The 144,179-nt window shown below is 46.7% G+C and overlaps 1 protein-coding gene across 2 annotated transcripts; it reads right to left on the bottom strand.

Moving 5' to 3' along the window:
* Positions 1-27,153: 27,153 nt before the first annotated feature.
* On the bottom strand, positions 27,154-128,787 carry CGN (cingulin). 2 transcript variants are annotated; one of them, XM_069768387.1, is made up of 22 exons: positions 128,702-128,787; positions 55,593-56,689; positions 55,431-55,513; positions 55,285-55,354; positions 55,063-55,158; positions 54,805-54,947; positions 54,238-54,373; positions 53,736-53,948; positions 53,341-53,489; positions 52,149-52,290; positions 51,851-52,063; positions 51,549-51,761; positions 51,243-51,449; positions 50,872-51,129; positions 50,619-50,789; positions 50,375-50,536; positions 49,815-49,904; positions 49,026-49,109; positions 43,158-43,276; positions 42,895-43,003; positions 42,642-42,805; positions 27,154-28,475 (listed from the first exon to the last, which is right to left on the bottom strand). In XM_069768387.1, the coding sequence occupies exons 2-22, from the start codon at positions 56,676-56,678 to the stop codon at positions 28,340-28,342; spliced, it is 4,044 nt and encodes a 1,347-aa protein (XP_069624488.1). In that variant the 5' UTR covers positions 56,679-56,689; positions 128,702-128,787; the 3' UTR covers positions 27,154-28,339. The 2 variants fall into 2 exon arrangements, with proteins under 2 accessions (XP_069624488.1, XP_069624497.1); XM_069768396.1 differs by lacking the exon at positions 53,736-53,948.
* Positions 128,788-144,179: the final 15,392 nt, after the last annotated feature.

The raw sequence follows: 144,179 nt of genomic DNA, 5'->3' as shown, positions 1-144,179 counted from the left end.
GGTGCGATTTCAAGCAGACCAAGCCCGTCCTCAGAGCCCAGCAGATGCAGAAGCCAGCACCAGCGCATGTGCTGCTGCGGCTGAGGTCCAACTGCTGAATGCCGGTCCTATTTGCAACCAGGGTAGCGTTGACCGCCACCTGGATATGGCTCTGCAACACTGCTCCTCAGACGATCCGGACAGACGTCTGCAATTCCAAGAGGCTGAGAGAGCTGAGCGGGAGGTGGAGAGAGCTGAGCAGGAGGCGGAGAGAGCTGAGCGAGAGGCCCAGAGAAACCATGAACTGCGGCTGGCATGTGCCTGTTTTACCTGCTATTTATATTTATATCCTAATGATGATGTGTGCACTGTTGCAGGAGTGCTCAGCCACGTCACTCTGCGGGGTGAAATGACTGAGAAACCCCTAACAGGAGCAAGCGATGGTGCTAAGGGAAATGGGGAGATGCATGGGAACCGTGAGGAAGGTGATGCCGTGCAACTGACCAGTGCCACAGAGGAAGGTAACTGCCCCATAGGTAGCACTGCTTCTGAGGCTGAGGTGTTGGGGGTGGATGGGGAGGTAGCACCCATAGCAGCGCCGGCTGATGGATCTGTGGAAATCTCCAGGGAAGCAACCTACGTAGCTGCTGTCACCCGCAGTCAGAGTGCCCGGAACGCAGCTAATGTTCTGCCTTCTGGACCCTCCTCAGTCACAGGGGTGACTGAACTGGTAAGGGACCCAGAGCTGGTCCCAGAGGACCCCTGAAGTCACTTCTGGCTGCCTCCAGCCAAGAGTTCCAGGCTGCTCTACACTCAGATGCAAGCCTGGAGAACTTGAGACACCTCGCTGAGACGCCCACCTCCGTGACCAATAAGGAGAGGGTGTTCAAGGAACAAGGAAGGTTGTATCGGGAGACAGTACCCGGAAAATCCCAAAATGAGTGGTTGAGGGAAAGACAGCTGGTCGTCCCATACCAGTTTAGGGGTGAGTTGTTGCAGATTGCTCATGAGATTCCACTCTCTGGACACTTGGGGATCAGCACAACTAAGGCCCAGCTGTCTCAACACTTCTATTGGCTCAAGATAGAGACAGATGTAACAAACTACTGCCACTCCTGTATCACCTGCCAAAGAGTGGGGAAGGCGAGGCCTGCTCTTAAGGCTCCCTGATCCCTTTGCCAGAGATAGAGGAGCCTTTCCAGAGGATTGCAGTGGACAGCAGCTCTAAAGCAATACATCCTCACCGTGGTAGACTACGCTACCCGTTACCCAGAGGCAATGGCTCTGTCCTCAACTACAGCGGATGAGGTGGCGGATGCACTGTTGGCCATCTTTTCACAGGTAGGATCTCCCATAGAGATGCCTACCGACCAAGGGACCCAATTCATGTCTCACCTAATGGAGGCCCTCTGTGAGAAAATGCAGGTGAAGAGTCTGGTATCAAGCGCATATTACGAACAGACCAATGGTTTGTGTGACCGCTTCAATGGTACCCTCAAGCAGATGCTGCGCATGCTGGTTGAGACCCAAGGACGCAACTGGGAGTGGTACCTCCCACACCTGCTATTCGCTTACCGAGAGGTTCCGCATGCCGCGACAGGGTTTTCCCCCTTCGAGCTCCTGTATGGCAGGCGAGTCCAGGGACCCCTTGGGTTAGTAAGGGAATCCTGGGAAGAAGGGCCGAACCTTTCAGAAGTGTCCATCATAGATTATGTCATGCGCTTCCGTGACAAAATGCAGACCTTGACGCAGTTGGTGCATGATAACATGGCGCAGGCCCAGGCTGAACAGAAGCACTGGTACGAACAGAACGCCCAGGAGCGGACCTACCAGGTGGGTCAAAAGGTGTGGTTGCTGGTCCCTGTACCAAAAGAAAAGCTTCAGGCAGCCTGGGAAGGCCCGTATGTCGTCCACCTACAGCTCAACCCAGTCAACGACGTGGTCACGCTTGACCACGCTCAGGGTCGGCGAAAGGCCTTTCACATCAATATGATGAAGGCTCATCATGAATGTGAAGCCTGCATCCTACCAGTCTACAAACTGCCCAAAGATGGGGAGGAAAACCCCCTCCTGGACATGCTGGCTCAAGCCAAGGCCAGTGGGTCCATCGAGGACATAGAGGTAAGCACCTTGCTAACCGAACCCCAGCGGTCTCAGCTGCAAACCAGGCTGGAACCCTTTCAGGGCATGTTCTTCAACCAACAAGGAAGGACTGAGTTAGCGGTCCATGAGGTGGACACCGGGACTCATACCCCACTACAGCAAACATCCTATCGGATCTCCGACGAGGTGCAGCAGGTTATGCGCCAGATCGATGAGATGTTACAGCTGGGGGTGATTCAACGGTCCAAAAGCGTGTGGGCCTCCCCTTTAGTCCTTGTGCCAAAGAAGGATCGAACCACCTGGTTCAGTGTGGACTACAGGGGGCTCACCACCTTCACAGCCTCGGACGCGCACCCAATGCCGCGCATTGAGGAGCTACTTGAGTGGTTAGCTGGCGCAAAATTTTTGTAAATAATGGATTTGATTCGGGGATACTGGCAGATTCACCTGAGTCCCAAGGAACAGAAGTCCGCCTTTATCACCCCCTTCGGACTATACGAGTCCACGGTCATGCCATTCGACATGAAGAATGCCCCTGCCACTTTCCAACGGATGGTCAACCACCTGGTTTAGGGACTGGAGAAGTACGTGGTAGCGTACCTGGATGACATTGCCATCTTCAGTCTCTCCTGGGAGGAACACCTGCAGCATCTCCAGGAGGTGCTCTGGTAAATTCACCAAGCAGGCCTGACCATCAAGCTGGGATAGTACCAGATGGGCATGAGAGAAGTCCTCTACCTAGGGCACTGGGTAGGTGGGGGCTCCATGAGGCCAGAGCCTGGGAAAGTGGACGCAATCGCGTCCTGGCCCACTCCGAGGACCAAGAAACAGGTCATTTTCTTCCTGGGCACTGCAGGGTACTATAGGCGCTTCGTACAGACCTATAGTAGCCTGGCAAAACCCTTGATGGACCTCACCAGGAAGAAGCTACCCCAGTCGACTTGACAGATGGCGGTGAGGTGGCTTTCTGGGCTTTGAAAACAGCCCTGTGCAACTCTCCCATGTTAAAAGCAGTCGACAGCAGTTGAAGGTTCCTGGTACAGACCGATGCCAGCGAGTTTGGCCTCGGTGCTGTGCTCAGCCACGTCGACTCAGGGAACCAAGAGCACCCAGTGTTGTACCTGAGCTGGAAGTTTCTACCGAGGAAAATGGCCTATTCCACCATCGAGGAGTGCCTGGCAATGGTCTGGGCCCTGCAATATTTGCAGCCCTACCTGTATGGTCGCACCTTCACTGTGGTGACCGACCACAACCCTCAGCACTTGTTACAATCCGTGTCTGGTACCAACGGAAGGTTACTGCGCTGGAGCCTTGCCCTCCAGCAGTACGACTTTACAGTCAAACACAAAATGGGTAGCGAGTATGGCAATGCAGACGGGTTGTCCCACTGCGGCGAACCTGCAGATGTGCGCATGGAGGAGTACCGAGAGGTCCTGCCTCTGTAGCGCAGTCCAAAATGGGGAGGTGTCATGATAATGTAAATATGCCATATTCTGAGTATACTTCTAGAAAGTTCCATGGCTTTACCGACACACTGTGGGCTTTCTGACCCCCCCTCTCCACACTGCATAGAAATCTCTTCTTCTAGCTCCACACTCTGTGCAACTTGATACCAGTGTGCAGCAGCCCCCACTGAGTAGTTTATGGCCTTGAGCTGGCTGAAGGCAGTTGTGGTAACGTGTTCTTTTGTTAATGTAAAAACTTAATAGTAGGGCATAACTTGACCCCAATTAGTGATAGAGATATAAGTTACATATTCCGAATTACCGATAGATCTATAACCCACTGAATTCTCTAGGATCCAAACACAATGAAATTCAAGGAACGGATTTCTCCATAAACAGGTCATGCATCCACTTCGTGTTTATACTGTTTATACCCATGTCATGCTGAGCATAATGATGATTTTGTCTTTCTTCTATGAGGTTCACCCTAAAAGATATGGGTAATAGCAGGATTTCATATCTTTCAAGAAGGGAAGTATTCAGCCACCCAGTGAGGTCAGCACAGGGGGAGTGTCTTGGTTTTGGGCACAGGTATAAGGCTACTTTCACACATCAGGTTTTTTAATTCCGGCTGTTTACGGCTCTTTAAAGAAAAACCGGAACCGGTTAAAGAAAGAACCGGAACCGGTTTTTCTCCATTGACTTGTATTAGTGCCAGATGGCCCTGCGTTTCTTCATAATTTTGCCGGATCCAGCTAAAATTCCGGTTCCGGCGTCTGGAAAAAACGTCTACTGTAACGTTTTTTGTCTGCGGCGATAAAGCCGGAAGGGCCGGATCCGCCTCTTCGCTACAATTCATCTCTATGGACGCCAGATTGCGCCGGATCTGGAAAAAGGCGGATCCGGCGGCTTGATCCGGCTTTTAAAACTGAGCATGCTCAGAACCTATGGGCCTGCCCCCAGGACACATATATAAACCAATGCCATTGAGGCCCTCACTCATTTACAGCCATACTGCCAGCCAGAGAGCCCACACCCTGCCAAGAATCTTCCAGACCCTGTCAAAAGAGCCAGCCAGAGAGCGAAGCCAAGCCTGCCAGAGAGCAGAGCCAAACCAGCCAGAGAGCGGAGCCAAACCAGTCAGAGAGTGGAGCCAAGCCTGCCAGAGAGCGGAGCCAGGCCTGCCAGAGAGCGGAGCCAAACCTGCCAGAGAGCGGAGCCAAGCCTGCCAGAGAGCGGAGCCAAACCTGCCAGAGAGCGGAGCCAAGCCTGCCAGAGAGCAGAGCCAAGCCTGCTAGAGAGCGGAGCCAAGCCATGTCTTCTTCTGGGAGCCCTCCCTCCCGTCGGCAGCGCACAGAGGTAAATATATATGCTTTTAATTTTGCTCTCGCTCTCTTTCCCTCTTTCTTTGTATGTATGTGTGTGTGTGTGTGTGTTTATTTATTAATTTATTTCGCCATCTTTCTTTTTTGTAGGAAGCTGCTGCCGCAGCACAAGAGGTGCTCCCAGAAGAAGAGCAAAGGGGTTGAGAAATACCTGGAGTGGGATCACAATTGGTATGTTTCTTTCATTTATCGCAGAACCACAACCTCACACTACACCCAACACATAACAACACAAGATACTTACATAAAGATTGCAGAACACTACACATCCAAACTAACCATTTCAGACATCACAACACATACAAAATGATCATTATAGATATCATATGGCACACAACACATAAAAAGGCTACATACGTACAAGCACATAATTTTTATGTTATTTTTCTTCTAGAGTTCGGATTCTGATGCTCGATCCAGAGGTCCTCCCAGTGGCTCCCAGGGTCGTCTGCGTCAGAGTCAGGGCGGCCGTCATCGTGTACAAGCATCTTTTTTTTTTGTTTGTTTTTGGTATTTTATTTGTTTTGAATCTACCATATATACTCGAGTATAAGCCGAGATTTTCAGCCCATTTTTGGGGGCTGAAAGTCCCCCTCTCGGCTTATACTCAAGTCATACCCAGGGGTCGGCAGGGGAAGGGGAGCGGGGGCTGTCTAATTATACTCACCTGCTCCTGGCGCGGTCCCTGCACGTCTTTTCCCCGGCGCCGGCAGCTTCTTCCTGTACTGAGCGGTCACATGGTACCGCTCATTACAGTAATGAATATGCGGCTCCACCTCTCATAAGGGTGGAGCCGCATATTCATTACTGTAATGAGCGGTAACGGTGACCGCTCAGTACAGGAAGCAGCAGCAGCGCCGGGGAAGCAGGGACTGCACAGTGCCAGGAGCAGGTGAGTATAATGGGGAGAGGAGCGCAGCGCTGCACGATATTCACCTGTTCCCTATTCCAGCCGCCACTCTTTCTTCAGCGTCTTCTGCAGTGACGCTCAGGTCAGAGAGCGCGGTACGTGGTTAGTACGCACCCTCTGCCTAAACGTCAGTGCTGAAGATAGAGCGGCGCCAGAACTAAGTCAGGTGAATATTGAAAGTGCCGGGGGCCAGAGCAACGGAGAGGTGAGTATGTGATTTTTTTTATCGCCGCAACAGCAAATGGGGCAAGTGTCCGTATGGAGCATCTTCTGGGGTCATAACGTTTGTGCAGCACTATAATGGGGCAAATGTCTGTATGGAGCATCTTCTGGGGCCATAACATTTGTGCAGCACTATAATGGGGCAATTGTCTGTATGGAGTATCTTATGGGGCCAGAACGTTTGTGAAGCACTATATGGGGCAAGTGCCTGTATAGAGCATCTTATGGGGCCATAACGTTTGTGCAGCACTATAATGGGGCAAGTGTCTGTACAGAGCATCTTATGGGGCCATAACGTTTCTGCAGCACTATAATGGTGCAAGTGTCTGTATAGAGCATCTTATGTGGCCATAACGTTTGTGCAGCACTATAATGGGGCAAGTGTCTGTACAGAGCATCTTATGGGGCCATAACGTTTCTGCAGCACTATATGGGGCAAGTGCCTGTATAGAGCATCTTATGGGGCCATAACGTTTGTGCAGCACTATAATGGGGCAAGTGTCTGTATAGAGCATCTTATGTGGCCATAACGTTTGTGCAGCACTATAATGGTGCAAGTGTCTGTATAGAGCATCTTATGGGGCCATAATGTTTGTGAAGCACTATAATGGAGCAAATGTCTGTATGGAGCATCTTATGGGGCCATAACGTTTGTGCAGCACTATAATGGGGCAAGTGTCTGTATAGAGCCTCTTATGGGGCCTGTTGTGAATTCTGTGGCTGAGTTCACTTCTGTGGTCACAAGTGGTATTGCAGTCTCTGGGCTTCCTCCCTCAGGTGTTTTGGTGAGCTCGTTGGCTGCCTTGCTATTTAGCTCCACCTGAGTCTGTCTTCCTTGCTCCTTGTCAATGTTCCAGTGTTGGATCTGAGCTACTGCATCTTTCCTTGGGCCTGCTGCTCTGCTAGATAAGTGCTTCTAGTTTGTTTTCTGTTTTTTCTGTCCAGCTTGCTATTTACTTTTGCTGGAAGCTCTGAAAAGCAAAGGGGTGCACCGCCGTGCTGTTAGTTCGGCACGGTGGGTCTTTTTGCCCCTTTGCGTGGTTTTTGTTTTAGGGTTTTTTGTAGACTGCATAGTTCTCTTTGCTATCCTCGCTCTGTCTAGAATATCGGGCCTCACTTTGCTGAATCTATTTCATTCCTACGTTTGTCTTTTCATCTTGCTAACAGTCATTATATGTGGGGGGCTGCCTATTCCTTTGGGGTATTTCTCTGAGGTAAGTCAGGCTTGTATTTCTATCTTCAGGCCAGTCAGCTCCTCAGGCAGTGCCGAGTTGCATAGGTAGTGATAGGCGCAATCCACTGCTGCTTATAGTTGTGTGAGGATAGATCAGGTACTGCAGTCTACAGAGATTCCACGTCTCAGAGCTCGTCCTATTGTTTTTGGTTATTGCCAGATCTCTGTATGTGCGCTGATTACTGCACGCTGTGTTGCCTGATTGCCAGCCATAACAGTAGAAGGAGCCACACCAATGATTCCCAATAGAGGGAAAAAAGAAATCCTGACATCATTTTTTTTTCTTAGCTCTGTCTTCAGTCTTTTTTTTCCCCTAGACATTAGAGTGCTTCAGGACACAGCTGTGGACATGGATATTCAGGCTCTGTGCTCCTCAATGGATAATCTCGTTGTAAATGTACAAAAGATTCAAGATACTATTGATCAGAAATCGATGCTAGAACCAAGAATTCCGATTCCTGATTTGTTTTTTGGAGACAGAACTAAGTTCCTGAGCTTCAGAAATAATTGTAAGCTATTTTTGGCCTTGAAACCTCATTCTTCTGGTAATCCTATTCAACAGGTTTTGATTATTATTTCTTTTTTGCGCGGCGACCCTCAGGACTGGGCATTTTCTCTTGCGCCAGGAGATTCTGCATTGAGTAATGTTGATGCATTTTTCCAGGCGCTGGGATTGCTTTACGATGAGCCTAATTCAGTGGATCAGGCTGAGAAAAATCTGCTGGCTTTATGCCAGGGTCAGGATGATGTAGAAGTATATTGTCAGAAATTTAGGAAGTGGTCAGTACTCACTCTGTGGAATGAATCTGCACTAGCGGCTTTGTTCAGAAAGGGTCTCTCTGAAGCTCTTAAGGATGTAATGGTGGGATTTCCTATGCCTGCTGGTTTGAATGAGTCTATGTCCTTGGCCATTCAGATCGGTCGTCGCTTGCGCGAGCGTAAATCTGTGCACCATCTGGCGGTATTGTCTGAGAGTAAACCTGAGCCTATGCGGTGCGACAGGACTATGACTAAAGTAGAACGGCAAGAACACAGACGTCTGAACAGACTGTGTTTCTATTGTGGTGATTCTACTCATGCTATTTCTAATTGTCCTAAACGCACTAGGCGGTTTGATAGCTCTGCCGTTATTGGTACTGTACAGTCCAAATTCCTTTTGTCCATTACCTTAATGTGCTCTTTGTCATCGTATTCTGTCATGGCATTTGTGGATTCAGGCGCTGCCCTGAATCTGATGGATTTGGATTATGCTAAACGTTGTGGATTTTTCTTGGAGCCTTTGCGGTGTCCTATTCCGTTGAGAGGAATTGATGCTACACCTTTGGCCAAGAATAAGCCTCAGTACTGGGCCCAGCTGACCATGTGCATGGCTCCTGCACATCAGGAAGTTATTCGCTTTCTGGTACTGCATAATTTGCATGATGTGGTCGTGTTGGGGTTGCCATGGCTACAAATCCATAATCCAGTATTGGATTGGAACTCTATGTCGGTAACCAGCTGGGGTTGTCAGGGAGTACATGGTGATGTTCCATTTTTGTCTATTTCGTCATCCATTCCTTCTGACATCCCAGAGTTCTTGTCGGACTTTCAGGATGTATTTGAAGAGTCCAAATCTGATGCCCTACCTCCGCATAGGAATTGTGATTGTGCTATCGATTTGATTCCTGGTAGTAAATTCCCTAAGGGTCGTTTATTTAATTTGTCCGTACCTGAACACACCGCTATGCGCAGTTATGTGAAGGAGTCCCTGGAGAAGGGACATATTCGCCCATCGTCGTCACTATTGGGAGCAGGGTTCTTTTTTGTAGCCAAGAAGGATGGTTCGCTAAGACCGTGTATTGATTACCGCCTTCTTAATAAGATCACTGTTAAGTTTCAGTATCCCTTGCCATTGATTTCTGACTTGTTTGCTCGGATTAAGGGGGCTAGTTGGTTTACTAAGATTGATCTTCGTGGTGCGTATAATCTGGTGAGAATCAGGCAGGGAGATGAATGGAAAACGGCATTTAATACGCCCGAGGGTCATTTTGAGTATCTGGTGATGCCGTTTGGACTTGCCAATGCTCCATCTGTTTTTCAGTCTTTTATGCATGACATTTTCCGTGAGTATCTGGATAAATTTTTGATTGTTTACTTGGATGACATTTTGATCTTCTCAGATGATTGGGAGTCTCATGTGAAGCAAGTCAGAATGGTTTTCCAGGTACTGCGTGCTAATTCCTTGTTCGTGAAGGGATCAAAGTGTCTCTTCGGTGTGCAGAAAGTTTCATTTTTGGGGTTCATCTTTTCCCCTTCTACTATCGAGATGGATCCGGTTAAGGTTCAGGCCATCCAGGATTGGACTCAGCCGACATCTCTAAAAAGTCTGCAGAAATTCCTGGGCTTTGCTAATTTTTATCGTCGCTTCATCTGTAATTTTTCTAGCATTGCCAGACCATTGACCGATTTGACCAAGAAGGGTGCTGATTTGGTTAATTGGTCTTTTGCTGCCGTGGAAGCTTTTCAGGAGTTGAAGCGTCGTTTTTGCTGTGACCCTGTGTTGTGTCAACCTGATGTTTCTCTTCCGTTCCAGGTCGAGGTTGATGCTTCTGAGATTGGTGCAGGGGCGGTTTTATCACAGAGAGGTTCTGGTTGCTCAGTGTTCAAACCATGTGCTTTCTTTTCCAGGAAATTTTCTGCTGCTGAGCGTAATTATGATGTGGGCAACCGAAAGTTGCTGGCCATGAAGTGGGCATTCGAGGAGTGGCGTCATTGGCTTGAGGGTGCTAAGCATCGCGTGGTGGTTTTGACTGATCATAAGAACCTTACTTATCTTGACTCTGCCAAGCGCTTGAATCCTAGACAGGCCCGTTGGTCGTTATTTTTTGCTCGTTTTGATTTTGTGATTTCATACCTTCCGGGCTCTAAAAATGTGAAGGCGGATGATCTGTCTAGGAGTTTTGTGCCCGACTCTCCGGGGTTATCTGAGCCGGCGAGTATCCTCAAGGAAGGAGTCATTGTGTCTGCCATCTCCCCTGATTTGCGGAGAGTGTTGCAGAAATTTCAGGCTAATAAACCTGATCGTTGTCCGGCAGAGAAACTGTTCGTCCCTGATAGGTGGACTAGTAAAGTTATCTCTGAACTTCATTGTTCGGTGCTGGCCGGTCATCCAGGAATCTTTGGTACCAGGGAGTTGGTTGCTAGATCCTTCTGGTGGCCATCTCTGTCACGGGATGTGCGTGCTTTTGTGCAGTCCTGTGGAATTTGTGCTAGGGCTAAGCCCTGCTGTTCACGTGCCAGTGGGTTGCTTTTGCCCTTGCCGGTCCCGAAGAGGCCTTGGACACATATTTCGATGGATTTCATTTCTGACCTTCCCGTTTCTCAAAAAATGTCGGTCATTTGGGTGGTCTGTGATCGCTTTTCTAAAATGGTCCATCTGGTGCCCTTGGTTAAATTGCCTTCCTCCTCTGATTTGGTGCCTTTGTTCTTCCAGCATGTGGTTCGTTTACATGGCATTCCTGAGAATATTGTTTCTGACAGAGGTTCCCAGTTTGTCTCGAGGTTCTGGCGAGCCTTTTGTGGTAGGATGGGCATTGACCTATCTTTCTCCTCGGCCTTCCATCCTCAGACTAATGGCCAGACCGAACGAACCAATCAGACCTTGGAAACATATCTGAGATGTTTTGTTTCCGCTGACCAGGATGATTGGGTGTCATTTTTGCCGTTGGCTGAGTTCGCCCTTAATAATCGGGCCAGCTCGGCTACCTTGGTCTCTCCATTTTTCTGCAATTCTGGGTTCCATCCTCATTTCTCTTCAGGACAGGTTGAGTCTTCGGACTGTCCTGGTGTGGATTCTGTGGTGGACAGGTTGCAGCAGATCTGGACTCAGGTAGTGGACAATTTGACCTTGTCCCAGGAGAAGGCTCAGCTTTTCGCTAATCGCAGACGCCGTGTGGGACCCCGACTTCGTGTTGGGGATCTGGTTTGGTTATCTTCTCGTCATATTCCTATGAAGGTTTCCTCTCCTAAATTTAAACCTCGTTTTATTGGTCCGTATAGGATTTCTGAGATTCTCAATCCGGTGTCTTTTCGTCTGATCCTCCCAGACTCCTTTTCCATACATAATGTATTCCATAGGTCGTTGTTGAGGAGATACGTGCCACCTATGGTTCCATCTGTGGAGCCTCCTGCCCCTGTTTTGGTGGAGGGGGAATTGGAGTATATTGTGGAGAAGATTTTGGATTCTCGTGTCTCTAGACGGAAACTCCAGTATCTGGTCAAATGGAAGGGTTATGCTCAGGAAGATAATTCCTGGGTTTTTGCCTCTGATGTCCATGCCCCAGATCTTGTTCGTGCCTTTCATGTGGCTCATCCTGGTCGGCCTGGGGGTTCTGGTGAGGGTTCGGTGACCCCTCCTCAAGGGGGGGGTACTGTTGTGAATTCTGTGGCTGAGTTCACTTCTGTGGTCACAAGTGGTATTGCAGTCTCTGGGCTTCCTCCCTCAGGTGTTTTGGTGAGCTCGTTGGCTGCCTTGCTATTTAGCTCCACCTGAGTCTGTCTTCCTTGCTCCTTGTCAATGTTCCAGTGTTGGATCTGAGCTACTGCATCTTTCCTTGGGCCTGCTGCTCTGCTAGATAAGTGCTTCTAGTTTGTTTTCTGTTTTTTTCTGTCCAGCTTGCTATTTACTTTTGCTGGAAGCTCTGAGAAGCAAAGGGGTGCACCGCCGTGCTGTTAGTTCGGCACGGTGGGTCTTTTTGCCCCTTTGCGTGGTTTTCGTTTTAGGGTTTTTTGTAGACTGCATAGTTCTCTTTGCTATCCTCGCTCTGTCTAGAATATCGGGCCTCACTTTGCTGAATCTATTTCATTCCTACGTTTGTCTTTTCATCTTGCTAACAGTCATTATATGTGGGGGGCTGCCTATTCCTTTGGGGTATTTCTCTGAGGTAAGTCAGGCTTGTATTTCTATCTTCAGGCCAGTCAGCTCCTCAGGCAGTGCCGAGTTGCATAGGTAGTGATAGGCGCAATCCACTGCTGCTTATAGTTGTGTGAGGATAGATCAGGTACTGCAGTCTACAGAGATTCCACGTCTCAGAGCTCGTCCTATTGTTTTTGGTTATTGCCAGATCTCTGTATGTGCGCTGATTACTGCACGCTGTGTTGCCTGATTGCCAGCCATAACAGGGGCCATAACGTTTGTGCAGCACTATATGGGGCAAATATCTTTATGGAGCATCTTATGGGGCCATAACGTTTGTGCAGCACTATAATGGGACAAATGTCTGTATAGAGCCTCTTATGGGGCCATAACGTTTGTGCAGCACTATATGGGGCAAGTGTCTTTACAGGGCCATAATCAACGTTTGTTCAGCACTATATGGGGCAAGTGTCTGTATGGGGCCATAATCAACATTTGTGCAGCATTATATTGGGCAAATGTGTCTATGGAGCATCTTATGGGGCCCATCATAAACTTTATGAACCATTATATGGGGCTCCTGATTCAATATGGATATTCAAAAACACAACCTACTGTTGTCTCAATTAATTTTACTTTTATTGGTATCTATTTTTACTTTTGTCATTTGCCGGTAGCTGCTGCATTTCCCACCCTAGGCTGATTCTCGAGTCATTAAGTTATCACGGTTTTTTTATGTTAAAATTAGGGGGGGGGGGGGGTCGGCTTATACTTGAGTATATACGGTAATTTTATATTTTTTTTGCCCTTTTTTTGTAACAGGCTTCACAGCGTGCTCCTGATTTGAACGGTGAGGTCGTCGGACTTGATATTGACCTCCTCATCGATCTGATCCGAGACAGGGAGCCGCTGTGAAACATGGGTGACCGTCGCCATGCTGATATCATCGTGACCCGTCAACTCTGGGAGCAATTCTGCCAACAGCTTATAGAGAAGTGGGAGGACCTCGATGTTCGGGCCCAGAATCAAGAACGTAAGTATACTCAGTTCAGTTTTCTTAATGGATTCTAAGTATTGCTTCTAACCAATCTGTGGTTCTCCTTTTTTAAAAGGTGAGAGGATTGTGAAACGGTGGCGGTCGATCAGGGATCGCTTTAACAAAGAGTTCATCAAATAGATGCGGGCCCCGAGTGGTTCTGGAGGACGCAGGAGCAGATACAAGTATGCCGAAGCCCTGTCATTCCTCAGGACAACGATGGTGATTCAAAGGTAAATATTACCCACCATATGTAATAACCAATGTTTCACATGTATAAACCTCTTTTGCTCTTTCAGCCAGGGCCATGCAATATCCGTATATTGTTTGTTTTTCTCCGTCGGGAGCACTTGGGAGCCTGCAGCAGAGTTGAACCCTTCTGGGGCGATCCCTCAGGAGGCCGCCACAGAGGGTCAGTTCAACAGTCCCGGCCCCTCTGCACCTTCCCACACATCGGATCCCTCTGTCCTATCCACGAGCACTGGAGCATCCTGGCCGGTTCCATTGCATGTATCTACTGGTGAGGATATGGCGTTTCCTGTAACCCACCCCTCTGCTACTGCCACCTCTAGTACACCTGTAGCTTCGGGGAGATAGCGGCAGAGGGGTCAGGTACAGAGGTATGCACCCAAGTTCTTACACCTGAACGCATCCTTTCAGAACTGTCTCAAAGTTTTGTCCGAGCAAAGGGCTGCAGGTTTCAATTTATTAAATAAAAGTACACGGTCTGCAAAAGTATTAGGCAAGTTGTATTTTAGAGGATTTTTTTTTTATTATTATTGATCAACAACTATTTTCTCAATCAACCCAAAAGACTCAAATATCAAAGCTTAATATTTTGGGAAGTTGGAGAGGATTTTTTTTTTTTTAGATTTGGCTATCTTAGGAGGATATCTGTTTGTGCAGGTAACTATTACTGTACATAATTATTAGGCAACTTAATAAAAAACAAATATATTCCCATCTGACTTTTCTCTGACCAATATGAGCAGAGACCACTCCGCTCTGCTTCACACCTGAATGCACTTAGTTGTACATATATTGCATAGTACAAGTCTGCAATAACTTTTGTCTGCTGTGTGATTTCTATAAGTGTGTCCTAGAAGTGTGAAGATTTAGAATTAAAACCAGAAGGATGTATACAGACTGTGCCCTGCTATCTGCCACCATCGCATCTCCAACCAGCATGTCTATTCTTCCTACAGCTATGTTCATGCACCCAGCTCTTCTGCTTTGTCTGTCTATGAAGTACACATAGTACATCACCCAACATTCCACACAGACTTTCCTCTGCTCCTAGCATTCACATGGTATGCCTTTCAGCTAACCCCAGCATTATTTATGACCTCGTTTAATCAATGCTTGATTGTATGCATCTGGTTTACCCTTAATTCTCTGACCAAGGTGAGCAAAGACAACCCCTCTCTGCTTCACACTTGAATGCACTTAGTTGTACATATATTGCAGAGTACAAGTCTGCAATACCTTTAGTCTGCTGTGTGATTCCTATAAGTGTGCCCTAGAAGTGTGAAGATTAATTTAGAATTAAAACCAGAAATGAACCAGAAGGGAACTGAAGGTAACTGGCCAGTCACTGTAAACAATGTTTCTGTTTGTTTTCACTTTCACTCCTATAATTCTTCACTTTCTGCAAAATCCCTAATCCCTACTCCTTGTAAAGAACTGTTCATCTCTTCAATCCTCCCCATCCATCTCACCTCCTCCTCAGAACTGTTCCTTAACATACAATCCTCTGTCTCCAAACACAGACAGCCACCTCATGCCCTCTCCTGCTCGCACCTGCTAACATTTTCTCTGCTCCTTCTCACTGCTGGTGATATCTCTCCAAATCCTGGTCCTCCTCACCACATCCCCACAGTCAGTTCTACCTCCCATCCATGCTCTATCATAAATTTCCGTAACCTCTCTAACCTTATACCCATTCGCCCAGCCCCCACTTCCCCAGTCCCACTAACAGGAGCTCTGTGGAACGCTCAGTCTTTTTGTTACTACCAAACTTTCCTTCCTCTCCATCACTAAAACCTTGCTCACCCCTTGACACAGCCTCTCCTGCTGCACTTTCCTATGGTGGCTTCCACCTATCTCACACACCCCGCCCCAGCAGCAAGCATGGCGGAGTTGGTTTTCTCCTGTCAGGTACCTGCTCCTTCACCCCAATCCCACTGCCACCCTGTTACTCTCCCTTCCTTTGAGGTGCACTCTGTATGCAGCTATGCCCCCACCAACCTCCAACTGGCTGTCATTTACCGCCCCCCGGGCCAGCCACCACCTTCTTTGACCACTTCACCATCTGGCGACTTCATTTCCCTTCTGCGGACATCCCCACTACCATCATGGGTGACTTCAACATCCCCATTGACACTTCCCTCTCAGCTGCCACTAAACTTCTATCTCTCACTTCCTCCTTCGGCCTCACTCAATGGTCTTCTGCAGCCACTCACAAAGATGGTCACACATTGGACCTCATCTTCACCCACCTCTGCTCTCTAACATCTCTAACTCACCTCTTCCTCTTTCTGACCACAATCTACTCACATTCTCTTCCCTCTCCACTCCTTGTCTACAATCCCCACCCCACAAACTTGCACACCCTCTCAGAAATCTTAAACACCTTGATCTACATTCACTCTCTGAATCCCTCCTCCCTCTCACAGACATAAGTTCCCTACACAATGCGGATGATGCTGCCGCTCTATATTACACCACAATAGCTGCAGCTTTGGAATCTCTTGCCCCTCTCACACATACCAAAGCTCGCAAAATCAACAGACAGGCCTGGCACACCAGCCTGACCAAAGAACTGAGGCGAGCTTCCAGGGCTGCAGAGCGGAGATGAAAAAGATCCCACTCCAACGAGCACTTTACCGCATTCAAACAGTCCCTCACTACTTTCAAGACCACACTCGCCACAGCTAAACAAACCTACTTCTCATCTCATATCCTCCCTGTCTCACAACCCTGTTGTGAGTTTGGCTTTTGGGCTCCCTCCAGTGGTTGTAGAGGGTAATGCAGTTGTGCCTGGACTGCAGGATTGGACAGGTGTATCTACTAATTGCAAAACTGACTGGGGTATATAACTTTGCAGGACTCTTTAGTCCCTGCCAGTTGTCCATTGTTTTTGGAGGATTCACTTCCCTGCTGGTCTCTCCAGTTTGCTGTGCTTTTCTACAAAGATAAGTCCTGGCTTTGTTTTTGCTGTCCACCTGCTGTGGACCTTATAGTTCTGTACATATTCATGTTTTTGTCTTGTCCAGCTTTGTCTCTGAAGGATTTTTTGCAGCCAAGCGGTGTCTCTGGAGATGCAGATATACCCTCCATGTCTTTAGTCAGATGTGGTGATTTGTATTTTCTGTGGTGGATATTTTCTAGTGTTTTAATACTGACCGCATAGTACTCTGTTCTATTCTTTCTTTTTAGCTAGTATGGCCTCCTATGCTAAAATCTGATTTCATATCTGCGTGTTATTTCCCTCTCCTCTCACAGTCAATATTTGTGGGGGGGCTATCTATCCTTTGGGGATTTTCTCTGAGGCAAGATAGGTTTCCTGTTTCTGTCTTTAGGGGAAGTTAGATCTTAGGCTGTGCCGAGGGGTCTAGGGAGTGTTAGGTACCCACCACGGCTACTTCTAGTTGCGCTGCTAGGTTCAGGGTTTGCGGTCAGTACAGGGATCACCTTCTCCAGAGTCCGTCTCATGCTGCTCCTAGGCCACCAGATCATAACACAACCCTAAACAGTTATTCAACACCTTCAACTCTCTCCTCCGTCCCCCAGCACCTCCTCACTCCCCACTCATCTCAGCTGAACTTTGCCTCATTTTTCAAGCAGATTGAGAACATCAGAGACAGTTTTAGTCGACAACCCGCAGAGCCCTTCCTCCCAACTACCCAGCCTTCCACCTCGAAAACCAACTTCACCACCATTACAGAAGATCGACTCTCCACTCTACTCTCAAGATCACATCTCACCACCTGTGCACTTGACCCGATCCCTTCCCACTTCATCCCAAACCTCGCTACAGTCTTCATCCCAACTCTAACCCATCTCTTCAACCTATCAATAACAACTGGTGTTTTCCCCTCCAGCTTTAAACATGCCTCAATAACACCTATCCTCAAAAAGCCCTCTATTGACCCATCCTCTGTATCTAGCCATCGCCCTATATCACTTCTCCCCTATGCCTCAAAACTACTGGAACACGTCCCTCTTGAACTGTCCTCTCATCGCTCTTCCTGCTCCCTTTTCGACCGCTTACAATCAGGCTTCCGGTCACACGACTCCACTGAAACTGCCCTAAGGTCACCAATGACCTATTAACTGCCAAGAGCAAGCAACACTACTCTATCCTCCTCCTCCTGGACCTGTCCTCTGCCTTTGACACAGTGGACCATTCCCTATTACTACAGACCCTCTCATCCCTTGGCATCACAGACTTGGCCCTATCCTGGATCTCGTCATACCTAACTGACCAAACATTCAGTGTCTCCCATTCACACACCACCTCCTCACCTCGCCCCCTATCTGTCGTAGTCCCGCAAGGTTAAGTTCTATGGCCCCTGCTCTTTTCCATTTACACTTTTGGCCTGGGACAGCTCATAGAATCTCCGGTTTTCAGTATCATCTCTATGCTGATGACACACAGATCTACATCTCTGGACCAGATATCACCACCCTACTAACCAGAATCCCTCAATGTCTATCCGCTATTTCATCCTTCTTCTACGCTAGATTTCTAAAACTTAACATGGACAAAACAGAATTCATTGTCTTTCCCCCATCTCACGTGACCCCCCTAACGAACCTATCCATTACAGTAAACGGCTGCCCACTCCCCAGTCCCACAAGCTCACTGTCTCGGGGTAATCCTTGACACTGATCTCTCCTTCAAACCGCATATCCAAGCCCTTTCCACTTCCTGCCGCCTTCAACTCAAAAATATTTCACTATTTCACGGATCCGTACATTCCTAAACCAAGAATCTGCAAAAAACCTTAGTCCATGCCCTCATCATCTCCCGCCTCGACTACTGTAACCTCCTGCTCTGTGGCCTCCCCTCTAACACTCTCGCACCCCTCCAATCTATTCTAAACTCTGCTGCCTGACGAATCCACCTGTCCCCCCCGCTATTCCCTGGCCTCTCCCCTCTGTCAATCCCTTCACTGGCTCCCCATTACCCAGAGATTCCAGTACAAAAGCCTAACCATGACATACAAAGCCATCCACAACCTGTCTCCTCTATACATCTGTGACCTCGTTTCCTGGTACTTTCCTGCATGCAACCTCCGATCCTCACAAGATCTCCTTCTCTACTCCCATCTTATCTCCTCTTCCCACAATTGCATACAAGATTTCTCTCGTGCATCACCCCTACTCTGGAACTCTCTACCACAACATACCAGACTCACCCACCATCGAAACCTTCAAAAAGAACCTGAAGACCTACCTCTTCCGGGAAGCCTACAACCTGCAGTAACCACTGATCCACCAAACCACTGCATGACCAGCTTTATCCTCACCCATCCCTTGTAGATTGTGAGCCCTCGCAGGCAGGGTCCTCTCTCCTCCTGTTCCAGTTGTGATTTGTTCAAGATTATTGTACCTGTTTTTATTATGTATACCCCTCCCCACATGTAAAGCGCCATGGAATAAATGGCTCTGTAATAATAATCTCACTTGTTTATTTTCACCAGGTAAACCAATATCACTGTACAAAATTTAGAAATTAACATTTCTGACGTGCAAAAACAAAACCCCCCAAAATTTGTGACCAATATAGCCACCTTTCTTTATGATGACACTCAACAGCCTTCCATCCATAGGTTCTGTCAGTTGCTTGATCTGTTTACAATCAACATTGGGAGGCTGTGGTGGCTGCTGCATGCAGTCACTGTTCCAAGAGGTGTTCTGTTTTCTCTCCCTGTAGATCTCACATTTTATGAGGGACCACAGGTTCTCTAAGGGGTTCAGATCAGGTGAACAAGGTGGCCATGTCATTATTTTTTCTTCTTTGAGACCTTTACGGGCCAGCCACACTGTGGAGTAGTTGGAGGCATGTGATGGAGCATTGTCCTGCATGAAAATGTTTTTCTTGAACGATACCGACTTCTTCCTGAACCACTGCTTGAAGAAGAGGTCTTCCAGAAACTGGCAGTAGGTCTGGGATTTGAGCTTCACTTCATCCTCAACCCAAAAAGGTCCCACATGTTCATCTTTGATGATACCAGCCCATGCCATAACCCCACCTCCACCTTGCTGGCATCGGAGTCAGAGTGGAGCTCTCTGCCCTTTACCAATCCCGCCTCTGGCCCATCCAGAGTCACTCTCATTTCATTAGTCCATAACACCTTTGAAAAGTCAGTCTTATGATATTTCTTGGCCCAGTCTTGAGGCTTTATCTTATGTTTCTTGTTCAAAGGTGGTTGTTTTTCAGCCTTCCTTATCTTGGCCATGTCCCTGAGTATCGCACACCTTCTGCTTTTTGTTACTCCAGTAACGTTGCAGCTCTTAAATATGGCAAAACTGGTGGCAAATGGCATCTTAGCAGCTTCACGCTTGATTTTCCTCAATTCATGGTCAGTTATTTTGCGCCTTTTTTTGCCCAACACGCTTCTTGTGACCCTGTTGGCTATTTGCCATCAAACGCTTGCTTGTTCGGTTATCACGCTTCAAAAATTTGGCAATTTCAAGACTGCTGCATCCCTCTACAAGACATCTCACAATTTTAGAGTTTTCAGAGCCCTTCAAATCCCTCTTCAGACCCATTTTGCAAAAGGAAAGGAAGTTGCCTAATAATTATGCACACCTTATATAGGGTTTTGATGTCATTAGACAACACCCCTCCTCATTACAGAGATGCACATCACCTGATTTAATTAATTGGTAGTTGGCTCTCAAGCCTGAACAGCTTGGAGTAGGACAACATGTATAAAAAGTATCATGTGATCAAAATACAACTTGCCTACTAATTCTGCACACAGTGTATACTCGAGTTGCATACACTTCTGTTATCGATGCGTTCAGAGGCAAGACAGTCACCGAACAACACTTTTTTCCAGTCGGCACTCGAGCAAATGGAGACGCTATCTCCAGCAGATGCAAGTAATGGAATCCTGCCAATCTACTCTAGCGCTCATTGACTCAAAAGCCGAGACTCTTGCCACCTATCCTGCACCTGCCCCTCCTTCCTCCACTGTCCATCACTAGAGCCACTACCATCCTCCTGACCCGTACCACCAACCTGCCCGTACCCCATCCCACTAACCTCACCTCCCACATCGTGCCCGTGCCCCGTCCCACCAGCCACACTACCAGCATTCCCGTGCCCCATCCCCCAGCCAGACTACCAGCATCCCACCCAGTCCCACCAGCCAGACTACCAGCGCGTCCTGCCCGTGCCCCTTCCCACCATTCTGATCAATATAATCCCGACCCATACCACTTCCCATCTACTTCATCCGCGCTTCCTCTCCCTGCCCGCTACCAACAGCCTTTCACCTCCTTTCCAACCCTTTTCTCCACCCATCATTGCTTCTGCCTCCCAATACATCACCTACACCCCTCCATCCTACCAAATTCCTAACCCCAATCCCACTTTCCTGTCCACCCACTCAATTGCCTTCTCCACCCCTTCACCACTACCTATTGATCCTTCCCCGCCACCAACACCATTCCTCTCTCCACACTCCCACTGTCGAAGTGTCCCTATCTGACAGCCCCTCCAGCACTATCTCCACCCCGACTTATTCCAACCTTTAGTTATTTTTCAGTGTTTTGATTGTGTTAAAAAATGTTTAATAAAATTGTGTTGTTTACAGCAATTTGTATTTTCTTTATAAGGTATAGATAAGACTAGGGTACAACAAGGTTTATTGGTTTAGAGATAAAATACTTTGGGTACAACCCAAACAGGTACACAACTTGGGTAAAGGTAATATCAAACAGGTACACAACTTGGCTAAAAAAGTTAAAAACTTATTACCAGGTTCAAGACAAATTGTTCAAACTTTATCATCCTGCCAGTCTATTCTTCCTTCGGGTGAAATAAAATATTCTGCGAATTGATCACGAATTCGGGAAACAGTTGCAGAACTTCTATACGTTATGTTGTTATAATCAGCCAAGGTGGTTTCTTCTGCGTGGTCCTCAATGGAAACCTGTTCCTTGGATATCACATAATTGTGCAGGACAACACACGCTTTCACTAACTCATCCACAGTGTCTGTCTTCATGTTAATAGAGGTCAGTAGAACTCTCCATTTGGTGGTTAAGATCCCAAACGCACACTCCACCATTCTCCGTGCATGTGCGAGTCGGTAGTTAAAAATTCTTTTAGTTTGGGTTAATCCACGACTGGAGTAGGGTTTCAAAAGATGTTCTGAAAACTGGAAGGCTTCATCCCCAACACAAACAAAAGGCATTGGTGACTCAGAGGTTTTGAGGCAGTGGTCTTGGAGGGGGGAATTGAAAGGTTTTTCCATACAAATTCCGCCCCATTGCAGACAGTTTGAAAACTTGTGAATCATTTGAGCGGCCATACGCCCCAATATCCACCGCTACAAATTTGTAATCCGCATCGGCGATGGCCATCAGCACGATGGAAAAGTACTTGTTATAGTTAAAATATTCGGATCCTGAACCAGCCGGTTTCACGATACGGATATGTTTCCCATCCACCGCGCCCAAACAATTGGGACACTGACACACTTCCTGGAATTTGTTTGCTACTTCCAACTAAGTCTGCATTGTGGGACGTGGAATAAACTCATCGTGCAAAGAGTCCCACAGTGCACGGCAAGTGTGCTTAACAATTCCAGAGATGGTTGAAATTCCCAGCCTGAACTGGATATGTAGTGAGGAAAGGGATTTCCAAAGGAAAGCAGAAATTACTACAAATTCAAACTATCAATCAATGAAAGTGCGCTACAAGAGTCCATCAAAAAAGAATGCTTACCAAAGAGTGACCATTAGACGCTCAGCCGGTGTAACAGAGAATCTGCAATATGTATCACTCCTTTTTATTAGATGTTCTACTCGATCCACCAATATATCAAAGTTCTCGGCCTTCATCCGCACATAGCTGAAAAACTTCTCTGGCTCTCCTCGTAGCTCCATGTATAAAGTAGAAAAGACTCCCCGCGTCATTCTGTGCCGTGATGGGGTGGATCCACAATAGTCGTCGGCGCAGACGCATGATGCGCTGTCTCTCTCGCTCCTTCTCAAGAACACTAGCTTTCAATCTATTCGCCTACACAATGAAATCCATGTTCTGCAGAATCTTCGCAATAACGACATCCATCTTCTCTCCAAACACTTGCTTGCTCCTCTCCAACCTGTCACTGATGGGCTGTAGGAAGACTGTATATATAGTTCTTAGGGGGCAAATCACATTTTAGAGTCTCCCAGGGGTGTTCTTAAAAACCGGATCTGTCAAAAACCGGACAAAACGGATGCCAACCGGATGGAACGGATCCGGTTTCTCGCCAGATCCGGACATCTGATCCGGCTGAAAACTGGATCTGTCCCATCCGGTTTTCACAAAATAAGCCGGATCCGGCGCTGCGATGCCGGAATCGGCATGTGGCGAAAAAAACTGATATGTGAAAGTAGCCTAAGATAGTGGGGTCATTTTGCACAAGTCTCTGTCCAGGGAACTAGCTGAGAGACGCTCTGTGATGCATTTTGATGCATTGCCCCTCCCCCACACCTCATGGTCTGCCATGAAATGAAATGACCTAAGCAACTGTTTTTTATTCCTTTAATCCCATTTTATTTTGTAATTGTCTGTACATAGGATAATTGTTTCATTTTGTAATATCTTTTATATTGGTTTTGTAAACACTGCCTAACTTTTTTTTGGAGTAAAATTTATAATATTTACTTGCGTGGTTTTCCTTGCTCTAAAACTTACCCTAAAGTCTCTGACCTAAGCCATTGCTACTAATTGGGTGGGCTCCTGACCCGTTATTAAATAAAAAATAGTAACATAACATAGTAACAAAGTTAGTGAGGCCGAAAAAAGACATTTGTCCATCCAGTTCAGCCTATATTCCATCATAATAAATCCCCAGATCTACGTCCTTCTACAGAACCTAATAATTGTATGATACAATATTGTTCTGCTCCAGAAAGACATCCAGGCCTCTCTTGAACCCCTCGACTGAGTTCGCCATCACCACCTCCTCAGGCAAGCAATTCCAGATTCTCACTGCCTTAACAGTAAAGAATCCTCTTCTATGTTGGTGGAAAAACCTTCTCTCCTCCAGACGCAAAGAATGCCCCCTTGTGCCCGTCACCTTCCTTGGTATAAACAGATCCTCAGCGAGATATTTGTATTGTCCCCTTATATACTTATACATGGTTATTAGATCGCCGTCTTTTTTCTAGACTAAATAATCCTAATTTCGCTAATCTATCTGGGTATTGTAGTTGTCCCATCCCCTTTATTAATTTTGTTGCCCTCCTTTGTACTCTCTCTAGTTCCATTATATCCTTCCTGAGCACCGGTACCCAAAACTGGACACAGTACTCCATGTGCGGTCTAACTAGGGATTTGTACAGAGGCAGTATCATGCTCTCATCATGTGTATCCAGACCTCTTTTAATGCACCCCATGATCCTGTTTGCCTTGGCAGCTGCTGCCTGACACTGGCTGCTCCAGGTAAGTTTATCATTAACTAGGATCCCCAAGTTCTTCTCCCTGTCAGATTTACCCAGTTGTTTCCCGTTCAGTGTGTAATGGTGATATTGATTTCTTCTTCCCATGTGTATAACCTTACATTTATCAGTTAAACCTCATCTGCCACCTTTCAGCCCAAGTTTCCAACTTATCCAGATCCATCTGTAGCAGAATACCATCTTCTCTTGTATTAACTGTTTTACATAGTTTTGTATCATCTGCAAATATCGATATTTTACTGTGTAAACCTTCTACCAGATCATTAATGAATATGTTGAAGAGAACAGGTCCCAATACCGACCCCTGCGATACCCCACTGGTCACAGCGACCCAGTTAGAGACTATACCATTTATAACCACCCTCTGCTTTCTATCACTAAGCCAGTTACTAACCCATTTACACACATTTTTCCCCAGACCAAGCATTCTCATTTTGTGTACCAACCTCTTTTGCGGCACGGTATCAAACGCTTTGGAAAAATCGAGATATACCACGTCCAATGACTCACCGTGGTCCAGCCTATAGCTTACCTCTTCATAAAAACTGATTAGATTGGTTTGACAGGGGCGATTTCTCATAAACCCATGCTGATATGGAGTTAAACAGTTATTCTCATTGAGATAATCCAGAATAACATCCCTCAGAAACCCTTCAAATATTTTGCCAACAATAGAGGTTAGACTTACTGGCCTATAATTTCTAGGTTCACTTTTAGAGCCCTTTTTGAATATTGGCACCACATTTGCTATGCGCCAGTCCTGCGGAACAGACCCTGTCGCTATAGAGTCCCTAAAAATAAGAAATAATGGTTTATCTATTACATTACTTAGTTCTCTTAGTACTCGTGGGTGTATGCCATCTGGACCCGGAGATATATCTATTTTAATCTTATTTAGCCGGTTTCGCACCTCTTTTTGGGTTAGATTGGTGACCCTTAATATAGGGTTTTCATTGTTTCTTGGGATTTCACCTAGCATTTCATTTTCCACCGTGAATACCGTGGAGAAGAAGGTGTTTAATATGTTAGCTTTTTCCTCGTCATCTACAACCATTCTTTCCTCACTATTTTTTAAGGGGCCTACATTTTCAGTTTTTATTCTTTTACTATTGATATAGTTGAAGAACAGTTTGGGATTAGTTTTACTCTCCTTAGCAATGTGCTTCTCTGTTTCCTTTTTGGCAGCTTTAATTAGTTTTTTAGATAAAGTATTTTTCTCCCTATAGTTTTTTAGAGCTTCAATGGTGCCATCCTGCTTTAGTAGTGCAAATGCTTTCTTTTTACTGTTAATTGCCTGTCTTACTTCTTTGTTTAGCCACATTGGGTTTTTCCTATTTCTAGTCCTTTTATTCCCACAAGGTATAAACCGCTTACAGTGCCTATTTAGGATGTTCTTAAACATTTTCCATTTATTATCTGTATTCTTAATTCTGAGGATATTGTCCCAGTCTACCAGATTAAGGGCATCTCTAAGCTGGTCAAACTTTGCCTTCCTAAAGTTCAGTGTGTTTGTGACTCCCTGACAAGTCCCCCTGGTGAAAGACAGGTGAAACTGTACAATATTGTGGTCGCTATTTCCTAGATGCCCGACCACCTGCAGATTTGTTATTCTGCCAGGTCTATTAGATAGTATTAGGTCTAAAAGTGCTGCTCCTCTGGTTGGATTCTGCACCTATTGTGAAAGATAATTTTTCTTGGTTTTTAGCAGAAACCTGTTGCCTTTATGGGTTTCACAGGTTTCTGTTTCCCAGTTAATATCCGGGTAGTTAAAGTCCCCCATAACCAGGACCTCATTATGGATTGCAGCTTCATCTATCTGCTTTAGAAGTAGACTTTCCATGGTTTCTGTTATATTAGGGGGTTTGTAACAGACCCCAATGAGAATTTTGTTACCATTTTTCCCTCCATGAATTTCGACCCATATGGATTCGACATCCTCATTCCCTTCGCTAATATCCTCCCTTAAAGTGGACTTTAGACAAGACTTTACATATAGACAAACCCCTCCTCCTCTCCGATTTTTACGATCCTTTCTAAACAGACTGTAACCCTGTAAGTTAACTGCCCAGTCATAGCTTTCATCTAACCATGTCTCGGTTATTCCCACTATGTCAAAGTTACCTGTAGATATTTCTGCTTCTAGTTCTTCCATCTTGTTTGTCAGGCTTCTGGCGTTTGCGAGCATGCAGCTTAGAGGATTTTGTTTTGTTCCAATCTCCTCGCTGTGGATTGTTTTAGAAATGTTCTTACCTCCCTTCTGAGTATGTTTTCCTGGGTCTTCTTTGTTCAAGTCTAATGTTTTTCTTCCCGCTGGAGCTGGTGGCAGCGCAAGTGTCCTGAGCCTTTGGGGAAACTGGCAGAGACGGACGGCGATGACCATTATTGGTCCCGCCCGAGTGGGAGTAGTTATATTGCCCTTGCTGCAGTGTGCCCAATAGCCAGTACATAGCAAGGCAGCCTTTCTGGCGACTAATTATCCTAGGTGCAGTTCACTGTCTGACCTGAGAGTAAAGAGGGCGCCAGAGAGCTGCGAGTTCCAAACCGGAAGTGGGATGTAAATAAATCCACTTCAGAAAGTAACTGGGAGCAACCAAAACAACCCCGGTTCATGACATCTCCCCTGATCACTAGTGATAGATAGGAGGCATTCTCATTGATGTCACCGCTGATCACTAGTTATGGATAGGCGGCATTGTTAGTGATGTCACTTCTGATTTCTAGTGATGGATAGGAGGCATTCTCAGTGATGTCACCGATGATGTCTAGATAAGGCATGATGGGTTAGCGCTGGACTGTATTAGTGTTAAATTGCAGTAAAGTAGCTCTAGGTGTGTAAAACAGAGACCGAACCATTAAGGCTATGTGCACACGCTTCGGATTTTGCTGCAGATCTGCAGCGGATTCACAGCAGTTTTCCATGAGTTTACAGTAACACGTAAACCTATGGAAAACAAAATCCGCAGTGCACATGCTGCAGAAAACAAACGAGCGGAAACGCTGCATTGTTTATTCTGCAGCATGTCAATTCTTCTCCGCAGGTGGAATCCGCACAAAAACCGCGGTAAACCCGCAGTGCGGATTTACCAAAATTGGTGAGGAAAAGTCCGCACACCATTCCTCAACCTGTGCACATACCCTAAGTGTTGTGTGTAGTAAACCAGAACACACAGAAAAAATTTCATACAGAAAGCATAGAAATTTACTTTGATCTCTTCATTTGACCAGTAATTTATAAATTTCTTTTTACATGTAATATTTTTCATTGAATTTATTTTATAAAGTCAATTTGCATATCTTATAAAGTCTACGTTTTTCACATCTTTAGTTTTTTTTTTTTTTTAGTAAAATCAAGAAACTATTTTTATATGTATTTCTTTTCATCACATTTTTTTGAGGTGATGTAACCCAATAAAAAGCAATTGTGACCTCCCTGTCTTCCATGTCCAATCTTGCACTAACAACTCCATGATGGTAATGTACATGTAGATCGGCTGCCCCAGGTCAGGGCTGAATCACTTGTTTCATATAATGGAAATGCTCTATTCCTGGTCTGGAAGAGAGAGGACTGAAAAATACCGAACATTATTCATTATCTGTACACAGCCCAGGCTTTCTGAAGAGCATGTGTCATCACCATGTAGACAAGCAGCAGGCCTTTATTTTATGGTGAATTATACGGAGAAAATCATATCCCATTATATAAATCATTACTGTGTAGAGAAGACAAGCCACTCTTCTCAGAAACACCATGCATGTAGAGGGGACAAGACACCCAAGATGAGCAAAGCATGCAACTCCTAAGTGAGGATATTGACCTGGTTATATATATATTTCATTTACAGGTCTTTGCTCCTTAGGGAATGGAGAGATCGATACACTATGGGAATGTGCTTACCCCATCACCCATACAGTTATTTGTGACCTCTGCCATATAACATGGATTGTACAGTCATTCCACACACTCCAACACAAAATTACAAACATGCAACACATGTGACTCGGATTGGAAAATTTAAGTACAGACAGTAAATGAGGCTCCTCTAGTCTCTACTCAGTCATTAGCGCAGTGGTACTGAGGCACGCATTGGAAGGAGCTGGACACATGGCATCGAGCACCTTAAGAGGTCCCTATTGAGGCACAAACGATCAGATGTAGGGCCAAACGCAGCTGGACGGGCTCCACAGTTGTAGAGTGCGGTTACAGATCAGCAGTGTCCATAGACTCAGGGCTCTGGCTGCAGTGGAAACACTTCCCGGAAGGCACAATGGGCTACATTCTCCATGCACCGGCCCAGCACAATGACCAGCTGTTGGAGGTGCAGTAACATTCAGAAGGGACCAGTCTCCTTCTCCAGGCTTCATGTAATGGTTAGAAATCAACAAGGCAGCACAGCGGTTGGGGTCCTGTCCAGCAGTCTAGCTAGTCTTCTAGCACATAGTTAACACGAACTGGTCTGGAGGTTACTCTCAGTGAGAAGTGAGGTTATAGAGCTGGGATCATATGATCTATCAAAGTCACCATCAGAGCTGAGGTCATCATCATCATCATCGGCGGCAGGATGGACTGGCTTACGCCTGTGAAAAGTCACAGAAGTGAATATTAGGAGAGGACTTGAAACCACCATCTCTACCAGGATGTCCTGCATCCAATACCCACAGTTTCCACTGGCCTCGTATGTGGGGCATTAAAGGGGATATCTGGGACTTTGGGGGGAAAAAAAAGAAAAAAGGCATACAGTTGCAAACCGGGGCAATTACATCTTTTTTTTTTTTACCCAGAGGCAGTAATAGACAGCTCCAGCCAGAGATTCAGCTACTCCCTGTCAGAGCAGCAGTTTCTCTTCCTGTTGACAAGGTGTCATATTGACAGCTAGCTTCCCCCAATTAGGCAGCGGGTGTCAGCTGTCAACCAGCATAACACCAGTAGTCCTGCCCTGTCAACAGGAAGAGAAACTGCTGCTGTGACAGGGAGTAGCGGAATCTCTGGCAGGAGCGGTCAATGACTGCCGCTGGGTACAACAGGCACGACGTTGCCCGTTAGCAAAAAAAAAAAAAGAGCATAAAGTGCCAGATATCCACTTTAATGACCTTGATCAAGAGGTTACCCTATTCTTTGGAAAATGAAACCTTTGTAAACCAACACTTGCATTTACTCTTCTGAAAGATGCCAGATAAGCGTTCAGTAAAAGCAGTTAAAGGGAACCTGTCAGCAGAATTGTGCTCAGTAACCTACAGGCACTGTCAGGTTGGTGCGGTTATACTGATTAATATGAGACCTGGTCATTAAATCCATCTTGTGGTTGTTGTGTAATCTGTATTTGTAGTTTTCAGTTAATGAGATTCTGGCGCTCCAGGGCGGTTGGTGCTGGGATCTGCAAAAGGTAGGGCTGTAGGCAGGGCTTTATGTGGTGCTCTGCTTACATATGCATTCTTATTAAGGGCTTATGACAGGTTACTGATCCATCAGTCACCCGTACCCTATTTTACATACTGAAAATAAAGATTATACAACAACCACAAGATGGATTTCATCACCATGCATCATTGTAATCAGTATAATGTCGCTAGCTTGACATTGTGTGTAGTCACTGCGTACAATCCTGATGACAGGGGCACACTAAGTGGCAGAAGTTAGAACGTGTGTGGTTCTTTTTTTACTCAAATGTTTTTCATTAAAAATAAAAGTCCAATAAAACATTTCACATTAAGACATAAATTTCCATTTTCCCCACTCTTAAACCCCCCTTACCCAACCCGCCCCCCTCCTTCCCTTTTAGACAGCTCACGCTTTAATGTTAGCACTTTAATATACTGGTGTTGGTGATGGTGTTTCTTTGCTAGTCCCCCTTAGGGTCTTAAGGGAGAGCCGTCATTGAGTGGGGGCACCATGTGGAACTTGGGGTGCCAACCTCCGCAGTAAGGTAGTGTGAGGAAGAGAAAGAGCACCTCCTCAATTTTTTTACCTCTGTCCTTTTTAGTGTTAAGATTATATTGTTAAGATTAACCATTGTTTCCTGAACCTAACCTAGGTCAATTTTTACCTCTAAAAATTAAAAGTTATATTTTAGGGGCATGCTTTTTGGGCCTTTTTTGGTTGATAATAATGACCTGCTTCACATATTTAAGATATTCTCCCCTCGAGGAAGGTTCATCTTTGATCCAATTTCTGGCCTTCCGAGCCATGTATAGTAGTCTGGCGATTGCTATTTTCAGCTTGTTATCCACAGCTATCTCTTCCACGTACCCCAGTAGGCACACCAAAGGTTCTCTTGGAATTGCACATCTGTATGCCCCTTCTATCCGGCTTACAACCAACAACCAAAAAACAGTCAATCTCGGACACGACCATAACATATGAAACATTCCAGCACTATCATTCTTACATCTAGGGCATTCCGAGTCAGATCTCAGCCCAGCTCTATACAGGACATCCGGGGATCTATACACTCTGTGTACAATATAAAGCTGGGAAAGTCTATATGACTCATTCAGTGATAGTTTCGGTATCCATTCTAATACAGATTCCCACGTTTCATCCTCTAACAGGACCCAGCTCTCTTTCCCATTTAGCCCTCACGTCAATCAGATATCCCAATAGGTGAGTGTGAAGTAGATCCTTATATAAAGATGAAATAGCTCCCCTCGTTGTCCCCACTCCACAGATGTAGTCTAATACTAAGTCGTTTTGAATTTGGAAACAATCCTCCTCATTCTGGGCCACAAACACATGCCGTACTTGTGCATATTGGAACCCCCTAGATGTCCTAAGACCATATTCCGACTGTAGCTGGGAAAAGGATTTCAACTCCCGTCGCTCTAAAATCTGACAGGCATACCGGATCCCCCCTGACTTGCCATTCTGGTATATGTCCGATCGCCAAAAACTCCGGTAGATTATTATTAAACCGCAGCGGAGAAAACTTGGTCAGACAAGTAACCCCGCAAATTTGTTTAACTCTCCCCCATACTTTATATATCAGAAATAATGTTGGGTATTTCTTCCCCAGTATTCCTAAGGATCCATCTTGCAGACACTGTTCCGCCGGACTTCTCTTCACCACCCTTTCTTATCAAAAGTTGTGCTACATTGGAAGACGACTCATGTTCCCAGCCCTTTAAATGCGGACATTGGGCTGCCAAGAGAACGGTAATTAGTCTTACCGGTAATTGTATTTCCAGGAATCCATCCTGACCGCACCATGGAGGTTGTCCTTCTTATCCACAGTGGGACAGGAAACCACGAGAGTATAAAAGGACCCTCCCTCTACCAACCGTCAGTGATTTTCCAAAGTACCACATCTGGATGGATGCCAAAAAGAATAGTTTATTGAAACAACAAAACAAGATACAAATGCTTGCATCACATTAGTTTTTAGTGATTTAGCATGGGGAGGGAAACTAATAGTGCTGTCAGGATGGATTCCTGGAAATACAATTACCGGTAAGACTAATTACCGTTTTCCAGGTCATCCACCTGACAGCACCATGGAGAAGTACCAAAGCAGATTAGTTCTTAGGGTGGGAGTACTGCCTGGAGCACCTTCCTGCCAAACCCTAGTTGTGTCGACATTATGTCTAGTTTATAATGTTTGAAAAAGGTACTAAGATTAGACCAGGATGCGGCGTTACAAATTTGATCTGCTGAAGCCCCCCCTTTTTCGGCCCATGAGGCTGCCATTGATCTAGACGAGTGTGCTTTGATACGTCCCAGTGGATTTTTTCTCTGAGCTTTATAGGCCGAAATTATTGTGGATCTAATCCATCTCGCGATCGTGGATTTAGATGCCTTTCTACCCTTGTTTGGGCCTCTAAACTGAACAAAAAGATTATTAGCCAGCCTCCAGGGTGCAGTTACTTTTAGGTATTTACTATAACCTAGATGTTAGAGAAACGGTTCTTAGAGTTTCTTTTTAGATTTTTAGGCAATTGAAAAAAAGAAGGGAGTATGACCTCCTGATTCATATTTGAATCCGAGACCACCTTCGGGAGAAAAGCTGGATCCAGTTTCAAAATCAACCTGTCATTAACCCCTTAGTGACCGAGCCAAATTTTTGAAATCTGACCAGTGTCACTTTATGTGGTAATAACTCTGCAACGCTTCAACAAATCCCAGTGATTTTGAGATTGTTTTTTCGTGACACATTATACTTTATGATAATGGTAAATTTTGTTCAACATTTTTTGTGTTTATTTATAAAAAATATCAAAAATTTTAGAAAAATGTTAAAAAATTAGCAATTTTCTAAATTCGAATGATTATCCCTTTAATCCAGATAGTCATACAACAGCAAACCATTAATAAATAACATTTCCCACATGTCTGCTTTACATCAGCACCATTTGTAAAATGTTATTTTATTTTGTTAGCATTTTAGGAGGTTTAAAAATGTAGCAACAATTTTTCATTTTTTCAAAGAAATTTACAAAATTTATTTTTTTAGGGACTTATCCATGTTTGAAGTGACCTTAGAGGTCCCATATATTGGGAAGCCCACAAACGTGATACCATTTTAAAAACAGCACCCCTAAACATATTGAAAACTGCTGTCAGGTAGTTTATTAACCCTTCAGGTGCTTTACAGGAATTAATGCAAAGTGGTATGACAGAAATGAAAATGTGTATTTTTACCACCTAAATGTCAGCAACTTCTAAACAGATTACTACAGCCGTCAGACTCTAAGGCCACTATTTGGTCATGAATTGCCAGGGCAAACATCAGGACAACAAAATCATGATCTGAGGGCACCAATTGTGACAAAGAAGAAGCCCCCACACACTGTTAACCATTTATAATGATGTAGTCACTATTGACAGCAGCATCTAAGGGGTTAAACAGATTTAGATGGTGCAAATACTGATTGTGGCTGGTACAGCAAGTTGTCAGCTATAGTGTACAGCCGACAGCTGCTGGATTGTCATCTGTATGGGGAGGCTATTCTCTTATATCTCAGGTCAGTTAAAAGACGTATTGGCGGTCATTAAGGGGTTAAAGACCTGCAAATAAGGATCCTGGCTAGAGAGGGCCTGAAGCTCAGACAGTCTTTTTGCCGAAGTGATGGCTACAAGGAAAGACGTTTTTAGGGACAATTTACTAATATCTAGATCGCTCCCTAAATCATACGGATGTCTACATAGTTCATTAAGGACTAAATCTAGGTCCCATCGTGGGAATCAACGGTTTTAACCTCGCAACTGCCCTGGGAAACCGACTAATCCAGGGGTGGGCCGATAAGGTACAGTCAGAAGACACTAAGGGCCGCCACTTGTACCCTTAAAGTACTGGGTCTAAGACCTGCTTCAAAACCAGATTGCAAAAAAAAAAAAAAATCAAGGATTTTGGGTATATTAGGGTGATCAGTATATAGTCTCTCCACAATAGCTGCAGAATTTTTTCCAAATTTTAGTATAGATGGAAGAGGTTACCGGCTTCCTACTTGCTTGCAGCGTGGAAATAACTTCATCCGACAAGCCTTTCGCTTTTAGAACTTGCCGTTCAGGATCCAGGCCGACAATCGAAGACTTTCTGGATTCTGGTGAAAAAAGGGACCTTGAAAGGTCTGTTCTTCGTGGAAGAAAAACTGGTTTCTCCTTTGACATTCTCTTCAGTAAGGAAAACCAACTTCTCCTTGGCCAGAACGGTACCACAAGTAGGACTCTGGCTTTGTCTTCTGCAATTTTCCTGAGAGTCCTTGGTATTAATGCAAGCGGATGGAATGCATATAACAGGCCTCTGTTCCACGACTGGGAGAAGGCATCGATTCCGGTCGGGTTCTCCTGAGGGTTCAGTGAGTAAAAGACGTTGACCTTTGCATTCTGTCTGGTTGCAAAGAGGTCCACACCTGAATTCCCCCAACGATGGCATAAGTCTCTGAATACCTCGTTGTTTAATTCCCATTCTGTCGATAAGACTGTCCTCCTGCTCATGAAGTCCGCCACTTGGTTTCTGGTACCTTCCAGATGTACCGCCGAGATTGAGAGTACCGTTTCTTCTGCCCATCTGAAGATTCGCTCTGCCAACTGCTGCAGACCCATATGTCTCGGACCACCTTGATGTCGAAGGAAAGCTACTGCTGTTGTGTTGTCCGAGAGTATTTTCACATGTTTGTTCCTTATCAAGGACTGGGCGGAGGACAGAACCTTCCAGACTGCGAGCAATTCTCTGAAATTCCAGGACTGTCAGCTGTTTTCCAGACTCCACTGACCCTGGTAATATTTTCCCTGGATGTGTCCTCCCCAGCCTTGTTGACTTGCGTCCGTGGTAATTATGACTTCGGGAGAACGAATCCAAGCCACTCCCTGTTGCAGATTTTTGGGATTTGTCCACCAGCGTAACAAAGTCTTTACTTGAGATGACAGCTGTATCACTTTGTCCAATGACCCCTGTCTTCTGTCCCAGGATGAGAGAATCGCTTGCTGAAGTCGTCGAGAGTGAAATTGACTCCAATTTACGCAGGGTATGCAGGCAGTCATCAGCCCCAGGACCTTCATGGCTTCTCTGATGGAAACTCTGTTCTTTGTGAACTGACGAATTCTGTTTACTATGCCGAGCAGTTTTTCTCCCGGCAGAAAAGACATTCTCACACTTGAGTCTAGTATGACTCCGAGAAATTTTATTCTCTGTTTGGGTACTAGATCGGATTTTGACCAATTTACGATCCACCCCAAATTCTGTAGTGTGGAAATTAAAGACTGACAGTCGGTTCTGAGCTGATTTACCGTGTCCGCTATCACTAGAATGTCATCCAGATATGGCACGACCATGATGTCCTGATTTCTTAGGTAGGCCACTACCTCTATCATATTCTTCGTAAAAACCCTTGGAGCTGAGGCTAGGCCAAACGGTAGGCAGCAAAACTGGTAGTGGAAGATTCTACCTTCTTTTTCTACTGCAAACCTGAGATATTTTTGGTGGCCTGGGTAAATTGGGACGTGGTAGCACGCACTCTTCAAATCTAGAGTGCACATCACCACCCCTTTGTCTAAGAGGGGAATCGTAGATTTTATAGATTCCATTTTGAATCTTTTGTATACTACCCATGTATTTAGGCGTTTGAGATTTATAATTGTTCTTGATTCCCCCGAGGGCTTTATTATGGAAAATAGACTTGAATAAAACCCTTGTCCTATTTCTTGGGGAGGCACTGGGACTATCGCAGCTGTTTTTAGTAAGTCTTGAATATCTACCCACATGGGAGAGGTTGAGACGAGGTGGGAGCTGGAGATTAGGAATTTTTGTGGGGAAGGCGAAGAGAATTCTATTTTGTAACCCTGAGCAATCAGTTGTAAGATCCACGGGCTTGTGGTGATCTTTTGCCAACCCCCTAGAAACCTGGTTAGGCGCCCCCCTACACTGGTGGCGTCATTTTCTGTGGTATCCTGATGTTGAACCTGAAAAGGTGGACTCTTTACCTTTGGTTCTAATCTCCCCACCTTTTGGATAGCTCCATCTCCCTTGTTTCCCTTTCCCTCTATAGTCAGTTTTCTGATTAAAACGGGACCTACGAAAGGGCTGAAATTTTTTGCGTTTCTCTTCCAGAAACCCCTTTTTATCATCTGACGCCTTCTCTAAGATGTCACCCAGAACTGGCCCAAATACTCTTCCACCTGAGAATGGGATAGCACAAAGCTTAATTTTTGAATGTACATCCCCCGACCAGTTTTTGAGCCAGATGGCTCTTCTGGCCGCATTTGACAAGGATTGACTCCTGGCCGTGAACCTCACTGATTCTGCTGAAGCGTCTGCCAGAAAATCTGTTCCCATTTTTAGAAGCGGTAGGGATTTCAATATAGTCTCTCTAGGGGTTTTTGATGAAAGTTGATCTACCAGATCATCTACCCATAAGTGCATAGATCGTGCTACTGATGCTGCTGCTATGTTTGCACGTATTACAGCTGCCGAACTCTCCCAGGCTCTTTTTAAGAGACAGCCTGCCTTCCTATCCATAGGCTCCTTTAAGTTAGAGGAGTCTTCGAAGGGTATGGCGGTTCTCTTGGAGACTCGCTAAAAGAATGTCTATTTTGGGAATGATAAGTATGAAATGGAAGTGACAACGTAAATGCAAAAAGTTTCAGAGGGACAAAACAGACTTTGAGCAGAAAATTGCATACAAATGGAGACATACGGGTAATGCCCGTCGTCCAAGATTGAATAGGGGCAGCTCTCCATCACCGGTTAACAACTCTTCACGCAGAGGCGAAAGCTCCAGTGATTTTTTGTCCTCCACCGGGAGCGAAGTAGACCACGGACCCGACGGGGGGGAAAGCGCAAGAAGCGTGAAAAAAAGACTAACGCGGTTCAAGGGTCAGACATCACCCTACCACCACAAATACCCCACCAGACGGAAATAAGTGGTCCGGGGGTCTCGGACCAGAATACATCGGACCATGAGTCTGGATCCACAACACTACAGGTAATAAACCTCTCTGAACACAATCTTACAGCCATTGAGTTATCGGTTCTCCAGAGGGGCTTATCATTTGTTCCTACACATTCGGCAGATAAATTTACCCTCATAAAAGACCTTTATCTTTTTTGCAGAAAGCTTGTCTTGCAGGTCATGTACAGGAGGCCCGACATTCTACAAACTATGCCCTTGGATGAACGGGGGACGTTTCAAGATTTATTGGAATTACTAGAAGAAAATGAGTCTGGCTCGAGTACAAGAAAGTTTCCACACAGGAGCAAATCTCTCAAGGCACCGTCTTTTTCCCTGGTACCAGCCATAAAAATACTCTTCGAGTTGGTCAAGCAGGATATTCAAGCCATGCCTACTCGGGTAAGTGGCCCGTTCAATCTTAATGCAGAGGAGAAGCGCGCTCTAACTGCCTTACAAAATAACAGTGAATTTACCATCAAAGAGGCAGATAAAGGGGGCAATGTGGTGTTGTGGTCCTATCATCTTTATGAAACTGAAGCTAAACGACAGCTCAATAATATCCAATACTATCAAAAGCTTCCTTCTGACCCTACTCCTTTGTTCCTCTCTAAATTTGATCGACTCCTCTGCAGGGCCCTACAGTTCGCCATCATCACCCCACAAGAGAAACGGTATCTGTGGGTGGAAAACCCGGTCACGGCAACATTCTACATGCTGCCGAAAATACACAAAGACAGCACTAGGCCCCCTGGAAGGCCTATCGTTTCCAGCGTCGGCAGCATGTGTGAACGGGCGGGTGAGTACTTGGACTTTTTTCTTCAGCCTATCGCCTCTTCCCTTCCGTCATTTCTTCGTGACTCTTCACATTTTATTGACATATGTGGTCAGATCGAACTTCCTGGGGACTTCCTTTTAGTTACGTGTGATGTAGAGTCACTCTACTCTAACATTGGCCACATAGAAGGGACTGAGGCGGTTGCCTATTTTTAGAATAAGAACAGCTCTTCAGACAGGGGGGCATGACTCATTTTTGCTTGACTTACTCACATTTGTTCTCCATCACAACTTCTTTCTTTTTGACAGGGTTTACTATCTTCAGCGATCAGGCGTGGCGATGGGCACGAAGTGCGCACCAGCCTATGCCAATACTTTCCTTGGCTGGTGGGAAGAGAAATTTGTCTACCCTTTACCATCTTTCGCGGCCCACGTACACGTCTGGTTTCGCTTTATAGATGACATTTTCATTCTTTGGAAGGGCACCAAGGAGGAGTGCATTGCGTTTTTTAACAACTTGAACTCCAACCCCTTTAACATCTTCCTCACTTATGCTTTTTCTGCCAGTGAAATTACCTTCCTGGATCTAAAGATTTTTCCACATGAGAATCGCCTGGCGACGAATCCGTTCCGAAAACCGACGGCAACAAATGCACTCTTGGAATTCTCTAGCTTCCACCCCTGGCATACTAAGGTGGGTGTACCCACGGGACAGTTCTTACGTGCAAGACGAAATTGTACTCGCGACTGTGATTTCTCGATCCAGGCTCGAGATCTGTCGGATCGATTTCACCAAAGGGGTTACCCGAAACGTGTCATCTCTACGGCCTATCAAAGGGCAAGGAGTCAAGACCAGAGATCACTTCTTTCATCAAGAAGACAATGTCAGGAGACACAAACCAGATTTATCACTGACTTTAATAGTAGCTGGAAACAGGTCAGTGGTATTCTAACTAAACACTGGCAAATCCTTCGAGCGGATTCACAAACAATGGAGGTCACAAGTGATAGTCCCCTCATGACAGCTAGACGGACGCCCAATCTAAGAGACCTTCTTACTAGGAGTCACTTTAGGAGACCAACAGTGAGGTTAAATAGAGATATTATCCTTAGGGGTTCCTTTCCATCTGGGGACTGCAATGTATGTCCCCACATGGCTCCAACCCGTGACCTCTTCGTTCATCCCACACTCCTGAGTAGACATTCCCTCAAGGCGTATATTAATTGTAAATCGAGAGATGTTATTTACGCCCTTATCTGCCCGTGCAAAATGTTGTACATGGGGCAAACCTCACAAGAACTGAGGAAATGAGCCCAGAAGCACATTTCAACAATACATCTAGCTGCCTCGGATTTGAGAAAGGGCAGGACTATTACTCCGGTGTCTGAACACTTTTTGCTAGCCATGGGGGTTCCTCGACTAATCTCAGGGTGGTGGGCTTGCATAAACTCACCCCAAATAGAGAGAAGAGGGGACAGACGTAAAGCACTTTTACAAACAGAATCCAGATGGATTTTTCAACTACAACCAGTAGCACCCTTTGGGTTAAACGAAGAACTTCTCTTCACAGGATTTCTGGGTAGTTGATCCATCTATGCATCATACTCTGTTCGGCCTTCATTGTGGTTCTAATATTTTCATTTATCCTTTTTAGCCTCCCAATGGGATTGGATCGACTCATTTTAATATCAGTTGGATGTTGGATGCTTATTTACCTGTACATGACCTGTGGGAGACTTGGACCTTCGGACGACAATGGTATTCGGACAGTTATGGAATTTGAATTCATGAATGGATTCATTTGAGCCTGAATCACCTTGGGACATGATGCGTGCATTTTCGTCGGTGGCACTAATCCCCTGTTTCGTGAGGGATGCAGCATTTCAGATGGACAGTTTTTGCAAGTTACTTGGAGGAAGGATCTTTTTGTCCTCTTCCCTATACAGGCCTGGACATTGTCATCAACAAGTGAACATGCTGGTATAAGTCATGGATAAACTATTGGTTCCCTGATTTTGGAGCCTTTTTTGTTTGTATCTACATATATGTCTCCATTTTATCAAGGACGGGTGACATCATGGCTATTGGCTACCAGCACTTTTATGTATTGTTGTTTTTTTGTACCCATTTATCTATGGGCATAATATATAGCCACTTGCTGTATTGTATTATATCTGCATTAACAACATATTTTCCCTCATTTAGGTACCCTTTTACTGCCTATGTCCGCATGGCTCCTATTTGTGCTCTATTGCGTCCTGTTTTGAGACGCAGGTCCGTTTGGCCAGTATTTTTGCTCTACTGCGTCCAGTTTTGAGATGCAGGTCTATATGGCCAGTATTTGTGCGCTATCGCGTCCCGTTTTTGTAACGCACTTGTCAGTTGCGTCCTCGTTCTCCGCTTGTATCCTCTGATCTATCTCTGATCACATCGGAGGACAGAGAAATTAAAAAGAGATCGCGTTTTTTTTTTTTGCGATCGCAAATGCGGGGTGGGTAAAACCCCCCCCCCCGAATCATGTTCTCTGGGGTCTCGGCTACCCCCGGCAGCCGAGACCCCGGAGAAAATCCGACTCTGGGGGGCGCTATTCACTTTTTTTTAATTAACGGCGCTGTGGTTTAAGTACCCTTAGCGGCCGCCGTTAAAAGGCGTATCGGCGGTCGCTAAGGGGTTAAAGTCTTTTGGAATAGTCAGACGTTTCTCAGCCTCCTCCCATTCTTCTAGAATCATAGATCGTGTATGAGAGTTTACAGGAAAAACTTTTGAGGTCTGAGCACGTAACCCGCCAAACATCTCATCCTGTATTGAACAAGATGTTGGGGGTTCCTCGACTTGCATGGTGCGTCTCACTGCACCTAGTAGCTCGTCCGTGTCCACAGAAAAAAATAAATACTTCTTCCCTCTTTCTGGAGGATCTCTATACTAGTCTTCCTTCAGATCCGACTCCAGCAAAGCCCCCTCAGATGTAGAGTCCGAATCTCTCATCCTTTTCCTGTTATCAGGCTGTGTGGGTTGAGGAGTCATGAGGCCAGACACTGACGCCTGTACCCCCCATCCCGATCCACACCCTCCGAACGGAGCCCGTCAGTGATCTCTCATATTTCCTATCCACAGTGGGACAGGAAAAACACTGACTGTTGGTAGGGGGAGGGTCCTTTTATACTCTCATAGTTTCCTGTCCCACTGTGGATAAGAAGGACAACCTCCATGGTGCTGTCAGGTGGATGACCTGGAAATATATTTCAGGGTTAGGTAAAGCCAAGCCTCCCGCGTCCTTAGGGTGTTGAACCGTCTCCAATATAATTCGCGGGTGCTGCCTCCCCCACACCAGGCCTCTAAATAAAGAGTTAATCAGTTTGAATGTTACACGTGGTATCCAGATAGGTGAGTTATGGAGAACATACAGTATCTTAGGCATCAGAATCATCTTAATGAGATTAATTCAGCCTACAACAGATAAATGCAACTTCGACCTTTGCCTTAAGAGTTCCCAGCACCGGTGTAAGATTCGTATGCAAGTAATTCGTGATCGGCAAAGATATTAGTATCCCCAAATATTTGAATTTATCTGCTACTTTAAGTCTACCCCCTTCCGTAGAATCTCCCAGCTCACCCCCTGCATCATCCACCATAAACAGAGTTGACTTATTCCAATTTATTTTAAGCCCCGACAAAGCACCAAATCCCTCGATGAGACGAATTGCATTACTCAATGAATCATGTGTATCACTCAAGAACAGCAGTATATAAAGCGCTATCTTTTCCTCTACTGATCCATATTTAAACCCAGAGACCTTGGTGGACTATCGAATCTTGGTGGCCAACGGCTCCACGGCTAAAGCAAACAAAAGAGGGGAGAGCGGACACCCCTGTCTCGTCCCTCTATGTAGTCTTATTGTATGAGAAAGCTCCCCATTCACTCTCACCCTAGCTGATGGTTGCGCGTACAATAGCTGAACCCAGGACACAAATTGTGGGCCGAAGCCAAAGCATTGCAATACCTGCCACAAGTATCCCCATTCCACAATGTCAAATGCCTTATGGGCATCTAAAGAAGCAATAACTATGCCCACCGTTATCAGCCCCCAATTGTAAATTCAAAAAAAGCCTTCTAAGATTGACTTCCGTGCACCTGTCAGGCATAAAGCCAGATTGATCTGGATGAATCAACCTAGAAATAACACCTGACAATCGGGCCGTCAAAGTTTAACATCCGTTGTCAGCAAAGAAATCGGGCGATATGATTCAGATAGTTGTAGATCTTTATCTTCCTTGGGGATTACAACTATTATGGCCTCCCTCATGGAGGCTGGAAGAATCCCCCCAATCCTAGCCTCCTCCAAAACTACTCGTAATCTGGGTAGCATCACCTCCTCCATCTCCTTACAAGTTTCATCTGACAATCAATCTGCTCCTGGGGCCTTACCTCTTGCCATGGCTCTTAAAGCACAACTTAGTTCTTCGTCCGTGATAGGTCCCGCCAAACTTTCCTCATCCTCCTCACTCAGTCTAGGTAAGACAATACCTTCTAGAAATGCCACGTTGTCAATCCCCGATGGGTCCACACCAGAGGAGTACAGATCCGCATAAAAGTCCGTAAAGACCCTTAAGATCTCAGAGGTCTCCGACACTTTTATACAGTTAACAGGCTCTAATGAATGTACGAATGGTGTACCCCTCTGGGCTGACACCACCGGCGAGAGCATATGCCCCACTACCTCCCCCTCCTGGTAAAAGGCTAGTCGTTGGAACTCTCTTCCTCCCTGCCCTTTCCAAAATAATTTTATCCATATTATTTTGGGCTTCTCTTAACCGTTTCCCAGCCTCAGGGGTACCCAGTGTGGCCATCTCATCTTCAGCAATTCTCAGCCTTTCCCTTGCGGCATTCTCCGCATGTTTTCATCTCCGCTTACATCTACTGATGTCCCTGAACAGCAAATCTCTCAAATATGCCTTCATCATCTCCCATATAGTGGGTATGTCCGAGCTGCCCTCGTTAATCTCAAAAAACTAATCCACCTCCCACTGTATTCCCTCCAAACTCACACTATTCAGCCAGTTAGGGTGAAATTTCCACTCTCCCCTATGCCATGCTTGTGTCCCCATTGGCCATAACTCAACCTCTATTGGATTATGATCAGAGATCGCCCATGGCAAGTATCTCACTTCTCCCATCATAGAATCAAACATTTTGCTTCTGAGCACCATATCTATTCTGGATAAAGTATCATGAGCTGGAGAATAGCAAAAGTATCCCCTCTGCCCCACGTGTCGCATTCTCCACAAATCAGTCATACCGATCTCTCGAAAATATGTTACGAACGGCGTAATATGGCTTTCCGACCTGTTTTGTGTATTTGTTTTTATCCCAGAAATCATCACATATATAATAATTAAAAGCAGCAACGGATCTCCCCGTCCAATAAATTCCAACGCTTCTCTAAGTTTTTCACTCGAATAAGGGGGAGGAATGTACATAGCCACCACACACATCAAAATACCAAGCATTCTGCATTTCACTACCACATACTGTCCATCCACATCAGCATACACCTTCAGCTCTTCATAGCGATGTGTGTGGTTCTTACCGGGACTCTTTGTCCATGGATTTTAGGCGACTCTGGAGCTGCTCATTAATCTCATGCTGTTCTTCCAGCTCTCGTTGAGCTTTTTTCTTCAGCCCCTCCAGACGCTCGATCTCCTCCTCAGCCTCATCCACCTGTCTCTTCAGAGCCTTCACCCTCAAGTTGAGCTGAGAAGACCAAACAGAATATAAGAATTATTACTTAGTTGTGGTGAGAGCATAATGTTACAGTCACTTAGTATGGATATGTGTCCTGCCTGGTCCTTCTGGTCATTGACTTGGAGTCTCTCGTCCTCCAGCTGAATGTTCAGCTCTTTCAGCTTCCTCTCCAGCTTACGGTTTGAGGACAGCAATGTGTTCTTCTCCCTGGGGAGAAAGAATCAAATCATAGATGCCAACGAATCAAGTGATTTCTATCATAACCTTGTGTATCGGGAACCAAAGGGATTCACACTGTGCCAATAAGGAGGAAACTTCCTCTATTACTGAGCTAAGCATCACAGTCTGGAGATGCCACTACCTCTCCTCCTGCTGCAAATGCTCTTGCAGCTCTTGTAGTTTAGCCTCCAGCTGGGACACACTGGAGCTGGGTTTCTGTTGCCCCTCCATTCCTGACAGACGGTTCTTCAAATCTTTATTCTGAAAGACAAATATTGGCAATTATATAATCACTACAAAAGCAAAGTAATCTTATCACATGGGCACCATTCCACAAAACAGACTTCTGAACAATAATCATGTCCAGCAAAATGACATGCTATCGCATCGGGTGGTTGGTAATGTCACGATGGGGTTAGGTATGCAGCGCTGTTGTTGCCTAATGGCATCCTGTGATAAGCTAATGACTTTTGCATCAGGGGACTCGTGCTTGACGCCTACACTTATATGCATTGTTTTTGTCCCAGTGATGCTGTTGCTCTTCAAGAGTCTCATTTGCCTTTGTTGTCTTTGATGTTGTGCCTTTGCCGCTTTCCTTTCATGGTCATTGGCGTACTTTTTAGGAGAAGCCAAGTTGGCGTTAATATTTGCTTTTTAAAGGGGTTTTCCCACAAACAAAATCATTTTAAAAATTGTCTGTGTCTGACAGTGTACCGAACATACTACAGCTCCAGGGCAGGGGAGGAAGCAAAAAAAGACAATACTGACATTACAGCAGGAGATTGCAGAGGATACATTTTGTGAGGTAAAATATTTTTAAAAACAGTCAGTGAAATATTTTACCTCACAAAATGAATCCACCGTGATCACCTGCTGTAACGTCAGTATTGTCTTTTGCTTCCTCCCCTGCCCAGGAGATGTGGTACGCTCCGTACACGTCAGACACACTCACCCCTGTATCTGACGGAGTGCAGAACATACCACAGCTCCTGGGCAGGGGAGGAAGCAAAAGTCAATACTGAAATTACAGCAGATCGCAGAGGATACATTTTGTAAGGTAAAATATTTTTTAAAAACAGTCAGTGAAATATTTTACCTCACAAAATGAATCCTCTGATCACCTGCTGTAATGTCAGTAATGTCTTTTGCTTCCTCCCCTGCCCAGGAGATGTGGTATGCTCCGTACACGGACAGTCAATTTTTAAAATGAACTTTTGTTCGTGGGAAAATCCCTTTAATGTGACCGGCTTCCTCTGCCTGTAGACACATCACACATCTGCCGCCAGGATCAGCTGAATGATTCACTGTACCTGCACGTAATTTGCGCAGGCGCAGTAAATCAGACCACCACCATCTTTGTGCAGACAGATAGCGGCGGTCACATTAACCCCTTCATGACCCAGCCTATTTTGACCTTAATGACCTGGCCGCTTTTTGCAATTCTGACCAGTGTCCCTTTATTAGTCAATAACTCAGGAACGCTTCAACGGATCCTAGCAGTTCTGAGACTGTTTTTTCGTGACATATTGGGCTTCATGTTAGTGGTAAATTTAGGTCGATAATTTTTGAGTTTATTTGTGAAAAAAATGGTAATTTGGCTATAATTTGGCAAATTTTGCAATTATCAATTTTTTTATTTTTATTCTGTTAAGGCTACTTTCACACTAGCATCGGTACGGGTCCATCGCTAAGCGACGTACGTTGTGAAATTTGTGCACGACGTGGGCAGCGGATGCAGTTTTTCAATGCATCAGCTGCCCATTCTGAAGTCTGGGGAGGAGGGGGCGGAGTTCCAGCCGCGCATGTGCGGTAGAAAAAGGCGGACGCGACGTACGAAAAAACATTCCCTTGAACATTTTTTCGTAACGACGGTCCGCCAAAACACAACGGATCCGTTGCACGGCGGACGCGACGTGTGGAAATCCGTCGCAATCCGTCGCTAATACAAGTCTATGGGAAAAAAACCGCATCCTGCGGGCACATTTGCAGGATCCGTTTTTTGCCCAAAACGATTGATTGCGACGCAAGTGTGAAAGTAGCCTAAACAAGAGTTATGTGATACAAAATAGTTAATAAATAACATTACCCACATGTCTACTTTACATCAGCACAATTTTGGAAACAAAATTTTTTTTTGCTAGGAAGTTATAAGGGTTAAAATTTGACCAGCGATTTCTTATTTTTACAACGAAATTTACAAAACCATTTTTTTTTTATTTTTTTTTAGGACCACCTCACATTTGAAGTCAGTTTGAGGGGTCTATATGACTGAAAATACCCAAAAGTGACACCATTCTAAAAACTGCACCCCTCAACGTGCTCAAAACCATATCCAAGAAGTTTATTAACCCTTCAGGTGCTTCACAGCAGCAGAAGAAACATGGAAGGAAAAAATGAACATCTAACTTTTTAATCACAAAAATGATCTCTTAGCAACAATTTTTTTTATTTTCCCAAGGGTAAGAAAAGAAACTGGACCCCAAAAGTTATTGTACAATTAGTCCTGAGTACGCCGATACCCCATATGTGGGGGGAACCACTGTTTGAGCGTCATGCTCAGAAGGTAAGGAGCGCCATTTGACTTTTTCAATGAAAAATTGGCTTCAATCTTTAGCGGACACCATGTCGCGTTTGGAGAGCCCCTGTGTGCCTAAACATTGGAGCTCCCCTACAAGTGACCCCTTTTTGGAAACTAGACCCCCCAATGAGCTTATCTAGATGCATAGTGAGCACTTTGAACCCCCAGGTGCTTCACAAATTGATCCGTAAAAATGAAAAAGTACTTTTTTTTTTTCACAAAAAATTTCTTTTAGACTCAATTTTTTCATTTCCACATGGGCAACAGTATAAAATGGATCCTAAAATTTATTGGGCAATTTCTCCTGAGTACACTGATACCTCACATGTGGGGGTAAACCACTGTTTGGGCACACGGCAGGGCTCGGAAGGGAAGGAGCGCCATTTGACTTTTTGAATGAAAAATTAGCTCGAATCGTTAGCGGACACCATGTCGAGTTTGGAGAGCCCCTGTGTGTCTAAACATTGGAGCTCCCCCACAAGTTACCCCATTTTTTAAACTAGACCTCCCATGAAACTAATCTAGATGTGCAGTGACCACTTTAAACCCCCAACTGCTTCACAGAAGTTTATAACACAGAGCCATGAAAATAAAAAAATAATTTTTCTTTCCTCAAAAATTATTTTTTAGCCCACAATTTTTTATTTTCACAAGAGTAACAGGAGAAATTGGACCCCAAAAGTTATTGTCCAGTTTGTCCTGAGTACACTGATACCCCATATGTGGGGGGGAACCACTGTTTGGGCACACGTCGAGGCTCATAAGGGAAGTAGTGACTTTTGAAATGCAGACTTTGTTGGAATGGCCTGCGGGCGTCACATTGCGTTTGCAGAGCCCCTGATGTGCCTAAACAGTAGAAACCCTCCACAAGTGACCCCATTTTGGAAATTAGACCCCAAAAGGAACTTATCTAGATGTGTGGTGACCACTTTGAACCCCCAAGTGCTTCACAGAAGTTTGTAACGCAGAGCCGAGAAAATAAAAAAAATAATTTCTTTCCTCAAAAATTATGTTTTAGCATGCAATTTTTTTATTTTCGCAAGGGTAACAGGAGAAATTGGACCCCTATAGTTGTTGCCCAGTTTGTCCTGAGTATGATGGTACCCCATATGTGGGGGTAAACCACTGTTTGGGCGCACGTCGGGGCTCGGAAGGGAGGGAGCACCATTTGACTTTTTGAATGCAAGATTGGCTGGAATCAATGGTGGGGCCATGATGCATTTGGAGACCCCTGATGTGCCTAAACAGTGGAAACCCCTCAATTCTAACTCCAACCCTAACCCCAACACACCCCTAACCCTAATCCCAACTCTAGCCATATCCCTAATCCCAACTCTAGCCATAACCCTAATCCCAACCCTAACCCCAACACACCCCTTACCACAACCCTAACCCCAACACACCCCTAACCCTAACCCTAATCCCAACCCTAACCACAACCCCAACACACCCCTAACCCTAACCACAAGCCTAATCTTAACCCTATTTCCAACTCTAGCCCTAATTCCAACCCTAACCCTAAGGCTATGTGCCCACTTAACGGATTCGTGTGAGATTTTTCAGCACCATTTTTGAAAAATCCGCAGGTAAAAGGTACTGCGTTTTACCTGCGGATTTACCGTGGATTTCCAGTGTTTTTTGTGCGGATTTCACCTGCGGATTCCTATTGAGGAACAGGTGTAAAACGCTGTGGAATCCGCACAAAGAATTGACATGCTGCGGAAAATACAACGCAGCGTTTCCGCGCGGTATTTTCCACACCATGGGCACAGCGGATTTGGTTTTCCATAGGTTTACATGTTACTGTAAACCTGATGGAAAACTGCTACGAATCTTCCGCGGCCAATCCGCTGCGGATCCGCAGCCAAATCCGCACTGTGTGCACATAGCCTAATTCTAACCCTAACGGAAAAATAAAAGTAAATACATTTTCTTTATTTTAGGATTGTCCCTAACTATAAGGGTGATAAAGGGGGGGCTCATTTACTATTTTTTTTATTTTGATCACTGTGATAAAACCTACCTGGAATGAATCTGCCAGCTGGCAGATTCGGCGGGCGCACTGCGCATGTGCCCGCCATTTTGGAAGATGGCGGCGCCCATAGACAAGACGGACGGACACCGGGAGGCTCGGTAAGTATGAGGGGGTGGGATCGGAGCATGGGGGGGGGGGTGTATGGGAGCACGGGGGGAGCGGACTGGGGGATGGAGGGGAGCAGAGCAGTGTACAAGACAGGACGGAGGACTGGGGAGATCGATGGCGGGGGCAGATCAGGGTTTCTAGCCATGGCCGATGATATTGCAGCATCGGCCATGGCTGGATTGTAATATTTCACCACTTTTCATAGGTGAAATATTACAAATTGCTCTGATTGGCTGTTGAAAGTGAAACAGCCAATCAGAGCGATCATAGCCACGGGGTGGAGGGGGTGTGGTGAAGCCCCCCCCCTGGGCTGAAGAACCACTCCCCCTGTCCATGTAGGTCGGGTCAAATTGGAGTTAAAATCATTCACGCGACCTGCAGGGACGCGATCATTCTGTGACACAGCATATGCGTCACAGGTCGGATTGGCACCGACTTTCATGACGCATACGCATGCGCTCCTCCTAAACACAGATGGCGGCAGTCAGTGAATCACTTGGCTGATCCCGGTGGCGGCATGTTCGTGACGGTGTTCCTCTGGTGGTACCGCGCAAGAGGCTGCGTGAGTGTGTGTTCGAGTGTAAAAGTGTGAGCGTAAAAGTGTGAGCGTAAAAGTGTGAGCGTAAAAGTGTGAGCGTAAAAGTGTGAGCGTAAAAGTGTGAGCGTAAAAGTGTGAGCGTAAAAGTGTGAGCGTAAAAGTGTGAGCGTAAAAGTGTGAGCGTAAAAGTGTGAGCGTAAAAGTGTGAGCGTAAAAGTGTGAGCGTAAAAGTGTGAGCGTAAAAGTGTGAGTGTGTGTATGAATTGCGTACGGCGTATAGAGTGTGTGCGTGTGGTTTGACGGTGTTCCACTGGTGGTACCGCACAATAAGTTGGTACCAGCAGCAGTTTCCCTATTGAGACACCCATCACTTGGGTGTCCCAATATGGCGGTCGGTGAACTTCCTCCACTTTGAATTCTGGGATACGGTGACATCTGGACTGAACAGGAAATGAAAACATTACAAGGCAATTATATAAATAGATGGGGAATAATACCCTGGGAACAGGGACTTCTCACATGACTCTTTCTTGGTATGGATCACTGTCCGCAAACTACAGGGTATGAGATTTCTCACTTCCAGACATAATACCACATGCAGATGTGGTGATACAATACTTATAACAGATTGTTCTGCATTCATGACTGTAGTCATTTCCTGAGCACTGCTGCAATTTGCAAGTTGAGTCAAGTTCTAAACTTTTAGGTCTAGAAAGTTCACATGCAACGCCGTGACAGATAAAGCCACTACCTGTCTCTCCAGGGAGATCTTATCACACTCCAGGTCTTGACGCCTAGTCCTCTCCTGCAGGAGCTCTGCTCGTAACTGCTCCATCTGTTGACATGGAACAAATGAAGCATCACCAACAGGAAAGGAAGAATTGCCAGGGAAAAAAAAAAAAAAGAATAAGGCAGAGAAACATTGTGTAGTCTAATCAATTACTCTTCCGCCGAAGCCAGCCCCTTGCCCCTCGTGGGTGTTACAATACTCTCCGCAGCCTACCTCTTGCCCCTTCATGGTAACGTTTTCCTCCACAAGCCCAATTCTTGCCCTCCCTGGGTAATATATAGCACCGTAAGCGCATACTTAATTTGTCCCTTCCAAGGGACCATCTAGCATACAGGTTTAATATACAAATTACTGATAGATACAAATCTACAAATGAACCTGGAGAGCTGAATCTGGTATCTGACCAGTTGGAGCGATCTCATGTTACAAGGCACTTCTCGATTAACAGATGTAAAGGTTGTGCTGGGTGTACAGAGCGGATATGGTGTTATGTTATAGTTCAAGCGTCAGCACACAGGACAAAGACCTATATTTGCTTGAGTTGAAATGTTGCCATTTTCCTGTATTTGTGAAGGAAGAATAAGGAACTCCTTATGTTTTGGATACTGTCACCACCTGAAGTTATTTCTTGAACTATTCTGTGGTTTGGGGGTCTTCCTGTTGTGGTATACGTGAACATTTGGACACCACATGACTCAGGTGTGGTGCAGTCCTACATGCGTATCCATTTTGTACTGCGGCAGATAATACCTGGTCCCGGCAACGCTTAACCCGATCTGTGAGGAGCTCTACAGAGTTCTTCTCCTCATCGAGCTCCACCTCCAGACGCTTCATCTTGTCCTGTGCAGAAAAACACTGTTCTATAGAGCGGTTTCCTCACAATCACAAGGCCGGATCTGGGAGACTAGTCCCATGTCTACCAGATACAGCCATACAACTGTATGAAGGTCCTACTGAATGGCCACTGCCCTGGCAAGAAATACTACATGAAATGATTGTATGGCATTGCTATTTGGAACGATTGATTCTACGGTTACCGTTATGCGACTTATAAGTGTCCAGTTCTTTTGTTACGCAACTTCAAAATGTAGCTAAAATCTAGCTTATAAAGTTAAGTTACAGTTTATACAGGAGGCAAGCCAAACAATCCTCATCCTGGATGCAACTAAACCCAAGCTGTGATACTTTGTGCTGCTGAGGGACACTGATCTTCACACAATATAACCGTAGCCTATGATCTCCCACAAGGTCAGCACACTCTTCCCCAGAAATCTTCTCCAGTCCTAACCACATTACCCCCTCACACTCACCTCCAGCACTTTCACCTGTCGGGAACGGTCATCTTGGACTTGTTTCTTGGATTCGATGTCCTGCTCTAGGCTCTGGAGCCTCTGATTGACCAACTCCTTGTCCAGCACTGCGCTCTCCTTCTCTGCCTGGCTCTCTTGATGAGCTAGCTTCAGACGCTGCACCTGAGGATACAGTTACACATTATATTATTATGAGTACCCCCTGCTGACATACATCCACAATTGTAGACTGGTGGCGCAGTACCTCTTCCTGCAGCCTGTTGACATTAAACTGTAGTCTCTCTGCTTCTGCCGCTTTTTCCTTGGCTTGCTTTTGAGAGTCACTCATCTCCTTGCGAGCTTTTTCCTTATATTCTTCTAACTGCGCCTGCAAAAGCTCCAGAGAATCCCGGGACTCATGTGACATGCTGTCCAGCTGAGAGAAGAGGCAGTGGTCAGGGAAATCTTGCTTATATTTCACACCTACTGCACATGCAGAGATCCTATCTGCCCTTTACCTGTTTGGTCAGTTTATCCATAGACTTGTCCAGTAGCCGCTTCTGATCTTCCAGCTCATTCTTGGTCTTCTTCAGCTGGTCCTTCTGCTTGATCTCCTCCTGATAACACTCCTGCAGCTCCTCATATTCCAAAGTCAGGCGCTTCAAGTTCCTCTGAGCCTCGTCTAGCCTGTTCTCCATTTCTCTCCTTGCTGTGGCAAATTCCTGACTCTGGTCTGTGGCTTCTCCGAGAGACTCCTCCATCTTCTTCCGCTCAGTCTCATAGACAAAAAGCAAATATTTTACTAGTATAAACAGCCTTGTGGAGTTAGCTTCTAATACTTCTTCCCCTCAATGAATCAGGGCACATGGTAAATAAAGGCTACACTCACTTCCATCCTGCCCATTCTATCCTTAAGTCGCGTCTCTGCCCTCTGGAGATCATCACTGAATGTCTTCAGCTCCTTCACCTGAGCCTCCAGTCCTAGGATCTTTCTGCGGAGATCATCGTTCTCATCACGGGTGTCCTGCAGGGTCGTCTCAATCACTTGGTGCATGTGCTCTGCATGAGCCTTCCCATCCTCTAGTTTTTTATTAACCTGAAAATGGACCATCTACATTAATAATGTCCTCCAGAATCATCCTCTTCCTGTCATTTGGTCCCATATCAGTCACATAGCATGGATATGGGCGCTCACCTTGAGGAGATTCTCATAGTCTCTCTTGGTTTGTTGCAGGTCCTTATTGAATTTTTCACGCATCTTTTCTGCCTCACGGTCGTGACTAGACACTTCCTCCTTTAATGCCCCTTTCAGGGCGGATAGCTCCCGGTCTCGCTGGTATAGAGAGTCCTCCAGCTGCTCCTTCTCCTGCATTAGAGGCTTTACTTGGTCCTGGAATTGCTGCAGCTCCTGTCAGATGCAATTGAGACCCACCACCATAAGCCAGGGTCAGTGGTGCAGTCACCAAATATGCTGCCAACATGTGCAACTCTTCTTACCCTCATGTGCTCATCATACTCTTTCTTGGATTCATGCAGCTCACGGTTGAACTGTTCACGCAGTTGTTCTATGTCTTGGTCACGTCCAGACACTTCGTCCTTCAGAGCCCCTTTTAAGGCAGATAGCTCCCTATCCCGCTGGCGTAGAGTCTCATCCAGCCTTTGCTTCTCGTGCATCAGCTGCTTCACCTGCTCCTGAAATCTCTGTAGTTCCTGATGGGGGTAAGGGATTAATCAGAACAATACCCGATTACAGCATCCCTACCACATTCAAACACTTTATGGGGAAACAACAGACCCTTCTTGTGACCTCAGCTTCCTCGGCATCCACAGAGCCTTTCCTCACTTGGTTCAGCTCTGACTGCACCAGGGAGAAACGATTTTTCATCTCACTGAGCTCATCTTCAGACTCCTCTTTCTCAAGCTTCAACTGTAAAACCCTGATTCAAAGAAATTCATGTGAGAGGACCTAAAACTATAACCAGTTTACCCAGAACCCTGAGGTGATGACTGCTAACTTATTCAACCACTAATCACAGGCAGAGTAATGGAGAAGTCTTTTTCTGTAACTTTGGAGCCGACAAACACTCGGCATCTTCTGTATTGACTCTTGGGAAGTCCCACTTACCACATCATTACGTAGCATTATGTTTTGGTTAGCGGGTTGTTCTGACTAATTGATGTAATCGTACAACTTAGTGACCCAGAGGGACAAAGAAGCTGTACACATAGCACCAATGGTCACCCCTTCCAACACTTACCTGCAGGATGCTACAATGTCCTCCACCTCTGCCATCTTACTACACTTATCAGACCATGCAAGATATTCAGGCTCATGAGTGTTTAAGTACCTAAATAAAACTTCACTCATGACAACCTTAAATGCTAACTTGTGTGCATCGTGAAAAATTTTTTTTTTGTTTTTTGTTCATTTGGTCTCCAACTTTAAAAATATTTTATTGAACCTATATCTACTGCTAAGTGGGATCAATGAATCATCTCATCCTGCGAAAAACAAACTCTCAGCGAAAATGGAAAATGTTAAGTCCTGGCTCGCTGAATAAAGCCACACAAAACCAAATGATTTATATAAAATAAAAATAATGAGTTTTAGATTGAAAGTATATAAATGTAAAAGTATCACTGTAATCGCACTGATCCCACAGAATAAAGTTACCAATTGATGAACTACATGTTGAACGACACAGAATTCAGTGTGAAAAATTATACTATAGAAATAAATTCTATATATTCCAAAACAACGTAATTGAAAAATAGAACTCGCCCTGTAATAAAAAGCGCTCAGACAGCTACATCTACGGAAGAAAGAAAAGTGGACACTTCATGGTAAAAGGAAAAAAAGTACAGCTTTGTTTTTATGCTTAGCCAACAGTGAGCCAAGTTATAAAGTTATTTACTATCTGGATTCTGGAAGCCATGGATTACAGACCTTACACTGGGTCTCTGCCCAACCCCTTGGTCATACTCACTCCTCCTTTGTTTTGCGGAGGTCCTCTTTATTTTTCTGGAACATTTCCTTCCATTGGTTGATTTCCTCACTGCTTTCCTCCAGTTCTCGCTGCAAGTTCCTCACAACCTGATTAATTTTCTGCCGTTCAGACTCCAGGCTCAGTTGGTCCTGGGGGAAGAAATACAGGTGACTTCTCCTTGGACACTGGTACAGCCCAACGGAAAGGTGATCCACAGAACACTCAAAAATGAGAGAAGAGGAAGGAAAATGGAGATAGAGGCAGAGTGAGGGTTCATATATAGATGGCAGGGAGCAGAGGGTAAGCAGACACATGGCTGAGAAGTGTGTATAACCACCTGCAGCAGATCAAGCCATACATAGACTGGAAGGTGGGTCCCTGGCACTTTCTGGTACCTGGGATACGTTGTCCATATTTTTCCTTAGTTGCTGCACGTCACTCTGATACTGCGCCCTGACGCGCTCCAGCTCTTGGTCATGACTGGCCACCTCCTCTTTCAGCGCCCCCTTCAGGGCTGTCAGTTCCCGCTCTTTCTGTCTCAGTAGATCATCCTGCTTGTACCGAATCTGCAGAACTGCATCCAACTCTTCTTGCATTTCTTGCAGCTCCTAAAGGGGCGGAGGGAGTTTGGTGCAACCTAACACATGCAGACGGCAATTTCATATTGGTGGGCCTGATTAGACCAGTGAAGGCCCGGAAAACAGGGGGTTGCTCATTTTGTCCACTCAGGTGATGGGGACAGTTTTCAGGATGTCTGGAGGCGACCTAAGTGCTCAGAATATTAATGACGATGCACAGGCTCTGTTTTAACCAGCAATGTAAAACAGGCAGCTCAAGCAAGCCAAGTTCTGCTATAGAAAAGCTAAGGTGAAAGGGGCACCAGGAGTCACACGTTACCTTAAGCAGAGAGTGCTTTTCCCCGGTGGCTCCCTTTGCACGCATTTGGTTCACCTCTTTGGCATCTTGAAATTTCCCTTCCAGGGATCTCAATTTAGTTTCTACCTGTTCTTTACTCATCCGCACTTCAATCAACCTGTGCAAGAGAGAAAATTCATTACACAGCTAAATACACAGACCGCAGCAGTAGGGAGTACAGGGGAGTGCTAAACCAAGTGTATCCAACCAAAAATTAAACCTATATGATTAGCTCATGCAATATGCAGCATGAGCTAAAGACCTGTAGTACACTTGTTGAGAGTGCAGGTGGCGCCACAGACTGTATATTCGGGGAGACATTTGTATTCTTTGCCATGAGCTGTTTTTTTTCCACTGCATAAAATATTTACCAGTAGATATAAAGTTATAAATTGACTTGTACAGTGAACTGAACCCATCCCAGAAACAATAAATGCCTCTTTTTTCCACCTTGGTTGGTCAATTTAGGACATTACTAGAAAGTTTGAGCTATCTGGCTCCCCCCTCTCATTTACATAGAGGAGAAGAACTACAGATTCCAGGACATACTCCTGAGACATGGAGTTCAGTTCATTCTTTTTCTTTTCTAGAAGTTCCTTTAGCTTCCTACATTCTTCTACAGACTCCTCCAGCTGAATCTCCAGTCTCTGAGTTGAGGCCTTTGGATGAGAAGCTTCCTGCCTCATTCTTTGCTATCAAAAGAAAGATAAGAACGTTCAAGAGTCGATGAGAAATATTCAAGATTGTGCATTCATTTGGAAGTCTCCACAGCCAGGATGACTAGTGAAGGCGCATCTCAATTCTCACCTTCATTTCATCCTCCAGCTGCTGCTTAAGTTCAGACACTCTCCTCTCCGAGTCCTTCTTAGAATCCAGTGTTCTGGTGTCATCTCCTGGCGAGGCCTGCAGAGATATCACCAAATGTTACCAAAAGTAGGGCCACCACGGCAGCCCACCATCTTGTAGCCACGTCTACTAAAATCAGCTATAGTCCAAAAGGAAAACCCTTCTGGATTCTCACAAACTTACTTGGAAGGACTGAAGCTTTTCCAGGAGGAGACTGGTCTTTTTCCGCAGAAAGGCATCACTCTCATTAGACCTAAGTGGTTCAAGAAATGCATTTAGCATAGACACTATTGAGACCATATACCATGGAGTAAAAGACAAGTACAGACCCATCACGAAGGATGCTGTACACCATCTCACGAGTGGGGTCATCTTGCTGCTGGCCCTTCAGAAGATCAGGTGTGCTCTTCAACTAGTGACAAAAAATGAAACCATCAGTAAGCCACAGAGAACGATAACTATAGAGACATTGGCGCAACAATTTGTGATACCTGCAGCTCTGACTGCACCGTTTGCAGAGATGGAGGAAATGGATCTTCCAGAGTTTGAGCCAACCATTCTTTAGTCAGCCGTGTCTTGTTGACACCCTCCCTTTCTAGGGAAGCTCTATCAAATGCCAGGTTGTCTTGGCGATGAATCTGCTGTACGCTCCTTTCTGTGGTCTGCACTTCTCTATAGTCTGTGGTGCCCTGCTGAGACTTCCGTCCATCCAAACTTTGTGATCGCTTCCGCTCATCTTTCATGGCCTGGCTCCTTCTTGCTGTCCGTCCCCTCATTTGGACTTTGTCAAATTTATTGATTAGATCGTCCACAGAGGAAAGCGGTTTTGTGTCTATGTCATCACTTGGCAGCTTTGGCGATGATGATGTTGGGAAGCCGTTCTTCCTCTGTAGTGAACCGAGGAAGGAGGCAGGTTGTTGACTAGTTGCCGGCTTATATTTACCAGTTGTGACCTCCCCATTGCTTGTCTTCTTCAGGCTTCCACGGCTGCCAGATGATTGGGAGTATGTAGTATCAAGGGTGGAGGATCGTTCACTGTAATGTCCATCATAGCCATAGGAGTCTTCCTGTTCTGCATCTAGTAAAGAGCCATGGGACTGGGACCTCCCGAGCTCCTCCCGGCGTGCTGGCTGTAGTGCTCGCGGCTTGCTGCGAGGTCTGGATGTTTGCTCCTCATCTGAGGTACTGCTGCACTGCGAGCCAGTTTGGTGGCATGACCTATTGCTATACGGGTTGTCTGGCATTTCTAACTCTGAACTGTTAGTGTGGACGGTCCGGCTCGCCCTGGTGCTGAGTCCCTGGTACTCGGACGTGGAGTTAGGTGAGGCATTTCCATAGGCACTGTTAGTTTTGATTTGAACCCCGTATGAAGATTTAGTTTTGTCTCCGCTGTTAAGAACCACAAAAGGCTGTCCGTCTATGCCCTGAACCCGGATTGCCACTCCGTAGGAGTCTTGCTTGGACCTTATACTCTTTGGCTTCCTGTTTTCTTTCAGGTCATCGATAAAACGGATCTGAACACCCTGGCCCACGGGTAAGTGCTGCTCGGCCATTTCTCCATGAACACGTCTTTCCATTCACCAAAGAACTGGAGATGAAAATACAAGACAGTGAGAACCTGGGAAAATACTACAAAGCCCCTGTGTCCATCATAACATCTCTGTACATGTCAGACTGAGGAAAATCATTACCTTCATTAGCATAATCTCTGTCTGCGGACAAGTATTACCTGCTCTGTCTGTTCTGCACAATATAATGAGAACTGGCCTTTCATCGGAAACAGAAAACTAGGATATTAGAAAATGCAGAAAAACTCCAGGTGCAAGGGCAACGTAACAAAAGCCGAGGGGTGCAGCTTCACCCGTAGCACCATGGCTGCTGGATGGGGGAGTAGCTCAGTCCAGCCACAAACTGGGTGCGCTGCATTTTTCCCTGAACATATTTCTATGGCCTGTAACCTGGCGAGTTTTACAGGTGCATTCTTAGGATTCCCACATTGTGCACAGTGATCCACCAAAAGGAGTGTGCATTGTGGTTCATTTCTCTTACATCATGTCTCCCTGGCCCGTCTGGGCTCCGCGGAACACCACTGACTGATGTAGAAAACATGTTCTCCAATGCTGCTGCGTTAGGCATTTTGTGTTTTTCATTATTCAGTGCCTATATAGCTCCCCCTATGGTAGGTGACAGGGTGAAACAAGTGCAATGTCGTGACAATAAACAAGGAGAGCGGTAATGAGCGCTGCACTACTTTCTGCTGCATCAGTCCAGATTCCTCAGCTCATTACACGACCCAGTTGTTTCCATGAGGCCTGATCGGTGAACGGCTGGCTGCGGAGGTTTCCATATAAATGTGCAGTACAGGGGGCTGCACTGCTGCCGGCAGGAGATAACATTCTGCCCACTTAATAATAATAATAATAATAATAATAATATTTATTTTTTTTATATAGCGCTAACATATTCCGCAGCACTTTACAGTTTGCCTACATTATCCCATGAAGTCATCTTTTCTCCTACCATCATGTAGCTTGAGCTAGAAAATAAATGACTGCAGCTTAGAAGGAGCAGGCGGCACAATGAGGATGCGCCTGTGGAGCGAAGCACCACCCAACCCTTCACACTGTGACATGTGTACGGAGATTGGTGCACATCTGTGGCAAAAAAATAACGGTGAAGTCATAGATGAAGGTGCCACTGTCTGCGGACATGCAAAGGACAGGTCAGGGGCGGATATTGGGCAGCTGCTGCAAGTACGTGACCCACTTTTATACTTTGGATTCCATCATTTTCCAGCACAAACTTCCCATGCATGGTGTAAACAATCACCTGGTTCCTCTAGGCAAGGAGAATACGGTAATGCTACAGTACAGGGAACACCAGGCAAGAGCCTCTGAAAACCATCTTACTCCGAACAAGGTGTCTGCTGGATGAATGCTTTTTGGACAATTGGTGAATAATCTTGTGTATGATCTATGGCCATCGCTGGAATTTTACCCTAATGGTGACATTGGGAGGCGACATGGGCAGAATGTTCTAGATTTCACAGGGAGTGCAAATGGCGTCAACTACAGCAAAAGTGTCCATTAATCTCGTACTGCAGAACGCAGCACATTCATCTTGTGTGAACATGCCTTTCAGGGTGTGGTTCACCATGGACTACACTAATACATATTAAAGTAGAAGGGTTTCACCAGATCTCATCCACACCCGAAAAAAATACATGAATTACTATAGAATTGTCTAAGGGTCACTTCCGTCTGTCTGTCACAGATATTCATTGGTCGCGGCCTCTGTCTATCATGGAACTCCAAGTCGCTAATTGGACGTGGCAAAACAGCCACGACCAATCAGCGACAGGCACAGTCTCATTGAGCTTTGAACTTCATAGCCAGGTGTATGCAATCATGAGAAAAGCTACTTAAAGTGGCCACTTGCAAGTTGTTCTCCTGTTTGAATCTCATCTGAAGAGTGGCATCATGGGCTCCTCAAAACAACTGTCTAATGATCTGAAAACAAAGATTATTCAACATAGTTGTTGTTCAGGGTAAGGATACAAAAAGCTGTCTCAGATTTAACCTGTCTATTTCCACTGTGAGGAACATAGTAAGGAAATGGAAGAACACAGGTACAGTTCTTGTTAAGGCCAGAAGTGGCAGGCCAAGAAAAACATCAGAAAGGCAGAGAAGAAGAATGGTGAGATCAGTCAAGGACAATCCTCAGACCACCTCCAGAGAGCTGCAGCATCAACTTGCTGCAGATGGTGTCACTGTGCATCGGTCAACTATACAACGCACTTTGCACAAGGAGAAGCTGTATGGGAGAGTGATGCGAAAGAAGCCGTTTCTGCAAGCATGCCACAAACAGAGTCGGCTGAGGTATGCAAAAGCACATTTGGAGAAGCCAATTTCTTTTTAGAAGAAGGTCCTGTGGACTGATGAAACCAAGATTGAGTTTTTGGTCATATAAAAAGGCGTTCTGCATGGCGGCCAAAAAACACAGCATTCCAAGAAAAACACTTGCTACCCACAGTAAAATTTGGTGGAGGTTCCATCATGCTTTGGGGCTGTGTGGCCAATGCCGGCACCGGGAATATTGTTAAAGTTGAGGGATGCATGGATTCCTCTCAGTATCAGCAGATTCTTGACAATAATGTTCATGAATCAGTGACAAAGTTGAAGTTACGCAGGGGATGGATCTTTCAACAAGACAATGATCCAAAACACTGCTCCAAATCTTCTCAGGCATTCATGCAGAGGAACAATTACACTGTTCTGGAATGGCCATCCCAGTCCCCAGACCTGAATATCATTGAACATCTGTGGGATCATTTGAAGAGGGCTGTCCATGCTCAGCGACCATCAAATTTAACTGAACTGGAATTGTTTTGTAAAGAGGAATAGTCAAAAATACCTTCATCCAGGATCTCATTAAAAGCTACAGGAAGCGACTAGAGGCTGTTATTTTTGCAAAAGGAGGATCTACTAAATATTAATGTCACTTTTCTGGTGGGGTGCCCATACTTATGCACCTGTCAAATTTAGTTTGAATGCAGATTGCACATTTTCTGTTACTACAATAAACCTCATTTCAAGGCAGAAACATTACTGCAACAGTTATTAGATATATGAAACTGAAATAGCTGTTGCAAAAAAAAAAACATTTTTTATAAAACATTAAGCTTAAGATTAATAGGGGTGCCCAAACTCTTTCATATAAATAAATTTGAGATATATATATATATATATACACATACACACATATATATATATATACACATACATACATATATATATATATATACATATATATATATATATATATATATATATATATATATATATATATATACACATATACATATACATATATATACATATACATATATATACATATACATATATATACATATACATATATATACATATACATATACATATATATATATATATATATATATATACACAGTGGGGCAAAAAAGTATTTAGTCAGTCAGCAATAGTGCAAGTTCCACCACTTAAAAAGATGAGAGGCGTCTGTAATTTACATCATAGGTAGACCTCAACTATGGGAGACAAACTGAGAAAAAAATATCCAGAAAATCACATTGTCTGTTTTTTTAACATTTTATTTGCATATTATAGTGGAAAATAAGTATTTGGTCAGAAACAAACAATCAAGATTTCTGGCTCTCACAGACCTGTAACTTCTTCTTTAAGAGTCTCCTCTTTCCTCCACTCATTACCTGTAGTAATGGCACCTGTTTAAACTTGTTATCAGTATAAAAAGACACCTGTGCACACCCTCAAACAGTCTGACACCAAACTCCACTATGGTGAAGACCAAAGAGCTGTCAAAGGACACCAGAAACAAAATTGTAGCCCTGCACCAGGCTGGGAAGACTGAATCTGCAATAGCCAACCAGCTTGGAGTGAAGAAATCAACAGTGGGAGCAATAATTAGAAAATGGAAGACATACAAGACCACTGATAATCTCCCTCGATCTGGGGCTCCACGCAAAATCCCACCCCGTGGGGTCAGAATGATCACAAGAACAGTGAGCAAAAATCCCAGAACCACGCGGGGGGACCTAGTGAATGAACTGCAGAGAGCTGGGACCAATGTAACAAGGCCTACCATAAGTAACACACTACGCCACCATGGACTCAGATCCTGCAGTGCCAGACGTGTCCCACTGCTTAAGCTAGTACATGTCCGGGCCCGTCTGAAGTTTGCTAGAGAGCATTTGGATGATCCAGAGGAGTTTTGGGAGAATGTCCTATGGTTTGATGAAACCAAACTGGAACTGTTTGGTAGAAACACAACTTGTCGTGTTTGGAGGAAAAAGAATACTGAGTTGCATCCATCAAACACCATACCTACTGTAAAGCATGGTGGTGGAAACATCATGCTTTGGGGCTGTTTCTCTGCAAAGGGGCCAGGACGACTGATCCAGGTACATGAAAGAATGAATGGGGCCATGTATCGTGAGATTTTGAGTGCAAACCTCCTTCCATCAGCAAGGGCATTGAAGATGAAACGTGGCTGGGTCTTTCAACATGACAATGATCCAAAGCACACCGCCAGGGCAACAAAGGAGTGGCTTCGTAAGAAGCATTTCAAGGTCCTGGAGTGGCCTAGCCAGTCTCCAGATCTCAACATTATAGAAAACCTTTGGAGGGAGTTGAAAGTCCGTGTTGCCAAGCGAAAAGCCAAAAACATCACTGCTCTAGAGGAGATCTGCATGGAGGAATGGGCCAACATACCAACAACAGTGTGTGGCAACCTTGTTAAGACTTACAGAAAACGTTTGACCTCTGTCATTGCCAACAAAGGATATATTACAAAGTATTGAGATGAAATTTTGTTTCTGACCAAATACTTATTTTCCACCATAATATGCAAATAAAATGATAAAAAAACAGACAATGTGATTTTCTGGATTTTTTTTTCTCAGTTTGTCTCCCATAGTTGAGGTCTACCTATGATGTAAATTACAGACACCTCTCATCTTTTTAAGTGGTGGAACTTGCACTATTGCTGACTGACTAAATACTTTTTTGCCCCACTGTATATATATATATAATCTGTCATCCCCGTCTGACGCTCCATATGTTCATTTTTTCCATCTACCGTATATGAAATTGGTTTTTACTTCCAGAATTTATAAAAAAAAAAGTTTTCTACACAATTTCTGCGACCGCTGCAATGTGAATGGTGTCACTATTTTTTTCCTTTCTAGATTTTTTTTTTTTTAAACAGTCGTCCCATCAGCCCACGTGAGTTTCTCCTTGGCTTCATTTACAGTTTCACTTTTCTCTCTCTTGTAAACTTAGAGAACTATATGCAGAAAGCCGACGATGACCACTGACTGTGTGATTGTACCCCAGCATTACCAAACTGATTTGAGAACAGAAAATCTGTTTTTCAATTCAAGAAAAGTGTATGAGAAGTTACAGCCGGCATCCAAACACTGCAGGGGATTTTCCTCACTGACTTACTAGAATTTAAAAGCAGAAAAAAGAAAAAAAAAAAAACACTCCCCTCAGCTGCAGATTTCTTTGCTCCTAGCAGGCTTTCCATGCTGGTCACTGTACATCCTAGCATCCTATATAGCTGGAAAATAATTTGCAGAGCTTCACACTCACAGCCATCATCAATGTCCCCATTGGGCTCACAATCGATATTCTCCGTTATTATTGTCTTTGGAATGTGGGAGGAAGACCGAGAACAAGGAGTAAACCAGCGTAAAGACAGGGAACATCTTAACTCCAAGCAAAGGTTTCCCTTGTAGGATCTGACCTCAAAATTACCCAACAATGCTATCCACTGATGTAGCGGTTACGTTGGACATACCGTAACATGGCAGACCAGGATGCACAGAGGCTGCGTTCATATCTTGTGTCCATACCAGAAAGAGGTGTCCGGTCCACTCTCAGACATTACAATCAGTTGATGAAAAAGAAAATCATATTCTCGATTGTAGAATGAGTTTTTAAGATAGACCTAAAAAGACTCTCCTTTGGACCATGTGTATACCTTATCGTTTTTGTAATCAAGAGAATCTCTGAAATTTAGATTTTTTTGGTTTTAATAAGTTTCTTCTAATGAGTTTAAATTGTCCATCAGTTTCTTCATGAGCCAATTAAACTGAAGGGTGTCAGATTTTTCCAGCTCCCCTTTGACCATCATCAATGTCAACTTTTAATTCCTTAAGACTGTTTCTTCATATCAAATGCATCAATTTCAGTGAACATTGTGCCAAAATAGTGCTTCAGTCAGTCAAAAAAATGGTACAAGAGCATGTACGTGGGGGATTTGTTAATACGCACACTACTGGGAATCATGCTCTTTTCAACACATTTCTTAATTGTGCTGTGGTCTCACCATGTACGTAACTTTGGACAATTTTTCCAACCTCTGAAGATTGGTTAGTATGACGGTCCACATCATCAAACATTTTGTGCAAATTTGGCCAAACATGAATCCGTAACCATATGGTGGTTATTGTACAGTAAATGTTAGACTACCAACACATGTAACTTGGACAAGAGAGCGTAGCAGAAATGTTAAGTCAACAAATTAGAAAACTCATTGATGTTGACAGAAACATCTCCCAAGTACAAATGCCACACTTGGAATTAGCTCCAGACCTTTTACCTGATCCACCAATGATGGATTAACAAGGGAATGAACCCTTGCAACCCATTAAAGAGCTTTTGCGATATTTGTCCAATTACTTTTCATCTCTTTAAAAAGAGGCAGCATATTAAAGAGCTAGAATTCTTAAACCCTTCCTCTACAGCTGAAGTACCAATTACATTCAAAATTCTCAATACGGTCTCTGAAATGTGATTAAAAAAAGAACTAAAATTTCCAGTAAGGAAGCAGGATAGACTTACATGTCTGGAAGGTGAAGGTGCGCCACACACACACCTAGCTGACACATTCCTAGAACCAAGGCAGTCAATCATTAACCTGCTTTTCTCCATACAGGAAGTGCTAGTAGGTCTCACCTCCGCCTAGGTGAAACTGCTCAGTGGGTTACATATCCCTTTCACCAGCCAAAAGCCTGAAATGTCAATAAGAGGGAGGTTGCCAAAACCACAGAAGGCAACACAAGGAAATCAGCACGTGGAGCTTGTGCCACGTCACAATCTCCAAAGCTGAGTGCAACATCTCGAAGATACAATCATATATTTGAAAACCTGATCGTGCCACTAAACAGTGGCTTGCGAAAGTATTCACCCCTTGGCATTTTTCCTGATTTGCTACCTCACAACCTGGAATTTCACAGTTTTTTTGTTTTTGAGGGCTTGCATCATTTTATGTAAAAAACATGCCTACAGCTGTTAACATTTAATTTTTTTTTCTTTATTGTGAACCAAACAAAATGGGACAAAATAAATGAAAACTTCAGTATGTATTCAACCCCATAAAGTCAGTACTTTGTATAGCCTCCTTTTGCAGCAATTACAGCAGCAAGTCGCTTTGATAAGTGTGAGCTTTCCACATTTTGCCACTGGGATTTTTGACTATTCCTCAAGACAAAACTGCTCCAGCTCCTTCAAATTAGACGGTTGCTCTGGTGAACAGCAATCTTCAGGTGTGACCACAGATTCTCAATTGTATTAAGGTCAGGGCTTTGACTAGGCCGCTCCAAAACATTTAGGCCGGCTTCACACTCAGCGTATGAAAATACGGTCCATTTATTACGGCCGTAATACGCTGAAAAGTCCCGAAAATAGTGGTCCGTAGCTCCTCCGTAGGCAGGGTGTTTCAGCGTTTTTTGCGCTTGGCATCCTCCGTATGTAATCCGTATGGCATCCGTACTGCATGTTTTTATCGCAGACTTGCAAAACCGACATACGGCTATACAAGGGATCCATGTGTAAAAAAAAAAAAAAACAAAACACTGTATGTATGTATGTATGTATGTATGTATGTATGTATGTATGTATGTATGTATATATATATATCTATCAGTGGACACATATATATATATTAATATTTCATCCAGCGCGATATAGCAGAAAGCCGGTAATTCAATTACTGGCTTTTGCTTTCTCCTTCCTAAACCCGACATGATATGAGACATGGTTTACATACAGTAAACCATCTCATATCACTATTTTTTTTGCATATTCCACACTACTAATGTTAGTAGTGTGTATATGCAAAATTTGGCCGTTCTAGCTAGTAAATTAAGGGGTTAAATGGCGGAAAAAATTGGTGTGGGCTCCCGCACAATTTTCTCCGCCAGAGTAGTAAAGCCAGTGACTGAGGGCAGATATTAATAGCCTGGAGAGGGTCCATGGTTATTGCCCCCCCCCCCCTGGCAAAAAACATCTGCCCCCAGCCACCCCAGAAAAGGCACATCTGAAGGGGTTAAAATATTTTGCAGGCACGAGCTTTGCTAATGCAACGTTGCTCATGTCTGCAAATCCCCGGAGAATGTAGGTAAAGTAGGTCAATGACCTATATTTACCTGCATTTGCGGTGAGGCGCCCTCTGCTGGCTGTTCCTAGATCGTGGGAACTTTCCTAGAAAGCTCCCTGGCTCGAGATCATAAGAGGGCGCCCTCTGCTGGTTGTCCTCATGCAACGTTGCATTAGCAAAGCTCGTGCCTGCAAAATATTTTAACCCCTTCAGATGGATTTACATCGTTGGACTTTACAGATCTGCGGAAGGTAAGGATATTGTTGGTTTATTATGGTTTTTTTGTTACAGAACGAGGGTCTTCAGTGATTGGATTGGGCGTTCAATAAAATATTAAAACAACCTTTGTTTTTATTTCATTAAAATAATTTTTAATAATGTGTTTGTGTATTTTTTAACCCTTTACTAGTATTGGATTAATAATGGATAGGTGTCATAATTGACGCCTCTCCATTATTAATTTGGCTTAATGTCACCTTACAATAGCAAGGTGACATTAACCCTTCATTACCCCATATCCCACCGCTACACGGGAATGGGAAGAGAGTGGCCAAGTGCCAGAATAGGCGCATCTTCCAGATCACCAGATGGGGCAGATGTTTTTAGCCAGGGGGGGGGGGCAATAACCGTAGACCCTCTCCAGGCTATTAATATCTGCCCTCAGTCACTGGCTTTACTACTCTGGCGGAGAAAATTGTGCGGGAGCCCACGCCAATTTTTTCCGCCATTTAACCCCTTAATTTACTAACTAGAACGGCCAAATTTTGCATATACACACTACTAACATTAGTAGTGTGGAATATGCAAAAAAAACGGTGATAAGAGATGGTTTACTGTTTGTAAACCATGTCTCATATCATGTCGGGTTTTAGGAAGGAGAAAGCAAAAGCCGGTAATTGAATTACCGGCTTTAAAGCTGTTTAGCGCTGGAAGAAATATATAGAAATATATAGAAATATATATATATATATATATATATATATATATATATATATATATATATATATATATATATATATATATATATATATATATATATATATATATATATATATATTCTATGTTTACACATTTATTCTACTGGAAGCTGTCAGTGTGATTTTACTGTACACCGCAATGAATTACCGGCTTTTCTCGCTAACACCGCTGCGCATTTCTCGCAAGTCACACTGCTGGTCCGTGTGTGATCCGTATTTTTGGGGCTTCCATAGACTTTCATTGACGTTTTATTTGCACAATACGGTGACAAACGCAGCATGCTGCGATTTTCTACGGCCATAGAAAGCCGTATAATACTGATCAGTTTAATACGGCAGATAGGAGCAGGGGCATAGAGAATAATTGTGCCGTATGTTTTGCGAGTTTTACGGACGTAGTTTCTGCGCTCTTACGTCCGTAAAATTCGCAAGTGTGAAGCGGCCTTACACGTTTCCCACTTAAATCACATTGGGTCATTGTCTTGTTGAAAGAACTTCTATCCCAGTCTCAAGTCACAGACTGAAACAGGTTTTACTCAAGAAACAAAACAGAATTCATCATCTTTCCCCCATCTCACTCTACCCCTCCACCAGACCTATCCATCAATGTCAATGGCTGCTCACTATCCCCAGTCCCACACGCCCGGTGCCTCGGGGTGATCCTCGACTCTGCCCTCTCTTTCAAGCCACATATCCAAGCCCTTGCCTCCTCCTGTCGTTTCAAACTCAAAAATATTTCCCGGATCCGTGCTTTCCTTGACCGCAACACTGCAAAAACGCTAGTGCATGCCCATATCTCCCGCCTCGACTACTGCAACCTCCTACTCTCTGGACTCCCCTCTAGCACTCTGGCACCACTCCAATCCATCCTACACTCTGCTGCCCGACTAATCCACCTGTCCCCCCGCTATTCCCCAGCCTCTCCCCTGTGTCAAGCCCTTCACTGGCTTCCTATCGCCCAGAGACTCCAGTTCAAAACCCTCACACTGACATACAAAGCCATCCACAACCTGTCTCCTCCATACATCTGTGACATGGTCTCCCGGTACCTACCTACACGCGACATCCGATCCTCCCAAGACCTCCTTCTCTACTCCCCTCTCATCTCTTCTTCCCATAACCGCATCCAAGACTTCTCCCGTGCTTCCCCCATACTCTGGAACTCTCTACCCCAACACATCAGACTCGCGCCTACCATAGAAACCTTCAAAAAGAACCTGAAGACTCATCTCTTCCGACAAGCCTACAGCCTGCAGTGATCCTCAACCTACTGAACAGCCGCACAGCCAGCTCTTCCCTCTCCTAGTGTATCCTCACCCACCCCCTGCAGACTGTGAGCCCTCGCGGGCAGGGTCCTCCCTCCTTATGTACTCGTGTGCCTTGTTATCTGCTCATGTTTAATGTATTTGTCTATATTTGCCCCGTATTCACATGTAAAGCGCCATGGAATAAATGGCGCTATAAAAATGTATAATAATAATAATAATAATAATAATAATAATAATAGAATATCCCTCAATTTCACATCGTTCATGTTCCCTTTGACTCGTACCATTGTCCCTGACCAAGCTGATGAAAAACATCCCAGCACCATGATGCTGCCACCATGTTTCACTCTGGGAATAATGTTCTTGGGCTGATGAACTGTGTTGGTTTGGGGCCTGACAAAGCATTTACCTTGGTGGCCAAAAAGTTCAATTTTGGTCTCATCTGACCACAGCACTTTCCTCTATCCATTTAGAGAGTTTCCCACATGTCTTTTGGCAAACTCAAAAATGAGCCTTACACACAAATTGTAAGTAAAGGCTTTTTTCTGCCCAATGTTCCATAAAAGCCACCTTTATGGAGTGTACGGCTTATTGTGGTCGTATAGACAGATACTCTCATCTCTCCCTGGGAACTCTGCGGCTCCTTCAGGGTTACATTTCGCCTCTGTGCTGCCTCTCAGCATAAAGCCCTTATGCCCAGGCTGAGAGTTTTGGTGGGACTCTTGGGAGGCTTGTTGAAGTACCATGCTCTTTCCATTTGATGATAATGGATTTGATGGTGCTACGGTGGATCAGAAATTGGGATTAATATATAAATTTATTAGAACCCAACCCTGACTGGTACTTAACAACTTTGTCTCTGACTTGTTTGGAGATCTCCTTGGTCTTCATGGTGGTGTCTGGTTAGTGGTGCCTCTTGTTTATGGTGTGGCAGCCTCTGTGGCCTTTCAGTGAATGTAAAGTGACAGACAGGAGACAGATTGCACACAGGAGGATGTCCTAGTCTCTAAGTATGGGACTTACGAAGGGAATGGATTGGCGCCAGAAATTTTTTTTTTTTTTAGGAGCTACATACAGGTGCTACTCATAAAATTAGAATATCATCAAAAAGTTAATTTATTTCAGTTCTTCCAATACAAAAAGTAAAACTCATACACTACCGTTCCAAAATTTAGGGTCACTTAGAAATTTCCTTATTTTTGAAAGAAAAATCATAGTTACTTACCGATAACGGTATTTCTCAGAGCCCATGACAGCACCACGGAGAGAGGGGATCCGCCCTTCAGGGACAGGAAACCTACAGGATTAAAAATGGCGGTACCTCTCCCCCGCATCAGTTGGTTTACAGAGCATCGAAGGTCCTCCAGGTTAGTGACAACAAAAATATACTTATATTGCTTAATAGGAGCACACCGTGTCTATACAAAAAACACACTTCATACTATAGAACGCGCTCACCGCACACGTGATGGGAGGGGGAATAAGCGGGTGCGGTTATGGGCTCTGAGAAATACCGTTATCGGTAAGTAACTATGCTTTTCTCAGTCCCCCATGACAGCACCACGGAGAGAATTACAGAGATTGTTGCTTAGGGAGGGGCCAGAGCCTGCAGAACCCTTCTTCCAAAGGTTAAAGGTACCGTCACACTAAGCGACGCTGCAGCGATACCGACAACAATGTCGATCGCTGCAGCGTCGCTGTTTGGTCGCTGGAGAGCTGTTACAGACAGCTCTCCAGCGACCCTGAAGTCCCCGGGTAACCAGGGTAAACATCGGGTAACTAAGCGCAGGACCGCGCTTAGTAACCCGATGTTTACCCTGGTTACCGTTGTAAATGTAAAAAAACAAACACTACATACTTACATTCCCGGTGTCTGGTCAGGTCCCTCGCCTTCAGCTTCCAGCACTATTGAGCGCCAGCCGTAAAGTACAGCGGTGACGTCACCGCTGTGCTTTGCTTTACGGCTGGCCGGCGCTCACCAGTCAGTGCGGGAAGCTGAAGGCGAGGGACATGACCAGACACCGGGAATGTAATTATGTAGCGTTTGTTTTTTTACATTTACAACGGTAACCAGGGTAAACATCGGGTTACTAAGCGCGGCCCTACGCTTAGTAACCCGATGTTTACCTTGGTTACCAGTGACGACATCGCTGAATCGGCGTCACACACGCCGATTCAGCGATGTCAGCGGGAGATCCAGCGACAAAATAAAGTGCTGGACTTTCCCCAGCGACCAACGATCTCCCAGCACGGGCCTGATTGTTGGTCGCTGTCACAGAACGATTTAGTTAACTATATCGTTGCTACGTCACAAAAAGCAACGATATCGTTCAGTGTGACGGTACCTTAAGTCAGACGAAAAGGCTAGGTCTAGACGATAGTACCTGAAAAAGGTTGAAGGTGATGACCAGGTGGCCGCCTTACAGATTTGTTCTATTGATACCTCTGACCTCTCGACCCAGGAGGTCACCATAGCTCTTGTGGAATGAGCTTTCAGCCCCTCTGGAATTACGTTTCCAATAGATGAGTGTGCCAAGGCTATCGCATCTGTTTTCCAATGTGCTATAGTGCTCTTGGAAGCCTTGAGTCAATTCCTAGGTCCCTGAAAGCAGACAGAGACCCTTCTTTCCTATAACTCTGGGTGGACTTTAGGTACTGAACCAGACACCTTATCACATCTAATGTGTGAAAATTTTCTTCTTCTCTATTCTTAGGGTTTGAGCAGAAGGAAGGATTATCTCTTGGGACCTATGGAATCTGGATGCTACCTTTGGAAGATAGGCAGGGTCAGGTATGAGGATAACTGTCGTCCAGAATTTTTGTGAAGGAAGGACTCGCAGAGAGTGCTTGGAGATCACTTTATTCTCCAGACTGACGTTAGGGCTATAAGAGAAGCAGTTTTAAGCGATATAGTTTTAAGAGGTATTGACTCTATAGGCTTGAATGGGAGAACTGTTAGAGCTGATAAGACTAGGTTTAGGTCCCAAGGTGGTAGCCTTTGAATAGCTAATGATTTAGACCTGGAAGTGGCTCTAATAAATCATGTTACCCAGGGATTGCCAGCTATATTTTCATTGTACAATGCTCCAAGAGCTGCTATCTGTACCTTTAAAGGTACTTACTGACAGGCCTAATTCTAGTCCCTTCTGTAGAAACTCCAAGATCTCAATAATTGGGACCCCATCCTGTACTCTTACCCCGGAGGTAGAAAGGAATTTTTTCCAGGTCTTGCCATAAATTTTAGTGGTGACGGTCTTCCTATTTTTCATTAGTGTAGAGACTAATTTATCTGAAAAACCTCTTCCCTTCAGTAGCATCCTTTCAAAATCCACGCTGTTAGGTGGAGATTCTCTGTCTGAGGGTGGAGCACCGGTCCCTAAGACAGAAGGTCTGGGAGATCCGGAAGAACCCAAGGATCTGTGACCGATAGCATCCTCAGCCAGGAGAACCAAGTTCTTTTGAGCCAGAAGGGAGCTATCAAAATTAGCCTTGATCTGTCATCCCTGAGCTTCCACAGAACTGCTGGGATGAGGATGGTTGGGGGAAAGGCATATGCAAGACTGTGTCCAAGGGATAATGAAAGAGTCTAAGGTCTGAGGGTTCCCCCTGGGATCTAGAGAACAAAAAGGCTTCCACTTTCCTATTGTCAATATTAGCAAACAGGTCTATTACTAGAGTCCCCAATAACTCTACAATCTGATTGAAAATGGACTGATTTAATATCCATTCGCCCTGTCTCAATTGAGTAAGGCTCAGGAAGTCTGCCTTCGGATTCTCTACTCCCCAAATATGCAGCACGGAAAGGGATAGAAGATTGGCTTCTAACAAATTGAAGATTTTGGAAGTGGTCTCCATTTGGGGTTCGGGATCTGGTTCCCCCGTGGTGGTTTAGGTAGGCTACCACTACCCGATTGTCTGAGAATATTCGAACATGATGCCCTTGTAGGGTGTGTAGGAAAGCTGATAAGACATGGCCCACTGCCCAAAGTTCTTTTTGATTTGAGGATGCCTCGTATTCCTGACTTGTCCATACCCCTCGAGTGACCTTGTTGCCCAGGTGACCTCCCCACCCCGTGGGGCTTGCGTCTGTGATAACTATCTGAGATATCTCTATTACCCATGGGATTCCTTTTGACAGGTTGTTGGTATTCATCCACCAAACTAGGAAATGAGTAGTGGCTGAATTTAGAGTCATGTGACCCTCTAAGCGACCCCTTAGGCTACTTTCACACTAGCATCATGTGACGTATGTCGCAATGCGTCGTTTTGGAGAAAAACCGCATCCTGCAAAGTTGCCCGCAGGATGCGTTTTTTCTCCATAGACTTGCATTAGCGACGCATTGCGACGTATGGCCACACGTCGCATCCGTTGTGCGACGGATGCGTCGTGTTTTGGCGGATCGTCGGCACAAAAAAAGTTGCATGTAACGTTTTTTTGCGCGTCGTGTCCACCATTTCCGACCGCGCATGCACGGCCGGAACTCCGCCCCCTCCTCCCCGCACATTACAATGGGGCAGCGGATGCGTTGTAAAACTGCATCCGCTGCCCCTGTTCATTTTTTTCGCAGTTTGCGTCAGGCCGACGCATGGCGACGGCCCTGTACCGACGCTAGTGTGAAAGTAGCCTTAGTGTAACCTGGTTTCTTAAAATGTCCCACTGGAGATCTGAAGTTTGAAGTTGTGCCCACTGTACTGCTGGTAGACAGGCAGAAAGGGAACCCAGTAGTGACATCGCCCTTCTTAATGTCATGGAGGGGTTTAAGAATGCCTTTGATACTAGATTTATAATCTTCGTTTTTTCTCATCTGGGTGGCGGGATTCTTGTTTTACAGAGTCCAATGTTAGACCCAAGAATTCCTGAACCCTGGTCAGCTCTAGCCTTGATTTCTCCAGGTTTAGAAGCCAGCCTAGATTTATTAGGGTATTCATTACTCTGTCGCACTGTTGTCTGCAATGCTGGGCAGAGTTGCTCACGATGAAAAAAATCATCCAAGTATGGAATTATCAAGATGTCCTGCTCTCTTAGATGAGCCATCATTTCCGCTATTAATTTGATAAATATGCGGGGTGCGACTGATATGCCGAAAGGAAGGGCTCTGTATTGGAATTCGCTTATTTCTCCTTTCATAGACACTGCTAGTCTGAGGAATTTTTGTGAGTCTTTGTGAATGGGGATGTGATAATATGCATCGCTGAGATCCAATAGACCATGAAACAGTTTGGAAACAGAATTTTGATGGTTGATTTTATTGATTCCATCTTGAATTTCCGAGTCTTTACATAACTGTTTAACTTCCATAAGTTTATTATTGTTCAAAAGGACCCATCTGGCTTTGGAACTAGAAATAATGGGGAGTAAAATCCCTTCCCTCTTTCCTGAGGAGGGACTTCCTGGATGACAGCTTTGTCTATAAGTTTCATTATTTTGTGTTCTAGGGCTTCTTATTGTTGGGGGGGATAGCCTTAGGGGTCTTTTAATCTCTTGAGGAATTACCAAAAAGGAAACCCCTGTCTCTTCTCTTCCCATCGTCCCATCTGTTTAGCTCCCTCGGGGATCTCCTCCCAAAAATGTTTTTATTCCGAAAGGACCATCTTATTAATGGAGGGGCTAAATTAGGGAAATCTTTTTTCTTATCCCCTGCTTTTTTCAAGATATCATCCATGGTCTCCCCAAATAGAAATTTACCTTTGCATGGGATTGAGCAGAGTTTCAATTTAGCTTGTAAGTTACCCGGTCAACTCTTGAGCCATAGTGTTCTACGGGCTGCATTCGAAAGGGCTGCAGATTTAGATGTGATGAATCCGCCAAAAAAGCAGCCGCGCCTCTTATCATATGGATGGATTCCAACACCTTATTCCTAGGTACCCTAGCAGTTGCTTTTTTAAGTTATCCATCCATACCATTAGGGATCTAAAAGTACATGTGGCTGCTATGGCTGGTCTCAAACTTCCCCCTACCGATTCCCAAGCCCCTTTAAGGAAGGTGTCAGCTCTTTTGTCAAGGGGATCCTTCAGAGTTCCCATGTCCTCAAAGGGGAGTGAAACATTTTTTGAGGCCTTAGCCACCGCAACGTCAAGTTTAGGGGCCTTATCCCATGAAGTGGAAGCTTCCTCCTCAAAGGGATATTTTCTCTTAGGGAGGGTACCGACAAGTTTTTCCTATCTGGTTTCTCCCACTCCTTTTTGATTAGGGCTTGGATATTCTCGTTAAGGGGGAAAAAAAACAAACAAACAAACAAACAAACAAAAAAAAAAAAAAAACTTTCCACCGTTTTTGGCCTAACCCCCTAAACATTATATCCTGGACCGTCTTATCAGGGTGAGGATCCAGTACTCCCATAGTAGATCTTACTGCTTTCACCAGTGCATCTACTTCATCTAGGGTAAAACAGTGACGGCTCCTGCTTTCATCATCCGAGGAAGAGAGGGAAGCGTCCAGTATCTCTGAATCCCTACCCTCGGAACTAGAGAAATCGGTGTGGGAATAAACTATAGATTCCTTCCTCTTGACTTTCTCCCCTTCTTTAAGGGACTTAAACATAGTCTCGACCTCCGACTTGATTACAGATCTTAGTTCAGAGGCAAAGTTTGGGGTTTCCTCGCAGAGAACCCGTCTTATACCGGAGTCACAAAGCTTCTTATCCCAGGACTGTGGTAGGGATTTTTCACACAAGGGGCAGGACCTGTGTTTTGTCTTTCCCTAAAATAAACAAAGAGAGGACACCCCAATTATAACAGTGAACTTTCACGAAGATCACTCACCACTCTGACACAGCCGCAGGTACCGGTTCCAGAGGAGGGGGAAGGATCCTGCAATGTGAGTTCCGGAGATGGTAACTGGTTCACCACACTGGAGTTCTTGCTACGCTGTGTGGAATGACTGCTGGACCGAGTACTTTGGTTGTCAGCAGAGAATCGTTTCCTCTGCACATCCGATTTCTGTCGCTGATAGTGGCACTGCTGCGTCTGGAGCTGTTGGTCGCTGTCCTCCATGGTATCACCTGGGATGGCATGCAGCAGGGAGCTCCACAACTCACTGCTTTTTAAAGCTTGGCGCCTATTACCAGCCCCTCCCCCCTGTCCCTGTGTCGCTGGGGAAGAATTTTCCCTATTTTTTTCCTTACTGCGCATGCGCACGCTGACCAGGGTCCCGGAAGTGCCGCTTTTAGATTCGGAGCGGTGGCCATCTTGGTGCATCTCGGGCACACACTGCGCATGCGCCCACCCCGAAAAATTTAAATAAAAAATTGTTAACAGTGATATGGTGCCCAGTCCGTGGAGGAGAGTCTCCTCTCCTCCACCCTGGGTACCATCCGAACATGATCCGCTTACCTCCCGCATGGTGGGCATAGCCCCATGCGAGAAGTAAGCAGATCAATGCATTTCTATGTGTGCGAAATCCACGCGATTCCGCAAATTAATGAACATGCTGCGTTTTATTCCGGAATGCGTTTCCGCTCAGGAAAAAAAATGCAGCATGTGCATACAAAATGCAGATTGCATTCTTTTAATAGGATGCTTAATGTGAGCGTTTTTTTTTATGGCCGTTTTATAGCAAAAAAACGCGACAAATCCGGAACGTGTGAACACAGCCTAAATTATTCAGAAATACACTCTGTACTTTGTTAATGTGGTAAATGACTATTCTAGCTGCAAACATCTGGTTTGTAATGCAATATCTTCATAGGTGTACAGCGGCCCATTTCCAACATCTATCACTCCAGTGTTCTTATGGTACTTTGTGTTTGCTAACTGTGTAAGAAGGCTAATGGATGGTTAAAATACCCTTGAAAACTCTTGTGCAAGTATGTTAGCACAGCTGAAAACAATTTGGCTGATTAGAGAACCTATAAGGGTATGTTTCCACGTTCAGGAAACGCTGTTTTTTTTTTACGCTGCGTTGAGCCGCACCGTCAAAAACGCAGCGTCCAGATGTTACAGCATAGTGGAGGGGATTTCATGAAATCCCGTCTCCACTATGCATTAAAAGACGCATGCGGCAGACCCGCAAAAACGCACATGCGGCGCGTCTTTTAAGAACGCAGCATGTCCTTACATTGCAGAAAAAACGCAAGGACAACACAGGTGACCTGCCAGTGACCTCAGGTGCAGATTTGGTCAGAATTTTACCTGCATAAAATCCTGACCAAATCCTGATGCAATCCTGAACGTGGACACATACCCTAAACCTGACCTTCCTTTGAGCTAGTTGAGAATCTGGAGCATTACATTTGTTAAAAGGCAACAGAGATCAGCTCACCTACTCTCTAGTCCCACTGCGCGGATCATGCAGTGCTGCAAGTAGTATGAAGGTGAAGCATAAGTCCAGTGTGGGTGATATCCATAAAAATAACTTTTATTCAATTTTCATTAAAAGCACACAAGTCCAAAATCCATCTTTATATCCATAGAAACAAAAACGGGTGATTCATACCAGTGACAGTCACAGGCTTCAAGTGCATTTAAAATCCTCCCTTCAGAGCAGAGAACAAACAGGCTCTAACCAGAGTAGAAAGAAGTGGCTGGCCCGGCTGCACAGCTGAGCCACAAGACAAGTACATTCGAGTCTGTGGTTTGAGAAATCGACGCCTCACAGGTCCTCAACTGGCAGCTTCATTAAATAGTACACGGAAAATGCCAGTGTCAAAAGTGAAAAGGTGACTCCGGGATGCTGGCCTTCAGGGCAGGGTGGCAAAGAAAAAAACATCTGAGACTGGCTAATAAAAGGAAAAGATTAATACGGGCAAAAGAACAGCGGAGGATTGGAAAAAGTTTGAGGTGTTTGGATGACACAGAAGAACATTTGTGAGACCCAGATCAACTGAAAAGATGCTGGAAGAGTGCCTGACGCCATCTGTCAAGCATGGTGGAGGTAATGTGATGGTCTGGGGTTGCTTTGGTGCTGGTAAAGTGGGAGATTTGTACAAGGTAAAAGGGATTTTGAATAAGGAAGGCTATCACTATTTTGCAACGCCATGCCATACCCTGTGGACAGCGCTTGATTAGAGCCAGTTTCATCCTATAACAGGACAATGACCCAAAGCACAACTCCAAATTATATAAGAACTATTTAGGGAAGAAGCAGGCAGCTGGTATTCCATCTGTAATGGAGTGGTCAGCATTGAGCTGTTGTGGGAGCAGCTTGACCATATGGTACGCAAAAAGTGTCCATCAAGACAAACCATCTTGTGTGAGGGGCTCCTGGAATCATGGGGTGAAATTTCTCCAGATTACCTCAGCAAATTAACTGCAAGAATGCCAAAGGTCTGCAATGCTGGAATTGCTGCAAAAGGAGCATTCTTTGATGAAAGCAAATTCTAAAGGAGAAAATTATTATTCAACTAAAAATCTTTTTTTCGAACCTTGTCAGTGTCTGGACTAGATTTTTAATTCATTTGGCAACTCATTTGATTAATAAAAGTATGAGTTTTCATGGAAAACACAAAATTGTCTGGGTGACCCTAAACTTTTGAACGGTAGTGTATAGTGTATAGAGAGTCATTACAAACAGAGTGATCTATTTTACACGTGTTTATTTCTGTTAATGTTGATGATTATAGCTTACAGCCAGTGGCGTAACTTGAAACTCATGGGTCCCAATGCAAAAACTCCAACGGGGTCCCCAAATATTTTACATTTTTAATAGCAATAGTCTTTCTATAGGCCAAAGGGACTTTTGGGGCCCCCTAGGCTCCAGGGCCCGGGTGCGATTGCAACCCCTGCATCTGTTGTAGTTACGCCCCTGCTTAAAGCCAATGAAAACCCAAAAAGTCATTCTCTCAGTAAATTAGAATACCGTATTTTCCCGCGTATAAGACGACCCCCAGCTTTTCCAGTTAAAATATAAAATCTTCTCAAAAGTCGGGGGTTGTCTTATATGCCGGGTGTCGTCTTATAGGGTGGGTGCGAAGCAATCTGCGGTTGAAGTATATAGTGGGGGGGAGTGGTCCCGATGACGAGGTGAGGGAGCGCCTCACCAGGAAGGTGTAAGTGAAGCAAACTGTCAGCGTCTGGGATGCCAGGGGTATGCAAAAAAGAGAGAGAGCGATGCTGTGCCTAGAAAAACACTCCTCTGGCTCACCCTTGTATCCTATTATCTCCTTCTCTGCCTCTGCTTCATTTACACCTTCCCGGTGAGGTGCCCCCTCACCTCGTCATTGGGGTCGCTCCCCCCACAATATGCGGCGACCGCAGATTACTCTGCACCTGCCCTATAAGACGACACCTGGCGTATAAGACACCCGACTTTTGAGAAGATTTTCAAGGGTTAAAAAGTAGTCTTATACGCCAGAAAATACAGTACTTTATAACATCAGCTTGTAAAAAGCCGAGGGGTGAACACCTTCACAAGCCACTGTATACCAGAGAGGGCAGTAGATACCAGGAAGGGCGCAAGATAAAATAAACCTGCATCAGACTTACAACCCTCAGCAATACCAGTGCAGAGCAGTCACCCAGAAACAGCCAGCACCAGAAGAGCGGCCCTCACCTCTCTGCTGTGTAATCTGCAGCAAGGTAGAGTAGTGGATGTCACAATGTGGCACCGAAACCCCTCCAATATCAGCCAGAGCCATGGAAATCAGTGCCAGAGAGTCTGCACTTCCACGCACACTTCTACCACATGTGGAAGCTCTGTCAGCCTGGCGCACAACGCAGCTCAGCAGAGATTATTTACTGGCTCTTATTGACACAGCTCAGTGGAGCATTTAACCCTCACATCACAGCGCAGACTGCTCTGCTTACTCCAGCACCACAAAGACCACACAATGTGGCCAAGTGCAAGCTCTTGGGCCCCAGCATATATCAATCACTATAGAGTAAGAACTTCAGGGCAGAACCAATGAGCAAAGTGCAGGTTACTTCATACCAATCACTGATTAACCATACAAATCAAGTCCATCACGCCCTAGACCCAACAAGACTACGTGCAATTATTACACCCTTTGCAACAGGCGCCATACTAGTACTGCGCAAGTCGTGTCTTCCCCTTTGATGTGGGCTCTGGTAGTGAGCCCACATCTTTCCCGGCACATATCAGTTGTTTTGAACAGCTGACATGTGCCCGAAACAGCAGCGGGTGGAATCGTGATCCACCCACGGCTATTAACCATTAAATGCCGCTGTCAAATTACCCGGCACTTAACGCGCGCTTCCGCCCATCGGGCCCGAAATCCGCCCAACAGTGACCCAGTCACAGGATCATGGGTCACCAATGGGTTTTAATGACAACCAGAGGTCTCCTGGAGACATTATGGTTGTCACTGCCGGCTTGCTGTAAGTGTAGCCTGGTGGTCGGCGCTCATAGCAAGCGAGGTATTCTGCCATATATAGGCGATCTGATCATCATACCCAGTATGTAGCAGAGCCGATCGAGTTATTGTAGTTTCTAAGTCTCCCATGGAGACTATTGAAGAGTTCCAAAAGTAAAAAAAAAAAAAGTTAATAAAAATAAAAAAAAAAAATAAAAAAAAAAAGTTTAAGTCACCCCTCCCTTTCTCCCCATTCAAAATAAAAAAAAGTCAAATATTTAGTATCGCTGCGTTCAGAATCACCTGATCAGTGTGCGCGCGCGTATGTATGTGTGAGTGTGTGTATGTATGTATGTATGTATGTATGTGTGAGTGTGTGTGTGTGCGCGCACATGTATGTATGTATGTATGTGTGAGTGTGTGTGTGCGCGCACGTGTATGTATGTGTGAGTGTGTGTGTGTGTGTGCGCGCGCGTGTATGTATGTATGTATGTGTGAGTGTGAGTGTGTGTGCGCGCGCGTGTATGTGTGTGTGTGCGTATGTATGTGTGAGTGTGTGTGCGCGCGCGTGTATGTGTGAGTGTGTGTGTGTGTGTGTGTGCGCGCGTGTATGTATGTGTGAGTGTGTGTGTGCGCGCGTGTATGTATGTGTGAGTGTGTGTGTGCGCGCGTGTATGTATGTGTGAGTGTGTGTGCGCGCGTGTATGTATGTGTGAGTGTGTGTGTGCGCGCGCGCGTGTATGTATGTGTGAGTGTGTGTGCGCGCGCGTGTATGTATGTATGTGTGTGTGCGCGCGCGTATGTATGTATGTGTGAGTGTGTGTGTGCGCGCGTGTATGTGTGAGTGAGTGAGTGAGTGAGTGTGTGTGTGTGTGTGTGCGCGCGCGTGTATGTATGTGTGAGTGTGTGTGCGCGCGTGTATGTATGTGTGAGTGTGCGCGCGTGTATGTATGTGTGTGTGCGCGCGTGTATGTATGTGTGAGTGTGTGTGTGCGCGTGTATGTATGTGTGAGTGTGTGCGCGCGTCTATGTATGTGTGAGTGTGTGTGTACGCGCGCGCGCGTGTATGTATGAGTGTGCGCGCATGTATGTGTGTGTGCGCGCGCGTATGTATGTGTGAGTGTGTGTGCGCGCGTGTATGTATGTGTGTGTGCGCGTGTATGTATGTGTGAGTGTGTGTGTGTGCGCGCGTGTATGTGTGAGTGTGTGTGCGCGCGCGCGCGCGTGTATGTGTGAGTGTGCGCGCGCGCGTGTATGTATGTGTGAGTGTGTGTGCGCGCGTGTATGTATGTGTGAGTGTGTGTATGTATGTGTGAGTGTGTGTGTGTGCGCGTGTATGTATGTGTGAGTGTGTGTGTGTGTGCGCGCGTGTATGTATGTGTGAGTGTGTGTGTGTGCGCGTGTATGTATGTGTGAGTGTGAGCGCGTGTATGTATGTGTGAGTGTGTGCGCGTGTATGTATGTGTGAGTGTGTGTGTGTGTGCGCGCGCGCTCGTGTATGTATGTATGTATGTATGTATGTATGTATGTATGTATGTAAGTGTTTGTAGTAATTAGTCTGAACACTAATTGTCACGGACCGCTCCCAGCACATTAACCCGGGTAGAGGGAAGAGTGCCAGGGAGATTAGTCCTGATCTGGCACACCCCAATAAGTTTGCTAAGTTGGCAGATGAGGGGGTGCCAGTACAGGGGTAGCACTGCTGCAGCCAGGCATGTCCTCTGAAAGCCCGAGGAGTGACTGCTCCAGTAAGGAGGGAAAAAGGAGAGCAGGGCAGGCCAGACAGGTGCTGGTAGTGGGGGGGCTCAATTATTAGGGGAACAGATAGGGCAATCTGTCACAAAGACAGGGATCGTCGAACGGTGTGCTGCCTACCTGGCGCTCGAGTCCAACACATCGCTGATTGGGTGGACAGATTACTGGGAGGGGCTGGTGAGGACCCAGCGGTCATGGTGCACATTGGCACAAATGACAAAGTTAGAGGTAGGTGGAAGGTCCTTAAAGATGATTTCAGGGAATTAGGCTGCAAGCTGAAAGCAAGGACCTCCAACGTGGTATTTTCCGAAATACTGCCTGTACCACGTGCCATGCCAGAGAGGCAACGGGAGATTAGGGAGGTTAATAAGTGGCTCAAGAATTGGTGCAGGAAGGAGGGGTTTGGGTTCCTTCAGAACTGGGCCGACTTCTCAGTTGGCTACAGGTTCTCAATGGGGAAGGTGCAGCTGTGCTGGGGGAGAAAATGGCTAGAAGGTTGGAGGAGTGTTTAAACTAGGGATTGGGGGGAGGGTATTCATTTTATAGGAGGGGAAGATAGTGCAGATAGAGACTTGGGCACAAATAAGGAAGATGGGGGTGGCGGTGGCATGGGGGGTGGGGTTATAACAATTAATAATTTAAGAAAGATTAGAGATACATAAAGTGCATGTATACTAATGCCAGAAGCCTCGCCAACAAAATGGAGGAATTAGAATTAATGTTGTTGGAGCATAATTATGACATGGTGGGGATATCTGAAACGTGGCTGGATGAGAGCCATGACTCGGCTGTTAACTTGCAGGGTTATAGATGCGACGTGTTTTTGCAGTCCATCGGGACAAAAAAAACGTTGCAAGCTACGGTTTTTTGTCCGTCGGGTCTGCTTTTTCCGAGCGCGCATGCGCGGCCGGAACTCCGCCCCCTCCTCCCCGAACCTTACAATGGGGCAGTTTTACAACGCACTCGCTACCCCCATTGTGATTTTATTTCACAGCATGCATTGGTGCGACGGGCCCGTACCGACGCTAGTGTGAAAGTAGCCTTATGGGGGACTTCAACTACCCTGAAATAGAATTGGGGGAACAGAAACCTGCAGTTCCAGCAAAGGTACCGTATATACCCGAGTATAAGCCGAGATTTTCAGCCCAAAATTTTGGGCTGAAAGTGCCCATCTCGGCTTATACTCAAGTCACGGTGGGCGGCAGGGTAGGCAGGTGAGGGGGAGAGGGCGCTGAGTCATACTCACCTAGTCCCGGCGGTCCTGACGCTCCCTCTGCCCGTCACACGGTCTTCGGTGCTGCAGCTCTTCCCCTGTTCAGCGGTCACGTGGGACCGCTGATTAGAGAAATGAATATGGGGCTCCACCTCCCATAGGGGTGGAGCCGCATATTCATTTCTCTAATCAGCGGCGCCGGTGACCGCTGATAGAGGAAGAGGCTGCGACACCGAAGACCGTGTGACAGGCAGAGGGAGCGGGATGCCGGGAACAGGTAAGTATGTAATATTCACCTGTCCGCGTTCCACACGCCGGGCGCCACTCTGTCTTCGCGTCCTCTTGCTCTGACTGTTCAGGTCAGAGGGTGCGATGACGCATATTACTGTGCGCGCCGCCCTCTGCCTGATCAGTCAGTGCAGAGAGATGCTGGGACCGGACGCTGGGAGCTGCAAGCAAGAGAGGCGAGTATGGCTTTTTTTTTTTTTTTTATTGCAGCAGCAATGGCACAGCTTTATATGGCACAGCTATGGGGCAATACTGAACGGCGCAGAGCACTATATGGCACAGCTATGGGGCAATAATGAACGGCGCAGAGCACTATATGGCACAGCTATAGGGCAATAATGAACGGTGCAGAGCACTATATGGCAGCTATGGGGCAAGAATGAACGGTGCAGAGCACTATATGGCAGCTATGGGGCAAGAATGAACGGTGCAGAGCACTATATGGCACAGCTATGGGGCCATAATGAACAGTATGGAGCATCTATTTTTATTTTTGAAATTCACCGGTAGCTGCTGCATTTTCCACCCTAGGCTTATACTAGAGTCAATAAGTTTTCCCAGTTTTTTGTGGCAAAATTAGGGGGGGGGGGGTCGGCTTATACTCGAGTATATACGGTAATCGGTTTTTGACAACTATGAGAGACAATTACCTTTCACAACTGGTTCAGGACCCAACAAGAAGGGAGGCACTGCTAGTCCTAATATTAACCAACAGGCCAGACCACATATCAAATATAAGGGTTGGGGGTCACTTGGGGAATAGTGATCACAAAATAATAAGTTTTCATGTATCCTTTAATAAGCTGTGTAGTAGAGGGGTTACAAGGACACTAAACGTCAGGAGGGCAAATTTCCAATGGATGAGAGAGGATCTTCGTGCAATTAACTAGGACGATATCCTGAGACATAAAAATACACAAAGAAAATGGGAGACATTTATTAGCATCCTGGATAGGACCTGTGCACAGTATATACCGTATGGGAATAAACATACTAGAAATAGGAGGAAACCAATATGGCTAAATAGAGCTCTAAGGGGCGCAATAAGTGACAAAAAGAAAGCATTTAGAGAATTAAAGGAAGTAGGTAGTGAGGAGGCATTAAATAAATACAGAAAATTACCGTATATACTCGAGTATAAGCCGAGATTTTCAGCCCAAATTTTAGGGCTGAAAGTGCCCCCCTCGGCTTATACTCGAGTCACGGTAGCGGTGGGGTCGGCAGGTGAGGGGGAGAGGGCGCTGAGGTATACTTACCTAGTCCCAGCGATCCTCGCGCTGTCCCTGCCGTCCCACGGGCTTCGGCGCTGCAGTTTCTTCCTCTCTTCAGCGGTCACGTGGGACCGCTCATTACAGAAATGAATAAGCGGCTCCACCTCCCATAGGGGCGGAGCCGCTTATTCATTTCTCTAATCAGCGGTGCCGGTGACCGCTGATAGAGGAAGAAGCTGCGGCACCGAAGACAGGAGGGGACAGCGCGAGGATCGCCAGGACTAGGCGAGTATAGCATATTCACCTGTCCTCGTTCCAGCCGCCGGGCGCCGATCCATCTTCCCGGCCGGCGCCTCCATCTTCCCGGCGTCTCTGCTCTCTGACTGTTCAGGCAGAGGGCGCGATGACGCATACAGTGTGCGCGGCGCCCTCTGCCTGATCAGTCAGAGCAGAGACGCCGGGAAGATGGAGGCGCCGGAACGAGACGCCGGGAGCTGCAATCAAGGGAGGTGAGTATGTGTTTTTTTCTTTATTGCGGCAGCGGCGGCACAAATTTATGTGGAACATCTATGGGGCACAGTGAACGGTGCAGAGCACCGTATATGGCACAGCACAGCTATGGGGCACAGTGAACGGTGCAGAGCACCGTATATGGCACAGCACAGCTATGGGGCACAGTGAACGGTGCAGAGCACCGTATATGGCACAGCACAGCTATGGGGCACAGTGAACGGTGCAGAGCACCGTATATGGCACAGCACAGCTATGGGGCACAGTGAACGGTGCAGAGCACCGTATATGGCACAGCACAGCTATGTATGGGGCACAGTGAACGGTGCAGAGCACCGTATATGGCACAGCACAGCTATGTATGGGGCACAGTGAACGGTGCAGAGCACCGTATATGGCACAGCACAGCTATGTATGGGGCACAGTGAACGGTGCAGAGCACCGTATATGGCACAGCACAGCTATGTATGGGGCACAGTGAACGGTGCAGAGCACCGTATATGGCACAGCACAGCTATGGGGCACAGTGAACGGTGCAGAGCACCGTATATGGCACAGCACAGCTATGGGGCACAGTGAACGGTGCAGAGCACCGTATATGGCACAGCACAGCTATGGGGCACAGTGAACGGTGCAGAGCACCGTATATGGCACAGCACAGCTATGGGGCACAGTGAACGGTGCAGAGCACCGTATATGGCACAGCACAGCTATGGGGCACAGTGAACGGTGCAGAGCACCGTATATGGCACAGCACAGCTATGGGGCACAGTGAACGGTGCAGAGCACCGTATATGGCACAGCACAGCTATGGGGCACAGTGAACGGTGCAGAGCACCGTATATGGCACAGCACAGCTATGGGGCACAGTGAACGGTGCAGAGCACCGTATATGGCACAGCACAGCTATGTATGGGGCACAGTGAACGGTGCAGAGCACCGTATATGGCACAGCACAGCTATGGGGCACAGTGAACGGTGCAGAGCACCGTATATGGCACAGCTATGGGGCACAGTGAACGGTGCAGAGCACCGTATATGGCACAGCACAGCTATGGGGCACAATGAACGGTGCAGAGCACTATATGGTTCACACCTATGGGGAAATATGAACGGTGCAGAGCACTATATGGCACAGCTATGGGGAAATAATGATCTATTTTTATTTTTGAAATTCACCGGTAAATGCTGCATTTCCACCCTAGGCTTATACTCGAGTCAATAAGTTTTCCCAGTTTTTTGTGGCAAAATTAGGGGGGTCGGCTTATACTCGGGTCGGCTTATACTCGAGTATATACGGTAAATAAATTCTGTAAAAAGCAAATCAAGGCAGCAAAGATTGAGACAGAGAGACTCATTGCCAGAGAGAGTAAAAATAATCCCAAAATATTCTTTAACTACGTAAATAGTAAGAAACTAAAAAATTATAGTGTTGGCCACCTTAAAAATAGTCTGGGTGAAATGGTGGATGAGGAAAAAGCCAATATGCCAAATGACTTTTTTTCATCAGTATTTACAAAAGAAAATCCCATGGCAGACAAAATGACTAGTGATAAAAATTCCCCATTTTAATGTCACCTGCTTAACCCCTTTCTGACCTCGGACGGGATAGTACGTCCGAGGTCAGAAGCCCCGCTTTGATGCGGGCTCCGGCGGTGAGCCCGCACCAAAGCCGGGACATGACAGCTGTTTTGAACAGCTGACATGTGCCCGTAATAGGCGCGAGCATAATCGCGATCTGCCCGCGCCTATTAACTAGTTAAATGTCGCTGTCAAACGCAGACAGCAGCATTTAACCACAGCATCCGGCCGGGCGGCCGGAAATGACGTCATCGACGACCCCCGTCACATGATCGGAGGTCGGCGATGCTTCAGAATGGTAACCATAGAGGTCCTTGAGACCACCCTGTGGTCGGCGCTCACAGCACACCTGCAATTCTGCTACATAGCAGCAAACAGCAGATCGCTGCTATGTAGCAGAGGCGATCTTGCTGTGCCTGCTTCTAGCCTCCCATGAAGGCTATTGAAGCATGGCAAAAGTAAAAAAAAAAAAAAAAAAAGGTGAAAAAAAAAAAATATATAAAAAGTTTAACCCCTTTCTGCCATTAGACGTACTATTGCGTCCATGTGGGGTGGGCTTTACTTCCCAAGGACGCAATAGTACGTCATATGCGATCGGCAGCGCTCACGGGGGGAGCGCCGCCGATCGCGGCCGGGTGTCAGCTGTTTATCGCAGCTGACATCCGGCACTATGTGCCAGGAGCGGTCACGGACCGCCCCCGGCACATTAACCCCCGGCACACCGCGATCAAAGATGATCGCGATGTGCCGGCGGTGCAGGGAAGCACCGCGCAGGGAGGGGGCTCCCTGCGGGCTTCCCTGAGCCCCCCGCAGCAACGCGATGTGATCGCGTTGCTGCGAGGGTCTCACCTCCCTCCCTGCTCCCTCCAGCCCCGGATCCAAGATGGCCGCGGATCCGGGTCCTGCAGGGAGGGAGGTGGCTTCACAGAGCCTGCTCAGAGCAGGCACTGTGAAGGCTGCAGCGCTGCATGTCAGATCAGTGATCTGACAGAGTGCTGTGCAAACTGTCAGATCACTGATCTGTGATGTCCCCCCCTGGGACAAAGTAAAAAAGTAAAAAAAAAAAATTTCAAATGTGTAAAAAAAAATTAAAAAAAATATTCCAAAATAATGAAAAAAAAAATAAAAATATTATTCCCATAAATACATTTCTTTATCTAAATAAAAAAAAAAAAACAATAAAAGTACACATATTTAGTATCGCCGCGTCCGTAACGGCCCGACCTATAGAACTGGCCCACTAGTTAACCCCTTCAGTAAACACCGTAAGAAAAAAAAAAAAAAACGAGGCAAAAAACAACGCTTTATTATCATACCGCCGAACAAAAAGTGGAATAACACGCGATCAAAAAGACAGATATAACTAACCATGGTACCGCTGAAAACGTCATCTTGTCCCGCAAAAAACGAGCCGCCATACAGCATCATCAGCAAAAAAATAAAAAAGTTATAGTCCTGAGAATAAAGCGATGCAAAAATAATTATTTTTTCTATAAAATAGTTTTTATCGTATAAAAGCGCCAAAACATAAAAAATGATATAAATGAGGTGTCGCTGTAATCGTACTGACCCGAGGAATAAAACTGCTTCATCAATTTTACCAAACGCGGAACGGTATAAACGCCTCCCCCAAAAGAAATTCATGAATAGCTGGTTTTTGGTCATTCTGCCTCACAAAAATCGGAATAAAAAGCGATCAAAAAATGTCACGTGCCCGAAAATGTTACCAATAAAAACATCAACTCGTCCCGCAAAAAACAAGACCTCACATGACTCTGTGGACCAAAATATAGAAAAATTATAGCTCTCAAAATGTGGTAACGCAAAAAATATTTTTTGCAATAAAAAGCGTCTTTCAGTGTGTGACGGCTGCCAATCATAAAAATCCGCTAAAAAACCCGCTATAAAAGTAAATCAAACCCCCCTTCATCACCCCCTTAGTTAGGGAAAAATTAAAAAAATGTATTTATTTCCATTTTCCCATTAGGGCTAGGGTTAGAGTTAGGGCTAGGGTTAGGGCTAGGGTTAGGGCTAGGGTTAGGGCTAGGGTTAGGGCTAGGGTTAGGGCTAGGGTTAGGGCTAGGGTTAGGGCTAGGGTTAGGGTTAGGGCTAGGGTTAGGGCTAGGGTTAGGGCTAGGGTTAGGGTTAGGGCTAGGGTTAGGATTAGGGCTAGGGCTACAGTTTGGGTTGGGGCTAAAGTTACAGTTAGGGTTTAGATTACATTTACGGTTGGGAATAGGGTTGGGATTAGGGTTAGGGGTGTGTCAGGGTTAGAGGTGTGGTTAGGGTTACTGTTGGGATTAGGGTTAGGGATGTGTTTGGATTAGGGTTTCAGTTATAATTGGGGGGTTTCCACTGTTTAGGCACATCAGGGGCTCTCCAAACGCGACATGGCGTCCGATCTCAATTCCAGCCAATTCTGCGTTGAAAAAGTAAAACAGTGCTTCTTCCCTTCCGAGCTCTCCCGTGTGCCCAAACAGGGGTTTACCCCAACATATGGGGTATCAGCGTACTCAGGACAAATAGGACAACAACTTTTGGGGTCCAATTTCTCCTGCTACCCTTGGGAAAATACAAAACTCGGGGCTAAAACATATTTTTTGTGGGGAAAAAAAAGATTTTTTATTTTCACGGCTCTGCATTATAAACTGTAGTGAAACACTTGGGGGTTCAAAGTTCTCACAACACATCTAGATTAGTTCCCTGGGGGGTCTAGTTTCCAATATGGGGTCACTTGTGGGGGGTTTCTACTGTTTAGGTACATTAGGGGTTCTGCAAACGCAATGTGACGTCTGCAGACCATTCCATCTAAGTCTGCATTCCAAATGGCGCTCCTTCCCCAACATACGGGGTATCAGCGTACTCAGGACAAATTGTACAACAACTTTTGGGGTCCATTTTCTCCTGTTGCCCTTGGTAAAATAAAACAAATTGGAGCTGAATTAAATTTTTTGTGAAAAAAAGTTAAATGTTCATTTTTATTTAAACATTCAAAAAATTCCTGTGAAGCACCAGAAGAGTTAATAAACTTCTTGAATATGGTTTTGAGCACCTTGAGGGGTGTAGTTTTTAGAATGGTGTCACACTTGGGTATTTTCTATCATATAGACCCCTCAAAATGACTTCAAATGAGATGTGGTCCCTAAAATAAAATGGTGTTGTAGAAATGAGAAATTGCTGGTCAACTTTTAACCCTTATAACTCCCTAACAAAAAAAAATTTGGTTCCAAAATTGTGCTGATGTAAAGTAGACATGTGGGAAATGTTACTTATTAAGTATTTTGTGTGACATATCTCTGTGATTTAATTGCATAAAAATTCAAAGTTGGAAAATTGCGAAATTTTCATAATTTTCGCCAAATTTCCGTTTTTTTCACAAATAAACGCAGGTACTATCAAATAATTTTTACCATTGTCATGAAGTACAATATGTCACGAGAAAAGAATGTCAGAATCACCAGAATCCATTGAAGCGTTCCAGAGTTATAACCTCATAAAGGGACAGTGGTCAGAATTGTAAAAATTGGCCCGGTCATTAACGTGCAAACCACCCTTGGGGGTAAAGGGGTTAAAATCACCCCCCTTTCGCCCCAATCAAAATAAATCAATAAAAAAAAAATCAAATCTACACATATTTGGTATCGCCGCGCTCAGAATCGCCCGATCAATTTAAAAAAAAGCATTAGCCTGATCACTAAACAGCGTAGCGAGAAAAAAATTCAAAACGCCAGAATTACATTTTTTTGGTCGCCGCGACATTGCATTAAAATGCAATAACGGGCGATCAAAAGAACGTATCTGTACCAAAATGCTATCATTAAAAACGTCATCTCGGTACGCAAAAAATAAGCCCTCAACCGACCCCAGATCATGAAAAATGGAGACGCTACGAGTATCGGAAAATTGCGCAATTTTTTTTTTTTTTTTTTAGCAAAGTTTGGAATTTTTTTTTCACCACTTAGGTAAAAAATAACCTAGTCATGTTAGGTGTCTATGAACTCGTACTGACCTGGAGAATCAGAATGTCAGGTCAGTTTTAGCATTTAGTGAACGTAGCAAAAAAAGCCAAACAAAAAACAAGTGTGGGATTGCACTTTTTTTGCAATTTCACCTCACTTGGAATTTTTTTCCCGTTTTCTAGTACACGACATGCTAAAACCAATGTCGTTCAAAAGTACAGCTTGTCCGGCAAAAAATAGGCCCTCACATGGCCAAATTGATGGAAAAATAAAAAAAAGTTATGGCTCTGGGAAGGAGGGGAGTGAAAAACTAACACGGAAAAACGAAAAATCCCAAGGTCATGAAGGGGTTCCCAGCAGGCAGTACGGCGGCGTCTAAAAATCACTAAAATTGACAAATCTCCGGGGCCGGATGGAATACACCCCCGAGTACTGCAGTAATTAAGTACAGTCATTGATAGACCATTATTTTTAATCTTTAAAGACTCCATAATAACAGGGTCTGTACCACAGGACTGGCGTATAGCAAATGTGGTGCCAATATTCAAAAAAGGGGACAAAAACTGAACTCGGTAATTATAGTCCAGTAAGCTTAACCTCTACTGTGGGTAAAATCCTGGAGGGCATTCTAAGGGATGCTATACTGGAGTATCTGAAGAGGAAAAACCTCATGACCCAGTATCAGCACGGGTTTACTAGGGACCGTTCATGTCAGACTAATTTGATCAGCTTCTATGAAAAGGTAAGTTCCGGACTGGACCAAGGGAACACAGTGGACGTAGTGTATATGGACTTTTCAAAAGCTTTTGATACGGTGCCACACAAAAGGTTGATACATAAAATGAGAATAATGGGGATAGGGGAAAATATGTGTAAGTGGGTTGAGAGCTGGCTCAGGGATAGGAAACAAAGGGTGGTTATTAATGGAGCACACTCGGACTGGGTCGCGGTTAGCAGTGGGGTACCACAGGGGTCAGTATTGGGCCCTCTTCTTTTTAACATATTTATTAATGACCTTGTAGGGGGCATTCAGAGTAGAATTTCAATATTTGCAGATGACACTAAACTCTGCAGGGTAATCAATACAGAGGAGGACAATTTTATATTACAGGATGATTTATGTAAACTAGAAGCTTGGGCTGATAAATGACAAATGAGCTTTAATGGGGATAAATGTAAGGTCATGCACTTGGGTAGAAGTAATAAGATGTATAACTATGTGCTTAATTCTAAAACTCTGGGCAAAATCGTCAATGAAAAAGACCTGGGTTTATGGGTGGATGACAAACTCATATTCAGTGGCCAGTGTCAGGCAGCTGCTACAAAGGCAAATAAAATAATGGGATGCATTAAAAGAGGCATAGATGCTCATGAGGAGAACATAATTTTACCTCTATACAAGTCACTTGTTCGACCACACTTAGAATACTGTGCACAGTTCTGGTCTCCGGTGTATAAGAAAGACATAGCTTAACTAGAGCGGGTGCAGAGAAGAGCGACCAAGGTTATTAGAGGACTGGGGGGTCTGCAATACCAAGATAGGTTATTACACTTGGGGCTATTTAGTTTGGAAAAACGAAGACTAAGGGGTGATCTTATTTTAATGTATAAATATATGAGGGGACAGTACAAAGACCTTTCTGATGATCTTTTTAATCATAGACTTGAGACGGTGACAAGGGGACATCCTCTACGTCTGGAGGAAAGAAGGTTTAGGCATAATACCAGACGCGGATTCTTTACTGTAAGAGCAGTGAGACTATGGAACGCTCTGCCGTATGATGTTGTAATGAGCGCTTTGTTACTTAAATTTAGGAGGGGACTGGATGCCTTTGTTGAAAAGTATAATGTTACAGGGTATATATACACTAGATTTCTTGACAGGGCGTTGATCCAGGGAACTAGTCTGATTGCCGTATGTGGAGTCGGGAAGGAATTTTTTTCCCCAAAGCGGAGCTTACTATTTGCCACATGGGTTTTTTTTGCCTTCCTCTGGATCAACATGTTAGGGCATGTTAGGTTAGGCTATGGGTTGAACTAGATGGACTTACTCTTCCTTCAACCTTAATAACTATTGACTATTAACCCCCGAAGCACTGCGATCAAACAAGACCGCAGCATTCCGGCGGCATAGGGAAGCATCACGCAGGGAGGGGGCTCCCTGTGTGCTTCCCTGAGACCCTCAGAACAACACTATGGGATCGCGTCGTTCAGAGGATCTCCTACCTACTCATCCCTGCAGGACCCAGATTCAAGATGGCCGCGGGGCTTCTTCCGGGTCCTGCAGGGAGGTAGCTTGCAAGCGCCTGCTCGGAGCTAGCGCCGGCAAGCCTGGAGCACTGCTTGTCAAATCGCTGATCTGACACAGTGCTTTGCAAAGTTTCAGATCAGCGATCTGACACTATACTGTGATGTCCCATTGGGACAAAGTAATTAAAAAAAAAAAAAAATCATATATATATATATATATATATATATATATATATATATATATATATATATATATATAGTTCCAATAAATACATTTCTTTATCTAGTAAAAAAAAAAAAAAAAAAAAAAAAACTTTAAAAGTACACATATTTAGTATCGCCGCCCCTTCAGTGATCACCATAAAAAAAAAACAAGGCAAAAACAACGCTTTATCATACCGCCGAACAAAAAGTGGAATAAAACGCAATCAAAAAGACCGATATAAATAAACATGGTACCACATAACATAGTAACATAGTAACATAGTTAGTAAGGCCGAAAAAAGACATTTGTCCATCCAGTTCAGCCTATATTCCATCATAATAAATCCCCAGATCTACGTCCTTCTACAGAACCTAATTGTATGATACAATATTGTTCTGCTCCAGGAAGACATCCAGGCCTCTCTTGAACCCCTCGACTGAGTTCACCATCACCACCTCCTCAGGCAAGCAATTCCAGATTCTCACTGCCCTAACAGTAAAGAATCCTCTTCTATGTTGGTGGAAAAACCTTCTCTCCTCCAGACGCAAAGAATGCCCCCTTGTGCCCGTCACCTTCCTTGGTATAAACAGATCCTCAGCGAGATATTTGTATTGTCCCCTTATATACTTATACATGGTTATTAGATCGCCCCTCAGTCGTCTTTTTTCTAGACTAAATAATCCTAATTTCGCTAATCTATCTGGGTATTGTAGTTCTCCCATCCCCTTTATTAATTTTGTTGCCCTCCTTTGTACTCTCTCTAGTTCCATTATATCCTTCCTGAGCACCGGTGCCCAAAACTGGACACAGTACTCCATGTGCGGTCTAACTAGGGATTTGTACAGAGGCAGTATAATGCTCTCATCATGTGTATCCAGACCTCTTTTAATGCACCCCATGATCCTGTTTGCCTTGGCAGCTGCTGCCTGGCACTGGCTGCTCCAGGTAAGTTTATCATTAACTAGGATCCCCAAGTCCTTCTCCCTGTCAGATTTACCCAGTGGTTTCCCATTCAGTGTGTAATGGTGACATTGATTCCTTCTTCCCATGTGTATAACCTTACATTTATCATTGTTAAACCTCATCTGCCACCTTTCAGCCCAAGTTTCCAACTTATCCAGATCCATCTGTAGCAGAATACTATCTTCTCTTGTATTAACTGCTTTACATAGTTTTGTATCATCTGCAAATATCGATATTTTACTGTGTAAACCTTCTACCAGATCATTAATGAATATGTTGAAGAGAACAGGTCCCAATACTGACCCCTGCGGTACCCCACTGGTCACAGCGACCCAGTTAGAGACTATACCATTTATAACCACCCTCTGCTTTCTATCACTAAGCCAGTTACTAACCCATTTACACACAATTTCCCCCAGACCAAGCATTCTCATTTTGTGTACCAACCTCTTGTGCGGCACGGTATCAAACGCTTTGGAAAAATCGAGATATACCACGTCCAATGACTCACCGTGGTCCAGCCTATAGCTTACCTCTTCATAAAAACTGATTAGATTGGTTTGACAGGAGCGATTTCTCATAAACCCATGCTGATATGGAGTTAAACAGTTATTCTCATTGAGATAATCCAGAATAACATCCCTCAGAAACCCTTCAAATATTTTACCAACAATAGAGGTTAGACTTACTGGCCTATAATTTCCAGGTTCACTTTTAGAGCCCTTTTTGAATATTGGCACCACATTTGCTATGTGCCAGTCCTGCGGAACAGACCCTGTCGCTATAGAGTCCCTAAAAATAAGAAATAATGGTTTATCTATTACATTACTTAGTTCTCTTAGTACTCGTGGGTGTATGCCATCCGGACCCGGAGATTTATCTATTTTAATCTTATTTAGCCGGTTTCGCACCTCTTCTTGGGTTAGATTGGTGACCCTTAATATAGGGTTTTCATTGTTTCTTGGGATTTCACCTAGCATTTCATTTTCCACCGTGAATACCGTGGAGAAGAAGGTGTTTAATATGTTAGCTTTTTCCTCGTCATCTACAACCATTCTTTCCTCACTATTTTTTTAAAGGTCATCTTGTCCCGCAAAAAAAAAGCCGCCACACAGCATCATCAGCGAAAAAAAAAAATTATAGTCCTCAGAATAAAGCGATGCAAAAATAATTATTTATGTAAAAATAGTTTTTATCGTATAAAAGCGCCAAAACATAAAAAAAAGATATAAATGAGGTATCGCTGTAATCATACTGACCAGAAGAAAAAAACGGCTTTATCAATTTTATCAAACTTGGAATGGTATAAACGCCCCGCCCCCCCCCAAAGGAATTCATGAATAGCTGGTTTTCGGTCATTCTGCCTCACAAAAATTAGTATAAAAAGCAATCAAAAAAAGTCATGTGCTCGAAAGTCATACCAATAAAAACAAGACCTCACATGACTCTGTGGACCAACATATGGAAAAATTATAGCTCTCAAAATGTGGAGACGCAAAAACTATTTTTTTGCAATAAAAAACGTCTTTTAGGGTGTGACAGCTGCCAATCATAAAAATCCGCTGAAAAAAACGCTATAAATAGTAAAGCAAACCCCCCTTCATAACCCCCTTAATTACGGAAAAATAATTTAAAAAAATCTATTTCCATTTTCCCTTTAGGGTTAGGGTTGGGGCTAGGGTTAGGGTTTGAATTATATTTTCGGTTGGGATTAGGGTTAGGGGCGTGTCTGGGTAGGGGTGTGGTTACAGTTGGGATTAGGGTTGGAGTTATAATTGGGGGGTTTCCACTGTTTAGGCACATCAGGGGCTCTCCAAATGCGACATGGCATCCGATCTCAATTCCAGCCAATTCTGCGTTGAAAAAGTAAAACAGTGCTCCTTCCCTTCCGAGCTCTCCCCTGTGTCCAAACAGGGGTTTACCCCAACATATGGGGTATCAGCGTTCTTAGAAGAAATTGGACCCCAAAATTTGTTGTGCAATTTGTCCTGTTACCCTTGGGAAAATACAAAACTGGGGGCTAAAACAATTTTTGTGGAAATAAAATGATTTTTTATTTTCACGGCTCTGCGTTATAAACTGTAGTGAATCACTTGGGGGTTCAAAGTTCTCGCAACACCTCTAGATAAGTTCGTTAGGGGGTCTTCTTTCCAAAATGGTGTCACTTGTGGGGGGTTTCAATGTTTAGGCACACCAGGTGCTCTCCAAACGTGACATGGCGTCCAATCTCAATTCCAGGCAATTTTGCATTGAAAAGTCAAATGGCACTCCTTCCCTTCCAAGCTCTGCCATGCGCCCAAACAGTGGTTCCCCCCTCCCCCCCCCCACATATGGGGTATCTACGTCCTCCGGACAAATTGTACAACAACTTCTGGGGTCCAATTTCTCCTGTTACCCTTGGTAAAATAAAACAAATTGGATCTGAAGTAAATTTTTTGTGAAAAAAGTTAAATGTTCATTTTTTTTTAAACATTCCAAAAATTCCTTTGAAGCACCTAAAGGGTTAATAAACTTCTTGAATGTGGTTTTGAGCACCTAGAGGGGTGCAGTTTTTAGAATTGTGTCACTTTTGGGCATTTTCTATCATATAGACCCACCAAAGTGACTTCAAATTCATAAAAAAAAAAATGGCGCTGTAAAAATGAGAAATTGCTGGTCAACATTTAACCCAGAAAACTGCCTAACAAAAAAAAAAATTTTGTTCCAAAATTGTTCTGATGTAAAGAAAACATGTGGGAAATGTTATTTATTAAGTATTTTGTGTGGCATATATCTTTAATTTATGGGCATGAAAATTCAAAGTTGGAAAATTGCAAAATTTTCGCCAAATTTCTGCTTTTTCACAAATAAACGCAGATAGTATCAAGGAAATTTTACCATTAACATGAAGTACAATATGTCACAAGAAAACATTGTCAGGATCACCAGGATCCGTTGAAGCGTTCCAGAGTTATAACCTCATAATGGGACAGTGGTCAGAATTGTAAAAATTGGCCTGGTCATTAAAGGGAACCTGTCACCCCCAAAATCGAAGGTGAGCTAAGCCCACCAGCATCAGGGGCTTATCTACAGCACTCTGTAATGCTGCAGATAAGCCCCCGATGTATCCTGAAAGATGAGAAAAAGAGGTTAGATTATACTCACCCAGGGGCGGTCCGATGGGTGTCGCGGTCCGATCCGAGGCCTCCCATCTTTTTACGATGACGTCCTCTTTTTGTCTTCACGCTGCGGCTCCGGCGCAGGTGTACTTTGTCTGCCCTGTTGAGGGCAGATCAAAGTACTACAGTGCGCAGGCCCTCTCTGACCTTTCCTGTCACCTGCGCACTGCAGTACTTTGCTCTGCCCTCAACACTGCAGACAAAGTACACCTGCGCCGGAGCCGCAGCGTGAAGACAAGAAGAGGACGTCATCGTAAAAAGATGGAAGGCCCCGGACCGCGACACCCATCGGACCCAGACCGCAGTGGGACTGCCCCTGGGTGAGTATAATCTAACCTCTTTTTCTCATCTTTCAGGATACATCGGGGGCTTATCTGCAGCATTACAGAATGCTGTAGATAAGCCCCTGATGCCGGTGGGCTTGGCTCACCTTCAATTTTGGGGTTGACAGGTTCCCTTGAACAAGCAAACCACCCTTGGGGGTAAAGGGGTTAAGATTGTAAAAACTTCTGGAGCCAGCATAGCCATGCCAAGCATTGGCAAGGCTGTGATTGGCCAAAGCAGCATGTGACCGGGCCTGTATAACGGCTGGATCACAATTGCCGCCGGCATTATGCTCTCATTAGTGTCAGGACATATGTAGAGTGAGTGGCAGAATATGACTGCGCAATCTGCAAATGCTACTACAGTGCTAAAAGCTGCTGTGTATACTCTGCACTCCCCACCTTTCATGAATCACGGGGTCATCCCACCCGCTGACACCAGTATGTCATGAATCGGGTTTGTTTGGTTGTTCCGGTTCTATCCTGAAGTAGATTTATCTATATCCCACTTCCGATTTGGAACTCGTAGCTCTCTGGTGCTCCCTTTACCCTCAAGTCAGTCAGGTAACTGCACCTAGGATAATTAGTCGCCAGAAAGGCTGCCTGCTTTGTACTGGCTGTGGGGCACACACTGCAGCGAGGGTGATATAACTATTCCCAGCCGCAGTTGAGCAATACACTATAAAAACCCTGTTCCGTCGCTGCCAGCATTACCCACCAGAGCAGGACAATTCCGCTGCAATCAGCTCCCATTCCTTAATTAATAATGTGTCAGGAGCCAACCCAATCAATAGCATAATTTACTTCAGAGGACATGAAAGTACGTTATGGAGCAAGGTGAAACAAAGCTAGGAATTGTATATATTTTACTCCAAAAGGTAGGCAGTGTTTACAAAAGTGTAAAAAGATATTATAAAATGAGACAATTATGTATATACAGACAATTACAAAATAAAAAAGGATTAAAGGAAGAAAATAGACTTGCATTTGTCATATCATGGCTGACCATGTGGTTTGGATGGATGTCCCAATGCATCACAGATGTGTCTCAGCTAGTTCCTTGGACAAAAGCTAATGAAAAATGAGCTCTCACTGTCTTATACCCCCTGGTCGTGACATCACTGAGTGGGCTGAGTTATGGAATGCACTCCTACTTTCTCAGAGGGACTCAGAGTTATGGAACATTCATATCCAAAAAACACAAAGCCAGCTCACCAGGCAGCCACAGCAGGTGCACAGAACTCCACGCTGATCCACATGGTTACACGTAAGGAAAAGAAGAAAACTTAGTTCCAGCTCCAAATTCTTTAAAATTCCAACTTGATGCTTTATTAATTAAAAGTAAAAACAGTGGCTGTGACGCTCTCGAGAGCACATCGGGAAATGAGCAACGCGTTTCAATCTTTGCAGATCTTTATCAAAGCTACAGGTACATAAGACAAAACTACTTCGTGTAGCCACCAGTGACCAATAAACAGTTCTGAATAAGTCACATGATGTGTGAAAGGTCCTTTTAGCATATCACTAAATAATGAAATTATGCCGACAAAAACCAAAAAGCAGGAAAAACAAATACATAATACAAAAATATAAACAATTTTAAAAATCTAAAAACATTGAACACAAAAATTATTTACTTTGATGTTAATAATGATACATTAATTCATTGAGTTTATTGAGACCGGCTGGAAACCGGGTATTCAAGTAATAGATCCAAAAGGCTTCAAGTGTAAGAAGACAACGTCTGGTATCCCCACCTTGTAGTGGTTTGTTCACACGTTCTATACCATATATACAAAAGTGCTTAGTGCTGCGAGCATGTTGGGTAATAAAGTGCTTGGAAGCTGCTGAGACTGCACTGTTAGAATCCCCCATATTACCTATATCATACAAGTGTTCAGAGATGCGTGTCTTCAATTTGCGGTATGTACACCCAACGTAAGATAGGTGACATTCAGTGCAATCAATTTTATAAACCACGAAAGTGGTATTGCAATTAATATACTGCCTTATATTAAAGTTGACGGAGTTATCAGAATTGCTGAAAGTCTTTGTGACAGATGCATGAGCACATGTTCTACATTTATTTGTACCGCATTTGTTAAAGCTGGTGCAGTCTAACCATGTCTTGTTCCTATTTATATTTGCATGAAACATGCTTGGTGAAATTCTTGCTGAAGCATTACAATGAAACCCTGCAAAGTGCCCTGGATGAAGCTGCTCCTCCTATACATAAAACAACTCGGCACAGACGGCAACAACCGTGGCACACGCTGCAAACACGTTTCCTGCAGCGGTGCTCCAGGTGCGCAGAACGTCTGTGGAGAAAATCTAATCTACCCGAAGATTTCATCCATTATAAGTTCATGCTAAAGACATACAATTCTGCCCTTCACCTCTCCAAACCAACCTACTTCAACACCCTCATCACCTCCCTGTCCAATAACCCTAAACGTCTCTTTGACACGTTCCAGTCCCTACTCAACCCAAGAGCGCAGGCCCCAACCACGGATCTCCGTGCTGACAATCTGGCCAATTACTTCAAAGAAAAAATTGACCATATTCGACAGGAAATCATCTCCCAATCTCTTCATACCATGCACTGTCCTCCCTCCCCCACTGCATCTAGTTCACTCTCTGACTTTGAACCAGTTACAGAAGAAGAAGTAAGCAGGCTCCTTGCATTTTCTCGCCCGACCACTTGCACCAGTGACCCCATTCCGTCACATTTCCTCCAGTCCCTTTCCCCGGCTGTCACCTCTCACCTAACAAAAATAATCAACCTTTCCCTCACTTCCGGTATTTTTCCCTCCTCATTTAAGCATGCCATCATACATCCATTACTTAAAAAACCATCCCTCGACCAAAACTGTGCCGCTAATTATAGACCTGTCTCTAATCTTCCCTTCATCTCTAAACTCCTCGAACGCCTGGTCCACTCCCGTCTTACCCGCTATCTCTCAGATAACTCTCTTCTCGACCCTCTTCAATCTGGTTTCCGCTCTTTACACTCTACTGAAACTGCCCTCACTAAAGTCTCTAATGACCTACTAACAGCTAAATCTAATGGTCACTACTCCATGCTAATTCTCTTGGATCTCTCTGCAGCATTTGATACTGTGGATCATCAGCTCCTCCTCACTATGCTCCGCTCCATCGGCCTCAAGGACACCGTTCTCTCCTGGTTCTCCTCCTATCTCTCTGACCGATCCTTCACTGTATGTTTCGCTGGTTCCTCCTCCTCTCACCTTCCCCTTACTGTTGGGGTTCCTCAAGGATCAGTCCTAGGCCCCCTCCTCTTCTCTTTGTATACTGCCCCTATTGGACAAACAATCAGTAGATTTGGCTTCCAGTACCATCTCTATGCTGACGACACCCAACTATACACTTCTTCTCCTGATCTCACGCCTGCCTTATTAGAAAACACCAGTGATTGTCTTACCGCTGTCTCTAGCATCATGTCCTCCCTCTATCTGAAACTAAACCTGTCAAAAACTGAACTCCTCGTGTTTTCTCCCTCTACTAACCTACCTTTGCCTGACATTGCCATCTCCGTTTGCGGTTCCACCATTACTCCAAAGCAACATGCCCGCTGCCTTGGGGTCATCCTTGATTCTGACCTTTCATTCACCCCCCACATCCGATCACTGGCTCGCTCTTCTTACCTGCATCTCAAAAACATTTCTAGAATTCGCCCTTTTCTTACTTTCGACTCTGCAAAAACTCTTACTGTTTCACTTATTCATTCTCGTCTGGACTATTGTAACTCTCTACTAATCGGCCTCCCTCTTACCAAACTCTCCCCGCTCCAATCTGTCCTGAATGCTGCTGCCAGGATCATATTCCTCACCAACCGTTACACCGATGCCTCTACCTTGTGCCAGTCATTACACTGGTTACCCATCCACTCAAGAATCCAGTACAAAACTACTACCCTCATCCACAAAGCACTCCATGGCTCAGCACCACCCTACATCTCCTCTCTGGTCTCAGTCTACCACCCTACCCGTGCCCTCCGCTCCGCTGATGACCTCAGGTTAGCATCCTCAATAATCAGAACCTCCCACTCCCGTCTCCAAGACTTTACACGTGCTGCGCCGATTCTTTGGAATGCACTACCTAGGATAATACGATTAATCCCCAATCCCCACAGTTTTAAGCGTGCCCTAAAAACTCATTTGTTCAGACTGGCCTACCGCCTCAATGCATTAACCTAACGATCCCTGTGTGGCCTATATTAAAAAAAAAAAAAAAAAAATTAATTAACTGGTTCATGCAGCTTTACATGAACACCCAAGCCTTACACTATGGCTGGTCCGAATAACTATAGCAATTGTTACCATCCACCTCTCGTGTCTCCCCTTTTCCTCATAGTTTGTAAGCTTACGAGCAGGGCCCTCACTCCTCTTGATATCTGTTTTGAACTGTATTTCTGTTATGCTGTAATGTCTATTGTATGTACAAGTCCCCTCTATAATTTGTAAAGCGCTGCGGAATATGTTGGCGCTATATAAATAAAAATTATTATTATTATTATTATTATTCTATTACCAATAGTTACAGCTCTTCTTGATACCACATTAACTCCCGTACTTAAAATTTGAGCTAAACTGTCATCCTCATAAAATAGGCAGAAATTTATTAATAATCCCCTTGATATTATTAAACTTGGGGCTAATTTGGAGACAAATGGTTTTTTTTATTTACATCCCCTGTGACAGATCAAGATGTTACTGCCTCTTTTGATGTGATAAGACTTTCACGTTCTTTCTGATTTACAATTTTACGTGCTCTGTGTAGTGTCCACAGCGGATAATTGCGGCGTTTCAATTTGCCGGATACCATGTCAATGTCATTTTTCAAATCATTGTCATTACTGCAATTGCGCTTAACCCAGGTAAATTCGCCCACAGGGACAGATTGAATTGTATGTTTCGGGTGGCCACTATTCGCATGTAAGATAGTGTTGCCACTCAATGATTTGTGAAACGTTCTTGTTTCAATCAATTGATCCACAGTTCCACTCAAACTCAAGTCCAAAAAATTGATTTGGTTTGTCTAGTCTATGTGTAAAACGAATATTGTAATCATTCCAATCAAATAATTAACAAAATCCGGTATGGAAGATACACCGGCACCACAAATAATGAGTAAATAGTCAATGTATCTGCCATACCACACCACCTGGGACAAAAAAGGATTGGAAACAGAAAAAATTAATCATATTCCCAAAATGCCATGACCAAGTTGGCCAAAGATGGTGAGAACTTAGCCCCCATGGCCACACCAGACCTCTGTAAATAATAATGACAATCGAAAGTAAAAAAAATTGTGTCATGAGAAAAAAAGTAACCGGCAAAATATAATTTTTCAAGTCCACTGAATAATCACTGAATTTGTCCAAATGAAATTGAAGAGCTTGCATTGCCACACCATGTGGAATGCATGTATACAACGAAATTACATCACAACAAAGCCATGTATAATTAGCTGACCATTTCTTATCTGAAAAAACTTCCAACACCTCCCTTGTATCTTTGATATATCCTGGAATTCTACCTACAAGCGGTTGGAACAAAGAGTCTATCCATTCACAAAGATGTTCGTTGGCTGAGCCTATCCCAGACACTATTGGCCTCATGGGTGGAATGGTTTCATTTTTGTGCACTTTTGGCAGTCCGTGTAGAATGGGGCAAACTGGATCTTTCACAACCAGATATTCTAATTGTTTTTTGTTAGAACTCCCAATTTGTAACGTTCCTTAATAATGTTGTCTGCTTTATTTTTAAATTCATCTGACGGATTTGTCTTGAGCTTGATGTATGCAGATGAATCGGACAATTCCATAATTTTGAGATGATAATCTGCGGAATTTAATACTACAATTCCTCCTTTGTCAGACATTTTTATTATTATATCTTTCATATCCTGTAGTTGCTGTAATGCCTCCAATTGTTTGCGTGAAAAGTTACTTTTAAACTTCATTTTATTAGATATTATATCATTGTTTAAAGATCTCAATTCCCTCTCTACTACTTCTTGAAATCTATCCATACATTCGGATCTAGTTTGAATTGGGTAGAAATAAGGATTTTTTGGTCACAAAATTGTGAGATTGATCAATGGTGGCGCTATTGGAATTGTCTTCTTCACTTAAAGATTGCAGCACAACCAATGACACCTGTTCCATGAAATCCATTCCACGGTATTCGTTAGTATACATGGTGCTTCTAATATTCCTCATGAGCTTTTTTTTGAGTTATTTAAAAAATGTTTTTTGATAGTTAAATTTCGAACAAATTTATGTCAAGGAGAGTAGTGAATAAATCAAATATCTGATTTGGAACAAAGTTCAAGCCTAGAGACAAAACTGCAAGTTGATCATAAGTCAAAACTCTGTAAAATAAATTCAAAACGTTGTCATTGATGTTTACCTGAATAGGCGTTTCCTGTGGCGTGTTATAACTCCTTGATTTTCCGTGGCATTTCCTACCACCACGCCTTTGGCGTTTTTTGAATGGCGAAAAAACTTTTTTTCTTCCAGTACTGACTGTATCATTAATAGATATGTCGGACATGCTGCGATTGTTGTTGGACGACTCGGGATCAAAAGATGTAAAATGTACATGTGATTTTACTGCCGTTTGCCTGTGGTGAGCTTGGCTGCGTTTTAAAATAGATCTGGGGGTTCTGTTAACGTTTTCCCACTGCCCCCACCTTATGGTGGAATAATCATTCAAATCTCTGGTAAATTTCCACTTTTTTTCTCTCCATGATGTCATGCAGAGATATTTTCATGCATCTTATTTATAAGAGAATCAAATTGTGCCAGCGTTTTAAATTGTATTAAAGAGGAATTTGCTTCTTCCATTTGTGTCTGTATTCCGCTGAGTTTTGAGTCTTCATACTTGACAATACGTTTCATCAAATTTAGCGAACAGTTACTGTATTTTCTGGCATATAAGACTACTTTTTAACCCCTGAAAATTCTCTCAAAAGTCGGGTGTCGTCTTATACGCCAGGTGTCGTCTTATAGGGTAGATGCGGAGTAATCTGCGGTCGCCGCATATTGTGGGGGGAGCGGTCCCAATGACGAGGTGATTGAATGAGAAGGAGATAATAGGATACAAGGGTGAGCCAGATGTGTAAAAGAGGAGTGTTTTTCTAGGCACAGCACCGCTCTCTCTATCTTATTTGCATACCGCTGGCATCCCAGACGCTGACAGTTTGCTTCACTTACACCTTCCTGGTGAGGCGCTCCCTCACCTAGTCATCGGGACCACTCCCCCCCACTACATACGTCGACCGCAGATTGCTCCGCACCCACCCTATAAGACAACCCCCGACTTTTGAGAAGATTTTATATTTTAACTGGAAAAGTTGGGGGTCGTCTTATACGCCCAGTCGTCTTATACGCCGGAAAATACGGTACTTAGAATGTTATTCCACTCATCCATAAACACGGCTGAATAAACAGTGGTAGGTAGTTTTTTAATGCGCAAGCCACGAGGGACCAAATCTTTAGCTAAATAGTTTTTAAGAGTGGTCTGAACCCACCAGACTCTCGTCTCTTGCAATAAAAAGTTTTTCAAGATTATTCACACCATCCTGCAAATCTGGCATAGCATTAGTCTTCCACCTCATTAGAAAACGCACGTGCTGCCTTTTGAGGTCTATCTCTGGATAAGATGGTAGCCATAATGAAAAAATGTTGAATAAAAAGAATCCCGTATGTGTGCTTAAGTTCAAGGTGGTATGAATATTCATTAGGGAGCAACCCCAGGAGCAACAGCAATCAAGATCATGAAAACATAGAAAAAACACAAAGCCAGCTCACCAGGCAGCCACAGCAGGTGCACGGAAATCCACGCTGATCCACATGGTTACACGTAAGGAAAAGAAGAAAACTTAGTTCCAGCTCCAAATTCTTTAAAATTCCAACTTGATGCTTTATTAATTAAACGTAAAAACAGTGGCTGTGGTATGGCAGATACATCGACGATTTACTCATTATTTGTGGTGCCGCTGTATCTACCATACCAGATTTTGTTAATTATTTGATTGGAATGATTACAATATTCGTTTTACACAGACTAGACAAACCAAATCAATTTTTTGGACTTGAGTTTGAGTGGAACTGTGAGGATGACAGTTTAGCTCAAATTTTAAGTACGGGAGTTAATGTGGTATCAAGAAGAGCTGTAACTATTGGTAATAGAATTTCACCAAGCATGTTTCATGCAAATATAAATAGGAACAAGACATGGTTAGACTGCACCAGCTTTAACAAATGCGGTACAAATAAATGTAGAACATGTGCTCATGCATCTGTCACAAAGACTTTCAGCAATTCTGATAACTCCGTCAACTTTAATATAAGGCAGTATATTAATTGCAATACCACTTTCGTGGTTTATAAAATTGATTGCACTGAATGTCACCTATCTTACGTTGGGTGTACATACCGCAAATTGAAGACACGCATTTCTGAACACTTGTATGATATAGGTAATACGGGGGATTCTAACAGTGCAGTCTCAGCAGCTTCCAAGCACTTTATTACCCAACATGCTCGCAGCACTAAGCACTTTTGTATATATGGTATAGAACGTGTGAACAAACCACTACAAGGTGGGGATACCAGACGTTGTCTTCTTACACTTGAAGCCTTTTGGATCTATTACTTGAATACCCGGTTTCCAGCCGGTCTCAATAAACGCAATGAATTAATGTATCATTATTAACATCAAAGTAAATACTTTTTGTGTTCAATGTTTTTAGATTTTTTAAATTGTTTATATTTTTGTATTATGTAGTGATGTTTTTCCTGCTTTTTGTCAGCGTAATTTCATTATTTAGTGATACGCTGAAAGGACCTTTCACACATCATGTGACTTATTCAGAACTGTTTATTGGTCACTATATGAAGTAGTTTTGTCTATGTACCTGTAGCTTTGATATAGATCTGCAAAGATCGAAACGCGTTGATCGTTTCCCGATGTGCTCTGGAGAGCGTCACAGCCACTGTTTTTACATTTAATTACTAAAGCATCAAGTTGGAATTTTAAAGAATTTGGAGCTGGAACTAAGTTTTCTTCTTTTCCTAACATTCATATCCGCCGTAGCTCCAGGATGCAACCTCATATAGCAACAACAGAATTACCATTGAGCTTGTTTTGAGATTTGTATTCTATTAAGACCAAACACGACCTGGCTATGCAATACAGGCAAGCAGTAATTCATTTCTCGGATACCGAGAGAACTGGAAAATAGAAAATGCACTGGATGATGGCCCGGCCAGCGCTCAGGCCAAAAATGTATTTGTCCTGCTTCCAGACCTAAGCTGCACGATTATCTACCAATTTAAGAGAACAAAGGGAATGCCCCCCCAACCATGCTCTTGGCACAAAGCTGAGTAGGCCTGCTCACAGCACACTGGTTTGACATTACAGCTGCATGCAGGGGGGAGGGAGGAGGGAGCAGTGAAAAGGAGAGCCTTCTAGGCAGTGTGAAGAGGGGGTGTCAGAAAGCCCACAGCGCATCTGAAAAGCCATGGAACCTTCTAGGTGTACACTCAAAATATGGCATATTTATATTATCGTGACACCGCCTGTGGGAGTACTAGGCTAAAAGCCGCTGTGTGTACTCTGCACCCCCCACCTGCAGGTGTACTTGGCTAAAAAGCCACTGTGTGTACTCTGCACCCCCCTCCCCGCCACCTGTGGAAGTACTGTTCTAAAAGCCGCTGTGTTTACTCTGTACTCTTCACCTGTGGTGTCCTGAATACATTGTTTTCTAGTAGTCTGAGAAATACAGTGGGGCAAAAAAGTATTTAGTCAGTCAGCACTAGTGCAAGTTCCACCACTTAAAAAGATGAGAGGCGTCTAATTTACATCATAGGTAGACCTCAACTATGGGAGACAAACTGAGAAAAAAAATCCAGAAAATCACATTGTCTGTTTTTTTAACAATTTATTTGCATATTATGGTGGAAAATAAGTATTTGGTCAGAAACAAACAATCAAGATTTCTGGCTCTCACAGACCTGTAACTTCTTCTTTAAGAGTCTCCTCTTTCCTCCACTCATTACCTGTAGTAATGGCACCTGTTTAAACTTGTTATCAGTATAAAAAGACACCTGTGCACACCCTCAAACAGTCTGACTCCAAACTCCACTATGGTGAAGACCAAAGAGCTGTCAAAGGACACCAGAAACAAAATTGTAGCCCTGCACCAGGCTGGGAAGACTGAATCTGCAATAGCCAACCAGCTTGGAGTGAAGAAATCAACAGTGGGAGCAATAATTAGAAAATGGAAGACATACAAGACCACTGATAATCTCCCTCGATCTGGGGCTCCACGCAAAATCCCACCCCGTGGGGTCAGAATGATCACAAGAACGGTGAGCAAAAATCCCAGAACCACGCGGGGGGACCTAGTGAATGAACTGCAGAGAGCTGGGACCAATGTAACAAGGCCTACAATAAGTAACACACTATGCCACCATGGACTCAGATCCTGCAGTGCCAGACGTGTCCCACTGCTTAAGCCAGTACATGTCCGGGCCCGTCTGAAGTTTGCTAGAGAGCATTTGGATGATCCAGAGGAGTTTTGGGAGAATGTCCTATGGTCTGATGAAACCAAACTGGAACTGTTTGGTAGAAACACAACTTGTCGTGTTTGGACGAAAAAAAATACTGAGTTGCATCCATCAAACACCATACCTACTGTAAAGCATGGTGGTGGAAACATCATGCTTTGGGGCTGTTTCTCTGCAAAGGGGCCAGGACGACTGATCCGGGTACATGAAAGAATGAATGGGGCCATGTATCGTGAGATTTTGAGTGCAAACCTCCTTCCATCAGCAAGGGCATTGAAGATGAAACGTGGCTGGGTCTTTCAACATGACAATGATCCAAAGCACACCGCCAGGGCAACGAAGGAGTGGCTTCGTAAGAAGCATTTCAAGGTCCTGGAGTGGCCTAGCCAGTCTCCAGATCTCAACCCTATAGAAAACCTTTGGAGGGAGTTGAAAGTCCGTGTTGCCAAGCGAAAAGCCAAAATCATCACTGCTCTAGAGGAGATCTGCATGGAGGAATGGGCCAAAATACCAACAACAGTGTGTGGCAACCTTGTGAAGACTTACAGAAAACGTTTGATCTCTGTCATTGCCAACAAAGGATATATTACAAAGTATTGAGATGAAATTTTGTTTCTGACCAAATACTTATTTTCCACCATAGTATGCAAATAAATTGTTAAAAAAAACAGACAATGTGATTTTCTGGATTTTTTTTTCTCAGTTTGTCTCCCATAGTTGAGGTCTACCTATGATGCAAATTACAGACGCCTCTCATCTTTTTAAGTGGTGGAACTTGCACTATTGCTGACTGACTAAATATTTTTTGCCCCACTGTAATTGGCATAAGCCATCTAGTTGTCATTTCAGGCCAAAGAAATATTTTTACAGGACCACTGTTTTTTTTCTAGTACTGCTGCAAATTTATAAATCTACTATTCTGCCATCTCTTTGTGAATAGTGTTTACAAAATAACTTTGAAAAATGAGGAGAGCATCAAATAAAGGACGTGGCTGAGGTGGTGCTGGTGTAGCTGCTGATGGTGCTACTGGTGTAGCTAATTCAAGGAGAAGACGAGGTCATTCTGTACCTGCTATGCGCACAATTACAACATCTTCGTCTGGTGCACGCAGGTGACAGGACATTATGCCTCCTTTCGTAGGCCCGAATACTGCTGCATGAATGGTGAAGCCACAATATGTTGAAAAGGTGTTCTATTGGATGGCTGAGAGTGGCTGCAGTTCCTTCACATTATCTTCCTCCTAGTCCAGTGCAGAAAGTGCACAGTTGGCACCTGAGAACCTCAGTCATCTGGCTTCCACCTCAGCCCTTGGCAAATCAGCCAAGCAGTCTGAGCCCCCCGTCATGCAGCAGTCTCTTCTTTTTGATGACTCTGCTGGCTGGGGTTCCATGGCCTATCCACCTGCCTCTGCTCCAGAAGTGGGAAAAACTGAGTGCACTGATGCCCAACCACTTGTTAGGGTGGATGATGAATACGTGGGAGGGTTAGCCACACGGTCAGTGGACCATCACAGCACGTCAGATGATGACGAAACTCCGTTGCCAACTGCAGCGACTTTATACAGTGTGCAGACTGGCAAGTAGGGCAGGGTTAAGGAGTCAGTGAAAGTTGATGCGGGGGAGGATGAGATCCTAGACCCTACAAGGCCATCCTTGTAACTTGCGCATTTCAAAGGAAGAGGAGGGGGCCAAGGTGCCCCAGCAGCACAGCAAAAGAGGGAGCAGAGTGCAAACATACAGCGGGCGGGCCCTAGTACATCTGTTGCTACAACCACCGTGCCGCTGCTATAAGCATAAAGACAGCTCAAAAGAGCTCCTGGCGTGGAAGTTCTTCAGGGAATGTGCAGCCGACAATGGACAGGTGGTTTGCACTCTGTACCCTCAGACCCTTAAACAAGGCATAAATGTTCTGAACCTAAGTATCACATGTATGACGAGGCATCTGAAATCCAAGCACTAGGTGCAGTGGAGTAAAAGCCTTAAAAACCATGACATCTGAGCCTCCTCCTACTCCCTCTTCTGCTGCAGTCTCAGTCTCTTCCACCCAATAAAGATCAACAGAATATTCTGCGCCATGCTCTGTGAGTGACATTTGTAGGGGACTGTGGCCCATGGTCTGTGGATGAAATTTGTAAGCTGCTAATGTAGGAGGAGTACTGTGCGCCATGCTCTGTGGGAGACATTTCTAAGCTGCTAATGTAGGCGTACTGTGCCCCATGGTCTGTGGCTTAAATCTGTAAGGTGCTCTACTAATGTAGGGGTACTGCACCCCATGCTCTGTGGGTAAAAGTTGTAAGCTGCTAATGAAGGGGAACTGTGCCCAAGCTCTGTGGGTGACATTTCTAAGTTGCTAATATAGGGGTACTGTGCCCCATGCTCTGTGGGTCAAATTTGTAAGCTGCTAATGTAGCAGTACTGTGCCTCTTGCTCTATGGATGACATTTCTAAGCTTTTAATGTAGGGTCCTGTGCCTCTTGCTCTGTGGGTGACATTTCTAAGTTGCTTATGTAGGGGTACTGCGCACCATGCTCTGTGGGTGACATTTCAAAGCTGCGAATGTAGGGGTACTATGCCCCATGGTCTATGGGTGACATTTGTAAACTGCTAATGTAGGGGTACTGTGCCCCATGCTCTGTGGGTGACATTTCTAAGTTGCTTATGTAGGGGTACTGTGCTCCATGCTCTGTGGGTCACATTTCAAAGCTGCGAATGTAGGGGTACTATGCCCCAATGTCTGTGGGTGACATTTGTAAGCTACTAAAGTAGGGGTACTGTGCCTCATGCTCTGTGGGTGACATTTGTAAGCTACTAATGTAGGGGTACTGTGCCACATGCTCTGTGGTTGCCATTTTTAACTGGACTGGTGGTAGTAAGCCTCAGTCTCTGAGGGCAATGTTAAGATTTTTATGTTATTTATTTACATCCTATTTTATCATGATTGCTATGGTGAGAACTCCTTTAAGTAATTTCCCAATTCACATTCGTTAGTGGGACAATTGTCCTGCTCTTACCACCATTTAGCTTTCTTTTGCTGTCTCCAACCATCACTATGACCATTTTACAGCACCGAAGTTCAAGTCCCCATTAACTTCTACTGGATTCGAGTTCAATTTCAAGGTCAAGTTTGGACCCGAACTTATACCGATTCGCTCTTCTCTACTTGCTATATTAACGGAAGCCAATGTATAGGAAGTTACCAGAGAAGCAAATGATACATCTAATCTACAGGAGACTGCTCGATTTCCAGGAGAAGCCAACAGGCGATTACCCGACTATCAGGAAGAGCAAAAAGTGCTCCCAACCATCAGAAGTCAACAATGCACCCGATCAGCAGCTGAAAACACGACCACTAGGAAGAGCTAACAATGCACCAGATCAGCAGCAGAAACCACGACCACTAGGAAGAGCTAACAAGGCACCAGATCAGCAGCCGAAAGCACATCCACTAGGAAGAGCTAGCAATGCACCAGATCAGCAGCAGAAAGCACGACCACTAGGAAGACCCAACAATGCACCAGATCAGCAGCAGAAACCACGACCACTAGGGAGAGCCAACAATGCACCAGATCAGCAGCAGAAACCACGACCACTAGGGAAAGCCAACAATGCACCAGATCAGCAGCAGAAAGCACGACCACTAGGGAGGGCTAACAATGCACCAGATCAGCAGCAGAAAGCACGACCACTAGGGAGAGCCAACAATGCACCAGATCAGCAGCAGAAAGCACGACCACTAGGGAGAGCCAACAATGCACCAGATCAGCAGCAGAAAGCACGACCACTAGGGAGGGCTAACAATGCACCAGATCAGCAGCAGAAAGCACGACCACTAGGGAGAGCCAACAATGCACCAGATCAGCAGCAGAAAGCACGACCACTAGGGAGAGCCAACAATGCACCAGATCAGCAGTAGAAAGCACGACCACTAGGGAGAGCTCAGCCAACAATGCACCAGATCAGCAGCAGAAAGCACGTCCACTAGGGAGGGCTAACAATGCACCAGATCAGCAGCAGAAACCACGACCACTAGGGAGAGCCAACAATGCCCCAGATCAGCAGCAGAAACCACGACCACTAGGGAGAGCCAACAATGCACCAGATCAGCAGCAGAAACCACGACTACTTGGGAGAGCCAACAATGCACCAGATGCCACGACCACTAGGGAGAGCCAACAATGCACCAGATCAGCAGCAGAAAGCACGACCACTAGGGAGAGCCAACAATGCACCAGATCAGCAGCAGAAAGCACGACCACTAGGGAGAGCCAACAATGCACCAGATCAGCAGCAGAAAGCACAACCACTAGGGAGAGCCAACAATGCACCAGATCAGTATGTTTACTAGCGCCGTTGCATACGGTCATCAGCAGTGGTCTGTATGTGTGTGTACTCGCTTAACAGTAAGTTATTTCCCACAGGCACCTGCTAAGGTATTTAAGAAGGACCCGCAGTTATTTGCAGCCTTATTTGTGGACAACTCCACACTGCTACGTTGTTATCCAGTCTCTCCTGATGAACCCATTCATGGGGGAAACGCGTTGAGAGTTTGTGCCTTTAATTGTTTGAGGAGTCACTTTATCTGGACCCGCAACCACTCGCACATCATGAATACAGCAGATGAGTATATGATTGCATTTGGTCTACAGGGGCATAATCTGCACTTGTTGGTCTGTTGTTTGTAGTGGATGGGTATAGTGATGCATCAAGATATATATATATATATATATATATATATATATATTTCTATCTCTCTCTATGCATAGGTTATGCCTGATAATATCTATCCCTTCTCCTTACATCACATTGGGGGGGAGGGGGCCCATAATTGTTATACAATACTACATACCATCACATGATATTACAAGCCACCTGGCCTTCTAGTTCTGACTATTTTCTTATAGGGTGCAGGTAGGAGAGCAGGGACAGTCATCGCACGAGCGGGGGCGCCATTCTCGTTTTTTTCTCAGGGTGCCAACCTCCGCATCTAGGTAGGCATACATTTATAGGTCTTTTGCATTATCTAGGGATACCTCTCATATCTGCACATCTTTTGGTACTATGTATAGGACAACACAGCTGTATCACTGGTATCACCAAGTATTTGAGGTAGGATATATTTTTCTTATTTCATAATTGAGGTTATCTTTTTCTGGATTTCCGTTGGTCCAGATTTTTTGGGGGGAGTAGATCTCCTGCTAGTGTTTGACGTATTATTGAGGCTATTTCCTTCTGGGTATTTTTTTCGTTATTTAATAAAGTATACAATTTTACGGGGGCTTTTTTCCTTTTGTAAAATTGTCGTTTCCCTTGTTGGAGATATATATTTTGTTATCTGAGATAAAAATGCCCCAGATCAGCAGCAGAAACCACGACCACTAGGGAGAGCCAACAATGCACCAGATCAGCAGCAGAAAGCACGACCACTAGGGAGAGCTCAGCCAACAATGCACCAGATCAGCAGCAGAAACCACGACCACTAGGGAGAGCCAACAATGCACCAGATCAGCAGCAGAAAGCACGACCACTAGGGAGGGCTAACAATGCACCAGATCAGCAGCAGAAAGCACGACCACTAGGGAGAGCCAACAATGCACCAGATCAGCAGCAGAAAGCACGACCACTAGGGAGAGCTCAGCCAACAATGCACCAGATCAGCAGCAGAAACCACGACCACTAGGGAGAGCCAACAATGCACCAGATCAGCAGCAGAAAGCACGACCACTAGGGAGGGCTAACAATGCACCAGATCAGCAGCAGAAAGCACGACCACTAGGGAGAGCCAACAATGCACCAGATCAGCAGCAGAAAGCACGACCACTAGGGAGAGCTCAGCCAACAATGCACCAGATCAGCAGCAGAAACCACGACCACTAGGGAGAGCCAACAATGCACCAGATCAGCAGCAGAAAGCACGACCACTATGGAGGGCTAACAATGCACCAGATCAGCAGCAGAAAGCACGACCACTAGGGAGAGCCAACAATGCACCAGATCAGCAGCAGAAAGCACGACCACTAGGGAGAGCCAACAATGCACCAGATCAGCAGCAGAAAGCACGACCACTAGGGAGGGCTAACAATGCACCAGATCAGCAGCAGAAACCACGACCACTAGGGAGAGCCAACAATGCCCCAGATCAGCAGCAGAAACCACGACCACTAGGGAGAGCCAACAATGCACCAGATCAGCAGCAGAAACCACGACCACTAGGGAGAGCCAACAATGCACCAGATGCCACGACCACTAGGGAGAGCCAACAATGCACCAGATCAGCAGCAGAAACCACGACCACTAGGAAGAGCCAACAATGCACCAGATCAGCAGCAGAAAGCACGACCACTAGGAAGAGCCAACAATGCACCAGATCAGCAGCAGAAAGCACGACCACTAGGGAGGGCTAACAATGCACCAGATCAGCAGCAGAAAGCACGACCACTAGGGAGGGCTAACAATGCACCAGATCAGCAGCAGAAAGCACGACCACTAGGGAGAGCCAACAATGCACCAGATCAGCAGCAGAAAGCACGACCACTAGGGAGGGCTAACAATGCACCAGATCAGCAGCAGAAAGTATGACCACTAGGGAGGGCTAACAATGCAAAAAAAAAAAAAAACACCAAAAACGGGCAAAGATGCTTACCTGTCTAAATAGGCCTCAATACAAATGCACAAGCAGGGTGCAGCGGACCCAAACAAAATAGCAAATGCACAGGTGCAATACCTAATGAAACAGCCAGCCGTGTGGTACACCAATGCACTAAGATAAAATACTCTGTATGTGGCGTGTTCACACAAGGAATACAAAGCATCTGACTACAACCTATTAATAACGCCCTATGGCGGGCTGCCCAGTGCTAAAATGCATTCCGTGTAACAGAGGCCACAGTGTACAGAACAATTTGGGCCCAGCTGCACCCTGCAAAAAAACCATATAAATATATGTAAGGTATTAGTTTATATTAGGGCCATAATATGGAAGCTGGCAACCCACGCCAAGGGTCCTTACGTATTGCCAGTCCTACTCTAACATGAAAAACACCAAAAAAGGACTTATATGGATTAATATGTTTTTTTTGCACGTATATTTTTTGCAGAGTGCAGCTGGGCCCAAATTGTTCTGTACACTGTGGCCTCTGTTCACACGGGATGCATTTTAGCACTGGGCAGCCCTGTAGTAGGCTGTAGTCAGATGCTTTGTATTCTTTGTGTGAACACGCCACATACAGAGTATTTTATCTTAGTGCATTGGTGTACCACACGGCCAAACCCTTATTGAAGGCTGGCTGTTTCATTAGGTATTGCACCTGTGCATTTGCTATTTTGTTTGAGTCCGCTGCACCCTGCTTGTGCATTTGTATTGAGGCCTATTTAGACAGGTAAGCATCTTTGCCTGTTTTTGGTGTTTTTTCTTGAATGTGTCCTTTTTTGGTGTTTTTCAGGGCTAACAATGCACCAGATCAGCAGCCGAAAGCACGACCACTAGGAAGAGCTAAAAATGCAACAGATCAGCAGCAGAAAGAACGACCACCAGAAAAAGCAAACAATGCACTGGTCTATGGGTGATCACGACAGGATCCAAACAGAGTCTACTGACAGCATGACTTGTCACCCACAGAAGACAGAAAAAAAATGTATAGAAAGAGTAAATTCACTGGAGTCAGTTGACATTCTCCACAACATTATACAGGAGGGTCTTTAAGCTACATTCAGAGAGGATTTGATGGGGTTTCAGAGAAATAGATTATATATACATATATATGGCTCACAATTTCTTTCGCTCCCATGAGACTGGTCATGAGTCACCATGAATGTTAGATGTGTAAGGAATTTGCCAAGGCCTTACTGATAAAGGACTGGAGTAATGATATATCTATACTCCACCCATTACCCTGCAACATGAGAACAAGGGAGGAAGGAATACTCCACATTGCTGTACATCTGCACACAGTGCAGTCCTCAAACACAGGCAGCTCCGGGGTTAAACTAAAGCCGCCCTCCACTCGCAGAACACAATAGCTCCACCACTGCCAAGTACAGCTGGCAATCAGAGGGCAAAGTCGGGCTCCTGGCCTTATATTGCCGGATACTCCTATGAGACATAGCTGCTTACACATCAGATGGAACAAAAAAAAAAACTTATGTACAACGCCCAACGTTACCACAGAGAGCCCCCCAACATTGTGACAACTGACCCGGACCCCCAGTACATGGGGGCTGGTGGTTCTTACCCAATGAGATTTAGTGGTCTCCAAGGTTGGTAATAAGAAGGGAACCAGTCCTAACCAGACTTCTCTGATTACCATTTATCTCTAATGGGCAAAAAAGGTTGGGCACACCGAAAGACACCATCTGGAACTGGTAAAAAGCAGGGACGCCCACCCATAGTCACATTACATTGTTGACAGAGCCTGAAGACAAAATGGCCAACTTTCAGCTTATCATCTTAAGCGTCTTCTTTACCGTTGGTTTATTTGGGGGAACTCCAGATTGGCAAGAAACCCCCATTTGGAGTACAGGACAAACAGCATTAAGTACAATAGGTCCCCTAGAAATGAGTACCGACAGCCTGCACCCCATACATGAGAGTGCTGTGATTATAAATCCACCCATGACACACAACAACACATCCGCTCATCACACTGTGGTTCACGTCTGCCTTATAATAGACTTATTAGCAAGGGTGCCCCATATTTACGTCAGGGCTCCTCTTTTTTGGGAGGGGGCGATATTCTGCCGAGAAGTCTGCTGTGGTGAAGTGTGTCCAATATACACAGGCTCTCCTTGTTCTGACTACCTCGCCTGGAAACATGCAATGGGCGTTCATCTGCTCCTAATCTAGCATTACAGAAGGTATAAAAAAAAAAAACACAACAACAGCAGATGAAGGACGAACAGACAGGACGGAGCAAAGTCAAACAGCAATGAAGGACAGCATCCAATCCGGATGAAATATTCACAAAGAAAATCCTTTATTATGCCAGATAAAATGCGACGTTTCGACCATATAGGTCTTTTTCAAGCATGCTTGAAAAAGACCTATATGGTCGAAACGTCGCATTTTATCTGGCATAATAAAGGATTTTCTTTGTGAATATTTCATCCGGATTGGATGCTGTCCTTCATTGCTGTTTGGGTATGTACATTTTCCACATGGTCCAGTGGAATTAGGACTTGCATCACCATATCTGATGTGCTGTCGGCTTTTTTCAAAATTTTAAGACGGAGCAAAGTGTCTGTCAGCTGCTCCATACAACGGCGTATTGCCGCACAGATCATCTGATCACGTGGGATCCTGGCAAATGACCCCTGACATACAAGCTGGTATTACTAACAAAACACAATGGTAACGAGCGAAGACCACTAACATATTTATGGGACGATTGGTAGAACGAGGGCCACACAAAGTCCACAAAGATGGAAGTGACTGGCACTTGTCGTAAATGAGGAAACTGTACGGAAGAACAATCACAGTACGATCATTCGCCTCATGCAGTTTGCACAGCATCGGCAGCAGGTCCTGCGTACACGATACGGCGCACTGCTCGCTGGTATGTTTACAAGGAGCAATGATCTGGATGAGCGATCCCATAAACGCCAGCTCTGCTGTTCGTTGTCTTTATGCCATACTACAATCTGTGATCATTCAATAAAAGGTTACAGTGACAACCGCACATAAACCAAGTGCAAATCAACACTTAGTAAACAGGACTGACGCTGCCGAGAAGGACGAGATTTTGTGCAGCACAACAAAACATGTGACCCAATGAAGAAGTATTTGCACGTTCATCGGCAGCCTCTTTAGGGTATGTGCACACGTTGCAGATTTGCCTGTGCAATTTTCTGTGCAGATTCTGCATCTCTTGGCAGAAAACGCAGGGAAAAATCCAAGCGTTTTTGGTGCGGATTTTCGTGTGCTTTTTTTTCATGCGGATTTGTATGCATTTTTGTAACCTAAAGATCTATTATTTAACAAAAAAAAAAAATAAGAATTGTGATGTCTTTTCTTTTCCAACCTCTTCATTTACATACTCCATTGAAGAATAATGTTTAGATAGATAGATAGATAGAGATATTAGATAGTGCCGCGTATTGATGTGCGAGACTCGTGCGAGTTTCTCGCAAGTGTGACACCGGTCTTAAATACAATATCTGTTTAATTTAAAAAAAAAAAAAAAAAAACTGGCGTGGGCTACCGTGCAATTTTCTGAACCAGAGGAGAAAGGCCAGCAACTGGGGCAGATGTTTATAGCCAGGGAAGGGTTAATACCCATGGATCTTCCTAGGCTATGAATAGCAGCCCACAGCTGTATATTTAGCTTTTACTGGCCTTGATTGTGACATTAAGCCCGGTTAGTAATGGAGAGGCGTCAATAAGACACTTAGCCATTACTAATCCTATAGTAGTGAAAGAGTTAAAGGCACAGCCAGAAAAAAGTATTTTAATTTCACCATACTTACTACCACGCCCAATCGAAGCCATCGATCACCTGCAAAAAAATAATAAACCAACAGTATACTCCCTGAGTGTCCCACGACGATCTCCCCTATAGAACAGTGACATGAGGAGATGTGACGTTCTATAGGCCTCCAGTGACACACTGACAGGAGACAATGGCTCCTGCAATGCCTTTACTGAGGCTTCAATGGCCTCTCACTTTACGGCCCTGCTGCGTGAGAAATTTCCCACTCAGCAGTGCCGTAAATGACAGTATGAACTCCGCACTCACAGCGGCGGAGGGATACAGTGCGGAAGGATACCTATCATCATTGTATCCCGGAGCCCCTGGAGAGCGGTCACATCTGCTGATGTGATGCTCTCCATGGGAAATCATCGTGGGACACTCGTTATTACATGGATTACATCGGATCAGTGAGTATATGGTGGTTTATTATTTTTAAATGTTTACAGGTGATAGAGGGCTTCGGGGACAAGGTGATTGGTGAGTATATAATATATGTTGTATGTACTGTATGTGTATATGTGTCTACTGTATGTGTGTCCCATCATCCAGCTACCTGTTACTGTAGCAGGCATAGCCGGATGCGACTAGTAGTCCCATTGGACGATGCCTGCCTACACAGACCCGCACACCCACACACATACAGCCTCGCACAGCCCCGCAGACACACACAAACACCCACGCGCACACGCACACACAGCCCCGCACATCTTCGCCCACACACTTCCCTTTCCTTCCAATCTGCAGCGTTTCTCGCAGGCAACTCCGCAGTAAATCCATAGATCTTTTTTAAACCTGTGGTTTTGCTGTGGATTTGCCTGTCACAATGGAAGTCAATGGTGCAGAAACACTGCAGATCCGTAAAATCAATTGACATGCTGCAGAAAATCAAACGCTGCGATTCCGCGCATTTATGTCCACAACATGTGCACACCAAATTTCAATTTCACATTGACTAACATTGCTTGTGCACTACACTGCAGATTTGATGCAATTCCACGCATCCAAAAACGCTGCGGATCCGCATCTAAATCCGCAATGCGTGCACATAGCCTTACACTGCAACATTACCTTGAGACCATAATCTGGGAGCGTAGATGGATAACTAGGCCCATGAACAAGTAACCAGGATGGAGCAGAGGCATCTGGTGAAGCGTGGCCATTCCAAGTCCGACCTGTGCAGCCAGACCCAGAGGAGTCGGGCCAGTGCAGCCAGACCCAGAGGGCTCCCTTCAGCCCATCCTCTGCAGCCAGACCCAGAGGGCTCCCTTCAGCCCATCCTCTGCAGCCAGACCCAGAGGGCTCCCTTCAGCCCATCCTCTGCAGCCAGACCCAGAGGGCTCCCTTCAGCCCATCCTCTGCAGCCAGACCCAGAGGGCTCCCTTCAGCTCATCCTCTGCAGCCAGACCCAGAGGGCTCCCTTCAGCCCATCCTCTGCAGCCAGACCCAGAGGGCTCCCTTCAGCCCATCCTCTGCAGCCAGACCCAGAGGGCTCCCTTCAGCCCATCCTCTGCAGCCTGTTGTGAATTCAGCTTTTGGGCTCCCTCCGGTGGTTGTAGAGGGTAATGCAGTTGTGCCTGGATTGCAGGAGTGGACATGTGTATCTACTAATTGCAGGACTGACTGGGGTATATAGCTTTGCAGGATCCTTTAGTCAGTGCCAGTTGTCCATTGTTCTTGAAGGATTCACTTCCCTGCTGGTCTCTCCAGTTTGCTGTGTTTTTCTACAAAGATAAGCCCTGGCTTTGTTTTTGCTGTCCACCTGCAGTGGACCTTATAGTTCTGTGCATTTTCATGTTTTTGTCTTGTCCAGCTTGGTCTGTGAAGGATTTTTTGCAGCCAAGCTGTGTCTCTGGAGATGCAGATATACCCCCAATGTCTTTAGTCAGATGTGGTGATCCGTGTTTTCTGCGGTGGATATTTTCTAGTGTTTTAATACTGACCGCATAGTACTCTGTTCTATCCTTTCTTTTTAGGTAGTATGGCCTCCTATGCTAAAATCTGATTTCATATCTTCGTATGTTATTCCCCTCTCCTCTCACCGTCAATATTTGTGGGGGGCTATCTATCCTTTGGGGATTTTCTCTGAGGCAAGATAGGTTTCCTGTTTCTGTCTTTAGGGGTAGTTAGATCTTAGGCTGTGTCGAGGGGTCTAGGGAGTGTTAGGTACCCCACGGCTACTTTTAGTTGCGTTGCTAGGTTCAGGGTTTGCGGTCAGTACAGGGACCACCTTCTCCAGAGTACGTCTCATGCTGCTCCAAGGCCACCAAATCATAACAGCAGCCAGAGGGCTCCATTCAGCCCATCCTCTGCAGCCAGAGGGCTCCATTCAGCCCATCCTCTGCAGCCAGAGGGCTCCATTCAGCCCATCCTCTGCAGCCAGAGGGCTCCATTCAGCCCATCCTCTGCAGCCAGAGGGCTCCATTCAGCCCATCCTCTGCAGCCAGAGGGCTCCATTCAGCCCATCCTCTGCAGCCAGAGGGCTCCATTCAGCCCATCCTCTGCAGCCTGAGGGCTCCATTCAGCCCATCCTCTGCAGCCAGAGGGCTCCATTCAGCCCATCCTCTGCAGCCAGAGGGCTCCATTCAGCCCATCCTCTGCAGCCAGAGGGCTCCATTCAGCCCATCCTCTGCAGCCAGAGGGCTCCATTCAGCCCATCCTCTGCAGCCAGAGGGCTCCATTCAGCCCATCTTCTGCAGCCAGAGCCAGAGGGCTCCCTTCAGTCCACCCTCTGCAGCCAGAGGGCTCCCTTCAGTCCACCCTCTGCAGCCAGAGGGCTCCCTTCAGTCCACCCTCTGCAGCCAGAGGGCTCCCTTCAGTCCATCCTCTGCAGCCAGAGGGCTCCATTCAGCCCATCCTCTGCAGCCAGAGGGCTCCATTCAGCCCATCCTCTGCAGCCAGAGGGCTCCATTCAGCCCATCCTCTGCAGCCAGAGGGCTCCATTCAGCCCATCCTCTGCAGCCAGAGGGCTCCATTCAGCCCATCCTCTGCAGCCAGAGGGCTCCATTCAGCCCATCCTCTGCAGCCAGAGGGCTCCATTCAGCCCATCTTCTGCAGCCAGAGCCAGAGGGCTCCCTTCAGTCCACCCTCTGCAGCCAGAGGGCTCCCTTCAGTCCACCCTCTGCAGCCAGAGGGCTCCCTTCAGTCCACCCTCTGCAGCCAGAGGGCTCCCTTCAGTCCATCCTCTGCAGCCAGAGGGCTCCATTCAGCCCATCCTCTGCAGCCAGAGGGCTCCATTCAGCCCATCCTCTGCAGCCAGAGGGCTCCATTCAGCCCATCCTCTGCAGCCAGAGGGCTCCATTCAGCCCATCCTCTGCAGCCAGAGGGCTCCATTCAGCCCATCCTCTGCAGCCAGAGGGCTCCATTCAGCCCATCCTCTGCAGCCAGAGGGCTCCATTCAGCCCATCCTCTGCAGCCAGAGGGCTCCATTCAGCCCATCCTCTGCAGCCAGAGGGCTCCATTCAGCCCATCCTCTGCAGCCAGAGGGCTCCATTCAGCCCATCCTCTGCAGCCAGAGGGCTCCATTCAGCCCATCCTCTGCAGCCAGAGGGCTCCATTCAGCCCATCCTCTGCAGCCAGAGGGCTCCATTCAGCCCATCCTCTGCAGCCAGAGGGCTCCATTCAGCCCATCCTCTGCAGCCAGAGGGCTCCATTCAGCCCATCCTCTGCAGCCAGAGGGCTCCATTCAGCCCATCCTCTGCAGCCAGAGGGCTCCATTCAGCCCATCCTCTGCAGCCAGAGGGCTCCATTCAGCCCATCCTCTGCAGCCAGAGGGCTCCATTCAGCCCATCCTCTGCAGCCAGAGGGCTCCATTCAGCCCATCCTCTGCAGCCAGAGGGCTCCATTCAGCCCATCCTCTGCAGCCAGAGGGCTCCATTCAGCCCATCCTCTGCAGCCAGAGGGCTCCATTCAGCCCATCCTCTGCAGCCAGAGGGCTCCATTCAGCCCATCCTCTGCAGCCAGAGGGCTCCATTCAGCCCATCCTCTGCAGCCAGAGGGCTCCATTCAGCCCATCCTCTGCAGCCAGAGGGCTCCATTCAGCCCATCCTCTGCAGCCAGAGGGCTCCATTCAGCCCATCCTCTGCAGCCAGAGGGCTCCATTCAGCCCATCCTCTGCAGCCAGAGGGCTCCATTCAGCCCATCCTCTGCAGCCAGAGGGCTCCATTCAGCCCATCCTCTGCAGCCAGAGGGCTCCATTCAGCCCATCCTCTGCAGCCAGAGGGCTCCATTCAGCCCATCCTCTGCAGCCAGAGGGCTCCATTCAGCCCATCCTCTGCAGCCAGAGGGCTCCATTCAGCCCATCCTCTGCAGCCAGAGGGCTCCATTCAGCCCATCCTCTGCAGCCAGAGGGCTCCATTCAGCCCATCCTCTGCAGCCAGAGGGCTCCATTCAGCCCATCCTCTGCAGCCAGAGGGCTCCATTCAGCCCATCCTCTGCAGCCAGAGGGCTCCATTCAGCCCATCCTCTGCAGCCAGAGGGCTCCATTCAGCCCATCCTCTGCAGCCAGAGGGCTCCATTCAGCCCATCCTCTGCAGCCAGAGGGCTCCATTCAGCCCATCCTCTGCAGCCAGAGGGCTCCATTCAGCCCATCCTCTGCAGCCAGAGGGCTCCATTCAGCCCATCCTCTGCAGCCAGAGGGCTCCATTCAGCCCATCCTCTGCAGCCAGAGGGCTCCATTCAGCCCATCCTCTGCAGCCAGAGGGCTCCATTCAGCCCATCCTCTGCAGCCAGAGCCAGAGGGCTCCATTCAGCCCATCCTCTGCAGCCAGAGGGCTCCATTCAGCCCATCTTCTGCAGCCAGAGGGCTCCCTTCAGTCCACCCTCTGCAGCCAGAGGGCTCCCTTCAGTCCATCCTCTGCAGCCAGAGGGCTCCATTCAGCCCATCCTCTGCAGCCAGAGGGCTCCATTCAGCCCATCCTCTGCAGCCAGAGGGCTCCATTCAGTCCATCCTCTGCAGCCAGACCCAGAGGGCTCCCTTCAGTGCATAAGATTTGTGTGCTGTATATACAAGAGTGCGCAGCAGAGACCCACATGGGGCGTACCCGGACATTCACTGCACCCCCTGTCCTCTCCAGCCCACAGGGGGGCTGACGAGGGCAGGGGTGCCAGTAGTCAGGGAAGGCCAGTAGTCAGGGAAGATTCCATGGACAGGTACTTGTTGTCAGAGCATATGGCCTTACACCCAGGCACAGTAGTGAGGCCGACAGGACAGACTGGACCGGCTGCTGCTCCACACAAGGAGGGTGACTGCACCCTGATGAACGCTCCCGGGAGGGATCATCATGGCACGGGATGGGCCAGTTTCACTCCACTGCAATTAGTTTCACTGCTGGGACACGCAATAGAGGAAGCGCCTGATAAGTAGCGGCTCTTAACCTCTTCCTGCCCAGGATCTACCCAATAGTTTACTGCTCAATGGTATCAGCCATGTCAGTTTGGGGAGGGTCTGACTACAGTGCTAATCAATAGGCTGAGTGGCAGGAAAAGTAGTGTGCCACCTGAACCACATGTCAAATGTGGACCACCTCCAGACACATCTGGTGCTCCTAACACGCATGTGTTGAACGGGCTGCTGTTAACGCAATGTGAACCTGGCCTTGCACTTCCACTGCAGCACTGGGGTCTTGGGTTCAAATCCCACCAAGGACAACATCTGTAAGGGGTTTGTATGTTCTCCCCGTGTTTGTGTGATGTTTCCTCCTACACTCTAAAGACATACTGACAGGGATTCTAGATTGTGAGCCCCATCGGGGACAGTGATAATGTCTATAAAGCTGCGGAATGTCTGTAAAGTTGGCCCTATATAAGTGAATAAATAACATGCTGTCATAGGCTGGATACTATGAGGATCACCGGCCCTTTAAAACGTGGCAGAATCTTTCCTTCTTGTGAATGACATGACAGCTCTGCACTCCGCATACCTGGTGTGTGCTCAAGAGGGACAGGGTCTATATGTCAGCCAGGTATAGGGGGCAGCAAACCGCTCCACGTGCAGCAGAGGTGGAGGTGACGCACGAAACCTTGCCTCCCTCCCTGTAATTCATTCCTGAGGTTTGCATCTATAGCGCCAATATATTCAGTAGCGTACAATGTCGTCCTCCAGCCTCTTATGTGCAGACCGGCGGAGGCTTCATGGCGTCTGCACAGGATACATAATAAACCATCAGGGTGGGAGGTGTATCTCATTGATCAGCGGCAGTACTGACGAATGTGCAGTGGACAGGTGGGGCGCTGCAGACACTGCCATATACAGCGTCACATACTGACACCCAACACTCAGGCCCTGCACCCAGTGACACAAGACAGGACAGCGACACACAACATATATACGTGTTCATATAAAATCCCCAATGGTAGAGCAAAATAATAACATACAAGATATAGCACAGGTGTAATACACAGGACCAGGGGACTAAACCTATAGCACAGGTGTAATACACAGGACCAGGGGACTAAACCTATAGCACAGGTGTAATACACAGGACCGGGGGTCTAATAACCTATAGCACAGCTGTAATACACAGGACCAGGGTGTTATAACATACAGTGCTGCTCACCATTATTGGCACCCCTTCATTTTTTTCATAGACTGTACAATATCTTCAGAGATAAATGGAAATGTATCCGTTATATCCTCAGGATTTTTGATTAGTGGTCCAGAGTAATACCACAATAAAACATTCTTATTCATCTTGTATATCGTAATTTCAAAGAATAAACAGAATAAACTTCATGTGCAGCAATAAAGGCACCCCTATTTAATACTTGGTTGCACACCCTTTGGCACTGATGACAGCCTTCAAGTGTTTCTTGTAGCCAACAATAAGGCTTTTGCACTTCTCTGCTGGTATTTTCTCCCAAATGTTTGCAGGGTTCTTTTTCCCAATGGCAGATTTCAGTTCACCCCTAAGATTTTCAATGGGATTGAGGTCAGGACTCATTGTTGACCATTTTAAAACAATCCATTTTTTCCTTTTTCAACCGTTCTTGTGTACCTTTGGATTTGTGCTTTGGGTCATTGTCTTGCTGGAGAACCCATCGTGTTCGACTGAAACCAAGTTTTCTTACACTGGGTAGGTCATTTCACTCTAAAATCTATTAATAATTCTCTGATTTCATGATTTCTGTGATATGGTCAAGGCCTCCAGTACCACAGTACCAGATGCAGCAAAGCAAACCCACATCATTATGGATCCTCCATCATGTTTAAATTGTTGGTAGGGTGTTCTTTTCCTTATAAGCTTCATTGCATTGTCTGTAAACAAACAGTTTATTTGCAATGCCAAAAAGCTCTATTTTTGTGTCATCTGTCCACAGAACATTTTCCCAGAAGGATTGTGGTTTGTTAAGGTAAGGTACTGTCAAGCGGTCCTTCTCCGGTACCACACAATCAACAGACCTAGAGTATAGTAAACAATTCCAAGACCTTTATTTAGGCAAAAATACAAAAGGTCCATACACGATCCACCACACAAAGAATCCGAATGCACTTCAGTAACATGATAACAGTCCAACAATCCGCAGGCAGAGGATAGCATAGTCCATATACTCTTCTTTCTCTCTGAGATGCTGTGAACACATCATCATTCCACACAGGACTCATCTGCGTCTCACCTCCCTGATATTTTAAGTCTCCCTCCTCATTCACAGGTCAGGAGGGGGAAGGTCTCAGGGGCTCATTGCGTCAACAAGCTAGGTCAACATGTCATTAGCATATCAGCAAACAATATAGTGCTCTGGGGGCTGATATCAGATGCCAGCAACAGCCATTCATCAATTAGCAAATAACTTCTTCTACAAGAAAACACCATGAAAATAAGTAAAATAGAAGTATACACAAAAATGATACCCACATAGCATATCACACCATCACAGGTACTCTTTGCCAAAGATCGGTTGTTCCTTTTCATGTGTTTTCTCCAGCAATGGTTTCGGCCTTGATCTTCGCCCGTAAAGTTCTGCTTGGATTAGCATGCGGCATATGGTACTTGTTTAAACCATAACACCAGACTGTTCCAGGTTGGATGTTTGATGTGGTGTTTTGTTTTTTTACACCATTCGCACCAACCTTCAAAGACATCTCTTGTCAATCTTCCTTTTTCCCCTACGTCCATGGAGGTTCTTGGCGGTTTCATGCTTGGCAAACTTTTTAACATCGTACACTGCTGAAACTGGGATACCAAGGTTTTTGAAGATGGCCTTATACCCTTTGGAAGTCTTGTGACTGCTAATAACTGCAGTTCCAATGTCCTCAGACAGCTTCTTTGCCTTCACCATTGTGATGAAGTCATCATTCATTGGCCGATTCATGTCACATGGGCACAGACATAATTAGAGGTGATTCTAATTTGTGATATACCACAGGCGAGCCAATTTGTGTTTCCATACTAACCACAACAGGACCAGGGGTCTAATAACATATAGAGCAGCTGTAATACACAGGATCAGTAGGCCAATATCCTATAGCACAGGTGTAATACACAGGACCAGGGGGCTAATAACATACAGAACAGCTGTAATACGCAGGACCAGGGGGCTAATATCCTATAGCACAGATGTAATACACAGGACCAGGGGTATAATAACCTATAGCACAGCTGTAATACACAGGACCAGGGGTCTAATAACCTATAGCACAGCTGTAATACACAGGACCGTAGTGGAATAACCTATAGCAGAGGTGTAATCCACCACGGTCCTGTGTAATAACCTATAGCAGAGGTGTAATACACAGGACCAGGGGGCTAATAACCTATAGCAGAGGTGTAATACACAGTACCGGGGTGGAATAACCTATAGCAGAGGTGTAATACACAGTACCGGGGTGGAATAACCTATAGCAGAGGTGTAATACACAGGACCAGGGGGACTAATAACCTATAGCACAGATGTAATACACAGGACCGGGGTATAACAACCTATATCACAGGTGTAATGCACAGGGTCGGGGGTCTAGTAACCTATAGCACAGCTGTAATACACAGGATCAAGGGGGCTAATAACCTATAGCAGAGGTGTAATACACAGGACCAGGGGGCTAATAACCTATAGCAGAGGTGTAATACACAGGACCAGGGGGCTAATATCCTATAGCACAGCTGTAATACACAGGACCAGGGGTATAATAATAACCTATAGCACAGATGTAATACACAGGACCAGGGGGACTAATAACCTATAGCACATATGTAATACACAGGACCAGGGGACTAATAACCTACAGCACAGGTGTAATACACAGGACCAAGGGGCTAATAACCTACAGCACAGGTGTAATACACAGGACCAAGGGGCTAATAACCTATAGCACAGATGTAATACAAAGGACCAGGGGTATAACAATCTATAGCACAGATGTAATACACAAGACCAGGGGACTAATAACCTATAGTACAGGTGTAATACACAAGAACAGGGGGCTAATAACCTATAACAGGTGTAATACACAGGACCAAGGGGCTAATAACCTATAGCAGAGGTGTAATACATAGGACCAGGGGACTCATAACCTATAGCACAGGTGTAATGCACAGGGTCGGGGGTCTAGTAACCTATAGCACAGCTGTAATACACAGGACCAGGGGGCTAATAACCTATAGCAGAGGTGTAATACACAGGATCGGGGAGGAATAACCTATAGCAGAGGTGTAATACACAGGACCAGGGGGCTAATAACCTACAGCACAGCTATAATACACAGGACCAGGGGGCTAATAACCTATAGCACAGCTGTAATACACTGGAACGGGGTGGAAAAACCTATAGCAGAGGTGTAATACAGAGGGCCAAGGGGCTAATAACCTATAGCATAGCTGTAATACACAGGACAGTAGTGGAATAACCTATAGCAGAGATATAATCCACCATGGTCCTGTGCATTACACCTCTGCTATAGGTTATTCCATCACAGTCCTGTGTAAATAACCTATAGTAGAGGTGTAATACACAGGACTAGGGCGCTAATAACCTATAGCACAGCTGTAATACACAGGACCAGGGAGGCCAATAACCTACAGCACAGCTGTTATACACAGGACCAGGGGGCTAATATCCTATAGCACACAGCTGTAATACACAGGACCGAGGTGGAATAACCTATAGCAGAGGTGTAAAACACAGGATCGGGGTGGAATAACCTATAGCAGAGGTGTAATACACAGGACCAGGGGGCTAATATCCTATAGCACAGCTGTGATACACAGGACCAAGGTGGAATGACCTATAGCAGAGGTGTAATACACAGGACCAGGGGGCTAATATCCTATAGCACAGCTGTGATACACAGGACCGAGGTGGAATGACCTATAGCAGAGGTGTAATACACAGGATCGCGGTGGAATAACCAATAGCAGAGGTGTAATACACAGGACTAGGAAGCTAATAACATAGCACAGCTGTAATACACAGGACCGAGGTGGAATGACCTATAGCAGAGGTGTAATAACCTATAGCACAGCTGTAATACACAGGACCAGGGGGCTAATAACCTATAGCACAGCTGTAATACACAGGACCAGGGGGCTAATAACCCATAGCACAGATGTAATACACAGGATCGGGGTGGAATAACCTATAGCACAGCTGTAATACACAGGACCGAGGTGGAATGACCTATAGCAGAGGTGTAATACACAGGATCGGGGTTGAATAACCAATAGCAGAGGTGTAATACACAGGACAGGAAGCTAATAACATATAGCACAGCTGTAATACACAGGACCGAGGTGGAATGACCTATAGCAGAGGTGTCATACACAGGATCGGGGTGGAATAACCTATAGCACAGCTGTAATACACAGGACCAGGGGGCTAATAACCTATAGCACAGCTGTAATACACAGGACCAGGGAGTTAATAACCTATAGCACAGGTGTAATACACAGGATCGGGGTGGAATAACCTATAGCACAGCTATAATACACAGGACCAGGGGGCTAATAACCTATAGCACAGCTGTAATACACAGGACCAGGGGGCTAATAACCTATAGCACAGCTGTAATACACAGGACCAGGGGGCTAATAACCTATAGCACAGGTGTAATACACAGGATCGGGGTGGAATAACCTATAGCACAGCTGTAATACACAGGACCAGGGGGCTAATAACCTATAGCACAGCTGTAATACACAGGACCAGGGGGCTAATAACCTATAGCACAGCTGTAATACACAGGACCAGGGGGCTAATAACCTATAGCACAGCTGTAATACACAGGACCAAGGGGCTAATAACCAATAGCAGAGGTGTAATACACAGGACCAGGGGGCTAATAACCTATAGCACAGGTGTAATACACAGGACAAGGGGTCTAATAACCTATAGCACAGGTGTAATACACAGGACCAGGGGGCTAATAACCTATAGCACAGCTGTAATACACAGGACCAAGGGGCTAATAACCAATAGCAGAGGTGTAATACACAGGACCAGGGGACTAATAACCTATAGCACAGGTGTAATACACAGGACCAGGGGGGTAATAACCTATAGCACAGGTGTAATACACAGGACCGAGGAGGAATAACATATAGCAGATGGTTTCGGTATGGTATAACAGACAGACGAATAATATTACAATACCGAATATTATGCACGTGACAGTACGAATACACGCAGCACCGGTTCCGTCTCCACTCCTCGGTACCCCGCAGCCCTCTCCCCGGCCCCACAGCCCTTTCCGCCTCTCACCTCCTGCGCTCCTGCTCCGGTCTTCTCCAACCTGCCACTGGGCTGCACCTCCATCCACATAGCTCCCCTCCCTGTAACCCCGCCCCACAGAACACCGGTACCAATGACCAGCCTCCAACCTCTGCTCCCACTCCCTTCCATTCCTCTCACTGGTGGAAAGCAGAAGAAGGCGGAGGCAGAAGGTGAGCTCACGCACAACAACCTGAGGCAGAGCGGCTTCAAGTCACGTGATGAGCGCCATGTTTCTGGTTGTCAAGCAACCATCGTTTGGTGACTACACCTGTCTGTGACTCTGATGTAGCAGGCGCTGCACCGATCGCCTGTGGTGCAGTAAGAGGGGGAACACATCCTGGGGAGATACTATCCATGTGCGGGAGGAAGCCAGTGTGCCCCCTCTTTCCTTCTGTCACCTCTCTGCATGGCGGACAAGCCTAGAGACCTGAGGCAGCAGTCACTCCTCCACATCACCCCCCAGCAGGTCCTTCCCTGTGACAAATTCTATCTTGCTACACCGGCACAGCACAGTCAGCCCTGCTACACCAGACACAGCACAGTCAGCCCTGCTACACAGGCACAGCACAGTCAGCCCTCCTACACCAGACACAGCACAGTCAGCTCTGCTACACCAGACACAGCACAGTCAGCCCTGCTACACAGACACAGCACAGTCAGCCCTCCTACACCAGACACAGCACAGTCAGCCCTGCTACACCAGACACAGCACAGTCAGCCCTGCTACACCAGACACAGCACAGTCAGCCCTCCTACACCAGACACAGCACAGTCAGCCCTGCTACACCAGACACAGCACAGTCAGCCCTGCTACACCAGACACAGCACAGTCAGCCCTGCTACACCAGACACAGCACAGTCAGCCCTGCTACACAGACACAGCACAGTCAGCCCTCCTACACCAGACACAGCACAGTCAGCCCTGCTACACAGACACAGCACAGTCAGCCCTCCTACACCAGACACAGCACAGTCAGCCCTGCTACACCGGCACAGCACAGTCAGCCCTGCTACACCAGACACAGCACAGTCAGCCCTCCTACACCAGACACAGCACAGTCAGCCCTGCTACACAGACACAGCACAGTCAGCCCTCCTACACCAGACACAGCACAGTCAGCCCTGCTACACAGGCACAGCACAGTCAGCCCTGCTACACCAGACACAGCACAGTCAGCCCTGCTACACCAGACACAGCACAGTCAGCCCTGCTACACAGACACAGCACAGTCAGCCCTGCTACACAGACACAGCACAGTCAGCCCTGCTACACCGGCACAGCACAGTCAGCCCTGCTACACCAGACACAGCACAGTCAGCCCTCCTACACCAGACACAGCACAGTCAGCCCTGCTACACAGACACAGCACAGTCAGCCCTCCTACACCAGACACAGCACAGTCAGCCCTGCTACACAGGCACAGCACAGTCAGCCCTGCTACACCAGACACAGCACAGTCAGCCCTGCTACACCAGACACAGCACAGTCAGCCCTGCTACACAGACACAGCACAGTCAGCCCTGCTACACAGACACAGCACAGTCAGCCCTGCTACACAGACACAGCACAGTCAGCCCTGCTACACAGACACAGCACAGTCAGCCCTGCTACACAGACACAGCACAGTCAGCCCTGCTACACAGACACAGCACAGTCAGCCCTGCTACACCAGACACAGCACAGTCAGCCCTGCTACACCAGACACAGCACAGTCAGCCCTGCTACACCAGACACAGCACAGTCAGCCCTGCTACACCAGACACAGCACAGTCAGCCCTGCTACACCAGACACAGCACAGTCAGCCCTGCTACACCAGACACAGCACAGTCAGCCCTGCTACACCAGACACAGCACAGTCAGCCCTGCTACACCAGACACAGCACAGTCAGCCCTGCTACACAGACACAGCACAGTCAGCCCTGCTACACCAGACACAGCACAGTCAGCCCTGCTACACAGGCACAGCACAGTCAGCCCTCCTACACCAGACACAGCACAGTCAGCCCTGCTACACAGACACAGCACAGTCAGCCCTCCTACACCAGACACAGCACAGTCAGCCCTGTACACAGGCACAGCACAGTCAGCCCTGCTACACCAGACACAGCACAGTCAGCTCTGCCACACCAGACACAGCACAGTCAGCCCTGCTACACAGGCACAGCACAGTCAGCCCTGCTACACCAGACACAGCACAGTCAGCCCTGCTACACCAGACACAGCACAGTCAGCCCTGCTACACAGGCACAGCACAGTCAGCCCTCCTACACCAGACACAGCACAGTCAGCCCTGCTACACCAGACACAGCACAGTCAGCCCTGCTACACAGACACAGCACAGTCAGCCCTCCTACACCAGACACAGCACAGTCAGCCCTGCTACACCAGACACAGCACAGTCAGCCATGCTACACCAGACACAGCACAGTCAGCCCTGCTACACCAGACACAGCACAGTCAGCCCTGCTACACCAGACACAGCACAGTCAGCCCTGCTACACAGACACAGCACAGTCAGCCCTGCTACACCAGACACAGCACAGTCAGCCCTGCTACACAGGCACAGCACAGTCAGCCCTCCTACACCAGACACAGCACAGTCAGCCCTGCTACACCAGACACAGCACAGTCAGCCCTGCTACACCAGACACAGCACAGTCAGCCCTGCTACACCAGACACAGCACAGTCAGCCCTGCTACACCAGACACAGCACAGTCAGCCCTGCTACACCAGACACAGCACAGTCAGCCCTGCTACACCAGACACAGCACAGTCAGCCCTGCTACACCAGACACAGCACAGTCAGCCCTGCTACACCAGACACAGCACAGTCAGCCCTGCTACACCAGACACAGCACAGTCAGCCCTGCTACACAGACACAGCACAGTCAGCCCTGCTACACAGACACAGCACAGTCAGCCCGAATACACCAGACACAGCACAGTCAGCCCTGCTACACAGACACAGCACAGTCAGCCCTGCTACACCAGACACGGCACAGTCAGCCCTGCTACACCAGACACAACACAGTCAGCCCTGCTACACAGGCACAGCACAGTCAGCCCTGCTACACAGGCACAGCACAGTCAGCCCTGCTACACCGGCACAGCACAGTCAGCCCTGCTACACCAGACATAGCACAGTCAGCCCTGCTACACCAGACACAGCACAGTCAGCCCTGCTACACCAGACACAGCACAGTCAGCCCGAATACACCAGACACAGCACAGTCAGCCCTGCTACACCAGACACAGCACAGTCAGCCCTGCTACACAGGCACAGCACAGTCAGCCCTGCCACACCAGACACAGCACAGTCAGCCCTGCTACACAGGCACAGCACAGTCAGCCGTGCTACACAGGCACAACACAGTCAGCCCTGCTACACCAGACACAGCACAGTCAGCCCTGCTACACCAGACACAGCACAGTCAGCCCTGCTACACCAGACACGGCACAGTCAGCCCTGCCACACAGGCACAGCACAGTCAGCCCTGCTACACCAGACAGCACAGTCAGCTCTGCTACACCAGACACAGCACAGTCAGCCCTGCTACACAGGCACAGCACAGTCAGCCCTCCTACACCAGACACAGCACAGTCAGCTCTGCTACACCAGACACAGCACAGTCAGCCCTGCTACACAGACACAGCACAGTCAGCCCTCCTACACCAGACACAGCACAGTCAGCCCTGCTACACCAGACACAGCACAGTCAGCCCTGCTACACCAGACACAGCACAGTCAGCCCTCCTACACCAGACACAGCACAGTCAGCCCTGCTACACCAGACACAGCACAGTCAGCCCTGCTACACCAGACACAGCACAGTCAGCCCTGCTACACCAGACACAGCACAGTCAGCCCTGCTACACAGACACAGCACAGTCAGCCCTCCTACACCAGACACAGCACAGTCAGCCCTGCTACACAGACACAGCACAGTCAGCCCTCCTACACCAGACACAGCACAGTCAGCCCTGCTACACCGGCACAGCACAGTCAGCCCTGCTACACCAGACACAGCACAGTCAGCCCTCCTACACCAGACACAGCACAGTCAGCCCTGCTACACAGACACAGCACAGTCAGCCCTCCTACACCAGACACAGCACAGTCAGCCCTGCTACACAGGCACAGCACAGTCAGCCCTGCTACACCAGACACAGCACAGTCAGCCCTGCTACACCAGACACAGCACAGTCAGCCCTGCTACACAGACACAGCACAGTCAGCCCTGCTACACAGACACAGCACAGTCAGCCCTGCTACACCGGCACAGCACAGTCAGCCCTGCTACACCAGACACAGCACAGTCAGCCCTCCTACACCAGACACAGCACAGTCAGCCCTGCTACACAGACACAGCACAGTCAGCCCTCCTACACCAGACACAGCACAGTCAGCCCTGCTACACAGGCACAGCACAGTCAGCCCTGCTACACCAGACACAGCACAGTCAGCCCTGCTACACCAGACACAGCACAGTCAGCCCTGCTACACAGACACAGCACAGTCAGCCCTGCTACACAGACACAGCACAGTCAGCCCTGCTACACAGACACAGCACAGTCAGCCCTGCTACACAGACACAGCACAGTCAGCCCTGCTACACAGACACAGCACAGTCAGCCCTGCTACACAGACACAGCACAGTCAGCCCTGCTACACCAGACACAGCACAGTCAGCCCTGCTACACCAGACACAGCACAGTCAGCCCTGCTACACCAGACACAGCACAGTCAGCCCTGCTACACCAGACACAGCACAGTCAGCCCTGCTACACCAGACACAGCACAGTCAGCCCTGCTACACCAGACACAGCACAGTCAGCCCTGCTACACCAGACACAGCACAGTCAGCCCTGCTACACCAGACACAGCACAGTCAGCCCTGCTACACAGACACAGCACAGTCAGCCCTGCTACACCAGACACAGCACAGTCAGCCCTGCTACACAGGCACAGCACAGTCAGCCCTCCTACACCAGACACAGCACAGTCAGCCCTGCTACACAGACACAGCACAGTCAGCCCTCCTACACCAGACACAGCACAGTCAGCCCTGTACACAGGCACAGCACAGTCAGCCCTGCTACACCAGACACAGCACAGTCAGCTCTGCCACACCAGACACAGCACAGTCAGCCCTGCTACACAGGCACAGCACAGTCAGCCCTGCTACACCAGACACAGCACAGTCAGCCCTGCTACACCAGACACAGCACAGTCAGCCCTGCTACACAGGCACAGCACAGTCAGCCCTCCTACACCAGACACAGCACAGTCAGCCCTGCTACACCAGACACAGCACAGTCAGCCCTGCTACACAGACACAGCACAGTCAGCCCTCCTACACCAGACACAGCACAGTCAGCCCTGCTACACCAGACACAGCACAGTCAGCCATGCTACACCAGACACAGCACAGTCAGCCCTGCTACACCAGACACAGCACAGTCAGCCCTGCTACACCAGACACAGCACAGTCAGCCCTGCTACACAGACACAGCACAGTCAGCCCTGCTACACCAGACACAGCACAGTCAGCCCTGCTACACAGGCACAGCACAGTCAGCCCTCCTACACCAGACACAGCACAGTCAGCCCTGCTACACCAGACACAGCACAGTCAGCCCTGCTACACCAGACACAGCACAGTCAGCCCTGCTACACCAGACACAGCACAGTCAGCCCTGCTACACCAGACACAGCACAGTCAGCCCTGCTACACCAGACACAGCACAGTCAGCCCTGCTACACCAGACACAGCACAGTCAGCCCTGCTACACCAGACACAGCACAGTCAGCCCTGCTACACCAGACACAGCACAGTCAGCCCTGCTACACCAGACACAGCACAGTCAGCCCTGCTACACAGACACAGCACAGTCAGCCCTGCTACACAGACACAGCACAGTCAGCCCGAATACACCAGACACAGCACAGTCAGCCCTGCTACACAGACACAGCACAGTCAGCCCTGCTACACCAGACACGGCACAGTCAGCCCTGCTACACCAGACACAACACAGTCAGCCCTGCTACACAGGCACAGCACAGTCAGCCCTGCTACACAGGCACAGCACAGTCAGCCCTGCTACACCGGCACAGCACAGTCAGCCCTGCTACACCAGACATAGCACAGTCAGCCCTGCTACACCAGACACAGCACAGTCAGCCCTGCTACACCAGACACAGCACAGTCAGCCCGAATACACCAGACACAGCACAGTCAGCCCTGCTACACCAGACACAGCACAGTCAGCCCTGCTACACAGGCACAGCACAGTCAGCCCTGCCACACCAGACACAGCACAGTCAGCCCTGCTACACAGGCACAGCACAGTCAGCCGTGCTACACAGGCACAACACAGTCAGCCCTGCTACACCAGACACAGCACAGTCAGCCCTGCTACACCAGACACAGCACAGTCAGCCCTGCTACACCAGACACGGCACAGTCAGCCCTGCCACACAGGCACAGCACAGTCAGCCCTGCTACACCAGACAGCACAGTCAGCTCTGCTACACCAGACACAGCACAGTCAGCCCTGCTACACCAGACACAGCACAGTCAGCCCTGCTACACCAGACACAGCACAGTCAGCCCTGCTACACCAGACACAGCACAGTCAGCCCTGCTACACCAGACACAGCACAGTCAGCCCTGCTACACCAGACACAGCACAGTCAGCCCTGCTACACAGGCACAGCACAGTCAGCCCTGCTACACAGGCACAGCACAGTCAGCCCTGCTACACCGGCACAGCACAGTCAGCCCGAATACACCAGACACAGCACAGTCAGCCCGAATACACCAGACACAGCACAGTCATCCCTGCTACACCAGACACAGCACAGTCAGCCCTGCTACACCAGACACAGCACAGTCAGCCCTGCTACACAGGCACAGCACAGTCAGCCCTGCCACACCAGACACAGCACAGTCAGCCCTGCTACACCAGACACAGCACAGTCAGCCCTGCTACACAGGCACAGCACAGTCAGCACTGCTACACCAGACACAGCACAGTCAGCCCTGCTACACCAGACACAGCACAGTCAGCCCTCCTACACCAGACACAGCACAGTCAGCCCTGCTACACCAGACACAGCACAGTCAGCCCTGCTACACCAGACACAGCACAGTCAGCCCTCCTACACCAGACACAGCACAGTCAGCCCTGCTACACAGACACAGCACAGTCAGCCCTCCTACACCAGACACAGCACAGTCAGCCCTGCTACACAGACACAGCACAGTCAGCCCTCCTACACCAGACACAGCACAGTCAGCCCTGCTACACCGGCACAGCACAGTCAGCCCTGCTACACCAGACACAGCACAGTCAGCCCTCCTACACCAGACACAGCACAGTCAGCCCTGCTACACAGACACAGCACAGTCAGCCCTCCTACACCAGACACAGCACAGTCAGCCCTGCTACACAGGCACAGCACAGTCAGCCCTGCTACACCAGACACAGCACAGTCAGCCCTGCTACACCAGACACAGCACAGTCAGCCCTGCTACACAGACACAGCACAGTCAGCCCTGCTACACAGACACAGCACAGTCAGCCCTGCTACACCGGCACAGCACAGTCAGCCCTGCTACACCAGACACAGCACAGTCAGCCCTCCTACACCAGACACAGCACAGTCAGCCCTGCTACACAGACACAGCACAGTCAGCCCTCCTACACCAGACACAGCACAGTCAGCCCTGCTACACAGGCACAGCACAGTCAGCCCTGCTACACCAGACACAGCACAGTCAGCCCTGCTACACCAGACACAGCACAGTCAGCCCTGCTACACAGACACAGCACAGTCAGCCCTGCTACACAGACACAGCACAGTCAGCCCTGCTACACAGACACAGCACAGTCAGCCCTGCTACACAGACACAGCACAGTCAGCCCTGCTACACAGACACAGCACAGTCAGCCCTGCTACACAGACACAGCACAGTCAGCCCTGCTACACCAGACACAGCACAGTCAGCCCTGCTACACCAGACACAGCACAGTCAGCCCTGCTACACCAGACACAGCACAGTCAGCCCTGCTACACCAGACACAGCACAGTCAGCCCTGCTACACCAGACACAGCACAGTCAGCCCTGCTACACCAGACAAAGCACAGTCAGCCCTGCTACACCAGACACAGCACAGTCAGCCCTGCTACACAGACACAGCACAGTCAGCCCTGCTACACCAGACACAGCACAGTCAGCCCTGCTACACAGGCACAGCACAGTCAGCCCTCCTACACCAGACACAGCACAGTCAGCCCTGCTACACAGACACAGCACAGTCAGCCCTCCTACACCAGACACAGCACAGTCAGCCCTGCTACACAGGCACAGCACAGTCAGCCCTGCTACACCAGACACAGCACAGTCAGCTCTGCCACACCAGACACAGCACAGTCAGCCCTGCTACACAGGCACAGCACAGTCAGCCCTGCTACACCAGACACAGCACAGTCAGCCCTGCTACACCAGACACAGCACAGTCAGCCCTGCTACACAGGCACAGCACAGTCAGCCCTCCTACACCAGACACAGCACAGTCAGCCCTGCTACACCAGACACAGCACAGTCAGCCCTGCTACACAGACACAGCACAGTCAGCCCTCCTACACCAGACACAGCACAGTCAGCCCTGCTACACCAGACACAGCACAGTCAGCCATGCTACACCAGACACAGCACAGTCAGCCCTGCTACACCAGACACAGCACAGTCAGCCCTGCTACACCAGACACAGCACAGTCAGCCCTGCTACACAGACACAGCACAGTCAGCCCTGCTACACCAGACACAGCACAGTCAGCCCTGCTACACAGGCACAGCACAGTCAGCCCTCCTACACCAGACACAGCACAGTCAGCCCTGCTACACCAGACACAGCACAGTCAGCCCTGCTACACCAGACACAGCACAGTCAGCCCTGCTACACCAGACACAGCACAGTCAGCCCTGCTACACCAGACACAGCACAGTCAGCCCTGCTACACCAGACACAGCACAGTCAGCCCTGCTACACCAGACACAGCACAGTCAGCCCTGCTACACCAGACACAGCACAGTCAGCCCTGCTACACCAGACACAGCACAGTCAGCCCTGCTACACCAGACACAGCACAGTCAGCCCTGCTACACAGACACAGCACAGTCAGCCCTGCTACACAGACACAGCACAGTCAGCCCGAATACACCAGACACAGCACAGTCAGCCCTGCTACACAGACACAGCACAGTCAGCCCTGCTACACCAGACACGGCACAGTCAGCCCTGCTACACCAGACACAACACAGTCAGCCCTGCTACACAGGCACAGCACAGTCAGCCCTGCTACACAGGCACAGCACAGTCAGCCCTGCTACACCGGCACAGCACAGTCAGCCCTGCTACACCAGACATAGCACAGTCAGCCCTGCTACACCAGACACAGCACAGTCAGCCCTGCTACACCAGACACAGCACAGTCAGCCCGAATACACCAGACACAGCACAGTCAGCCCTGCTACACCAGACACAGCACAGTCAGCCCTGCTACACAGGCACAGCACAGTCAGCCCTGCCACACCAGACACAGCACAGTCAGCCCTGCTAAACAGGCACAGCACAGTCAGCCGTGCTACACAGGCACAACACAGTCAGCCCTGCTACACCAGACACAGCACAGTCAGCCCTGCTACACCAGACACAGCACAGTCAGCCCTGCTACACCAGACACGGCACAGTCAGCCCTGCCACACAGGCACAGCACAGTCAGCCCTGCTACACCAGACAGCACAGTCAGCTCTGCTACACCAGACACAGCACAGTCAGCCCTGCTACACCAGACACAGCACAGTCAGCCCTGCTACACCAGACACAGCACAGTCAGCCCTGCTACACCAGACACAGCACAGTCAGCCCTGCTACACCAGACACAGCACAGTCAGCCCTGCTACACAGGCACAGCACAGTCAGCCCTGCTACACAGGCACAGCACAGTCAGCCCTGCTACACCGGCACAGCACAGTCAGCCCGAATACACCAGACACAGCACAGTCAGCCCGAATACACCAGACACAGCACAGTCATCCCTGCTACACCAGACACAGCACAGTCAGCCCTGCTACACCAGACACAGCACAGTCAGCCCTGCTACACAGGCACAGCACAGTCAGCCCTGCCACACCAGACACAGCACAGTCAGCCCTGCTACACCAGACACAGCACAGTCAGCCCTGCTACACAGGCACAGCACAGTCAGCACTGCTACACCAGACACAGCACAGTCAGCCCTGCTACACCAGACACAGCACAGTCAGCCCTGCTACACCAGACACAGCACAGTCAGCCCTGCTACACCAGACACAGCACAGTCAGCCCTGCTACACCAGACACAGCACAGTCAGCCCTGCTACACCAGACACAGCACAGTCAGCCCTGCTACACCGGCACAGCACAGTCAGCCCGAATACACCAGACACAGCACAGTCAGCCCTGCTACACCAGACACAGCACAGTCAGCCCTGCTACACAGGCACAGCACAGTCAGCCCGAATACACCAGACACAGCACAGTCAGCCCTGCTACACCAGACACAGCACAGTCAGCCCTGCTACACCAGACACAGCACAGTCAGCCCTGCTACACAGGCACAGCACAGTCAGCCCTGCCACAGAGACACAGCACAGTCAGCCCGAATACACCAGACACAGCACAGTCAGCCCTGCTACACCAGACACAGCACAGTCAGCCCTGCTACACAGGCACAGCACAGTCAGCCCTGCCACACCAGACACAGCACAGTCAGCCCTGCTACACAGGCACAGCACAGACAGCCCTGCTACACCAGACACAGCACAGTCAGTCCTGCTACACCAGACACAGCACAGTCAGCCCTGCTACACCAGACACAACACAGTCAGCCCTGCTACACCAGACACAACACAGTCAGCTCTGCTACACCAGACACAGCACAGTCAGCCCTGCTACACAGACACAGCACAGTCAGCCCTGCTACACCAGACACAGCACAGTCAGCCATGCTACACAGGCACAGCACAGTCAGCCCTGCTACACCAGACACAGCACAGTCAGTCCTGCTACACCAGACACAGCACAGTCAGCCCTGCTACACTAGACACAACACAGTCAGCCCTGCTACACCAGACACAACACAGTCAGCCCTGCTACACAGGCACAGCACAGTCAGCCCTGCTACACCAGACACAGCACAGTCAGCCCGAATACACCAGACACAGCACAGTCAGCCCGAATACACCAGACACAGCACAGTCAGCCCTGCTACACCAGACACAGCACAGTCAGCCCTGCTACACAGGCACAGCACAGTCAGCCCTGCCACACCAGACACAGCACAGTCAGTCCTGCTACACCAGACACAGCACAGTCAGCCCTGCTACACCAGACACAGCACAGTCAGCTTTGCTACACCAGACACAGCACAGTCAGCCCTGCTACACAGACACAGCACAGTCAGCCCTGCTACACCAGACACAGCACAGTCAGCCCTGCTACACAGGCACAGCACAGTCAGCCCTGCTACACCAGACACAGCACAGTCAGTCCTGCTACACCAGACACAGCACAGTCAGCCCTGCTACACCAGACACAACACAGTCAGCCCTGCTACACCAGACACAACACAGTCAGCCCTGCTACACAGGCACAGCACAGTCAGCCCTGCTACACCAGACACAACACAGTCAGCCCTGCTACACCAGACACAACACAGTCAGCTCTGCTACACCAGACACAGCACAGTCAGCCCTGCTACACAGACACAGCACAGTCAGCCCTGCTACACCAGACACAGCACAGTCAGCCATGCTACACAGGCACAGCACAGTCAGCCCTGCTACACCAGACACAGCACAGTCAGTCCTGCTACACCAGACACAGCACAGTCAGCCCTGCTACACCAGACACAACACAGTCAGCCCTGCTACACCAGACACAATACAGTCAGCCCTGCTACACAGGCACAGCACAGTCAGCCCTGCTACACCAGACACAGCACAGTCAGCCCGAATACACCAGACACAGCACAGTCAGCCCTGCTACACCAGACACAGCACAGTCAGCCCTGCTACACAGGCACAGCACAGTCAGCCCTGCCACACCAGACACAGCACAGTCAGTCCTGCTACACCAGACACAGCACAGTCAGCCCTGCTACACCAGACACAACACAGTCAGCCCTGCTACACCAGACACAGCACAGTCAGCCCTGCTACACCAGACACAGCACAGTCAGCTTTGCTACACCAGACACAACACAGTCAGCCCTGCTACACCAGACACAGCACAGTCAGCCATGCTACACAGGCACAGCACAGTCAGCCCTGCTACACCAGACACAGCACAGTCAGTCCTGCTACACCAGACACAGCACAGTCAGCCCTGCTACACCAGACACAACACAGTCAGCCCTGCTACACCAGACACAACACAGTCAGCCCTGCTACACCAGACACAACACAGTCAGCTCTGCTACACCAGACACAGCACAGTCAGCCCTGCTACACAGACACAGCACAGTCAGCCCTGCTACACCAGACACAGCACAGTCAGCCATGCTACACAGGCACAGCACAGTCAGCCCTGCTACACCAGACACAGCACAGTCAGTCCTGCTACACCAGACACAGCACAGTCAGCCCTGCTACACCAGACACAACACAGTCAGCCCTGCTACACCAGACACAACACAGTCAGCCCTGCTACACAGGCACAGCACAGTCAGCCCTGCTACAACAGACACAGCACAGTCAGCCCGAATACACCAGACACAGCACAGTCAGCCCGAATACACCAGACACAGCACAGTCAGCCCTGCTACACCAGACACAGCACAGTCAGCCCTGCTACACAGGCACAGCACAGTCAGCCCTGCCACACCAGACACAGCACAGTCAGTCCTGCTACACCAGACACAGCACAGTCAGCCCTGCTACACCAGACACAACACAGTCAGCCCTGCTACACCAGACACAGCACAGTCAGCCCTGCTACACCAGACACAGCACAGTCAGCTTTGCTACACCAGACACAGCACAGTCAGCCCTGCTACACAGACACAGCACAGTCAGCCCTGCTACACCAGACACAGCACAGTCAGCCCTGCTACACAGGCACAGCACAGTCAGCCCTGCTACACCATACACAGCACAGTCAGTCCTGCTACACCAGACACAGCACAGTCAGCCCTGCTACACCAGACACAACACAGTCAGCCCTGCTACACCAGACACAACACAGTCAGCCCTGCTACACAGGCACAGCACAGTCAGCCCTGCTACACCAGACACAACACAGTCAGCCCTGCTACACCAGACACAACACAGTCAGCCCTGCTACACCAGACACAGCACAGTCATCCCTGCTACACAGGCACAGCACAGTCAGCCCTGCTACACCAGACACAGCACAGTCAGCCCTGCTACACAGGCACAGCACAGTCAGCCCTGCTACACCAGACACGGCACAGTCAGCCCTGCTACACCAGACACGGCACAGTCAGCCCTGCCACACCAGACACAGCACAGTCAGCCCTACTACACCAGACACAGCACAATCAGCCCTGCTACACCAGACACAGCACAGTCAGCCCTGCTACACCAGACACAGCACAATCAGCCCTGCTACACCAGACACAGCACAGTCAGCCCTGCTACACCAGACACAGCACAGTCATCCCTGCTACACCAGACACAACACAGTCAGCCCTGCTACACAGGCACAGCACAGTCAGCCCTGCTACACCAGACACAACACAGTCAGCCCTGCTGCACCAGACACAACACAGTCAGCCCTGCTACACAGGCACAGCACAGTCAGCCCTGCTACACCAGACACAGCACAGTCAGTCCTGCTACACCAGACACAGGACAGTCAGCCCTGCTACACCAGACACGGCACAGTCAGCCCTGCTACACCAGACACGGCACAGTCAGTCCTGCTACACCAGACACGGCACAGTCAGCCCTACTACACCAGACACAGCACAATCAGCCCTGCTACACCAGACACAGCACAGTCAGTCCTGCTACACCAGACACAGCACAGTCAGCCCTGCTACACCAGACACAACACAGTCAGCCCTGCTACACCAGACACAACACAGTCAGCTCTGCTACACCAGACACAGCACAGTCAGCCCTGCTACACAGACACAGCACAGTCAGCCCTGCTACACCAGACACAGCACAGTCAGCCCTGCTACACAGGCACAGCACAGTCAGCCCTGCTACACCAGACACAGCACAGTCAGTCCTGCTACACCAGACACAGCACAGTCAGCCCTGCTACACCAGACACAACACAGTCAGCCCTGCTACACCAGACACAACACAGTCAGCCCTGCTACACAGGCACAGCACAGTCAGCCCTGCTACACCAGACACAGCACAGTCAGCCCTGCTACACCAGACACAGCACAGTCAGCCCGAATACACCAGACACAGCACAGTCAGCCCTGCTACACCAGACACAGCACAGTCAGCCCTGCTACACCAGACACAGCACAGTCAGCCCTGCCACACCAGACACAGCACAGTCAGCCCTGCTACACAGGCACAGCACAGTCAGCCCTGCTACACCAGACACAGCACAGTCAGTCCTGCTACACCAGACACAGCACAGTCAGCCCTGCTACACCAGACACAACACAGTCAGCCCTGCTACACCAGACACAACACAGTCAGCTTTGCTACACCAGACACAGCACAGTCAGCCCTGCTACACAGACACAGCACAGTCAGCCCTGCTACACCAGGCACAGCACAGTCAGCCCTGCTACACAGGCACAGCACAGTCAGCCCTGCTACACCAGACACAGCACAGTCAGTCCTGCTACACGAGACACAGCACAGTCAGCCCTGCTACACCAGACTCAACACAGTCAGCCCTGCTACACCAGACACAACACAGTCAGCCCTGCTACACAGGCACAGCACAGTCAGCCCTGCTACACAGGCACAGCACAGTCAGCCCTGCTACACCAGACACAGCACAGTCAGCCCGAATACACCAGACACAGCACAGTCAGCCCTGCTACACCAGACACAGCACAGTCAGCCCTGCTACACCAGACACAGCACAGTCAGCCCTGCCACACCAGACACAGCACAGTCAGCCCTGCTACACAGGCACAGCACAGTCAGCCCTGCTACACCAGACACAGCACAGTCAGTCCTGCTACACCAGACACAGCACAGTCAGCCCTGCCACACCAGACACAGCACAGTCAGCCCTGCTACACAGGCACAGCACAGTCAGCCCTGCTACACCAGACACAGCACAGTCAGTCCTGCTACACCAGACACAACACAGTCAGCCCTGCTACACCAGACACAACACAGTCAGCTTTGCTACACCAGACACAGCACAGTCAGCCCTGCTACACAGACACAGCACAGTCAGCCCTGCT

This window comes from Ranitomeya imitator, chromosome 1 (genome assembly GCF_032444005.1).
Source record: "Ranitomeya imitator isolate aRanImi1 chromosome 1, aRanImi1.pri, whole genome shotgun sequence".
In the NCBI taxonomy this organism is placed as follows: domain Eukaryota; kingdom Metazoa; phylum Chordata; class Amphibia; order Anura; family Dendrobatidae; genus Ranitomeya; species Ranitomeya imitator.
Note: the sequence above shows the minus strand (reverse complement) of the source record. Positions and strands in the feature narration are given on the sequence as shown.

Coding starts and splice junctions, on each gene's coding strand:
- CGN (XM_069768387.1), bottom strand. CDS start 56,678: ATGGAAAGACGTGTTCATGGAGAAATGGCCGAGCAGCACTTACCCGTG. Junction 52,064..52,148: donor AAGCTGAGGTCACAAGAAGG/GTCTGTTGTTTC, acceptor TACCCCCATCAG/GAACTACAGAGATTTCAGGA. Junction 43,004..43,157: donor CATTTGCAGCAGGAGGAGAG/GTAGTGGCATCT, acceptor CTTTCTCCCCAG/GGAGAAGAACACATTGCTGT.